This window comes from Atractosteus spatula, chromosome 3 (genome assembly GCF_055471065.1).
Source record: "Atractosteus spatula isolate fAtrSpa1 chromosome 3, fAtrSpa1.hap1, whole genome shotgun sequence".
Classification (NCBI taxonomy): domain Eukaryota; kingdom Metazoa; phylum Chordata; class Actinopteri; order Semionotiformes; family Lepisosteidae; genus Atractosteus; species Atractosteus spatula.
In genome coordinates this window covers 7,903,444-8,025,339 of record NC_142708.1, presented here as the reverse complement: position 1 = coordinate 8,025,339, position 121,896 = coordinate 7,903,444, and the positions used below count along the sequence as shown (strand labels likewise).

Genomic DNA, 121,896 nt, shown 5'->3' with positions numbered 1-121,896 from the left:
GCAATCTGAACGCTTATTGCTTGCAGTCGACCCTTTATGCGTATATATTAAACAAACTTTTTTGGGTGGATAAAAGGAGCGGGGTTAAAAGAGGGAATTGGGTATCTATGAAAATACAAAGCAGGGTCCTTTAAGTCAATCCCAACAAATTTGCCGATATGGTTATTCACCTCCAAACCTATTCATTCTATGGATATAACTATCCCGTATTTTGAATATGTTTGACTATATGCGGTGTACAGCATGCACACGCACGTTATTGTCCCTATTCCTCTCGGGGTCCACTGGGCTGGGTCATGAATAAGTGAAACCGCCTCCTTACTGAATGAGTAATGAAGTGGAGCTCCCGGACCCGGAAGTGAGTTGTTGAGTCACCGCTGATCAACCTCGTAGCTGGGATGAAGCAGAAAGCAGGAGCATCCTCAAACCGAATTAAAATCTGAAAGACATACAGTCTTATTTATAATTGTCATATCGCAATAACCGCGAAGGGGAAGGAAAAAAAAAACAATTCGCCGCCAAAATGATGGAAGAAATAGACAGATTTCAAGTGCCGACAGTCCATTCGGAGATGCAGCCCCTGGTAAGAAATTTGAGCACGATTAAAGCTCCGATGATAAACATTAATGAACAAAATATATTTATGTATCGGGGGTGCTGTGGCCGAAATGTCAAGGGGAACGAAAACTGTATGACAGCAGGTAATTGTTTTGAAAATGCGGTTTGTTGTCACAGCGAAAAAAATAAATAAATCAGGCGACATCGGCAGTTTTGTTTTTTACAGAAAATCCGTTATATACTGTACCGACCCCCCCACCCCCCGGCTGTGGTCGGCAGTTAGAAAATGATTTGGAAAAGACTTGACAACAGTGCCAGAAGCAGTGACGAACCATTTTATGTTGTATTTGTTTATGCCTGTCTGGGTTTCGGCGTGTGAAGGGGAGCCTCCTGCGCCACTGAGCCACAGCCGTGCTCTCGGCTCAGTCTCTGGGAGGAGACCCGACCCCACCGGCGTGATTTGGGTGTGCGTGTGTGTGTGTGTGGGGGGGGGTTTCTTTTAATCTCGATTTAGTTCAAAACAGATCCAGAACACACCGCGTTGTTGTCGAGTCGGTGTCGGTCTCAGATAAGACTGTCTCTCTCTCTCTCTTTTTTTTTTTTTACAATAAACCACAGCGAGTGAGCGGCGTAGTGTGTGTGCGTGTGGATTACTTCATCATGCGGAGGTGCCGTCCATGGTACTGTACTGGTGGCTACCTGTCTCAACGCTGAACGTCACCCACGTTTTCTAAAAAAAAAAACCCAGCTAACCCCGCTACATCTGGTCTTTTGGGCCGGTGGCGTTCAGTTAAAGCCCTGTCGAGCTAAAACATGACAGTGGTTCGCTGCGGGGTTTTTTCTTTGTTTTTTTTTATGTGTGTTCAGCAAATCCCTTCACTTTTACCAAGCAGTATTGCAGGACTGGTACAGTCTGTAGTGCACACGGATGCTTAGGCCCTGACTTGGTGACACCACGTTAAAGATGACCAGCTAAGTGTCCCCAGTGGTCTTTCCTGTGTCTCACTCGTAGTGATAACATGAATAATAATTAAATGTTCTAGCTCAATCAAATTCATATTGCACTGTTGCCCGTAATTCTGTAAATCGTGGTCTGTAAATAGGCTCACGCTGTATAGCTTACTATATACAGTACTTCAATAATTAATAGGAACAATGGGAAGAGGATTAATACTGCATTTTCCATTAATTCTAGCATCGTTGTTCATGCTAGCACTGTGGTTGGTTTAGGTGGCAGCTATAATTAGCATGCTTTTAAAGTTTTAATTCAGTCAGCAACTCAATTAGAGCCTTTATAGGTTTGGGAAAGGAAATTCAACAACTTGTTAGCTTACTGTATGTGTTTATCCTTTATGTACAGATATTTCACGTTAAAGGAGATACTGCTTTGTTTGTTTTTAAAACAACAAATGCATTGTGATTCACATCTTATGGTGTAAGAGTAATATGGGACACTGTGTAATGGTTGTTATTATTATTAATAATACTGATGCTATTAATACTAATAATAAGCTAGCTCAATAAACACTGAAATATTGAGAGACTGAAATTTTCCCATGTAGTCTCTCTTCATCTAGGAAATGTGGCAAAGATAATGACATAATGTATTTAATTTTCAAAATTTAGCACAGATGTATCTGTTAATGTAAATAATATATTTTTGGGCAGGTGTAAGTATTTCTTCTGTGTTAGTCAAACTTGGTGATGCCTCTGATCCCCTCTTGTTTACTAGAACGTAAACCATTTCACTGTTCATTCTTGCCACAAAGATATTGTACAGCATGAACCTGGAAACACACTTGGGACTAGAAACCCTAATGCTTAACAAGGGTTACATAGGGAAGCATTTTCATAATTTTCCCACAAAGTAGCTGTTATTTGCTGTCAATAGATTAGAGATTGCTGGATGCACTTTATGATGTATTTTGTAATGCTTGGTAATATGATTCGTTAATCATATGCTTAATTTATACAATTGTGTAAAATTATAGATAATGACATTTTTGTGATTGTTCTTAAAATATAAATGACAAAAATGCAGTCAAAACTAAAAGAACAAAATTACGGAAAATAACTGCAGATGGGGTTATCACTGAATAGGACTTAGCTCTGTGTGACCCCACACTGTAATTTATCAGGACACTGTGCAGCCGTACTGTATGAAGTGTAACTCAAATGCAAAACTCAAATTTCCCAAGCCATGAACCCGTAGAGTAGATGCAATTAAATTCTGGTCTGTGGATGATATGAATGCTTGGTTCATCTTTACAGTTATCTACATGCTATACACATTATCCTAAATTCTACAGGTGAGTTACAGTAGGTATTGTAGGTCAATTGTGTGACCCTGCATTTCCGGTTTGGAAAACTGTGAGTTTCATTTTTGCCGACAAAATTCAATTCCAAGTGATGACATGGTAAGGATCACCGAACAAACACAGTCCTCCAGAAAGATTGTTTTAGAGTTGCACTGGTTTCATTTAAATTATGGTGTAAATATGAGTCTCTTGTATTACTCTGGTTACGGGAAAATGTTAGAAAATACCAGTGCAACTCTGTTTATGCGTAATGATTGACAGCATCACAGACAGCTGTTTAGGGAAGGAGATAAGGATGCCAATATGTGGAACAAAGTAAATTGACATGGTTAGTTCTTGACTGTCCTGGACATAAGTGTTGTATTCTTCAAAGGTAGGATGATGAGAAATATATCTGGCACTAAGGATAATCATCTTATCAAGGACATCCCAAATTAACAAAGTTTATGTATTGTAGCTGAAAGACATAAGCTGGCACTCAAACGTAAAGACACTCTTTACTGTCTTACCATTCTGGTCATTGTTGCATGTGGTAATTTGATGTGGTTAAGGGTTCAAGAATACTACTAATAGGAATATTAATAACACGTTCTTTTTCTAACTTCCATGGTATTATTTGTGAGTTCGCAATGTTAAACTTAAGGTGATTTCTTTTAGTTTTCTGCAGATACTAATGAGTGACTGAATATTGGAATGATCTTTTGTTTTTGGCTACTGTAAGGCCGGAGCCAGGCCTCTGTGAGTATACAACAGGATGCACTGATCCGGGCTACTACAATAATTATCCACAAGCAGTAGTCTTCCACAGAGCTAGAATAAGAACAGGGCTCGGCTGTCTGATTGGAGTATATCTTGTTCCTATTTTGATACTGCAGATTCTTCTGCCTTGTTTAAAAGAGTCTATAATAAGTATCTAATTGGTCCAAGGAAAACTAGTCACATCTGGGGAAAGTTACATGGTAAAGGCCCATGTGATGTGGGGTTCCAATCTATTACATTGTCCCATTGTTAATTCTTACTTCTTTTTAAAAAGTGTGTTTTTTTAAGATTTGTTTTAATACTAACATACGACGTTGAGAATATAATGAATTTGTTTTTTGCAGAGCCTGCAAATGTTAAATAATTTAAATGTCTTTGTCACCTTATAGCAAAAAAAAAACATTTTTTAAGTTATATTTAGATTTACAACAAAAATAATAGAGATAAAAATCCAGAGAAGAGTACTTTAGCCAGCACTGTACAACGTTCCCTACTTTGAATATCTCTTTAACAAATGAGCATTTGCATAGTTCTGTAACTTACTAGCAGTTCGCCTGTGCCCAGATGGAAAATGAGCGCTAAAGTTTGTCGTGCTCTGTGTGGTCTTCTCTTGTTCCAGGCTGTGCGTCTGTTGGATCTCTGAGTTTCTTAATTAGGGGATGTCTGTACAGTGAATGAAAGCTAAGCTTTCTAATAAAGTGTTCCTTTAAAGCTTTTAATTGTTACTCGGTACCTCTACACTCGGTAACAATACAGTATTGTTTAGGTGGATTGTCTTTTCTGTTCAGTGTTTCTTTTTTTTTCTTCATATGGCTATGCCTGCCTGCTCAATGCAAAGCTTTTGTGTGGGTTCTGACATTTTCCATATGTCTGCTTGGACTGTGTCTGACAGCCCCTGCGTTGGCCAGTTCACATGGCCCGATGAGACAAAGGCCCATTCACTTGGCCTTGACCATGCCTCTGACCATTTTAGAATGTGTTCACTGCCTTTCACAGAGGCTGCTACAGTACAGCGCATGCTTCTGTTCAATAATGGTACTGCTACTTAAAACAGTCCATTTTCATTCTTACCTTCTTAATATTCTCATACTGAAGTCCTTTACCCTTGGTGATAGGAACTACCATAGTTTGACTCAACAAAGGATTAGCCTGCAGTGTAATGCAAGCAGAGAGACGAGACCTAGTGCTGTCTGAACTGTTTAGTGAGGGGTTTTGTTTGATCTCTGTAACATGAAAAATCTCTGAAAAATACTGCATCTACAGGTATTGTGTATCTAGAAGTCACCTCATAATCTTCTCTTATGAGCTTTAAACCTAGAAGACCAGTGGGGGACTTAGGGATACAAAAATGGCGAATCAGAGGGGGTCAGATTCGGGTAATCCAAGTCACCAAAGGCACTGATAAAGTCAATGTGACGGTCATCTTCAGAACTGACATTGAAATTCAAAACCCACAGGCGCAAGTGAAAACCAGTGGGAAGTGCATTTAAAACTGAGAAGAGGGGGCACATTTTTGTGCAAAGGGTAAATGAAATGATCTGCCTCACCTTGTTATTGAAGATGACGTTGTGACTTCCACCAGGAAACAGCAGGATGAGATCCCTGGAGCAATTAGCTACTGAGAACAGATATGGGCCTGACGGCCTGAAGAACGGCCTCCTTTGCAACCACTCTTGTGTTTTTCTTATTCCGTTTTCATTGTTGCCTCGCAAGCCTTTCTGTGTTGTTTTTTTTGGGAGGAGCACTGCAGCATAAGCTTCTTAGACTGAAGTGAGTCCCTTGATCAGTTTGAGAAGGAAAAGGAAATGATTGCTTTTATTCAATCTGACACAAAGTCGAAGCTTTTAACAAAGCCTCAGAAAATACAGTTGGGCGTCTGACGGGGAAAAAATGAAGCCAAAAGACGACTTGTTGATGCGAGTTGATGTGAATTTAAATATGTGTTAAAAAGGCTCGGTGTTAGATGTCCCTCTTTCTAGTTGCCCCCCTTCTGTCTTTTAACCTTTAAAGCTCATTGAATGATCTGAAAATGTCAAGGAACAAACAGAGACAACAGGCAATATTTGACTAAAAACCTCAGAGGTTCTAGGTATTGAAAGCATTTTCGTTGAGGTCATTTAAGGGAATTTCTGAGAGAGGGCCCAGTTTTATAAGGAAGGCTGTATTGTCTGTATTATTTTTGAAATTTCAGCAGTGGCTTTTAACAGTGCCTTCTAATCCCCACACTGAGAATACCTGCCTTTGGCCACTGTTGCAGTGTTTAGCACATTATTAGTCAGCAGCCATATCATCTTGCATCTCACAACTGGCAACCCTCTAAAGCTAAGCAGGTGTGAGCCTGGTCAGTACCTGGATGGGAGACCTGGGAAAAACTGAGGTTGCTGCTGAAAGAGGTATTAGTGGGGCCAGCAGGGGGCGCTTATCCTGTGGTGTATGTGGGTTCTAATGCTCCAGTATAGTGAAGGGGATACTATACTGTAAAAAGGCGCCGTCCTTCAGATGAAACGTAAAACCGAGGTCCTGACTCTCTGTGGTCATTAAAAATCCCAGGGTGTTTCTCGAAATGAGTAGGGGTCCGGCTTCCTGACCAATTTTCCCATTGGCCCTTACCAATCATGGCCTCCTAATAATCCCCCTCTATGAATTGGCTTCATCACCCTGCTCTCCTCCCCACTGAGAGCTGGTGTGTGGTGAGCGTTCTGGCGCACTATGGCTGCCGTCGCATCATCCAGGTGGGGCTGCACATTGGTGGGGGTGGAGGGGAGACCCCATTACCTGTAAAGCGCTTTAAGTGGAGTGTCCAGAAAATCGCTATATAAGTGTAATCAATTATTATTTATTATTATTATTATTATTATTATTAATTAAATAATTATTATTATTTCAGCTTTCTTTCTTGATGATAAAGATGTTTTTTAGCATGACAGATGCACTATGATACATCAGCAGCAGTGTAGAGTGATGATCATGGCTCTGAGCTCATAACTGGCATATTGTGGGTTCCAATCTCATTTATTGCTACTATATCGTTGAACAAAATACTTCACTTAGATTGTTTCAGAAATACCCAGCTGTAAAAATCAGTACAAATGTAAGTCACTTTACAAAAAACACAAAGTATACAGTATATGTAATCACTCTTAGTGTTATCATAGAAGTGAGGGATCTGTCAAAACACAAGTATGATGGGAAAAATAGTCACCCTGCATTTCACAGCTGAAGTGCTCACATCACCCTGGGACCTTGGCATTGCCTCTGTCATTTTTATGTTGATATTAAGCGATCGAATCAGAATTCTCTCTCTTTGCTGGCCCCCAGATGGTCTTCTATTCAAGGAACAAGACTGAATAAGGAAAATAGCTAAAGTAGTGCCCATTTAAAAGAAGGGTAATAAAACCGACCCAAATATGGTGAAGACTATAAATCGGACTTTTGTTACTTGTAAGAATACAAAACATAAGAAATAAATGAAAGGATTGCCTATATGGAATTAACATTGCCAGATCAGGTATTCTCAAAGTCTCTAAAACGATTAGAAAGATGTTTGAATTCAAACCTTAGAGAGATATAAAAAAGTGAATAGTGAATTTCAGTTACAGCACTTTGACCAGGTACTGGTACTTTCTCTCTGCTTGAATACTGCTGTTTAACAGAATAAATCAGGTAGTAGACATTTTGCTAGGAATGTATTTTAGAAAAATGTATTGTTTTTGTCCCTATTAAATCTCTTTAATTCCCTGATAAAGTTCTGGGGAAGATGTATGATGAAACAGAGTTTGGCAATGTCTCACACAGCAGTTCAGAGCCATAAATCCACCCTAGCAAAGATCATTATTTTGAAAAATGTTGGTATTTGAAAAGAAGAATTGAACATATCCTAGGTTCCCAAAGATCTGCACTGAAAGGAGTTCATGTTACTCGGCTTCATGTGCCAGTGTATGTTGAAACAAAGGAAGCAATGGCTTGAAGTTGAGAGCATGAATTTCTCCAGGCTATAGCTGTGAGAAGAAAAATCCAGCACTCATTTAACATTATACTGAGCCCTCTCTCTCTGCTTTCGTTTTCCACAGTCGCTAGCTCTAAGATCCCTTGCTGAGAGACTGGTAATTACAGTCTTGTGATCACTGTGAAAACTCTGCCTGTTAACCCAAACACTCCCACAGGTCCCTGACAGATGATCATGCAGGTTGTATGGTAGATTCATATTAACAGTCCTAAGCTGCATATAGAGAGGTGTTATCCTAGAAGATTTACTTTTTGCTGTTACAGATGCAGGTTAAGGGGCGTTTAGGCTCTAAGTTCAATTTCAATGTGGATATGTTGGCGTCCTGATGGTTTTTGACACCGTCTGTGTCTTATGAAGAAAAAAAATATTATAGAGGCAGAAGTGAAAGGTTACAGGTTTATTCATGTTATATATTTTTAGAAATGTTAATTTGTGATAGAAAAATTATAAAATGAATGAAGTATGGTATCCAGAAGAGGACAGAACTCCATTTGTAGATTGTATTACATTTATGTTAAATATTTAGTATGAATTCAAAGAGCAGCCAAGATATTTCATACTCCAAAAGGATGGCATGAATTAAGAAAGAGTTCTTTAGTTCCTCAGCTCTTACGTGTACGGTATACATGTTACTTCTGTTGTAGATGGATGGAGAAGCTTGCATCTTTGATCTGACAATGACAATGGACTGGAGATGGTGTCCATCACTGAGTAGTGCTTAATGTGACTCAACTCCAAAATCTTAGGAGTCATTGCAAGTCAAGTTTTTATATATACTGTATATATTCAGTCATTTATGTTGCTGATAAATTAGAATGCGGTGTTGCTTTTTACTGCGTGTTTTGAACGTCTGCTTTAACAAATCTGTAACAGTTATTTGTTATTTGTTAATATTTTGAGAACGTTCAAATTACTATTATATTATTTTTTCATTTTAATTAAATTGAAATTATTTACTATGATTTGAATTAATTCTGAAACTTTATAAAAGAATGTACAAGCAACTTCTGTTGTTCGTGAGAAGAGGTTGGTTTAGCATGTTTTCTCTTGAAATTTATAATACAAGAATACTATACACAGATTTTAGGAAGAGGGTACAAGTCTTCTACAAGATCATTTCTCCAGTAATTAATTCTAAGCAGAATAAGATCTCAGCTTGAGCGTGCCTTTTTCTAGTGACATTTGAGAGTTGTATCTTATAAATGAAATGATGTTGTCTCCCACAGGAGCAAAGCAGGAGCTGAGGAGCTCTCTCTATCCATGCAGGGTGAGGGCCAAGCTGGGGCATTCCATCCACAGCTTTGCTACTGCTACCACCTGCCTAGAGCTCTGAACATACAGTATAACTGGAAGGTTATGGGTTCAAATCCTGGGTGGAACAGTGCTGTTGTACCTACGAGCACAGTACTTTGCTCAGATTGATTTATTCATCACGTATCCTGCTGTGTTAATGGGTGCAGATGAAAGATATTTTCGATGAAGGCGTCAGCCTAATAAATTGGTTCTAATAACCATAATATGCTGAGGAAACCCTGTTTGTTTCAAACAGGATTTAAAATTCCTTTATTAAACAGACTTTACTTTAACAGATTTGGACATTTTGTGTGTAAAATCAGAGATACCAAACTTTGATGGGACAGCGATGATGGAAAAATTATAGGGTAATTGGTATAGGGGTAGGCAAATTGCTTACGATGGGTGTTTGTGTTTCGTATGCTTTAGCAAACTTTTAAAATACAGCTATTTTAAAAATATTACAAATACACTAAATTTCTGAAAATGTGTAAAAAAAAAGCTCTATAAAATACACAAATAATAAAACTAACATAAATACTACAATATGGCGACTAAAAATAAATACTAAATTGGTTTAAAATTCAGGAATATCACTGGGGCCTCATAATTGCTAACAATGGGTGTTAATTGTGTTTTATATGCTTTAGTGATTTTCATCCAAGTAAATTTACAACACATTAAATAAAGAGCAGGTATGTTAATAATAAAAAGACACAGGAACAGTTTTCATTGGTGGTGTTGATTGCAATTGCTAAAAATGTCAAAATGGTTTATTCCATGCTGAAAAGAGAAGAAAGGAAACACAACACACCCGAAGAAGGCTCCACAGCCGAAACGTTGCGTTTCCTTTCTTCTCTTTTCAGCATGGAATAAACCTTTTTAGTCCTCTGTAGCCTGCGCATGCTGATGCGGAGAGGATGTTTGTTGAGATATGGGGGTCCATTGATCAGAAACGATTGTAAAGCTTACCTTGGTATACCTAGGTAAGTTGTGGGTTAATGGTTGTCAATGAGCAGTACAGAAACGCACAATATAAGATCACATTAAGGGCACAGAGAGACAGCGAGGAAGGAAGGACAACAAGAATGAAGAAGAGAAGAGGACAAGAATAAAGAGGAGAGAGGAGATGGAACTTGGGACTTGAAGCTTGCACCAGGCGAGAGCCCCGACTTCATGATCATCCAAACAAAACCTGACTGGAGCTACGTAATTGAACCTTGTTAGAGAGAGCTTGCTTTTCTGTGTTTTAGGTTTCCATGGTAAAAGACAACTTGGTTAGAAATGTCGTTGCTGCTTGTGGGTGCGCTTCTTGAATAGGGATTTTTTTATTTAGTGGCATCCGGGGTGCAGAGAGAGAGATTTAACTGCAGCTTGCATTGCATTTAGTTAGAATGCAGCTTTTATTTTATGTCGTCTCTGTAGGCATTAAGAGTTTAATGCCTAGTAGCAGTCTGGGGTTTTCTGGGTGATTAGAATGTTAGGCCTCTGAAACGCCTTGTTTGTAAATATTGAAGACGTAGAGTAACTTGTGTGTTGTATGGTTTTGTTATGTGTACAGTAGTGTAGTTTGTGTCTTGTCGCCGTTAATAATGTTGTTGAATAATAAACCGCTGGGTCAAATCCTGATTTTCACCGTTTTCGTAACCCCCATTTGTCACAATATATTAGTCTTATATATTGTAATATTGTGATTCTGAGCTGAAAAAAAAACATTTGCGATTTAGCAAAGTTTGTTAAACTGAGGGTTTGTTAAACTGAGGGTTTACTGTCATTGGAGTCCCGAAAACGGACTCAGTCATTGTGGGTAAACTCAGAAACGTACTGAATGGTAGATATTATATAATCTCATCTCTGAGTGGACGGTTGGCTGTGTGGTTGGTAATTCTGACTAATGGGATTCTATGGAACTACTTGTTTAAGGAAATAATGGGGGCTATAAACATTACTAATGAATGAATTTATAAAGTAATAGAAGGTCATGCATCTTTGATATAGTGAGCAGTCTGGGTTTGCTCTGGAAGGCAATAGGATCTTTATTTCTAGCTTCAGTTTTATTGCTCATCAGACGTGCTCTGTGAGGAAACTGAAACATATCAAGTTTCATCTGGGAAAAACAGTCTATTGATAGATGTACTGTACTTAGTCTGTTCCAGTCTTGGGCAGGAATTTGAACATGCGCAGTGTTTGTAGGGGCTCAAAGAGTCATAAAGCACAAAACCATAGATTGAGCTTGTTCTGGAGCATTTCATTTTTTTTCTTGCAGAACAAGTGAATGCTTGCAGTTCAGTAGTTTTGTTTTAATTTCAATTAATGAGTACAGAAAACATTGTTGGGAAGGAGTTGATGGACTTGTATCATTTATTTATTCATTGCAGATTATTTTTGATTAATGTAATGTATTTGAAGTGGCAAATATAAAAATATGTTCTGGCTTTGTACTGCACAGTATATTGACACACTGATTCATTACAAAAAGAAAATGGATGCTTTCAGGAGGTATACTAGAAGAAAAATCAAAAGGGCACAATCCTTCCTACTCTCAGCACTAGCATGTAATCTTGATGGAACAATAAGCTTGAGAGGCTTTTTTCAGGTTTTAATTTTCCTGAATTCCTTTTTAAACACTTTTTTTTTCTGAAATTGATCACTTGTTACATAATCTAAACAGAAATATCAATAAGCATTATGATTTTGTATTGTTTCCTTTAACCCACTGCATCCCCATTGCATATGGAGGTACTTTTCAAAAGCTCAGAAAACTGTAAAAAGGCATAAGATCTGAGAAGGTTTTGTTCATTGTCTGTCTAGGTGTTTTTTGTATGTTTCTTGTTTTTTTTTGCCTTCTTAAAATACTTAGAACTAAAAAAAGGACACCATTTGGTTTTTGTATCTTATTTGGTAGTTTTTAACTATTGTACTGTATACATCCTAGCATTTCTTCCCCAAATTCCCATATTGTCTAGATTAGGAGAATTATATATTTTTTTATTTTGCTGCTTCTATGGTGTTTTCTAATCCTCCTAATTTGGTAGACTTAATTTGTAGACCTGACTATTAACAATTCTAGAATTTAGGTTATTAGGATCAATTAAGACGAGCACTGGTATTCGTGCTGATCCCAGCAGTACTCCGCTATTTACATCATAGTAATTTGAGTATTCTTCCCTTATATGTACCCTGATTTCTGTTTAATAATCAATATTCAATCCAAACACTCATGTTTCCCTGAATGCCTACTGCCTGCTATTAAAGCATTAGTTGTTTATGCTTTCATGCCCTTTATGTTGGAACCATTATGTTGTTGCTTGTTCAAAGAACTCAAACAAGCAGGTGAGGCAAATCTAACCTTTGCTAAATCCATGTAGATTTCTTAGGATATGATCTCCACCCATACGATCTTATAGTTTAGTTCTTGTAATTGTTGCCATTAAATTGTATGTAGTTGACATCAGACTTATTACTCTATAATTATTTAATTCAAAGCAAAAAGAAGATCCCACCAAGCACTGATAGTTGGCAGGTGAATTATTTTGTGCATTTTGAAGTATGTAGATAGTTACTGATAGAATAATAATAATAATATAATAAACTTTATTTTATATAGCGCCTTTAAAGGTGGCTTCTCAAAGCGCTTTACAGGGTGACAATAACAATAAATAAGAAGACTACAACAATAAATAAGAAGATTTCACAAGATAGGACACAATTATAATTACAACAATATAACAATAACAATAGAGGAGACCGTGGAAGGTGGTATTAAGAAGAGCAGAGGGGTGAAGAATGGAACCAGTTAAGTAAAGGCTTTTCTGAAGAAGAAGGTTTTGAGTCTGGATTTGAAGGAGTTTAGAGAAGATGACTCTCTAGTATCCTTGGGCAAAGAGTTCCAGAGCTTGGGGGCATAGCAGGAGAAGGCCCTGTCGCCCATACAATGTAGACGGGCTTGGGGGACAGTAAGGAGGGCAGAATTTGAAGAGCGGAGGTTGCGAGGTGGGGAGTAGGGCGATAAAAGTTCAGACAGGTATTGAGGTGCCAAGCCATGTAAAGCCTTATAGGTGAGCATGAGGATTTTAAAGTCTACGCGGAATTTGACCGGAAGCCAGTGCAAGGACTCCAGGATAGGAGTAATGTGAACACTTGCACTAGACCTGGTCAGGATTCTGGCTGCTGAATTTTGGACATACTGCAGCTTGTTCAGAGTAGATTTAGATACCCCAGGGAGTAGAGCATTGCAGTAGTCAATTCGAGAGAATACAAATATGTTGATCAGCTTTTCAGCCACAGTTAATGATAGCATAGGGCGTAGTCTTGCGTCTTGCAATCTAGAAGTGATTGTTTATCAATTCTGATTGGACTGGTCAGATATGAAAAGTATGTCTGCTTTTCATTTGCTAAATCAGCCTTCAGTTGCACTTTATCAAGGGGTTTGAATAAATTTAGAGGTATCCATATATTCCATTAATGTTGTATGCTGGAAGATGATTTGTCATTTTGAAAATACCAAGGAAATATTATCACCTATTTTAAATCTTGTGTGATGTACTGAAATTATATTCATAACAGAAAGCCTAGAGAGAGCCTCATGTAGCATGGAGAGTGTGATGTTTGTGCCGTCTCCTTGTGATTCATTCAAGTGAAGGGTATGAGTGCTAGCAAACAGTCTCAGGAGATTATTACAGTAATTTATGTGGCCAATTTTGTTTCCTCGCAAAAGGTCAGCAATCATCCATCCTTGAAGAACAATTTAGTAAGGAAAAAAAGAAAACTGAACTCCTTACGCAGTGAAAGATGTCATATACAGAAAGTTTTTTTTGAATCAGTGCATTATTTATTGTTGCAGTAGAGGTAAATATGTATTTATATTTTACATAATATCGAAATAAATATAGGAAATCATTGTATTTTCAAGGATGTGGAAGGTGTTCTAAAAATGCATTGATACCATCCACTCGAAAACTCGAAATTTAGCTGAAAAGGGCAGAGAGAGTTTGAATGTCCAAGTAGTTGGATGCTCTGTAGAGGTCTTAAGTATTGGATCACTTTAAGTAAAAAATGGTCAGTTTACGTATGTGCAGGTGTCCATTTAGGGTCCTTTTATGAATCTTTCTAGAAAATTCACTCTAGATGTGTACAGCCAGCTAGAACGGATGGCAAAACCCTGGATGCCCGGAATTAGCGTGTCACTGCCCAGAGAGGATCAATCCGTGGCACATGTGGTGCATGAGATGTCAGTGAAACAGTAGCTTCATTTTATGTGTTTTATTACTTCTTTAAATCCACTGAATATGGAAGAGTAATACAGAATTGAGTAACTACAGGGAAATTTTGGTAGTTGAGAATTAAAAAAAAGGATACACAACAGTATTCCACCGTCTTCGTAAACATTTTCTGCATCACAACTCGGTCACTTGCTGTTGTTATTTTGGGAAAATTTCTACTACATTTTCCATGGACAGTTGCAAGTTTCAAAGCTAAAACAATCAACAGCATATACCTGAACATAAGTCTGTGGCTAAGGGTCTGCGCCTGTGGCTAGAAGGTTGCTGGTTCGTATCCTGCGGCCGGCAGAGGAATCCTGAGCAAGGCCCTTCACCCCAACTGCTCCAGGGGCGCCGTATAACTGGCTGACCCCGCGCTCTGACCCCAAGCTTCTCTCCCTGTCTGTGTGTCTCATGGAGAGCAAGCTGGGGTATGCGAAAAGATGAATTCCTAATACAAGAAATTGTATATGGCTAATAAAGTAATCTTATCTTATCTTATCTTAAGGCTTGGAGGGACCTCTAGGACCCTATGAAGCAGAAACATGGAATTATGGGAGGTGTAGTTTTCAATCATCCTTTTTCTACTTAGCTTTCACTCATGTTATTTTGAAATTATCTGTTCCTTCTCTGATTGATTAACTTCTTAATTACATATGATCTCCTCAAATATGACCATTTGTTTTTCCTCAGAACTTTTGTTTTGCATATTTTAGAATTTAGTTATATTAATTTTAATTTTTAATGTGTTATTACTGTTGTCAGGTATGTTACTCTCAGGCCAACCGTGCTACCCTCGTGACAACAATTTGAGAATTTGAATTGAATTGTTAATTGAATTGAATTGAAAATTTTCATTTTAAATGGGCCAAGGGAATATCATGACATTCGAAAGTATTGGCATTTATTTCCCTATCCTATCTCCAAAAACAGTCAGCAGTTGGCAGAAAGCAGTTAAATTGTGGTGTCTTTATCATGTAAATCGACCCATTGTTGTCTTCTGTCAATGGACAACAGGTCAATGAGCTGTATTACTGTCTCTGCAAGGGGAATTAATGGGGAGTTGCTACAATATAGTGAACAGTGTGTTAATTCCTTTCCCCTAGAAGTAGTGTTATTGTAAAGAAACGGTACAGAAATGCAGGACAGAAATGTATTAAAATTAGACCAGTTTAAGAAAATATTAAAGTTTGTTTAGTTAATTCTGCATTCTGCTGTTTTGGGTTTTACCCCATTCTGTAGATTCAATGAGCACCAGAGATTCTCTTTAAGGTGCATCAACCACCTTTTACGATAAAATGTTTTTGATTTATAATATGCTTTTTTAAGTGTATTTCTCAATACTTTTGTGCGTGTTTTTGTTTTTTATTCACATTGCTGGTCCCACTAACACCCCTTCCAGCAGCAACCTTAGTTTTTCCCAGGAGGTCTCCCATCCAGGTACTGACCAGGCATCAGTAATATAACATCAGTAATTTTAATTATTTGTTGGTTATATAAATGATGTAATGTTTCTTTGCAGTGTAATGGAAAATTAAACTTCCTATCAAATAAACCCATTACAAAGCATCACTTTAATTTAATTAATATGGCTTGTGGAACTAGACTGTGGAAAAAGACTTTGGGCTTCACCAATCCACTGTCAGGCAGATAGTGTACAAATGGAGAAAATTCAACACCACTGTTACTCTCCCCAGGAGTGGTCGTCTGAAAAAAATCACTCCAAGAGCAAGGCATATAATACTATATCACTGTATAGGAACATACACATACAGTATGTATAGGAAAAAAACAAATTTCACCCAACCGTACAGGGAATGGGCCACTGAGCAATGCAATTTATATTTATAAGACTTATTTATTTGGTCATTCTAGGGGCTTTTGGTGCTTGTGTACGAGGTTTATGTGTTAAATGTGTTGAAAATAATTTTTCCTCTCTCATGGCGGTGAGAGCTGAGCCTCTACTCTCAATAAGCTTGAAATCTCAAATTCTTATGAAAAATCTGCTATTGTTTTGGCATACTTTTGTATGACTAAATTAGTGTGACTCTCACTAAATGCAATTGTTTGAGCTACATGCCGTACTGTATTCTGTACTGTGCTCCTGTATGCATACAATAAAGATCTGCTTTCCTGCTCACCTCAAGAACCTGATCATTGTTTGATTTCTACAATCAAATGAAATGAATTCTGTTGAAGAATGATTGTTTTCCCAAGGCATGACGTATATGGGAGGCAGGACAACATGAAGACGAAGAGAACTGTTACCTTGGACCCACACAAAGTTGAGAATGACCAGCTCTCTTCTCTACAGAAGTAGCCCATGAGAAATACAGCAATCCGGAAAGGAGCTTCATTCTCAGTCTGAGAGAACAGGTCTGTCCAGGAGAAGACCACCTGATTCCCCTAACAATTCAGGAAGCACTAGTTGGCTCTTTGGAAGACTTCCAACAGATGTGTAACTGCCAGGAATTAGAGACAAAGAAAGAGATAGAACATTTAATATGTGCCCCTGTCATTTTGACATTGCTTTTCATTTTCTAATCCAATTGAGAGAACGGAAAAGGCTGGCTTGTTTGTTTCCTAGTTGCTAAGTAGATTGTGTGTGTTGCACAGAGGTCGCTTGACCATCCAACTGTTTCTTGTAAGAATCCACTGTGTCATATTTGACAACATGGCTGAGTTGCTTGTTCCAAATTCTTTTTGAATTGATTAAGGGAATTACTTCAGTTTAGGAAGCTTAAACTAGTTGCAGTGCTCTGGTCTAAAAAATAAAAGAATATTGTGTGATAAAAGAACCAAAAACAGAAACATACAAATAGTAACGAACAAGACGAGGCCTTTTATCCCATATGCCCCATTTTATTTTTTTCTGTAGCAAATTGATCCAAGGATCTTATCCAGCAGTTCCTTGTTAGAAGCCGTGCTTATGCTCTTTTAGAATATGTCTGGGCAGGTATTTCATTCACTCATAACCCTTTGTGTAAAGAAGTGCCTCCTGCTATCGGTACTGAATGATTTTCCGTTTGGTGCCAGCTTGTGTCCTTTGCTTAATGTTTCACTGTTGAAAAAGTCCAATGGGTTTACATGCTCACCTGAATCGGGTATCCTTGTAATCTTGTCTATTCAGGATTAAACAGATTCATTTTTCTATCTTGTGACAGAAGGACATTCCTTTAAGACTGGGAATATAAACTTACTTGGATTGATGAATTCTAGAGTTGCAGTATCTTTTTTGCAATGTGCTGACCAAAACTGTACATGCTATTCAAAGAGAATGCCACCCACTGGTACACCGACACCAGCCTGATTTCCCTCTTACGTTTCCCAACTAAGAAGTGAACAGGCCAATCATGTATTTTGCCTGAGGTCAGGCTTGAAAGGGGAAGCACGATGGTTAGTATTGCAGCATTACTGCACCGTGGTCCTGGATTAAGTTCCTGGTGCTATCTGCGAGGAATTTGTATGTTCTCGCTGTATGTTCCCATCCGTTTCCTCCAGGTGCTTCAGTTTCCATCCACAGCCCAAAGACCTACTGTTACGTTAGTTGGCTTCTGTAAAAATTTACCATGGTGTGAGTGTGTCCCGCAACGGACTGGTGTCCTGTCCCGGGCGTATCCCGCCTTGCGTCCGTTGCTCCCTCCGCATCTCTGTGGTGGATGGATCAGGCTTGAAGGTGATTTAGCTGCAATCAAATATGACTTTACAGACCAGCAGTTCTTTGTGGAGTAGATGTATAGAAGATTTTACCAAGTCATGTATTTGATTATACTGTAGGTTAACTGGATCTTGCTAGAATAAAGAAACAAAGTGCATCAAAAATTAGGAGCTTTAAGAACTGATCAATCAGATGAGTAAGATTTCACAGATGTCTTCTAATACTCTTTTAAAGTTTACATTGTTCTTAGGTTTTTGTTGAGCTCACTCTCTAGGAGTAAATGATTTAGGAATCATAGCTTGTGGGTTATAAAGAAATTGTAGTTATCCATTAAAGGCTTTAAATAAAGCAGCAGGATTTATTCTTTAACTGTTTTATAAAAAAGTAGAAAATGAGATGCATTTATGGAGCACAGTTCTATTTAAGGTTAATCAATAGTAGGGTCTTACACATTTTTTTCGTCTCTCGGAAGGCTTACTATTTGTATGTCTTTGTCACAGCTGAAACGTTGTGTTTTCTCTCTTTTCTTTTCAGCATGGAATAAACCTATTACTTGTTTCTTTGCAGCCTATGCATGCTGACGCAGCTACCCACCTGAAGTATTTACTGTATAATGCATTTTTATTAATGTACTGCAGGATTGGTAATAAATGCAATAAATTCCCAAAAACCTAATGTTGCATCTCTTAATAGTCATAAAAAGATTTTACTCTACACTGGATGAAATTTGCTTCTCTGGACCCGTCCTAAAATAGACCAGTGTTAGACCACTCCCTTTTTTATGGAAAGCATTGTACCAATTGTGGCATTTCTGATGAACCTGAAACATGGTAGATTGACTCCTCACTCCTACAGCTGCCAGTTGAGTAAGTGTTTACGTGTATTGAGGGTATAGGGTTCTAAGTATAGCTTTCATAAGAATTGCCAGTAACCTTTGTACAGTACTTTAAGTACTGCTGCAGAGGGACAGTGTCATCTCCACTTTTTTTCACTGATCTCAGTGTGGGGCAGAAGGATAGAGCAGCATCTGGGTTTATTGCTCTATAATGATAAAACTTCAGATCAAAGAGGAGTCCCCTCTGTACACTGAATGCAACAGATGATACTCTTCTTTTAAGAAAGTCTTTTGATGCAGCCTTCAATGCCACCAGATGCATTCTATGAGAAAATAAAATAATCTAGGTGATCGTGCCTAGGTGTGATCTTTGAAAACCTTGTTTTTCATTCTGCACTTGTAGTGAAGGGAATGTCAAAGAGATGCTTCAGGGTAGCATTTCTGATTGATTGCCTTCCTTGATGTTGTGGCTTTTGCCTGCTGAATTAAGGTGAGATGATGCCTGGAGGTACTGTGAATAACCTTCTTGTGGGAGAATCAATAAGTTTTCCTTCTGATGAAAGCAGAAGAGCAAGCACCTCTTAGTCATGCAAAGTGTTATGGAAAAATAAAGTGAATTTTCTAACTCTAAATGTAAAAAGTGTAAGTTATGATTATGGGAGGGGCAGAAGATTATCCCACTCTGCTGTTTGTTATGAGCTGCTGTAGGATGTATAACATTTTATTGCTCACTCCAGGCCTTATCCAGACAATGATACCCATTAGAGGTGTTTGACTAGCTGCAGGTGAGCTAAGAGTAGGCAAACACAAATGATCAAAGGTGATTGACTCTGGCTAATTAACAACATAGTAATTCATCAGTGCTTTCATCAGTTCTGGAACACAGCTTAAAATGACAAGGACAGCAGACAGATGATATAGAGCAGGGGTTGGCAACCTTTCAGAAGGGGCCTGCCAACAGTTAGCTCATGCACTTGTTTTTACAGATTTGTATTTATACTTTTTTTTAATGTCATGAATAGCTACTCACATTTTGCCTAATAAATATTTAATTCTTTAACCATTTTTAAAATCAATACATTTATTATGCACATCTTGCCATTTTGTCTGATCCTTGCCTTTGCTTTCCCTTGCTGGGTTCTGTAGTTTCAGGCTGGTAGCTTGACATTTTCAGCAGTACGCAAGCCTATGGGTGTTGAGGTGTTATTCAGCTACAGCATGGACAAAGAACTGACTTCTTGCATGAAAATACCTGTTCACAAAAGTATGTTGATCCAAACATAGAGCAGTGAAAATTCCACTTTTGTCAAGACACGTGACTTCCAGGAGGTCATGATAGAGGCTCTGTGATTGCTTTCAGTAGCCTCAAGAGTGTTTAGCAGCTCCTGGAACTTGTTTCCATGGTTTTTCTGTGTTTTTCCTCACAAAGAAATTATTAAAAACTAATTTGTTTTCCTACCTTGCCATGGCTAGTTTGATAGATTCAGCCTTGTCCGCCCTGTTCTTGAAAGTGTTTATTGTGTTTGGTCTGAAAATGACTCTCTCACAACATAGAGCACAAACCAGCATGGTCGTCATGTTGGAACAAATCCATATTCATCTCTCCAGTAGTCCTGAAATGAGCAAACATTTAACTTTACTTTCTTAGCAACTGACATTTTGTTTTAGTTTTATCACTTTTTAACTATTTTTTTGTGGCTTATTAGAGTTTAATTGCACTTGCTGTTAAAAATCCCTTTGTGTGCCAATAATGGCATATGTGCTTAGATTGCTTACACCCCAGATACAGAGAAACGTGATGAGATAGAAGATGGAACACAATTGGAGGTGCATTTTCTGAATAGGGAGATAGATTCTCATTCATATTAAGCTATCCATGTTATAGGAAGAGATATTTAGTTGTTTCCTGTTATTTAGGATGCAGGGTTTGTTTTTTTTGGCCTTTGTTTAGGCACTGCACAATGTTTCACCTTACAGGGTTATTAATAATATATCAAGTCAATACTAATTTCAAATCACGAACAGTAAGAAGGCATCAAACAAAAGCATTGCGCACCATTGCATCTCAATTGTTAAGTACTGTAGAAATTCGGAACAAAATGTGTTCCCAGAAGCAGTAGAGCGGTGGACGGGGATAGGGGCAGTACAGTGCTGGACCCATCTTCAGTTTCAGGCCAATAGCTGTGGTGCTCTGTCATCACAGATCTTAAGCTCATTGAACAAAAAGGGCTGGCTGAGATCAGGATGTGTAATCTACTTCCCCTGTCTGTTTGCTCATTGACTTAGTTTCAGATTGCACTCTAGTATTGAGGGGAAGAGTCCCTGGAGAAACAGCTCAAACAGGCTCATTTGGTGGCAGGGACTTAAACATTGTCACAGCAGTGTATCGGCACTGAGCAGTCATATCACTCTGCAACTCGCAAATGGCAACCCATTGAAACTAAGCAGGTTTGAGCCTGGTCAGTATCTGGATGGGAGACCTCTGGGGAAAAACTAAGGTTGCTGCTGGAAGAGGTGTTAGTGGGGCCAGCAGGGGGCGCTCACCCTGCGGTCTATGTGGGTCCTAATGCCCCAGTATAGTGAGGGGAACACGGGGCTTGGCGATATGGCCAAAAACATTATCACGATAAAAATTTTCATATCAGTCGATATCGATAATTATCACAATAAATGTCAAATCATTATTTCTTTCAAGTTTAAAGGCAGATTTGTTCTCCTGAGTGAAAGTTGAAGAAACCAGACAGTAAATTGGTAAATTAAACAACTTTTTTTTTTAAGAACTCAATAAACACTTGCCAAACAGCAGAAACATTAAGCAAATCTGTTAGCTGCCCAGTCTGCAACACGCACGCACACTCGCGCAGTATTTTGGGCGCATGCGCATATCATGCGCAAAGCATAAACATATATATCGAACGTTTATCAAACTTTTGTTAAAATTATATCGAGGAAAATTATATCGCGATAATTATCATTATCGAATAACCCCCAGCTCTAAGGGGGACACTATACTGTAAACAGGTGCCGTCCTTTGGATGAGATGTAAAACTGAGGTCCTGACTCTCTGTGGTCATTAAAAATCCCAGAGTGTTTCTCGAAAAGAGTAGGGATGTAACCCTGGTGTCCTGGCTAAATTTCCCATTGGCCCTTACCAATCATGCCCTCCTAATAATCCCCATCTATGAATTGGCTTCATTACCCTGCTCTCCTTCCCACTGATAGCTGATGTGTGGTGAGTGTTCTGGTGCACTATGGCTGGTGGTGGTGGAGGGGAGTCCCCATTACCTGTAAAGCTCTTTGAGTGGAGTGTCCAGAAAAGCGCTATTTAAGTGTAAGTGTACCTACATGCTATAGTATAGTATTTATGTATGTCCAGAAAAACGCTATATAAGTTTAAGCAATTATTATAATTATTATTATTATTATTATATAGTATAGTATAGTAGATCACCTGAGCTTCACCAGATATGAAAAGCCATGAGAAAAAGACATTGAGAAACATGATAATGGTGTTTCATCATAAGCATAAAATTTCCTGATTTAAAAGGAGAAATCCTTTTTTGCATAACCAACATTTCTGTAACAAAGTTTAAATCAAGAAGGACTTCTAAAATATTTGATCATGATGTATTATAACCCACTTAGATAATGGCTTGATGTGCAAAGCATATTGAACTAAATTCATCTTTGAATGTATTGTACTACTTATTTTAGAATCGCAGACGTGTCTAAAATGGTTTTCAGGACAGCTCTTCAGTGGTATAAAGTTCGGAAATAAGAAATACAGTAGCACGGTCTATTGCTTTGTGCTATCGTTTGATCAGCTTAGCTCCCAAATGTACAGTAAGAAAATAAGCTTTCAAAATAATGATCTCTGTCTTCTATATATTGTGTACTAGTGGTTTTCTATTTTGGAGTCCCCTCTTACATTTCTGTGTTATAATCGCTTGAGTCTCTTAAGTATAATTTTGCTTGGCACTATTAATAGCGGCTGACCCAGGATGCCAATGTGAAGGACAGGCTCTTAGTTCATCAGAGCTGGTCTCCCCTGTTCTTGGTCCATTGACAGCAATAGTGCTTTTCTGTATCTTGTCCCTAATCAACCTTTTTTATTTCCCCCGGCATTCAAATTTCAGACCTTATAAATCCTATCCATAATTAAAGGAATAACAAAATTTAACTCATCACAGTATTTCTTAGGTGGGGATTTATTCATTATCAACATACAAAAAAGTGAAATACAGTTCAGCTTGGTTTATGCAGATGTGACTATTTCCCTTAGCTTTCTTTAAAGAAAAAAAAGAAAACTGTAAATGGCTCTTCTTCAGCAGAAGGAATATGCTGAATTGCACTGTGGCTGCTGTCAGTCATTGTTAACCTACGTGTCTCCATTTCACTCTGCTGTTGCCTCCATTGTAATTTCCCTATGGCGTTATTTTTTGTGCATATTATTTTAAACAAAAAACAGATGAAAAACAGAAGCTCCATCAATCAATGTTAGGTATAAGCAGTAAGAGCTCACCTAAATAATAGTGACTGCCAACTGCACGTGCATGTTTTTAACCATGATTTCTTCGTTTTTAACTATGAATACTGTCTCCTCTATTACCCACAACAAGCATGGCAATGAGTAACCTAGGCTAGTGTGAACTGAAACATGAGGGTACTGTATGCATCACGGTATAAGTGCCATCTTCATAGAGCTGGTTTCCTTGGGTGTTATTTTGTGCTTTTAGTTGGAATGTGGAATTGAATTGGAAATGCAAAAAGTGGGGGCGTGGACAATTACAGATGCAGCCATTCAAAATGCGCGGGCGATACCGCATTATTTTCCGGTATGCTGTACGCAGTCTACCGCAAGCTACCGGTAAATACCGCGAGTTACCGGTAAATACCGCTAGCAAAATAATAGTATCCGGAATTTCCGCAAGGTGGAGCTAATAAAGCTCAACCTCTCATGTTTGAGCTGTAGCCATCAAAGTCTTTAACGAAGATATTAATAATAGTATTAATAATAAATGACCTTGGACAAGCTGTAAACTCAAAGTATTGCCCTGGTCCACATTCTTTTTTTCATTGACCGTCTTTGTAAAAGTAACGCCACAGCATTTCGCAATCACGCATTTTTTTCCAATCATGCAAAGTACAGTGATTCACCATGCCTTTCACATGCTCATAAAAGAGATTGATTTAGGGACATAAACATATTACCGTATGCAAACTGTACTGTATACAGTATGTATATGTATATTTAATGTCTTAACTGTGCCCGTTTAAGTATTGAATATTCATATCTAATTTTACCACTGAAGGGAAATCTTAGTAGCTGAGCATAAAAACAATAGGAGCATACTGCAACGCGTGTGAAGGCCATAAACGATATTAATTTTGGAACATAAACATACAGTATATGGCTGGTCTCGGTACTTTAAAGAAAACATACACGAAACATGGTTTCATTATGACCAGAATCTTGAGATATTTTTAACTTGATTTACAGTATTTGAGAGGTATGTCTTAACACCGATACTACAGTGCTTAAGTACTACTCACGTATATGTTTCTAGGTTTATATTATGCATTTCATACGGTCAAATTACTTTTGAGCAACTAATAAGAAGCGCGAAACGGTATGCGTTTTACTTTCGTTTCGTGCTGGGACCCGTGGATTGATTAGAGATATCAAGTACATACAAGTCATTTTTTAAATGTTGTAGTTCGTCTTGAAAAAATGTTACGAGTACATCATCTATCAACAATTACACAGGTTCTGTTTCCATATTGCGGATTTTGGTTACGTAATATTATTTTCTAGATTTCACGTTGTGAATATATGATTTGGGCAAACAGAGCCGCAAAGAAGTACATTATGGGTTGTTGTTTTTTTTGCAGTTTTATCTAGAACAAGCGATGCTTAAACCTTTGTCTGATTCTTGTGAAACTATCCACACGACAGTTACAGTACCTAGGAGTTGACTTCAGTGATGTCACTGATGGGATGTTTCTAAAAATCCATCCTCTGTAAAACGTCTTCTCTAGTTGTCCTGCATATGTATTCGCTAATGAAGCTGTGTGTTCTGAGCCTGGATCTCTACATTTCTGTATGAACCACCTTAGAGGGCTAAAGACAGCTTGTGTTTAAATTGAGTGTAAGGCAATTTATGCTTCTAAAGTCATGGTCAGCATTTTTGTACTGTGCTGTAAACTTGTTCTGTGCCTAGTCACATTATTTTATAGCGTTTTCATAGCGTTATCAAATCTGGTGGCGCTGTGTTAGTTTCCTGACTCCCATGTCACATGGTCTGTGATTGTAACCTGTAATACCGGTTTAATTCGTCACAGCCAGCACTCCGGTTGTAAAGTAGAAGCAGGCGAGATTTCCAGCGAAAAACACCTCCCCCTTCTTCAGGTGTGAGGGTCTTCTGCTCAGAATGAAACGCTAAAATGTAATGTAGGCTCTGAATGGGTTCTGACTTGCTTTAACAAAATATGTTTACAAATCCTTTCACCTGGCATTTTCGTAGTTAGAAATTATGGAACGCTCTGTTAAAAGCAAGGGAGTTTTTATGTCCGTTGCAGTTCTTTTGCAACATGAATATAATTATATCGTTATTAATTTCTTGAGATACGCGATTCCATATTATATTCCCTTTTAATCAAATTCTAAAAGTATGCTTGTTGACTCCGGTATCGCGTTAGTTAAAGACTTCGATGCTTAAAATGTTTAGGAGAAATGGAATACTGGTGTGTATGTTTTCTTTAAAGTACCGAGACCAGCCATATACTGTATGTTTAAGTTCCAAAATTAATATCGTTTATGGACTTCACACGCGTTGCAGTATGCTCCTATTCTTTTTATGCTCAGGCACTAAGTAAAAGGAGATGCTTCATATTGCTTGACTAATTTTAAAAACTAAGTTAGAAATGCAGACGCTCCCTCGGTGCGCTGCTCTGGTGCGCCGGCTCTTACACAGTGCCTGTCTGCCGTAAGCGTTACAATATACATACCCAACACTGCTTGTACCCATCTGTCATGCAAATAAAACACCTTGAATTGAATTGAATTGAGGGGAGAGGGGGGAATACTAAAGGCAATACTGGCTCAATACCCTCGATGGGCTTTGACGTGCTAATGCGTTGGTTTAACAGTCCGGGTGTGGCAGGCTTCCAATGTCAACTCGACTCGATTGGAAGACAATGAACGTATTTTGTGATATTTAGAAATATAAATTTGTTTGGTGCGAGTGAGGTTTTATTTAATCTCTGACCAAGGGAAACGTTTCATTTTTTCAAAGAAATGTTTGTTAAAAAATAAAGTCATAGTTCTATGGGATTCAATCACAGACCATGTGACAAGGGAGTCAGGAAACTACTCTAACACACAGCGCCACCGGATTTAATAACGCAATAAAAACGCTATAAAATAATGTGACTAGGCACAGAAAAAGTTTACAGCACAGTACAATAATAAATGCTGACCATGACTTTAGAAGCATAAATTACCTTACACTCAATTTAAACACAAGCTGTCTTTCTGTATGAACCTCTAAGCTGGTTCATACAGAAAATGTAGAAATGCATTAGCCTGATTATGATTAAAAAACACATAATTAAACACGCGTTTGCGATTTAAATCAGAACACGATTTAAATCAATATAAATGTTTATATTGTAACGCATACTGTCCAGCCTCCATTTCTCTATAAAAATTTACTCTGTTGCACACACACACACAATAGAAGGAGGAACCGCTGTCAGAAGGGAAGATATGTTCAAAATATCGCAAATATCGTTCATGTTGCGATATTTTGAAATATAAAAGTCAATTTATTGTCCATAATATCGCTATTCTATTTTTTCGAAGAAATGTTTGTTAAAAGAAAAGTCCGGCACCAGCTGGATTCGATCACACAACCTCCCAGTTGCTAGTCACGCACCTAGACCAGTCGGCTAGAAGACAGCTCGCATGAACAGGCAGGCGAAAAAGCCCTACACAGCCCTGTCGCAGCACACGAATACCGTTATTAAATTCTTTAGATACGCGATTCCATATTATATTCCCTTTTAATCAAATTCTAAAAGTATGCTTGTTGACTCCGGTATCATGTTAGTTAAAGACTTCAAAGCTTAAAATGTTTAGGGAGAAATGGAATACTGGTGTGTATTTTTTTCTTTAAAGTACCAAGACCAGCTACAGTATATACTGTATGTTTATGTTCCAAAATTAATATCGTTTATGGCCTTCACACGCGTTACAGTATGCTCCTATTCTTTTTATGCTCAGCTACTAAGATTTCCCTTCAGTGGTAAAATTCAATATCTACAACGGGCACAGCAAAGACGTTTTTACTGTAAGTCTTTCTACGACAGACCAACGGACCACGAGTGCCCCTGTCGGTCAACCAATCACGTACTGCGGTGCCACGCGTCATCTTGCGTCATACTGAGCGACGTCACCTGCGGTACGTGTCTGTGACGCGCACTTTGAATGGCTGCATCTGTACTCATATAAGGCCACTGACATCCGAACTTGTAGAGAAATTAAAGTGAATAATTCAGTCTTTTCCTTTCTCAGTCACTCCTCTGCTCTTTACCTGCCACAGCCCTCGACAGTCTTCGGTATCAATACTTCTCTCCTGTTGGTGTGTCTTTACACAGGACCCAGCTGCCTCATCCATCTCTGAGGGGGACTCAGACACGCGGGAAGGGGAGCCTGTGACCATCAATTACAAGCCGTCCCCCTTGCAGATGAAAATCGGTGAGTCGCCTCCATGCTTCGAGTTTGTGCATTCCCCCACTCCAGCGTGGAGTCTTTCCTCCTCCCTCGTCCATGGGCAGCGCAGCAGTGAGCTTTCTTCTCGGGCACAGATCGATCATTTTGTCTCTTTGCGTTGTAAAAGTCTACTATGCCCCTGGAGCGAGGAAGGCGAATGTGCACACATCTACCGAGATGCTCACTTAATACTGTGCTGACGGAAGCACCACAGTGCTGGAGGAGGACGTACAGTACACAGCTCTAACCAATAAGTATTTTCAAGCTCTTGTGTTCCTTGGCCAGCTCAGACCAAGTGAATCTTGGCTGCTGAGCTGTGCCCAATTGGGCACTACCTAGAGAAATTCTGGTTACAGATGACTAATACCATAGCCCAGATCTGAAATCGTGGGCTTTTTTATATATATATTTTCCTTTACAATTCCTAAAGAGAATAAATAAAAAATCTAATTATGATATATATGAAGAACATTGATTTGGTATGTAGTTATATACCGTAATGCCATTTAGACTGTGACTGTATTTCTCAGTAGCTCACCATGATGTAATGGGGACCTTCACATGGTCATCGTGAAACTTTGGCCAGTGCAAAACGAACAAACAAGATTTGTTATAATATGCTCCTACCCGTCACCAGCAGATCTAAGATCGGCCCAATTTAAGTCAGCGACACTGCCTCAGAAGAGAAGGAGAAGAAGAAGGAAATGGAAGTTTTAAAGTTGTAAATAAAAGTTTGCTTGGTTGGGATTTTAAGGCCACAGCACAAAAGTCACTCACCTACACTATGGGCAAAAACCACACTCAAGCTCAGGGTCAAAAATATGACCTGGGGAACATTAATGGCCTTCTGCCTGTTTCCTCTGAGCCGTCTTGTGGCTTGTTGTCAAGGTTATCTGAGTGAATTGAATTAGTCAAGCTTTCCTGGGTCTTCCATTAACTACCGTTTGTTTTCTGCAACCCTTATAATGATTTGAAGAGTGTTATTAAAGCAAGTTTGCGCATCCTGTTCATCTTTTTAGCTTTTGTAATAAAATGTATGTTTTCTCAAAAATACTGAAAATAACCACCAAAGTGCACAAGATTCGGAATATAAAATCTTTTGCTTCGGTATACTGTCTGTGTCCAGGTCCTGCCCTGTGCCAAACTCTTGGGGTTAAGGGTTCAATTAAAAGCCTGTTGTTGTGAAGGAGGTGTCTCGGTCATCATCAGTTACTGACCACTGACAGCTGAGCTGAGATCAGGTTTGAGCTGCCTCCATTTGAGTCCAGGAATCCTGGAATCACTGGCATGCGCAAGGCAAAGAGAAGGTGCAATCAACACACAGAAGAATGGCCCTTCAGACATGTGAAAATCCCGTCAAGTATTTTTTTTTTATCTGAAGGAGGTATCTCATCAAACCCTGCTTTGTGTATGGAATGGTGCTATTTTTTGTCCGTCAGACTTGGCCAATCATAGAGGAGGTAAAAACAGTGATGGAAGAATATCACACTGGGTTTTTATAAAAAAATAATGTGTAGAATTTGGATTGGCAGAAAAGGCTTCACATTTTCCAACTCAAAGACCTTTGAGCAGTGAGTTGAACTGTGTGCTGGATAAATGGACCAGCCTATATCTAGTCTAAGACAGTGTAACTCAAACCTGTTGTTTACAGTTTACAAATTGTTTAGTATTGCTACCGGTGTCCAATTACTCGTCTGTTTCACATAGAGCCTGTGTCTAATCTCATCTGTTTCTATATTTAAAAAAAAATAAAATTAAAGAGACAGGATGAAACACCTTTCTGCTCTAAGAGAGGAGCAAAGGACTGATGTGTAGATGTGTAGTTTTCTCCCCACTTATATTTGTGTACCCAAACATTTTGCACCATGCCTGTCCACTTACAACGTGGGTTGAAGAGCAGAAGACTAGATTTGTGCATGTCTGTGTTTTTTTGCTATTGAACTGGACAGCTTGTAGAGTGATTATAAAAGAGAAGCTTAGCAAAATCACAATTCCATTGCTTTTCCTTTTATTTCCTGGAGTTTGTAAGCTTTTGCAATTCTTCACTTTGTCATGATGCCTAAAGAAGGTTGTAGTAGGTTTCATCTGGGAACAGTGTGAGCAACCTGTTCAAACTATAGAGGAGCAACAGAGGCTAATTCCAAACTGAGAAGGAGAAAGATTAAAAAGGGATATTTTATTGTGGAGCCTACGTCTATAAATTGTGTAGCATATGACAAAAGTAATGTATGCTTAGCTTAGAGTCAAGGTTCTGTTATTGATAAGAGCACCTCTGCTTTTGCACTATTTTGTACAGTATTTCTCAGTGGTACTGTATTTGTCATATTTCATTAACTCAGAGAGCATATAAAAGGTGAGTACAAAGAAGCATAGAGTAGCAGTACAGTATTTCTACATGCTGCTGGTTTTAGAATATTAGTAATTTATTTGGCTGTTATCCAAACTTAAATTTTCTTGGCTGTTTTTTTTTTACTGCAGTAATAAAAAAAGTACCTTACTCTAGAGTACAAATGCAGTGTTGCACCCAGGAACTGAACCCACAACCTTCCAGTCACAACTTCAAAACCCTTGTCACTATACCGTACTGCTGCGATGACATTAGTCATCAAGAAGGTCTCTGCTGACATTACAGTATTTGCTGAGAATGCAATGAGACCCATTCAAATAAGCAGATTAAATTCCTCATATGATTTCAGTGTCTAGTTTTCATTGCTGATTAGCTATTTTTCTTTTCTACATTGGCGTGTCTAGGGCCAGATCTGTTTACGTTTAAGGAAAAGAGTCTTTTAAAGTCCAGTTCAAACTAAAACTCCTTGTGACTGCTCAGGCAGCTGTCAGCTTTTTAGGTTTTGAGCCTGTGGTTCCTATGCAGACTAGACAGCATCTCTCTGCAGAAGTGGGCACAGCGTGTATCATGGGTGACCAAATGAGTCATGAAGCATATAAGCATGTGTTGATTAAACATGTACTGTATGTTTAGTCCCTCTTTGAAGGCAGCTGAGGCCTTACATTCAGAGGTTAATGGCACAGCTTTCCCAGGAATCCCTCAGGAGCTGCTGTTCTTGTGGCTGTGGAAAGGAGACGTGTGTGTGACTGAGCTGTGGGTAAGCTGCAGCAGGCTCTGCTCATGGCGTCTGTTCATTAGTGATTCGCCGATCACTTGCTGGGCCCTCGATTCCAGCAGGGACTAGGGACAGGGTTTTGAGGAGGGAGAGAGAAGGACAGGAGATGTTAACCTGCTGTCTCTTAGGTTTTAACCATTCTAAGATCTCCCATCAACTGAAATGATGCATTATTTCTCCTGTCAAAGTAGAAGCTGGACATGTGCAGTTTAGGTAAATGAAGATAAAAAGACATAGTGCATGTCAGAAAAACTGCAAACATTTTTAAAAGGAGGTCCTTTTCCCTCATGGGTTCCTCTAAGTTGAAATGCTAAATTTCCTACATCACCCATTAGGTTCAGCCTGCATCATATCAAGGGAGAACAAGAGTTTCTTGCTTCTCCTGCAATTCTGTAATGTAAGTCTGTCATTCATCAGTTACAGAAAAATGCCATTCAGACGAGGCATCTCCTGAAGTCTTCATACAGTGTACTTGCAACAGGTTTTACTGTACATCTTCAGATACACCAGTGTGTCTGTGCAATATCTGAACAATTTATACAATCTCACCTGAAGGTACATGAATCACACTGATCAAGACAGAACATTTAGGTTTCTGGTTTGCTTCGGTCTATCTGATTCCATAACTTAAACAATCACAACCTTAATTCAAGTACTTACTATACTTGCAGTAATTACCTGGCAAGGAGACTTAACTTACCATTAAATAACTTAACATTAAACCAAGATCACACTGAAATACAGTGTGTTCCATTACACGATACTAACCTTCCTGAACATTGTACTAATTTCAGTGCTCAGTATTCTTAATAGCATTGTAAAGAGCAAAGTCATTCATATTTGTCATAAATAATTTAACTTAAGAAAACAATGGAATTGAGGGCAGGAGATTAAAATGGCCAGTTAAGAACAATTATTGTGTGTGCAGTTAGCTATTCCTCTGTTGAATTGGAAGTGTGCTTTGGATCATAGTCATGATGGAATGAGAGAATGGCACAGTGTAGACATTATTTCCACCTTCATCTTTTGATGTTGGACAGGCACCATAGCTCCCTACAAGTTGGTTCAGCCCTATCTGGAGGAGGGGTGCATCCTTCCCCAAAAGCATGCCTGCAAGCTCTCGGGAGGCCACAGTGTTAGTGAGAGCTGAGGGTGTCCTGGTGACCTGACCCTTCCCTGTGTGGCACTCAACCAATTGTGTTCCATTGCTCCTGGTCACAGTCCTGTCAAGCAAGCAACATAACCCAGGTTTAAATCTGTGACGATGAAATCAACCTTCTCCTCCACCCCTCCACAGAATGCTGAAGCGAGTTCATAGATGAGGCTAATTAGGAGGCCATGATTGGTAAAGGCCAGCAGGAAATTTGACCAGGGTAACACTCCTAGTCTTTTCAAAAAACACCCGGGGATTTTTAATCACCACGGAGAGTCAGGACCTCGGTTTTACAACTCACCAAAGGACCCATACAGACCACAGGGAGAGCGCTCCCTACTGATCTCATTAATACCTCTTCCAGCAGCAACCTTAGCTTTCCCGGGAGGTCTCCCAGCTGGGTACTGGCCAGGCTCACATTTACTTAGCTTCATTGGGTTGCCAGTGAGTTGCAGGGTGATATACAGTTGTGAGTAAAGTTTGTGGAATTATATGGATTTCAGCAAGGCTCCTAAAATGTGATCTGATCTTCATCTAAGTCATAATAATAAATAAAGACAGTCTTATTTAACAAGTAGCACACACAACATTTTACATTGCCATATCTTTATTGAACAGATGGTTTAAACAATCAAGGTCATTGATAATTCCAAAGGGTTCACAACTGTTTTCTCACAACTGTACTTTAGCTGGTGGCTTTTAACTGTTGAGCTGCTCAGCAGGCCTCTTATAGTGCTGTTAATTCCAGTTTTCAAATAGTTTTTTTTCCATTCTCCTGCTATTTGTCAGAGCTGGCTGCCTCTGTGGAATTGCATGAGACTCCAGACAGAAGGAGCTTCAGCATTTTGTTGTGAGGCAAAATAAACCCCTTGAGCTTAATCTGTAGAAGTGCATGCAGTTTGCTTAATCTGGTTTTACAGCTGTGTCACAGGTAATACTCTCAGCGCTCTTCTGCAAACAGTTAATCTTTGGAAGATTCCCAAGATGCTTTTGTATTTTGCACAGAGGAAAGTCATTTTTTTAGACAGCCAATAAAATGATAACACATTTCAGGACAGATGTGTGTATGCATACAGTATCACTGGGCTATTTGTTTAGACGTAAGAAACAAAAAGACAATGCAAAGCCTTCTATATTCAGGACAAAGACATAGGTTTCCACCAAGAATATTGTTGTGAAATTATTTGCCAGAATGAATTACAGATACTAAACAATACTGAAATCTAAATAGTTGTCATTCACGAGCAGCTGCTGACTTTTTGAACAGGTGTTGGTAAAAGTCACACTGTGTAGCTATCTGGAGCTTTAGATACCGTATACTGTAAAATTTAGTTGCCCCACCACATGTGAACCTGCATTATTACTGTAAGTGACTTATTTAATTACGGGTGAAAATTCCTGTGCTTGGTTTGAGGTGTTTGACCCAACCAGGTCTATGAACCGTAGAGCTATAAAAACTAATTTTCTTTGAATGATAAATGATAAATATTATTTGTATTTTTGGCCTCTTAAGGTTCTGTGGCCAAACATTTTTTCCAGAAGTTTACATTTTGTATTAGAACTGAAAAGGGATTACATTTTCTTTAGGAAGTCATACAGTAATATTACAAATGTTATGTTATATATCCAATTAACGTTTTGCTTTTTTTTCTTCATAGTTCACTTAATAATAGTAAGCGGATATAATGACTTTTCTACTGTGTTTTAAGTTTTCTACTTCAGCACCGTGGACAGAGCTATTTGAACCATTTATTCAAAAAATATACTTTTTTATAGGTTAGTCTGGAAAAAAACAATGTTTAAAAATGCTGAAGATAATTGGATCAACACTGCTAAAGAATGTTACCATATAAACTCCCTAGATTGCTCAGTGCCGATGGCCATACTGTACACTTGAATCCTTTAAAACATAATATGTTTATTAAAAAAATGTTTTTTTGTTTGTGGACAAGTATGATATGTTGCTGGCTTAATATTATAGTGCCCTCTCTGTCCATATGGTTGCCTCTCTGCTTTTTTATTGCAGAGATATAATTTTTAATTTTTAAATTAAATTTATTTAGTATATAAAATTAAATATTTTTTTAATGCATGTTTATTCATTTATACCCTATGCAATTTCCATTTTGAACCTTTACATTGTGTGATATATTAATCTAACTGAATTTAAAGGTTAGATTAATTTAATTGTAGTAAAATTGGCCCTGATGTGAGAGTGTGCATGTATGTGCCCTGCAATGGACTGGCATCCCATCTGGGGTGTATCCTGCCTTGTGCCTGTTGCATGTTGGGATAGGCTCTGTTCCCCTGTAATCTTGAATTGGATGAAGCAGTTAGAAAATGGATGGACTCAACAGCTCAAAAACTCAACGTTTTTTTACCTTCTTCTGGGTGTTTAATTTACATATTTAATCTTCAGTATGCACAGAATTACTGAGTATACAGTATTCACAGTGGGGGATACTCATTCCCAAACAATAATAATAATAATTGCTTACACTTATATAGCACTTTTCTGGACACTCCACTCAAAGCACTTTACAAGTAATAGAGACTCCCCTTCACCACCACCACTATGCAGCCCCACTTAGATGATGCAACAGCAGCCATAGTGCGCCAGCACGCTCACCACACATCAGCTATCAGTGGGGAGGATAACAGAGTAATGATGTCAATTCATAGCTGGGGATTATTAGGAGGCCAAGATTGGTAAGGGCCAATGGGAAATTTGGCCAGGATGCTGGGGTTACACCCCTACTCTTTTCGAGAAACGCCCTGGGATTTTAAATGACCACAGAGAGTCAGGACCTCAGTTTTATGTCTCATTCGAAGGACAGCGCCGTTTTACAGTATAGTGTCCCCATCACTATACTGGGACATTAGGACCCATACAAACCATAGGGTGAGGTCTCACTAACACCTTTTCCAGCAGCAGCCTTAGTTTTTCCCAGGAGGTCTCCAATCCAGGTACTGGCCAGGCTCGCACCTGCTGAGCTTCAGTGGGCTGCCAGTTGTGAGGTTCGGGGTGATATAATTGTAATGGGAACATGCGGGACTATACGTCCTTCAGTGAGACGTAGAACTGAGGTTCTGACTCTCCGAGGTAATTCAAAATCTCAGGGCATTTCTCAGGAGTAGGGTGGTAACCCTGGTGTCCTGGCCATATTTCCCCCTGGCCTTTATCGATCGTTGCCTCCTAATATTCCCTGTCTTTGAATTGGCTTAATCGCTGTATTCTTCTTCCCTACTGATAGCTGATGTGTGGTGAGTGGACTGGTGCACTTTGACTGCCGTTGCATCATCTAGGTGAGTGCTTTACATCGGTGGTGCAGGGGAGTCCCCATTACCTGTAAAGCACTTTGAGTGGAGTGTCCATAAACTTACTATATAATAATAAGAATTATTATATTCAAAAGCTGCATAGTGATCAATATTCTATGCCTTCTAAAGTGGGAGAACATTTATTGTAATTCAGTTATGTCAAATAAGTAATAGAAAAATAATACAGTTTTTTAAACTTTACAGTCAAAGTTATCAGCTTATTATTTGTGCAGTTTATTAAACAGCTTTTTTTGCTCAAGTTTCTTAAGGTTTCCAGTAATTGCTGAGCCCACTGTAACTGCTGAGTATAAAACCTATGTTATAACCATTGCATGGACTTTGAGCGGCTCTGTCAGCTGCTGTGCTTTGTGACTGCAAGAGAAGCTGCTCTAAATGCAGAGCACGCAGCCCAGTACACCACACTGCGGGCTGGTTTTCAGTGCTCACTGGCAGGCGTTCAAGCCATTTCCTGTGCAAAACAGCTAGTCTAGGGTCCAGTGCGGTTTATTGGCGTTTTCCCTCTGAGAAATTAGAATCGAGTTTCTCCTGGGCTGCTGGTTAGGTAACTGTAATAGGCAGGGCTACAAACCTGGCCAATGGAAACAGTGAGATACCTGTCTTCTGAGACTTTTCCATCTGTACAAAATAAATTCTTTGAATGTGAACACAGCTCTGCTGTAGACTGTACTTTTAATGATGGCTGTATATGGCCAACCAGAAAGAGGAAAAGCTTCTGTACTTATCAATTCAAAAAACTGCCAAAGGGCTCTGCACTTAATTATTCCCTTAGTTGGTGTTCCCCTGACTAATGTATAATGAAGGAAAGGTTTAAAAGAAACTGGGGAGATATGGGGAGCAGACTCTTAAGATGACTGAAGGTAAAGATAACTAAGCTTGACAGATGTAAATAAACAGTACTGTGCCAATGCACTTTGTTTCTTCTTTAGGTTTTTTTTTTACAGAATTAGCATTTTACTGTACACTGATTTAAATTTATAGTTTGAACTGTTGCATGTAGAATTTGGGATCTAAAACCTAACAAAAATGCAATAAGTAAATGTCTGGCCCCTTTTTAATTTTTGCAGAAGAAGACCTTAACTGTGCTTCCAATTATGACTAAATAAATTATGCATTCTTTAATTAGATTAATCCATGAACATTAATAAATAACGTTGATGGCTGGAAGTTTGTAAAGAACATGGAGCCATTAATGCATATGGAAAGTAAGTGTTCTGTCAAATGTTTGCAGAATTCCTGCATACCAGGTGACAGCTATAAAATATCACCGAGCAGTGTATAAGGTCCACCGTCTTAGACCACGCATGGTGTTGTATAGTCTTCTGTCCATGTCTATTAAATCCCTCATTCACTTCTGCTGACACAGTGAGCACTGGCTGATCTTCAGTACTCCTCACTCTAGTATGGAGACTGCATTATGTTGAATTAGAAAGGAATTAAAATGCACATGGCTTCAAAAACCTTAGTCAGTGTTTGTCCTCAGAGGGCTTCTTCTAACCTAATTAGAGACGTGCATTTAAGTGCTGAATCAAAGTATCCCCTGTTCCACCAGAATTCTCTAAGCTTACATTAAACTAGGAGATATAGGAGATGTTCAGGAGTCCAGTTTTGTTTAATCGATTTTCACTTAATATCTTGGAGACCACAAATAAAGAGACTGAAAGCAGTCTAAAAACATCTCTGCTGGAGTTCTAGGCTGTTAAGGCGGCGCTTCTGCTGGAGAAAAGGGGCTGATGGTGGCCTGTCCTCTGATTTCAGAGAAGCAGAGGGAGCTGGCCAGGAAGGGCTCCCTGAAGAATGGCAACATGGGCAGCCCTGTGAATCAGCAGCCCAAGAAAAATAACGTCATGGCCAGAACACGGTAAGAAAAGGGGCGGGGGAGAGCATCTGATCACTAAAAGGTCAGCTGGCACAGGAGGTTTAATTCACCAGCCTTGCACCGACGAGCAATTGGTTCAAAATCAAGAAATTTGTCAACAGGTTTTTTACTTCAGATCACATGCAGCTGAGCACAGGTTTAGGAAAGGCAAGGCTGCAGTGATGTGCAGAGTGCAGAATATGTGTGTTTGCTTAAGTATGAAAGAGAACACATAATATGTACTCTTCAAGAGCCTAATAGTAGCCCATCTTTATATTTCTGTTTTGTGTGGGTGTTTTGAGTTGTACACAGTGGGTGCATAATAAGTCTAGTGGTTTTTTATACATGTAGTTTAAAATCATAGGTTAAGTTACTAGCTGTTCACTTTTTTGTATCAGGTTTTTGCAGTCTGGTTTTAAGGCCATAAAACTTAACAGAAAGTGACCAAACATGATTGAATTTGATCCCTGAATGCGAGGGATTCCTTGATACTGTTCCTGTTATATCTTTATATCATATCTTTAGATAGACAGATGTCATATCTTTACATTGATACTTTCTTCCCAGTTTTCCATAATGGGTGTTCTGTTTCTTCGATAAACATGTGGACAATATGTGATGTTTTCACATAGGTGAAGAGAAAAGTTTTTTATAATAAAATAAAAAATATATAGTGAGTTTGTGTCAAGGAAATCAATATTCTACCCCTTTAGCGTTTTTGCCGCCTCATGTTTTTTAATGGCCCGAATACCTACTGACAGACCCAGCTTCAAAAAGGAAAGCAGGGCCTAGCAGGAGTAAAGAAACAGTTCAAAGACAGCGGCATATATTTTAAAAACATTTGGAACGATGCTGATGCCTAGATCTCTCTCTGGAGAGGGCTGTCTACAAGGCTGAGTGCCAATTGTCATTGCTTTCGAGGGGTTTTGGGGGATTACCTAAGGGTTCCCCCCACAGTATCTAAGAATTCCCACACTGGAAGATGAAGTCACAAAACTTTCTAAAAACAGACAAGGAGACCACAATTTAGTAATGCATAGTTTTTGCAGCAGTGCAGTTTTAAAATCCTAAAGTAAGTATAAAGCTGCAGCTATAACTATTCCTTTGTATCTGTGACTTTAGTCTAGGTTGGTGAAAGGTGTGGGATCTGTATGGTCAGTTTATACAGATTTGAAAGCCTGCTGAAGTCATTCTCAGAAAAGTGAAAATAAGGGGGAGCCCTACATATATCAGGTATCCTTAAATAAACAGAATACGTAACTAAAACTCTAGTTTACAAAAACTCTGCTTTTGTAAAAGGGATCCATAACAGTTAAATAATGGTTCAACACAAATTTCAAAGGGTATGTAAGCTGAAGTATGCCAGGATGTTTACAGTTACACCATATGCTTTAGTAGGGAACTGGTTTAAACCTGTGAGTTAGAGAAACTGTTGCTCAAACTACAGATGTCATCAGTAGTTGGGCAATTAGACTGATGGAATTCTCTTTTTCCCTTCTGTTCCTTTCCTTGCTTCTTTTTAGGCTGGTTGTCCCAAACAAAGGATACTCTTCTCTAGACCAGAGCCCTGATGAGAAGCCCTTGGTGGCACTGGATACAGACAGGTGAGAGCAGCGTGGCTTCTAGACACAGATACAGACAAATAAGAGCAGTGTGGCTTCTAGACACAGATACACGCAGGTAAGAGCAGCGTCACTTCTAGACACAGACAGGTAAGAGCAGCGTGGCTTCTAGACACAGATACAGACAGGTAAGAGTGGAACTCTAGTCTTGCCAGCAGCCATATCACTCTGCAACTCACAACTGGCAACCCACTGAAGCTAAGCAGGTGTGAGCCTGGTCAGTACCTGGATGGGAGACCTCCTGGGAAAAACTGAGGTTGCTGCTGGAAGAGGTGTTAGTGGGGCCAGCAGGGGGCGCTCACCCTGCGGTCCATATGGGTCCTAATACCCCAGTATAGTGAGAGGGACACTATACTGTAAACCCGCGCTGTCCTTCGGATGAGACATAAAACTGAGGTCCTGACTCTCTGTGGTCATTAAAAATCCCAGGGCGTTTCTCGAAAAGAGAAGGGGTGTTACCCCAGCATCCTGGCCAAATTTCCCATTGGCCCTTACCAATCATGGCCTCCTAATAATCCCCATTTATGAATTGGCTTAATTACTCTGCTCTCCTCCCCACTGATAGCTGATGAGTGGTGAGCGTTCTGGCGCACTATGGCTGCCGTCGCGTCATCCAGGTGGATGCTGCACATTGGTGGTGGTGGAGGGGAGTCCCTATTACCTGTAAAGCGCTTTGAGTGGAGTGTCCAGAAAAAGCACTATATAAGTGTAAGCAATTATTATTATTATTATTATTCTAAACTCATACTATCTTTAATTATTGCTTGCACAGTTTTTGAAAAATATATCTCATTAATCATTAATGTGGGTGTTCAAATGTTTTTTCTTTTATCATCTACCAATACAGGTTTTTTTTACTGTTTGCTCTTACTGTACAATTGTTTTAAATTAAATCAATATTATTACAGAGCTCAGTCTCTTTTTTAGATACTGATAAAACCCTAGATTTTACATTTTCTGTACACTTGTGATGAAGGAGTTTTTCAACTTTTTATGCAGTGTTAGCTGACTAGCACATTAAAACAGCTGACTAGCGCATTAAACCTTATCAGTGTTAAAGATAACATTCAGGCAGAAATATCTTGCACTCAAATGGATGTGACTGTGTTATCATCTAATCCACGTATTATGAATATGTTCATGCATGGTTTTATATGCCACAGAGAGACTTCATATATGATGTCAGTGTAAACTTTCAGTGTAATTTGAGGCAATCCAAGTTTTAATTATTACCTTATTTAAAGACCACCTGTTTAGATTATGAGTAGTTGAATCTATAACTACCTTTTAGAACACCTCCTGACACATTATGGGGTCTCTTCAAAGTTATACCAAATCTTAGATTTATTATAAAAGGTTATTATAAAACGTTTGTCATACAAAACAAAGTGATCAGGTGTGTTTACACCTTATGCTGTACAGGGCAGTTGCACATTTGTGCTTTAATCTATGAGAAGAATCTCCTATGTCCTGGATACACATGGGATCGGAATCTACTCTATTCTTGCATCAGTTCTTAATCATGGATGGGGTGCATATTGAACAAAAACATTAATATAGCAGCAACTGATGACAAATTAATCTTCTGCTGCTCTTCACATGGTTAGGATCTTTACGTGTTCTTCCATGATCTTTCAAGTATTGGAAGCACAGTTGCTGAGATACTCTCGGACTTGACTGCTAATCCTAATGCTAATGCTAATATATATGTTAGGGCTCTGAAGGGCCGAACATATTAAGGCTGTGAAGATGAAAGATTTCTCAAAGCCCATAGTTTCTCATTTCACCTCAGACGGCCATGATCACACTGATCTCTCTGTCCCTGTTCTCAAAGAAGGGTATCTCAACTCCACAGCAGAAAGACAACAGAAACAAAACTCATCCTGAAACTAAGTTCACACCTCCCCCCTTCTCTCGGGGACCGACTTATTTTCATGTGATCTTCTCTATTCTCATGCAGGTTTCCTCTCTGCCTCTCTCCTCTACCTTCTGCTCCACTTTTCCAGCTTTTGTTCTCCTGTGCTATTTAATCTGTGCCGTCTACCCTGTCTTTCTCACACCTGAAGAAGGCTCCACGGCCGAAACGTTGTGTTTCCTTTCTTTTCTTTTCAACATGGAATACTGTAAACCCATTACCTGTTCATTTGTAGCCTACGCATGCTGACGCAGCTCCCTACTTGAACTACTAATATATATATATATGTGTCATCTTCAATCATCCTCATTGATTCCATGTCGCCCTGTGTCTGTCCACTGTTAATCACAGCATTCCCATTATTCTTCTGCTACATTCCACATGCTGATCCAGTGTGATTTTGCAAGCTTATTAATTTAAACTTCCAGGTTTACTAGAGGTCTGCTTTTGTCTCTTGGGCCCCTAGTCTGTGTTCTGTGTTCTACCACGGTTCAGCTTATAGGCATACTATACTTTATGTCAGACAAAGTAAATGTCTGTGTTTTAGAGAAGTAAATCAGAAATGTCAATGTAGTGTTTTTGATGGGAAAATAGGATGGAACCCTTCATGCATTTTACAGTGCAACCTTTTTTTGCTTTTTTTTTGAGTTTTGGGCATGAAGTGGGAAGCCACATTATTTCTGTTTTAGTGAGTGTTGGCATTTTTGTTTCTGAAATGATTTACAATGATCAGAAACAAAATTATTGGGTTATGTGTAATAGACACCACTGTTAATAAGATAATAAACTATAAATAACTCAAAACAAGGACATGAATTACAATGTTTCAACCTTGTTTTCAGACACTGACAGTTTATTTTTGTTTTGTTTTGTTTTGAATTAAATACAACTCAGTGTTTGATTCCTAGTTTTGAATTTAAATTGAAGCTTCACAATCTGCCTTTGCTTGCCTAGAAGCCTTTGCTTATAGTATTGTACCAGTCTAGAATTTGCTTGTAACCTTCCTACAGAAAACAGCCAATAAAAGAGTGTAATTCCTTTACTGCCTTTAGAAACAGACTTTAGTGTCATGCTTTTTTCCCTTGAGTCCCTTAAGCAGTCTGCTTTGGATTAAAATTTGGATTGAAAGACATTTCAATCTTATCATAAGAATGTCTAAGATTGTCTTTAAGCTGTCTGCACAATGTAAGATCCAAAATGGCAACATTGTCTTTTATGAATTTTGCTCGACTGTTAACGTTTTCTAGCTTCACCACATATTGATTCGTTACAGCAGAGAAAGATTTTCGGATTCTTTGATCTGCCTTTAAATTATATGTACAGTAAATATTTTTTAATAGTAATAATAATTCCTTACAATTATATAATGCTTTTCAGGACATTCCACTCAAAGCGCTTTACAAGTAATAGGGACTCCACTCCACCACCACCAATGTGCAGTACCCACCAGTTTGACAGATGTTCTATTTATACAAGCAGTACCAGCAGTCGTGCAACTCTCTCCTTTATAATATTTGTTGATTTGTAGTTTAATTTCACCAAACAGGCGAGATATACAGTAACATGTACAGATATACAGTTTTTGTGTTATAGTTATAGCTGAGCTAGGGTAATGACAGATTTGGATGGTACCATACCTCACATAAGTGTTGTGTGTCATTTTAGTTTCCCTGTTTTCATTTAGGTTCTTTTATGCCTTTGATTTATTGTAGAGCTTTATAAAAAATAATTTTAAGAAAGGTTGATATAAAAGCAAAAAAATCATTTTTTCTCAAGAAGTTAAGCATTTCTTTAGGAATATAAATATGAAACCCATTTATCTCTAAGGCAGTATCTATCCATCAGTTCAGTGAATCAATCACTTCCCCACATTGAACGGAGTAGCTCAATATGGATAAGTGCTTTTAAAATTGAGAACAGGAGGCATTTTTTACACAAAGGCTTTTTTGGATGTCTGGAACAGAGTACTCCGCTGTGTTGTTGAAGCCGATACCCTGGCTTCTTTCAAGAAACAGCTGGATGAGATTCTTGAATCATTGAGCTGTTACTTGCTAAAAAAGCTGGATGTGCCGAATGAGCGCACGTACTGTATAATAGAGATTCGGTGTTACATATACAGGATCAAATGCGTTGTGCTGGAATCAAGACTGGTAGAATGCATTGGATGTTAATGTTCAACAGGTTTTATTTAGGATTGTATGTTTCCTTGATGTTGACCTGACTCCAGAGATTCTAGACCCTTTCCTCTGTAGTTGTCCTTAAATCCTCTATTGCCTTATACTGTAGGTGTTCCAGTCAGAACAGTATACTCAGTATAGATGCCATTCTGTCTGGAACTGTCTGTTGCTCCCTGACCACCTAACAAATAACAGAAGTGAAATAATCCGTTTCAGGAAGAGAAAGCATTCTAAATTCTAAAAATTTGACAAACACAAAAAATGGGAATCATGCAAGATAGTGCTTAACAAAATGAATTTTAACCAAACAAAATTCTTACTGCGATCGCAGTTCTGGTAGGAGGCACGCAGATAAATGCCAGTCAAAATGATAAAATCTGCTAGTCATATTTTAAAGCATATTGTGGTCCCACATCCTTTTCATAACATAGAGAGAATATTAAAGGATTAGGCACTTCATCACTGACTTTACATTGTGCCAGATTATCCTCCCTCCAGGTTTCCTGCTTCTCTGCGGAAGACTCTACCTTTTGTCTTTTTTTATATTGTAGATTTATATACCTCTCTTTGAAGCTGTAATCTCTGTATTGTTTCATTTCTTAATTAAGCACTGCTGCTGTATGAAATTAACAGCATATAGTTAAGTGTTTCCATGCATGTTAGAGACATGCATTTCATCTTGATGTTCAGGAGTCAGTTCTCAAAACTCAAATTTCTCCATTTTATGAGTGGTTATATTGTTAAATTGGGTTTTTGTCAACTTAAAAATGTGTTTAATCTGATTCAACATACAGTATATTGGGTATTAAATGTTATAATCAGGTTTGTTATGAATTGAAAAGAGGGCTTTGAGATTACTTTGCTCCAAAATATAAGGGTCATTCTAATTCTACTCAAAAGGCAGACCTGCACATCCTTATCAGAATGTTATCTTTCTTCATTCGGTACACTATACTTGACAGCTATGTATATTATCAGGAAAAAGAAAGAGTAATGTTTATTTTTCAAAATCAGATGAAAATGACAGTTAATGGTTTCAATACATAAAAAATCCAAAGGATCACATTGAAATAGCTTATGGTTTCATATAAACAACATACAGTAGATCCAAATGATCCATGTCAAAGCAATCTAGATCAGAAAATGTAGGATTACAAAATTTGGATAGATTTTGATCCAGATTCCACATTTTGAAAAAGCGGTAATATATATATAAAATGTGGTTTTACATTGTGGTACTTTAAATTGTGGTTTTACATTGTGGTACAAGTTTAAATAAGCCCTTCGTCTGGTTCTATAGAAGAAAATGCCAATGACAGTGACCCAAAACATCTGCTCCAGGTCACCTATATAAATTGTCTGACTTTGCTTTCCCAAATGGAATGCTGCATATTGATTTTGTGTGTGTATTGAATGAGTTTTCATTCTTTCTGTTCTTTTTATCTCCCCTTATCATTCCTTTTATCTCTCATTGGAAGTGACGTAGAACTGTTTTTGTTTTTTTGCTTTTCTGTTTTGGACAACAATTTCTTGTTGCTATTTCTGCTGGTTCTGAGAGGCTGTACGTGTTGTTCCGAGCTTGCTTGATTGACCTTCTGTTCCCCTGCAGTGACGATGACTTTGACATGTCCAGATACTCTTCATCAGGATACTCCTCTGCTGAGGTGAGAGCCATTATATTACGTATCGTTTCGTTCATAATCTCGTAATCTAATGTTCAGTATTTTACATAAGGTAGTATAGGAGCTTACATTCTGCAAAATGTAAAAATAACAATATATAGAGAACCCTAATACTATACAACATATTAGTATTCTGCAATTACAGCATTAACCCTTTCATGCATATTCAGTTTCTTGCGAAGAACAAGTGCTGGTCATTCTTGTTAGAGATACGTGTTGTTAATGTAAGGCATAATGCTACAGTATCTGTGTCCTAGATGTTTGTCAGTGCGCTTCAGCTGTGTACAGTAAGTATTCCTAAAGATATTCCAGAGTTTTTCTAACACAGTCAAAACACTGTAGATAGCTTATAACAGGGAGAGATGTTGTAGCCCAGCTGTTGGCAAGCTTTGATGTTGCTCAGCATTGATGGTGATTTTGGCCAAAGAGATCACTAACTTTGTGCAGTCATCACTGTCAAACAGAAACACAAGTTCTCTGCTTTGGCAGGCAAAATTGGATTGCAACAATGGCAGCACAAGTGAAGCAAATCCAGAAGAAAGCACATCATAAGTGCTGCTCAGTTTATGGACAGGAAAGGTGACATGCAGGAGAATTAATAGATGTTCTCTGCCAAGTCTGCACCTGCACCCATGAAAAGATAAAATGTGACAAAAATAAACAGCTGCAGCTGTTCACTAGAGTTAGTTTTGTGGGTTGTTGAGTTAAGGTAAAGGTTATCTCAGAACATGTAAGATAAGATCACGTTATTGGTCATATACATTTTCTCGTATTAGGAATTTGTCTTTTTGCATACCCCAGCTTGTTCTCCATGAGACACGCAGACAGGTAGAGAAGCTGGGGGTCAGAGCGCAGGGTCAGCCATTTATATGGCGCCCCTGGAGCAGTTGGGGTTAAGGGCCTTGCTCAGGGGCCAAACAGAGTAAGCTTCCGGCCTCGGGAAACGAACCGGCAACCTTCCAGCCAGAGGCGCAGATCCTTAGCCACAGAGCCACCACACCGTAAAATTGTTGTGCTATGTATTCTCCAGGTTACAGTTCTGCCTTTCAAGCGGACATGTCTGCCACCCATAAAAACTTAACAAAAGAGTATTTTTACACAGTATGATCCCTGCATGTCTAATTAATACAACAGTGTATTTCTATGCATCTGTCTCCAAACTGCATCTGAGTAGGATTTTTAATGTGAATGCAGCACCTAGTTTGGACGTTATTTAAATGCAGAAAATATGTATTTGTTTTGTTTTGTTGATTGCTTATACTCTAACCGGTCTCTCTTCCTCTGCAGCAGATCAACCAAGACTTGAACATCCAGCTGCTGAAAGATGGCTACAGGTTGGACGAGATCCCTGATGACGAGGACCTTGACCTCATCCCTCCGAAATCGGTCAACCCCACTTGCATGTGCTGCCAGGCCACTTCCTCTGCCGCCTGCCAAATCCAGTAGTCTGTGGTGCGTGAGGCCTGCAGTGAGTGCGCTCCGCCACTAGGCGGCGACAAAGGGAAGGCAGCTCCCAAACGCCGCTGCACACTCCTAAACAAACGTCAAACCAGAAACAAAAATCTTTAAAAACTAACAGCCATTGCTTCCTCCTATGGTAGGACATGTACTTCTTCTGTGTTTTAGAGCCAGGAGGAATCAATTTGAGAGCCACCTCCCCGCCAGAGTTGTGATCCAAAAAAATTTAACAAAGGAAACGCCATCCACTTACATAAATAGATAAGTAAACCTCAGTAAAACTAAATTTTGGGGAGTCACGCTGATGAAGCCAGCTGCTCATTGCCAGATTCACTCATTTTGTTTCCTGTTACTGAAGAATACAATCCAATGATCATGTGTTTAAATGTTATGATTTAAAAAAAATGAAAGCGCGGGGAGTGAGACGGATTTGAGTGTCTGAGGCTTCCTCTCCTTCCTGGCATAAATTTCTAGATGACATTGTATATTCATCTCTTCTTTCAGCACTGAAAGTAGTACTGTAGCAACACTAGGGAATTGCACTTGTCAGCAGTTTGATAGACATTTTTAATTTATTTTTCTAATTTAATTGCTTTTTGTTTTCTGTCTTTTTTGGCTGGGTAGAGGAAAGAAATTTGCAGTGCTCCGCCGTCTCGTTTTTTCCCCACTGGCGAGAGCACAGTCTATACTGCGCCTTATTTCTCTGAGCCCCTCTTCTTTAAAAAAACCCCTCTGGTTCCTCTTTGCAACCGAGCAGCGTGATGTCTTTGATTTAACATATAGAAAGAACAGGCAAATAAAAATTTAATACAGCCCTCCTCTGGGATGTTGGTTTTTCAAAATACAGTGGTCATAACTAAGGTGTGGGCTGAGAGGCATTGGATACTGTAGAGAGCATAGCAAGAAAAGGATAAAATGTACTGTGATATTTGAAAACAATTCCAAAAAATAAGACAAATACTGTAAGAATTATTCTGTTAGGTTCAAATGACATATGTACTGTTTTGCATATAGTGTCTCTGAGAAGCATTGATACATTTGAAGTACCAATACTTGATGGAAACACATTACAAAAAAGTCTTCTACTTAAAGTTTCTAATTGTTTCTTAAGATCCATTAGTTTCTCACTAATTAGCGGACACAAGTCCTGTTTCTCGCTGCCTTTTTGCTTTTACTTTGGCCCAGCTAGGAGCAGTGTTAGCTCTCATTGCACTGTGATTGTAATCAACAGAAGCAGATTGTAACATATGAAAATATAAAACAAACTATAGAAGAAAGAAATCTTTTTTTCATGTAAAAAAATTAAGATATAGACTGATGGAGAGAGCTTCACAAATATACCCGTGAGGCACAGAACCAGAGTATGCAGCTTTTATCTGAGGCATTCCTTATTCCCCTTCTGACTTTCTCTCTAAATTTTCTAAATCTGGCAGAATTTCAGAATATAAGAGTGGAGCTGTCCATGGCAGATGTCTCACAGAAACTCTGTATCACTCACTTTCATTGGAAACCTGATAATACCTTTCACAGAAAGATCAGACAGTTGTTTTCTAATTATGGTCAAGTTTTCATTGTTTTTTATTTTCAGGATCCAGATAAATTCCAGGCCCTGTAATATAACATCTCACCTTTTTTGACACTAAAACCCCCCAGGCTCCTAGTCCACAAACAGTAAATAATTGTGCTTACGTTTTGGAATTTTGAATCATGTGTGAGCAGCTTTTCTATATTTTGTGAATCCTGTAGGTCATCATCCCACACAAGATTTTGCACGAAGGTGTTGCTTGTTTATTGTCACTTTTTAAACTTTTGATTGCTACAATATATCCTGCCAGATACGACCCTAAAACTGACATTCAGTCTGTTACAAGATTAAATGCTTCTACTGTGTCAAGAGCTAGCATGTTTTCTGGTGTTAATAGCCTTAAAGTTCTGTGGTGTTAACATCAGTGAAGATAATATTAGCACATATATTGGTATCTACTGTCCCCTTATTGTCTAACTCTAAATCTGTGTGGCAGCTGTAGTTGTCAGACATTGATTGATCTGATTAAACAGTTTACATGTATAATTTCTAACTTGAGAGCTGACGTACATGAAGAAATACATTTTGATGTGATCACTTGAACCCTAGAGGTAGCTAATAACTTGTGTGTGAATCCCTCCGATGGAGACAGGGTGCCACTGTCTGCTTCCAGTAGACTAGTTAGTTGGTCCATCGCTTACTAGGATGTCAGAACACATGAGCTGCCTTTTGGAAAGAGAGTAAAACAGGCTCCTCATCCCTGTTGCAGGGCATGCTAATACTGGAGGTATTTGAATTAGTGCTGTCCAAGGACAGTGGGGCTTTAGCATAGGTGAGAATTACTACCTTGTTGTTCAGTCTCCATTGTAAAGAGACATTATAATGTATGAAATTTCACTGTCCATTGCACGGAAATGACATTCATAAGATTTAAGTTTTCCTTGTATTTCCTGTCTTGACAGCACTTTATGTTATTGTGTAGTTTTGGGTACACTTTAGCTTTCTGTACTAAGCAACTGTTATGGCAAAACAATGAAGAATAGAAGACTTGTAGAAATCTCTGTCCATCTTCCTATTGACCTATGGTTTGAGTATTCTGAAATAAATGCTTTGATTTACATATTGAAATCTTAAATGATAATCTGTGCTTTACCTGTTTCTAAAAGAATAATCCCAAAACTAGGTGTGCGAATCTGGGTTTGTTAAATCACCCAATTTTAAAATATAAAGTACATGAGAAGGAAAACATTGCTAAAGAAGGAGCAAATATATAGAACACTAACGTTTTTTTTGATGATCTCCAGCTTCTTTTTTAAAACCTTTTTTTTTGCGAAAACACAGATGCAGCAGTGTCTTTTCACAGTCTTTAACATAGTGACATTCCTGACTGGGGTCACCTGGAGGAACTGCCATTGACTGCCCTCATTAATACAGCCCTCTCACACCTGGGGCCCTTGTGCTGACATGGGTTCAGTCACTAGCCCCATCCACCTATCTATAATTCAAATGGCAGGCTGGGTGCACATCAACAAAGCTTCATGAGCTCGCGAGATGTGAAATGAGCTGCAATAATATCTGAGTTAAATCCATAGTTAGACTAGGGTTCATCAGTCCCATGTTTTCTAAAGTTTTGTGCTGATGACAACCTTGCTGTCTAGGCCCTTATTTCAATTAAACATGAGATCCATCTTCTACATTGCAAACCTGGCTAATAACGATCTGAAAGAAGGGTTGCACTTAGGTTTAAGCATGAAGCCTTTCAGCAAATAAGCAAATAATAAGCACCTATTGAACGCTAGATCTGTAGTTTGCTGTTGACGAATAGGTGACGTTTTTAGAGATAATTCCTAGTTATGCTCAACAGATGGAGTTTTGGAGTGCTTAATATGCTCATTGGAGGCACTATAGCACAGTAGGTAAGTCTTACCTCCTAAATGGTGTGTTGTGGATCAGGTCTCCACTGCAGTCTTGCTATTGTACTTTGAGTGAGGTACTGTGCCCCAATTGCTCTAGTTTACCCAGCTGTAAATAGTTGGGGAACTTGCGCTCTCTCATCTGCTTGACACCCCAAAATCACAACCAGAATAAGCTCTGGCCCAAAGAGATGTTGCTTTAATATGGAAACTACCGGCAGAACTGTTTTTCTGTTAGTTCTGTAAGATACCATTTACAGTAGATGAGTGCCTACTGTACTGACATAAGTTTCTTTCTTCTTCCCATTCCTTCACCCACAAGGGGTTGGAACTCCATGGTACCTCCAGGTCTTTTTACATATAATCCTCTTCTCACATTCACTTCCAGCCTGAAATAATGGTAGATTAGATCTTTGTGCTGCCTTGCTAACTCAGATGCTCTGAAAGGGATTTTCTTCCTTTGAAAGCTACTAACAGAGTGTCTATCGGATCATCATCCAACATGTTGAAAAGCATGTTTTGCATTATAGGACAGTCCTAAAATCATGAGTGTTTCGTTTGGCATCTCATTTTTGATATAAATGGTTTTCAAGAATTCTGCAGTCTCCACAGGTGCATTTCCAATTTCAAATCCTACTGCAGCTCACAGGTTTATTATATATCTTGCCATTTGTACAACATTCTGTATTATTACCCACCAGCTATTACATTGTTTCCTATAAAGACTGTGGTAATGTTTGTGAAATTAAAACGAATAAGAGAAAGCCTGCTAACCTGGCTTTTTAAATATTTTTACTCAATTATCATACTGACGTAGGTTAGTGGGAAATACATTAAGATGAAGGAAATAAATGTTCAGCTTTGTTATTAGACTAAAGGCTTTTTCTGCTCTGTTTAAAACACACCACACTGGTCTGTCTGTGCCTGTCCTATTAATCAAACAGTGAGATGTATCACAAGGCTTTTCTGTGACTCATCTGCAATCTGCAGCAGCTGATGCACAGAAAGCAGACATTTACAATCATTTGTGCTTTTCAGGCAGAGGCAGTTTGGACCATCTCCTTTAAACCAAAATGGCCTGTCCTTACATTGAGCTCTGAATAAAAATCTGGCAGAAAACAGTAGCAGGAAAGTAGATTATAGCATCTACTTTATATCTCTAAACCAAAACCATTGTTAAATGGTGTAATACCTGTGTCATGACAGAGCACAGGGTTTTATTGCTGAGGAACAGATCAGTGTGTAGTTGTACATGTCACCATGCACCAATAAGAGAGTCTTTAACCTCTCCTTCTCTTCTCATTGCCTGCCTCATGTTCTTTTGTATATGCAGTAAAAAGAACCCAGGGGGTTATGAAAAATACTCTTATCACTGTCTGCTTTGATCTTCATATATTTGTGCAGACCAAACCGCTACATCATAATGTATCCTTGCCATGCATTATCAGAAAGCCACATTGTTCCTGTTAAGGCTCATGGCAGCCTGCAGCCGGTCCTGGAGACACAGGGCTCAAGGCAGGGCTACACCTGCACAGGATGCCAGTCTTCTACAGCCAGCCAGCATGTTTTTGGATGTGGAAGGAAACCAGAGCCCAAATATACTCTTCCCAAAATATGACTTGTGCTCAGTAAGGACATTGAACTCGGCAGTCGCGACATGAATCAATCAAGCGTAAATTAATCAATTAATCATAATTCGTTTTGGGTATTGGACGGCATGAATATGTATGTGGCTGGGGCCGAGTGGCTGCTGAGTGGAATATTTTAACTAGTGACCAGTTCTGTTCAGAATTATGAGCTGAGCAGCCCTGGGGCTGAAGGGGAAAAGATGCAGGTTGTTTCAGGACAAACAGTTAATCTTCCTCTCTGTACCAAAAGAGTACACAGCTTCAAGTATCATGGCTGTAAATTACAGTGCGAATTTTGTTTTCTTTGTTTTTCAATGGAGTGCAAGCAAAAAAATATATTCTACAAATTAAGTGAAAAGCTGTTTTTTGTCTGCTTCTTCACAACTAAACTGCCAGGAGAACATTTGAAGGCCTCTCAGACTACAACCAGATATGCTCATGGGAGGAGAGCATAGCTGAAAGAAAGTGACTCACTTTAAGAACCTGCCTGCTGGTCAGTGATTGCTGATTATATATTATTGGAATCTGCTACAGAGACTGTCAGCAATAAAATCTTAATCTTGCTCTTGACGGGATCAGGGCTTAGAGCACATTAAGTATTACGCAACAGCAGTTCAGGGACAAAGAGCTTTTGAGATCGTACTGTAAGAATGCTTCTTTTAAAAGGTCAGCTTGCAGGTGGCCCTGCAGTCATGAAGCACACATGAAGGAAACATAGGACACTGGAACTTCCAAAATCACATATCTGTAAAGTTTAGGTGAAAGTTTTACCAAAAAAAACACTATCTTTGAAGCTGCATGCCTTTTATTTACGTAGCCACCCCTTTAATTGAACTGGAGGTGCAAGAAAATGCTTTATATTCCAAACATGTTTAAATCAGAAGGAAATCTTACCTGTGTGCTGAGATACATTGTATCTCACTACACGTGATTATTAGGATTTTTTTAGAGGTCTAAAATAAGTGTTTTGTGTTTGAAAAGATGCTCATTGCATCTCCTAGTGTTTGTTGTACTTCATTGTGGATCTGACAGATCTTCAACCCCAAACTAAGGAACATGAGTGCAGAGTCCTTTCATATGCTGTGAAATATGTCCAGTATACAGCAAAGTCTTTGGCTTTTAACCACTGCAGAAATCATTATGGCTTAAGATGGTAAATTTAGAAAACAAACATCTAATAATATTGATTTTTCTGATACATAGCTTACTTTTGTGAGTTTTCCCATCACTTTCAACACTTGACAAACAAATATAAGAAGCTGTACAGTATGATGGACTCTTCTGGTCATTGTGTGGCTGTTTCAAGCTTTTGTCTCGAATAATCACTTACTGTAGGTCTTGTCTCAGTGTGCCTGGCTTCAGTCTGTTTGTGTTTTTACAATAAACCATAAAGCACTAGAATGTTTACAATGTAAAAAAAAAAACATCAGAAGGTGCAGGTAGTGAGTGTTAGAGAAACACAAAGGAGCAGCTGTGATTCATTTGATCTGATTGTGTGTTTTTTTAATTATCGCTGTCATTTTTAATCCAGTCTTAGATCGCAGAGGATGATGCTCTAACAGATGAGCCCAATATGCATAGGACATACCTGTATGTACTATACATGCGTTAATGCTAGGACTCATTTGTTTTCAGCAGGGCTGTGCCTTGTTTGAGCAAGGCACTGAAAAATTTCTAATACCTTTCCATTTCTTAGACAAAACTGTCCCAATGATGGTGTAATGCTCCACTGTGCCCCCTTGGTGCAGTCCTGTTCCCATCATTAGCTCATCACCTTATGCAGTATGATCAATTGATGTGGCAATTGAGAGGTTACAGTTCCACAGCCAGGAAAATGTGTAACTATTCACAGTACTGTGCATGGAGCTTAAACACATGCTTTTCATTCAAGGCCTTTTTTCCAGATATATTAGTCTAATTATGACCATCCTTTGAAACATACACTTTTTATGTCCAGTCAACAAACCAGAATGTAATGCATTTTCATTTTGAAGAAATATTTTTTCCATTCCTTTTTTAGAGCATTGTCGATTTTTTTTTTCATTTGGTCATGCTGTATTATCCTTTAATGGTTTAGATAGAATTTTGGAAATGTTTTTTTTTTTGTCAGTGACAGTGTTATAAATCTAGTAAACTAATCACGACACCTGGATTTTCCAAGCTTCACTGAATTCCAACCCCAGCTTTTTAAACTGCCACGCAATTACATATCTGGGAATAAACATGGAAATGCTTATATATTTATGTTGCTGGATTTGTTAAATAAAACTTGAATAAATGTATAAGAGCACAGACTTCTCAAAGATTGTGAACTCCTTCTTTTCCCCAGTTTTCATATTGTTTGAAAAGAATACCCAACTCAGAAGGACAAAATAGGAGAAAAGTCCATTTTTTTCTTATTTTGAAGTGTAATCTCGATATATCACCCGCTAATGGCTCTGAATAAGTTTGCAATTAGAGTATGCCTTAAGTGATAAGTTTTATAGAACTTATATTTATTGCCAGTGTTATGTTTAATTTATTGAAAGGGATATGAAAAGAATGCATTTTTTAACATAGGAAAACACAGATTTTTTTTATTATTATGTGAACATTTCCATGCCAGTATTTAACATTGTTATTGTTCTGTGTAGTGTAAAATATCAATAAATACAAGACAAGTGGAAATATCAGCTTGTGTTTCTCTTTTTTTTTCATTAATTTGCAGTTATGTTCTAAAGATGGTATAAAAATGTATAGAATTATTAAAGTTAATACCACTTTTTTGGTTAAGAACAGGTCAATGGATAAGAAAGAGTACAGATAAGAGGTGAGTGTGTCATTTGGGTTAATGTAACTAGTGGAGTACCACACATTTCTGTATTGAGACAACTGCCCAGTATTGGTGATTTAGATTCTAGAATAGTAAGTAAACTAGTTAAGTTTGCATATGATACCAAAATGTACATTTTTGAAGCAAAAAGTTACAAAAACTTCAGGACTTGGAAAACATCCAATGTAAACAAGCTTAGAGTGTAAGACACAGGTATTAAAAACATACATTGTAATAAATCTAACATAGGAAACAATTTAAAGTAACAAGTAAAAGGTTTATTCCATGCTGAAAAAAGAAGAAAGGAAATGCAGTGTTTCAGCTGTGGAGCCTTCTTCAGGTGTCAAGAAGAAGGTGTCTCACACCTGAAGAAGGCTCCACAGCCAAAACATTGTTTCTTTTCTTCTCTTTTCAGCAGGGAATAAACCTTTACTTGTTCCTTTGCAGCCTTCGCATGCTGACACAGCTCCCTACTTGAACAGTTTAAAGTAGCTACTTAAGAAAGTGGACATGTTCACACAATTTTCATCATTTAGACATTGGGAAATAAAACAAAAATGAATCCATGTTAGTTAAAAGGGGTAAAATCCAAATCGATGACATCCACATAATTTTTCATACACAGTAAAGCTAATTTACTTTGAAGACCTTTACATCACTATTGGATAGATTTTGTTCTTCCTTTACAACTTACATTGTCAGCAGTACCAGTTATACCTCCCCTCAGTCTTGCATGCAGCTGTGGGTGAAACTTGAAATTGGACTGTAATCTGTTGATAGGAGTAGCCTTCATTAGCCAAAACTGACTTCTGTACTGGTCATGTGAGATTGACACTGTAGTATTTCATTTTTACAAAATTCGGTTTCTAATACCTCATTTGTATTATGTACAACTTTATCATTTGAGTCCATGATTATTTCCAATACGGTAAGTATTAAGCATCTTGACATTTATGCTCCTGCATGGTCTATTGCTTATATTAGATTGTTTATGCATATAGTCTTGTCATTTGATCTTATATAAAAGGTGGTAATTATATAATGCATAAAGCTTATTAAAGTATTAATGAATAATATTCATGCATGTAAATCTTTGTGACTTTTTAAAGGGCGGCTAGTCTTTGCTATAGTCATATTTGACAACAAGGTTGACTGCCTCATTCTAGACGACGTTCCTTAATGGCTTACAATCTGTACGTTCATTTGGAGTGACCTTTATACAACCATTCACCATCCATCATACTGAATGGAGTTGGTGACACTTACCTAGTGAGGAGAGGACAAGCAGGGCTTTTTGCTGCATGCCAGAGGTCTGAAGAGGTCTTCAAGAAATGGCTGGATGAGATCCTTGAATGAATTAGCTACTCACAACTGAGCAAGCTGAATGGCGTCTTCTCATTTGCAGTCTTTTTAGGTTCTTACCGGAGAGCTGCAGGTTGCATCATAATCAGACAGCTAACCACAAAGAGGGCAATTGTGTGCTAAGTGCCAAAATGTTGAGTTGAGATTTTAAAGATGTGCTGTGCAGCATATGTACCATATTAATACCTCTTATTGTCAAAATCTTAAATGGCAAAATCTACTGTATGACTGCAGTTACAAGGGAAACACAAATATAATTGCATATCAGCTGGTAAAGTGACCGGAGTGTACTGTACAGTATCTTATGGTCTAACACAATCTCTGTTAATAATTTCAGTGATTTCAGATCTGATTTCAAATCTTCAGAACTAGGATGCTTACAAACCCAAACAGTATATTCTGACTTCACTTCAATGCTTTCCTTCATCTTTGGAACTTCAATTAGTTATTGTAGTTCATGAGGCCATGTTTACAATATTTTTGAGAAGTCTTACAAACAGTTTGGTACAGCACATTTTATTTATGCCTGGGCTTTATCACATTTCACTGCAAATCCTTTGTAGCGTTCACTATATGATTTATGTTTCTTACATGTAAAATGTTAACACTATTGAGAAGGATGCTGCTGATTATGTAGCATGCCACATAGAGAATTTACATCACTTTTGGACTGACAGTTTAATTTTTTATCACTTCTATTTTCAGATGCACGCTTCAGATGCTAAAAGGTTCACAGAGCAGCACTGGGTGAAATGGGAAACCTACTATACTGGTACACTAATATTAGCTTACAGGAGGCCGAAAAGGTTACTGGTACTAGAAGCACTTCAGATTAACAAAGCTTCAGGGTATATTATTATACTAATTATACTGTTATAATTACATACAAGTAGTAACAGTAGTGTAGTACGGTAGTGTAATAAAATCAAAAATAAGATTATTTAATCAGTATAAAAATTGGGTTCTGACAAAAAATTGCCGGGCAAGCAAATAATAAAGAATTAAAATATCTATTCAGTCAAGTGAAACTATGGTACGTGGTCTCTTATTCTACAGCACAACTTGATTATAAAGTAATAAAAAGGCCCAAACGTTTATATACAATATTCACACTAAATCACACTGTTCTACAACACATCATGTTACATCATATAGAATAGCTACATGAAGAATCAATAATGACTGTACAATTCTTAAAGTATATCCTTATAATCCGAATGCGAAAACACTTTAACAAGCCATAGAAAGAGAACCTGCATTCTAATCAACAAAATGGACGCTCAGCACGACTAAATCTCCCTCTCTAAACAGATGCTCACAAATGAACAAGAACCAATTTCCCCATTCTATACAGAAGCATCACTAAAATAGTAGAGTTGTTTTAGCCTATGGATTCTGATACAAAGGAAATCAGAATTTCCAAATAAAATGACAGCAAAACCAATAATCTTTCAGGGTTCATATTACCTGAACATAACCTGGTTTCAAATCGAATTTAAGGATGATGATGATAATATTCAATCTTCCTTCTTCCCTTCACTCTGTCTGTATATCTGCTCCTGTATGTATTCTGTCCTGAAACAGATTTGTCCTCTTGTCCATGCTTATTGAGACAAGCTCAGTGACCCCACTAAAAACTTTCTGTGGAATATTTGTGTTTTAATAAAGCTGTTTCAAAGATCCAGCAGTGACTTTTTCTAACCTTAGTTAATGTGTAGGATCTCCAATTGCCTTGGTTTCGCTGTCATTAGATCAAGGTCACATCCTGTCATGTGTGAGGAAGCCAATGTGCGACAGTTTCGCCACAATAAAAGACATGCAGGTGCCTTTCACCCCCAGCACATTCTAATTTCTTCTTTCTCATTTAGGGACTAGGAGCAAGATAGAGATGTTTGGAAGTTTAAATGGCATTTCTTCATTTTTTTTCAGGTCATTTTTTCCTTTGTATTGTATCTTTTTTAGTGTATAATATAAACTATTAACATTCTGTGTGCATAAGCCAAAAAGAAAGAATGTAAATAAAAATGTTTCCCTTTTTTTGTCTACATTAACACTGTGAAGATACAATTGTTCAGATAATAATGCCTCATTCAACTGCTGTACCAGCATTCAAATGCTTTGCACCAATACTCCACCATAATTACCTATGATAAGATAAGCCCTATATTCTTAAGACAGGATGGTCAGCCTGGAGGCCAGGAGAGATGGCGATTAGCTGTGCATCTGCACTGTCCAGATGGCAGAGTGGATTTATCACACTGTGCCCCATTCCCAGTCTCAGGGCAGCAGTCTTGTTTGCTGGAGAATTACAACAGTGCTGAAACTAGACACGAGTGGACAGAGACAGAGACTCTGGGCAGCTCTCCTGGATGTGAAGTAGCCAGAGTGGCCAGGTAAGGACTTCGTGCTGTGTCTAAACAAGTTTGTCTCGTAGGGATCTCGTTTCAGCCATGTGATCAGAATCTCAAGGCTATTATGGAAGCCGTTTCCCAATGATAAAAACGTAAAAAGAAGTAAAAGCATTGGTGTAGTTCCATAGTTCTCCACAAAAAGAAATATGGTTGTAAATGCTGAGGTACAAGCCTTGTAGAAAGAGAAAAACTACAGCTCCTGCAACTGCTATTACAGCTCTTAGAGTACTACCACAGTCTGTTGTTTTTACTGTATATTTGCACTGTAATGTAAAATGTGAATGTGCCTGTGTCTTATATATATTGTAATGTCTACATGTTCCATACTGTGAGCATATAGTGTGCCTGTGTTGTGACTTCCTCATCTTTTGTATATTGTCCAATGTAACTATGTCAGTAACGTTAATGCTCCTTTTGCACCTGTGTAGGTTTTGTGTTGAGCAGGTGCCAAATGTACCAAGGCAAATTCCTGTACCTGACACATACTGGCGAATAAAAGTGATTCTGATTCTGATCGCAGACCATAAATTAAGAAGAATAAGCATGTGTGGAAATAGAAAAATTCTTAGTCTGTTGCTGCTTTCAATCAATCAGAATGCTAATTCATTCACACTTACGCGACAGAAAAGACTAAACCTAAAGAAGAGATTACAGTTACCATTGCCATTTACTATGGCAAAAGAGGGGGAACCATATTAACATGTCCTGTTGTTACTGTATGCTACAAAAATATAATGGCCTACATCTTACAGAAAAAGGAAGGAAAAACATGGAGATTTAAGGGTGGGGGGACAGTGAAGAATGAAAGACAAATCTTGCCTGTTGCATGTAGGTTTTAGACCCATCGAGTTATTTCGTGAATGGTGCTGTGGAATGCTTGAACCTGGTGCTGCAGTACAGGAAGGTGAAGGGTGAGACGAGTGTAAACCCAGACCAGCGCTGATTGGAGTGGAGCCAAGGCCTGATTTAGAGACTCCTGGGATGGCTGTGCTCCTCCTGCTGTGTGCGCCGGCTCTGCTTCTTCCAGCTCTGACTGCTGTCCAGGGTCACGAGTTCACCTTGTACAGGATGCAGCAGTACAACCTGCAGCAGCAGAAATACGGTAGGAAACTCCCTCTTTATACACAACCCATGTCTGGCATCATTCTCCCTGCTGTCTCCTGTCACAGGGGGCCTTTTGGGTCAAGAGGAAGAAATGAGAACTCCACTCCAAGTTATTACAGAGGAGTTTGGCTGTTAAGTGAAACCAAGTATAGAGCACACATGGCCTGTAACTTCATACATTGTGCTGAAATGTGACCCTGTCTATAAAGGTATATCTCCTATATTCTTACTATAGTAGTCCAGTAACTACTCATAAATGTTACTATTCTGTAAGAGTATTATATATTTTACAGGAGATTTCCATGTGAAGTTGGAATTGAGTGTGCCATTTACAGTATGTGAATTTGGCACAGTAAATTTAGGCGGTATTGTTGACCTTTTGCTGGCATTTAACATTTGTATAACATGTCTTGATTTTGCATTGGCATGGTTTCTAACAGTTTGTACAGTATCACTATTTTTACCGTGTTTTCAGTGTGCTTTATAAAACTTCATAAAAGTGCTGCAGCACTAAAGAACCCCAGAAGGAGAGCCCCATCAAAATGTGTAAAGCTAATGGTTTACAAGACCAATTGACTCAATGTTCCTGATGAAAAACAGCTTCCCATGACTGTATACATGCTGTAGAGGACAAGCTGCATTACAGACTTGCTGATTGGTGATGGGTTGGGTTTCACTGATGATCACACTGTGGATTATGTTGTTCAATGCTATGTATGCTGTCTGACACTTAGGGACCAGGTTGAATAGGCAGCTGTTGTTTGGATTGGGAAGCGTTTAAATTGAGATTAGAGATCTAGTAGAAGGTTATCATAAATCAGAGGTAATGCTTAGATTTTAAAGGGGCCCCTTGAATTTGCTTACTGTGCATGTGGGAAGGTCTAGTTTACACTGTGATCCTGTGGTGGAGTATTTACAGAGACAATGAGCCGATACCTCAGCTATATGAATATACTGTATATATAGTTATATTATTAATTTTATATTTATATTTTATATACATTTTTTTACATACCTGTGATGTGTTAACAACTATTGCCCCAGAAATGACACATTGACATCAATAAACCATGAGGTTTTCTAAAATGCATTTCAGCATTTATTTATGAATAATGATTATCCAATGTGGGGTGACACTGTAGCACGGTGGTCAACATTGCTTCCTCACAGCGCTGGGGCCCTGGGGTGCTATCTGTTTGGAGTTTGTATTTTTTCCCCATGTTTATGTAAGTTACCTCTGGGTTCTTCAGTTTCCTCCTACAGTTCAAAGGCATTCAGTACTGCTAGGTTAACTGGCTTCTGATAAAATTAGCTCTAATGTGAGGCGTGTTTGTCTGTGTGGTCCCTGTGATGGACTGCCTTGTGCCCGTTTGCTTGAATAGCCTAGGGTTCCCCCACAACTCTAAATTAGATAAAACAAATCGAAAATGGACGAAAGGATTATCCAATGCACAAATAGTGCCTAAAATGATTTCATCCCCTCATACTCAAGCTGTAATGAATGATATACTGTTGTATTGTCCTTTAAGTGCCTATATCTTGAGAAAGTAAAATAAAATACAAAAATAATTCCAGAAACAAGTTCTAGTTTTACATTTATTTGGACTTATCGAATTTTTTGCTTCTGTTATTTACGTAGTAATGATAAAATAGATATGACCGACAGATGCCTATATAACCTGTTTGGTGGTGTTGTGGCCTATCTGAATTTGGTTCTGGTTCCTTAGGTTGTCGTGGAGCGCTAGTGGTAGCTGAAGCCCGCACAGTGGAGGAGAGGGTTCTGACTCGGCGGTGTGTGGTGATGAGGCTTGCAGACTTCACTCTGGACCGGTACCAGGATGCCCTGAGACACAATGCAGCCTCTGTGCTCATTCTGGTGCCACAAAACATCTCATCTGTCCCTCAGGATGTTATCCAGGTACAGTACCATAGACACCACCCACAGCACAAAATTTTAATACAAAAGCACTCTGTTTATGGACCATGAAAAACAGTACTGCACTGTCCATATCAGGCTATTATAGATATTACACATACTAGGAACTGGTAATATATTGTTGTGTCAAACAAATGACAGCAATTCGGGTGTCTGTGTAGCAGAAGTCTTTTTTATTACATATGCATATGGGAGCCTAGCTCTTGCAGGCCAGACTCAAAGAATTATTACAAAGAAAGCTTTTTATACAGCAAAGTCTCTAAAACCTGTCCATAAAAGGGATTTGACATTGACTGTGCACATGAAGAGCAGTCAAGCAAGTTCCTCATTGTTTTTGTAACTTTGCCAGGAACATATGGCAGTTATGCATTGCAACATAACATACGTTGACAATTCAGTATATATAGATAAAAGCAGAACTACATACTATACTTTCACAACGATTGGAGTGGAAAGTTACAAGATACAAGTGTATAAAATATAAAAGACTTATACCTAAATTAAGAATATTTCCCTCAGTATTGATAAACAAACTTGTCCGTATTGGTTCAAGACATAAAAAGAGAATCACACTAAGAGTATCAATGAGATCTTTTTTGTTTTAAAAAAGTTTTCAACCTTACAAATCTGCAAACCAAAAAAAGCAGCTGATTTAGACTAATTAATCATAAACCAAAACTTGCCCATGAATGAAAAATGTAATTTTAAAATGAATAATTATTGCAGCTCTACCACGCACCCAGACAGTTCTCGACAAAAAGATTTATAACCATTTACAAATCATTTAATTTAATTTAAAACCTGGAGCTGAGAAAATTGCTTTTCCCTCTGTGTTTAAATAGACATGGTGTGCTAGTATGTGTTCTTCTTAAAATGTCTCTTTAGGTGAAATGTACAACAGCATTGACTTATTTACTGTATAAATACAAAGGATCAAAACAGATCCAAGGCTCAGACTCATTACTGTACTTAATTCTCATTATCATTAAAACGTGCTGAAATATTTGGGGATCAAAATGAAGATACAAGCATCTTGAACTTTGCATTCTACCCCAAATGAACACCTTTTCATTGGAAAACATGAGAATTATTTTATTAAAATTACCAGATGAAAATCCCTAACATGCACTAAAACTTAATAAAGTCCATTTTTGCATGGACAAGCACACCCAGAAGGCAAACTGAGATGCTACAAGAACTGATAGATACTGTAAGTGAGGCTTTACATAAACTTTATAAACCAATTATTTAAAATGAAAATGCTCTATGAAATACAGCATATCACGTCCATGAGCATTAGGTCAAAAAACATTTGACAAGAAAGCTGACATTTTTAAACATCCTATACATCTGCAGTCATCAATGTAAATTGTACAGAAATCAACAATTGTACTGTATATGTTCTCTCTCCCTCTCTGCAGGATTGCTAAACATGAAAGAAATATCACAGATTTATGTAGTTTTCCATAAACATTTTTTTCATTAAAACAAAATAATCAAATTGAAAAATTCAACTCATCATAGATAAAAATAAAATAATTTACAGGTTAGTCCACAGTATTCCTCCTTTTACCACACAAACTTCATTCTACTGTATATTACCCAAAAAACCTGAAATACACCCAGCTTCTAATATATGAATTCAGTCATGGTCAGCAGGAATGGACAGATGTTTTGGACTTATTTGGGCTCATTATCATGGTGTAGCTAACTTTGGCCAGTGAGACAGTTATGTAGTGTAGGTATTTTACAAGGAATTTGATTGACACTGGATTGTCATGACCCTTGCCAGGAATAAACATATTTCTGGTAATGGATTTCTTTGTGAAATGGCCAGTGCTCATTTAACGTTTTTACTCCCATAATTAAAGAAACTGCTTGCTCTTAAACACCACCATAACCATTAATGGTATTCCTTGTTAGATGGATATTGCAATGGACATCGCTTTTGTTTGCTGCATCACTACTGACTTGTATTGTCTACTCATGATTCTCAAACACCCCATTACAGGTGAAGTTAGTTGTTGCCTTCAGCATCACTTCTGCCGGGTGAAGTACAGAAGCTGTGGCAAGGAAAACTAAAACATGATTCAGTGCTTGTTTTACCTTCTGTGTCCTGGCAGAGGTTCATGGTGAGTGAGGCAGAGGTGGTGATAAATGACACTCTGATGCCGGTCTATGCTGCTATGGAGGAAGAGGAGCTACTCTCGATGTATGAAGAGATGAAGGCTGCCTCTCTGGCACTGCAGTCTTCCTCACCTCTGCAGGGTGAGGTACATTAGGGACCCCTTGAGAAGATCCTCTCCTAAAACGGTATTCTTTTCATGGAGAAACTTCCTCTAGTTACCCAGAGAATCCAAAAAAGAGAAGAGGAATTTCCAAAATTATAATTGTTTTGATAACATTAATCTTTTTCTAAAGGAGTATTCACAATGGTGTCAAACAGACATTGTAGGAAATGTCTGCAATGTCACTGCACGTAATTTCAACAGGCTTCCTGCTGTATCACTGTCAAAACAGAACATTTTCCATTGTGCTCCTCTTTTCAATATTTTTCCTTTTTTTGTACAGATGCACAGTTCTGTGACGGTCTTCTTCAGAATTCAAGCCATATTGTTTTAAACTACAAGTAATTCCTGACCTGCATTTTGTACTGGGAAAATGTAGACCTGGAGTCACTGGCTTTGCAGATGACAAAGTTGACATATTAGCTACTATAACTGTCACCATGTTATATATAACATCACCACTGCAATATAACATCATATTCACTGCTCAAGTGTAGTTTACATTGGGTTGTTGTGATCACTTTTTTCACATTTCTGCGGTTTTGAATGTTTGTGATGTTTCTGAACACTGTGCATGTACTGTAATATCACTAAATGACATTTTTTTCTCACTCAGAGCTTAATTAATAATCAAGGTTGCTATAGTGGTAGAAAACTCTAAGGTAGGCTTTGAGTAAATTGTCGAAGCTCATAAAATACATATGTCATACATTATGATTGTGTCTAAGGTGGATATAACTGTGTTCTCTCCCTTTAGTCCTTTCCAGCATGGTGACAGCAAATGGGTTCCAGATATTTGTTGGCAGTGATATTCCCATCAAGCCCATCAGTGACACAGCGTTCATCACTCTGGAGGTGAGATTGGCTGAAAATTGTTGTTTGTGGACCACATTCATGCATCATGTTTGTTAATTATTTTCAAACGTAGTAAGTACCTTATTTTGGGAAAACAAAGTTAATAAGATCAATAATAACCCAGACCTTAGCTTCCAGTCACCCTTGTCTCATTTTATGGTCAAACCCCATCATCATAAGTCCTTTTGCAAGGCAATAATAAAATGCAGAGTACTACAAAAGTTGAATTAAGTAGCGCTAATATTTTTTTTAATAAAAAGTGAACACGTAATAAAAACATGATACCTGCCTGTGCCTACATTCTCATTTTAGATCAATAAAATCTCATTTTTATTAATTAAAAAGCTGAATTTTCACAGTATATTGTAAATTTAAAAATGTTAACTGTAATGAACTTTTTAATTTCTGATCTCCATCCATCACTGTACAGGAATAGCCTGTAACAATTAATTCTAGAGACTAACAGCAAGGATTGTTAATGTGTGCCAAAGTAACTGCAACTGATTCTCAGTGTTCAGCCAAAGACTAACCAACAGCTGGACAATTAGACAGATATAAGATACACATGAAGGTCCCAGGATAGAACATTCTATACAGTACGTTTCAGGATGTGTCCCCATGCTGGTTCCATCACATCCACTTATTTTACTGTATGGAAACATTGTGAAGACCTAAATTTATCCTATCTACTAAAATACAACCATATACTGTAGCTGCAGCTTGCAAAACATATGAAAAGTGTCTTTCTTGTGCCCTTTACCCACTTCTATAAAACCACAGAAGAACTGGATTACTGTTCTGGAGAGTATTGTGAATGCACAGAACAGAGTTTGCAAAATAAAATAAAAAAACACTCTTTTAGCATCTGAGAGCATACTACAGTATACCACAAGTCAACATGAATTTGAAACAAAAATCAGAAGTTGTGGTCAAGTTACAGAGTGATGAAAAGTTTCTGCTACCTGACCAGATAGATACAGTAGATCTTGGTTTTTAACTGTGTTACAGGGGGTTCTGTTTGGAACAGGAGAGGACCTGCCCACAGTTGTCATTACAGCTCATTATGACTCCTTTGGGATAGCGCCTGTAAGTCACCTTTAGGTCCTGTGTCTAGGCTAAATAAAATATGGCTTCTCAAGCCATTGTATAGGTACTGACTATAAAAGGGTTTGTGCAAAGACTCAGAATACTGCTATGAAATAAAGGAACAGTTGCAGATATTTCTTTTTGGGGAACTGAAAGCAACATTAAACATCCTGGGGTATTCTAAGGAACAGAAAACAAGTTAAGAAAAAAAAAAGAACAGCTTTTCTCAGAATGGAAGTTGTGCTGCTAAGATTTATGAGAAAATATCTGTAGCAATGGGATTTGGTGCCTCAAGGAGATAAATCAAATCCTTCTGGCAAAAGGATGACTGTTAATTACCCTAATTAGCCTTTCACTGCTGGGAAGCTGAAAAGGGCATTGTCAATTATCTCAAAACCATATTGTAATGTACGATTAGGAATATATTGTTAAGATGCCATTACATGAATTTCTACATTTTTTTAAGTGCCTAAACATTTTCATACAGTGTGGCGTTTTCAGAATACTTGTTAGGAATATTTTGGTTTAAATTATAATTATTTTCTAGTCCTCAGGCCACTACCATTGTTCTGTACTGTACTGTATACTATACCTCTACTGTACACCAACTTCCCAGCTCTTGTGTTTCTTTGTCCTACAGTGTATGGCTTTAGTACTATTTTGAGCTAATTTTGTCACCCTCTGTTACCTGGAATTTACTTCAGAAAGAGATACAGTATGGTTTTACCAAAACAGAATCATAAAAAGGCCAAAAAGACTAAAGTACTAAAGTAAGTACTAAAATGTGCATATATTGTAAGAAGCTAAATGTTTAAAATGAAAAAGGGCAAAGCAAAGTTACAGTACAAAGCAAAACAATATGTGCTGGTTTGCTAAACAGATATCACAGTAAGTGAGATGATAATCTTTTTTGGCTTTTTGTGCTTTTTTGACTGTATTGGTACAGGATGACTATTACACCCACTGCAAAAGTAGATTCATGGTTGCTTATGAACAGTCCCAGTTTTGTTATCAGAATTCTGTATTTTATAATGCTAATTTAAAATATAGTATGCCGGGCCAATTTCTGAAATGCTGAAAAGCAGGAATACCTGCTTTGCTTGCTGTGTAACTCTGTGTGCTTGACAGTGGCTCTCATATGGAGCGGATTCCAATGCTAGTGGTGTGGCTGTTCTCCTGGAGCTGGTCAGACTCTTCCACAGACTCTACAGTGACGCCCACAGTCAGGCCAGGTAAATTACACTGAGGCCGGAGAGAAAGGAGCTTCAGGTTGAGAGTGAGAGGGAAATTTAAGGAAAAGCAATGAAGCAGTCCTGTAGGTGTCAGCGATTGCGAAAGTCCACCTAATGTAGATTATGAGGGAGGGAAGTGGAGATACAGATATCAGAGAAGTGTAGGTAAGGCATAATAATAATAATTTATTAATAATAATAAACTTTATTTTATATAGCGCCTTTAAAGGTGGCTTCTCAAAGCACATAACAGTGAAAGAACATGGAGTGAGAGAACATTTTAGGAGAGAGTGATTAACATTAGAAATCACTTTCAAATAAAAAAAAAACAGTGAAGGCTAACCTACAGTACAACAATGTGTTTACTTTTTGTCTCAGGTACAATATTCTTTTCTCTCTAATGGGAGGAGGGAAGTACAATTACCAAGGAACAAAGAGGTGGATTGAAGAAAATCTGGACCACACAGGTGGGTCAGGAGGTGGTGTGTGAATTGTTTAAGGGGGACAGAGGATAGAAATTGGGGGAAAAAAATCCATTGAATTTATTATTATTTGAGGAGGTTTTTTGATTAGTTTGTTCCATTAACCTGTCTCCAGTGAAACTGGTAATTTTTCATTTGCAAAAAACTCTGTCCACATAATAAAATAACCCACAGTTTGGGATTTTTACAGATTTTTTTTGCTATTGTCTTTGAACCACTTTCATGTTATTCTAAAAGTTACCCAGTCTACAGTATATCTGTGACTTCTAGAACAGTAGTTAGAAAACATTGCTATACAGAGTGAGATGCTTACTGGTATTCTCTGAGACAAATGTACCTTTACCAAATATGAAAAAAGACCAAACTGATGCATGAATGCCCTCTGTTCTGTGTCTACAGAGTCTAGCTTGCTTCATGAAAATGTGGCCTTTGTACTGTGCCTGGACACATTAGCCAATGGTGAAGGGCTCTATCTTCATGTATCCAGACCTCCGAAGCCTGGGACAATACAGCATGCTTTCATTCAAGAGCTGGATCAGGTAAGTCTTGTGCTAGACTGAGTTTTCTTTGTGTCCCAGACTGACACCAGTTTTGAAAGTCTCATGCTGGATGTGCTGGATGTGCTGTCACTTCCACAGGAGAAAGATATCTGAGCAATACTGTCTCCCTTGGATTCTGTGGCTACCACATATCTAGATGTGACAGAATTCCTCTTTTTAATTTGGCTGACACTTATATCCAAAGCAACTAATATTTTTAACCCTTTATGGCGAGACCAATCACTTTCTAAATGCATTTCTCAAGTCACAAACTATAGAAATGATCCTGATATTTTACTGGAACTATTCAGGCAAAGTACAGCAACACCCACAACAGTGTTTTACATGGGATTCAAACCCACGATCTTCCAGTTATAAGTGTGGGAACCCTGCCACGGCTACACAATGTTGCCATATACTGTATGGAGTTGAATATGATCTAGGAAACACCAATAGATTATGACAGGGTTAATGTTTGACAAGTGAGAATCCTAAAATGGATTTTATTTGAGTATTGATAGAAAGTTAACTCTCAAGCACGTGGAATAAGAAAGTAATATGATACTTACATTAGGTGTACCTACTCTGTCATTGATATTGTTCTTTATGGGATTTACAGTATAAATTTGGTCCATGTGAGCATATTAAAAAAAAAACTGTAGAAACAAAAGGCCACAGCTTTGATCCACATGGTTCGGGAGTTTCTGTTTCACTTGAACCTATCCGAACCAGTGTGCCATAATCATTCTTCTCTGTCTAGCAACGGCAACTATTTAAAGACTGATAACACCTGCCATTGTCAGCACCCATTGAGTCATACAGTTATGGATTCCTGCCTAGGTCTACCCTTTCAGGTAGAGTCCAGTGAGTATTTCTCCTTTTATTTTCTCTCTGGAAGGTGATATCTTCCCACTTCCCTTCAGTGAAGTTCGGAATCGTCCACAAGAAGATTAACCTGGGGGAGCGGGCGCTCTCCTGGGAACATGAGCGCTACGGGATGCGTCGCATTCCTGCCTTCACCTTGTCCCACCTGGAGGATCCCCGCAGTGGGCTGAGGGGCTCCATCCTGGACACGGTGTGAGTCTCAGCAGTGGCTTCTCCTTCCTCCTCCTTCACAAAAGGAAGGAGTCATTCTTTAAATACTGTGGACCCTGTAAGATCCATTTTTTAAGTTTGGTTCAGAAGCATTATTAAGTGTTTTTGCTGTGGTTTCACTTCAAAGGGAAAGTTCTTATAACAATATTTGATTATTAAAAAGGTAAAATAAAACCTAAAGTACATAAAACCAAAGGTGAGAGAAAAGTGACATCATAAATACATTGTGTACAATTTTATAAATATGTAGTTCTCATAGTTTAGCCTACATAAATGTATATACAGTACTGTATATAAAGTACTGTAGGTAACATATGAAGATAATTTCTTTACCCTTCTAATTGTCTTTCAACTGAATTAATGCATTTTTAAAAGCTAATTTTGTTGGAACAGTAACCAAAGAATTTAAGTCTCTTCTCTGGACACTTTTCTGTTGTCCAGCTGAATTTCCTATCTTATTTTTACCAGAAAAAAAGTTTGTCTACTTTTGCTTTGTAAATTATCCCAGTCCCTAAAATCTGCATTTGCTTGGTATGTGTTTGTACTCAGTTGGAGGGTTGAAGTACAAAATTAGAGATGGAATTAAACTTTGTGATTTACAGTAGAAAGTTTTACGTTTTGTGTGTATGAGTGAATCTTGTGTCTTGTTCCTAAGGACCCAGACTGACATGAAGAAACTAAGGCGTAATGCTGTTATAATAGCAGAATCCATGGCACGATTCATGTACAACTTAACTAAAAAGGTACAGTATCTTTTCTTTTTTGCGTAGAATTCATTTTAAAATACAGTGTGAACAAGACATGTGCTAATTATCTAAGAGAAATATATTTAAATACTGTAACGAATAGGGGTGCAGTAATTACAAAGTAAGGAGGTTATTCAATAACAAATTCAAATAAGAATCAGGTCCAACTACCAACTTACTAGGCAAGCAAATAATAAAGATGAATAATTTCATCCCCTAAAGCCAGGGGTTTACTGAGCATTACACAGTGCAGTACAGGTATGTGTGCCTTCTGCTTTCCAGCACAGCTTCATAATCGAGTAATGTCAAGATCCAAACTTTAGAAAGAACAAACATTTATCAACAATAAATAACACAACTTCACAAACACGCCACATTACACAGCATACAATGGTAACAGATATTAACAGGTCTGTGAGCTCTAGTGCCCTGTCTTTTACAGACATAGGAAACACAGAATACTGTACTATCCTTTTAATCTAAATACAACACAACACCTTAATAGGTGTTGGCCAAAGAGAAATAAAATGCTTAACCGGGACTACATCTCCCTCTCTAAATAGATGCTCACAAATGAATGGTAACAAATTTATCTATTCTAGAGATAAGGCATCACTAAAATAGGAGAGACATTTGTCGATTGAGGATTGGACAACAAAGGGAATCAGAATTTCCTAGAATAAATAAGACAGTCATCTTTAACAAAGCTCAGAGTTGAAACCCATTTAGATTACCTGGGCAAAATCTGGTTTCAAGCCTGATTTGAAAGAGGTCCTCCATCACAGCACAAATGTCAGTGATGATGATGAATGGTGATGATGATGTTCGTTCCTGTTCTTCCTCTGTATGTCTGTTCCTGTACTTTTGCTGCGGTCCATTACTATGGAGACCAGGTTACAGACCTCATTAGGAATGGCCAAAAAGTGAAGTTAATTAACTCAAATAAATTAATACACTCATTTAATCAGCTGTACCTTTTGCCCTGTTTGCTTCTCTAGGTCCTCAATATCCCCATTGACAGCTATTGCATACTTCATATGGAAACTAGCTCTATTTAAATATCTGTCTAAATGGATCAGTAGGAGTTTCCATTATATTCATATCCACATGTAAATTCTTCCATTTCATGGTGGATGTGGTACCGTACAGTGAAACATTGTTTAATTTAAATCTGTCGCTCACACAAACACAAAGCTAGAGAAAATGTTTTTGGGGTTATGTCAGACCTGTCAGAAAATTATATTCACACTGCAGTGATACACATTTTTTCAGCTTTCCATGCATTTAGAATGCAGGACTTGAAGTAAGCTTTAATGAATAAAAAAGCATCTCTACTAACCTCCCACTGGTGTTCAATTTCATATTTGTTTCAGGGTTCCCCAAAAGAGCTTCCTGTTTTCAGAGGCCACATGGTAAGAAAATCATGCAGTTCTAAATAACAGAGCAGGGAATACAGGAATACTATCAAGAGTTTAGGAATTCTATGTTGCTGCCCTCCAGTGTTTGTAACATGCCATTAAACCAGTTGTAGCAAATGAATGGAATCCACCCATAGTATCTTACCCCATCTCCTGTTTTTGGAAGTAAGGAAAATACTTTAATCTCTGCATCTTATAGATTTTTTGTCATTATTTGTAAGCTTTGTGTGTGTATTTAGTATTCTTTTCCTTTCATTGTTTTGATACATTAACATATTTACATAGTGATAAGATCACTAAACTAAACTTTTTACATCCACACAGCTGAACCTGAGGTTTGATTTCTCATTTAGCAGTTCTACACTGTGGTCCTGAAGGACCCCTTGTTTTCGTTCCTACTAAATTGTCAATCGCTTAACACCTTACCCTTTTTCAAGAGCTGAAAACAACTGAACAGGTCAAATCACCTGATTATGCAGTTAATTAACAGCTAAATTAAACAGAGTTCAGAAGGACATAACACCAGAAAAGACAGGGTCTTTCAGATTGTGTGTCCCTACTGGATGAGCTTGTGCTAACAAGGTGAGTGAAGCCAGTAATAGAAATATTCTGGCTTCCCAACATGAAATAGAAAACGGAATGTCTCTGCTATCACTTGACGGCATCTGAGTGTGCTATAAAACAAATTTCCCACATGGCACAATAAAGCTTAAATTGAACTGACTACAGATAAAGTATAAAACACTGATGTGATTCAAGGGAATACAGTAATACCAACTGTAAAAATAGTACAGCATCTGTATTTTCACAGTCCCCCAAGTGCAAAGCAAACATTTGTTGTGGTAGGGTGCTCCTTCATAGCACAGGTACTGTGTCTTGGTTAACTATGCTGGCAGGTCATTGACTGGCATTAAGAATACTCATACAAGTAAATGTTTTAAAAGCTCAGTTTGCAGAATTGCAATCCTAAATATACAATCTCTATTCCATATCAAACAATTCTGATTTGCTTCTAGGAAGGAGTTTTCCTTTCCCAATAGGTAGGAATTTTGGATTGAGTCACTTGGGCAACATGATGAAGTGAAGCTTTAGCTGAAGTGAGTTTAATTGAATTTCAGTTATAGGGTTGGTGTTTAATGATTTAACAGTCTAAATTTTATAATCTGGACTGCTCGTGCTATACAGTCAGGACCACGAACACAGGATTTATTTTTACAGATAACAGGCAACATTCATGTTATTTTCATTTGTTCTTCATTCTGCATGTTCTTCGGTTGTTCATGTGAAGTCCTGGTCGTGCCCTTCAGGAAGGGTTGTGTCTGTGTCACTTGCAGGAAGTCCAAGAGAGCCGCATGTCCTCCCTGATGTCCTATTTGTCCTCTGTGCCACGTGCCTCTCAGCTCTTGGACCGAGAGCCCAGCCTGCAGCTCCTTATTTCCACACTAGAGCATGAGTTCAGCCAATATCTCCAGCATGTCCAGCGCCATGTCTTCCGCACCGACCGAAGGTATACTCTTCCAGCTCCAGTCACTGAACTAGTCCAAATAATGTTATACATTTGCAGACGGTGGTGCACTGCTGAGCATTGCTGACTCACAGTGCTGGGACCTTGGGTTCAATTCTGGACCTGGCAGCCCCAGGAAAATTGTCCCTGATGCAAGCGTGTGTGTTTGTGTCTGTGTGTGCCCTGCGATGGACTGTTGTCCTGCTCAGTGTGTATCCTGCCTTGCCGGGACAGTCTCTGGCTCCCCTGAGACCGCGTATTTGATGAAACAGTTAGAAGATGAATGTCCTATTCCATCACTGACAATGTACAGCAGAAAAGCTCAATAGAACACACATGGGGATAAAAGGAGGACTGTCTTTTCTTTGGCTGTTTACATGATTAAATCAGGCTTCCAAAACTCTCTGGCTGAATTCATGCTTTTAATCGTATACCATGACAGAACTAACTCACTTCTTAAAATAATGAAGTGTTACTACGTGCCTGTGCACAAAACTCAGCTGTAGTGATGATCAGGTTGGAATCCAAGTGCTAGCAATCAGAGAGCTGTGGAGGTTTCTGATGACACCTTAAGGCCTAGTTGTCGAAGCTCTCCGGAGACACCCTAGGGTGCAGTATTAAGTGGTTGTAGAAGCTGCAGCAGAGCCTAGAAGAGATCTGCTAGTGATGGTAACAATCACAAGTGAATCAGGCTGCTGACTAACAGTATACCGGCACTGCCATAGAAGTCGCAGCATAGGCTGGAGGCACACTGGTAGCGTCCATTGCGGTTGCAGAGGTAGGCGGCCAACTGAAAGGGGCTACAGCAGTCACTGCAGGGGAAGGCTGCTGACTCGACATAGACTGGCGTAAGTGAAGGGTCTGCAGCTGGAGCCAGGCAAGCAGAATGCACATTGTTGAGGCAGTTGCAATTAAAAGGTTATACTTACTGTTTTAATTATTTATTTTTATTATTCTAGGGATCCAGAAGTTGTGTTCTTTGATCAAATGAAACAAACCATGATGATGCACAGGTCTGTGAATTCAGATGGATCTTCCTTTAAGCCTATGTGCTCTCTTCTGATTTTTTTTTAAAGTTCAGAAACGTGGAATGCTGAGCCCTCTTTATGATATACGAAAGGACACAGAGAAATAGAAGTCCCTATTATAAGAGAGCATACGGTCAGATGTGCTGGTCCAGTGTGATCTAGTGACATTGTTGTAAGTTTCTTTGAAAAATATATTGAATTGATAGTGTGACTTTGTAGTTTGTTCCACATTCTCACCCTTGGCCTCCACATTTAAATTCTTGAACTTCATTGTCTTGTATACAAACATGCAGACTACACTGACCCCTCTATGAAGTCTCTAAAACTGCACTTTTTCTTTGAGTTATAATAATAAAGAAGTACGGACTCCCACTGGGCAAAAAAACTGTGAGTTGAGAAAGAGTTTGTTGGACTTTCAAAGATAATTATTAATCAACAAGGTAGAGACAGCAATTATTAACTGATGGATTCTTTATGTACAATGTGAGCCCACATCCTCATTTCCCTATGATATTTGCATTTCTAAAACATATGAACTTCTGAAGAAGGGACCTGCTACTACTTACAGTATGTAGTGTATGTATATGATGTTAGGTGTTACATGACCTATACTATCCATGACCAGCTACTAGTAGCTTGTTCTGCACTCTTTATGTGTAGTTGACCGATAGATTGCTCCTAGTTGGTGGCCTCATGGTAATTATTACAGTATGTGCTGTGCTGTTATCTGCAATTTTTATGCATTTTCTTCTTATGAAAGTTACTGTAGCCTTGTTTGTGTTTCTTTTTTTCTTCCCTAAGAGTGAAGCCTGCAGTGTTTGACCTGTTCCTGGGTGCCTGTATTGCTGCATATCTTGGAGTAGTGTATTATGCCATACAGGTGAAAGTTCACATCTTCTTTAGAAGTTCCCCTTTTAATCTTAATAGGTAAAAGGAAAAGGGTCAGGTTTTTGCTATTAGTGAATCAAATAGCTATATTGTTCTAGGACAAAACACAACATTTATTTTATGCTTCAAAGATGAGTAGATGTGTAGATTTTTAAATCATTGGGTTAATGATGGTTCAACACATTGTTCTGACAGAAGTCCAGGAAGAAACAGAATTTAATGGAGCAACATTACAATGTATTTTGATATATACTCAAACCAAAACTAAACTAACAAAACTTTCAGAGTTACTTTGAAACAAGACAGTTTCTTATTTCTTATTCTCTTTATTCTGTGAACAAGAGCTCCTGCCATTCCACTCAAATCTAATGTTTTATTAACTAGCATTGTAACATTGAGTGGATACAGATAACATTTTAGCTAAGCTGAATTGTTGAAAGGCATAAGCTTTTGTAGTGTAGAAAGTGTAAATAGTCCTGCAAATTCTAGACTCTAGAATTTGAATATACAATATTTGCTTGGAATGACAAACAAAGTTTGAGTTACTGTATGTATTAGAAGGATTAATAGGTGCAAACATACAACAAATAATTCACAATTTTGGAGACCAGTAACATTTTCCTTCATACTGTACATAAAGCAGATAGTTTCACGGACCCTCTTACCCATTTATTGTCATTTTTGTCACATAAAAGATATTGAGAAGAAGTTACATTACACACTTCAAGATGGATTCTTGATTAAACTGACTGCATACAGCGGATCACTCTTAGTCACTAGTTTTGCTTATTTATAAAATGCAGTTATTACAGAAGCATTCGGATGGACAACACCAGATGGAACTTCCCCTCAAAGGCAAATCTGGTGGATCTGGGAATTACAGAGAATTAGTCTGATGTTGTAATGACTCATGTGGTTAGCTCCCAAATAAAAAAAATATAGGGAATCATAGAATAACAGTATTTTTTCCAAATTGATCTCAGAATTTAGGACACATATATACGAAGATCACGAAGATGGCTATGAATCCAAAACAACAGTGATGCCCTGATTCAGCTGGAACTTGGAAGAAGCAGAAAAGGCACCGCTAACCAGAGAGGAAGCCCTGCTGTGGACCAGAGATACCTTAGAGCCACTGACAGCTGCCATTAACTTTAGAGTTCACTGTTCTGATACAGGAGGGACAAGCACAGGAAGGGATTTCCTTTTCATTCTAAGATTTTCCAGTTTTAGTCAAAATTATTGTTTTTATAACCTCTTTTTTTTAAGTGTTAAACTCTTAGGTTTCTTTGTCTGGGATTTGATAGAGAATTGCTATACAGTAGTTACTGTCCATGATACTGTATGTTGATATACTGTATAAGGTATCTGAGGAATGTTTAGGGAGAGATGTGTCTTTACTCTTGTATTGGAGGGTATGAGCTATCGGAGGAAACTATTTAGAGCTGTTTATTAAATGTCACATGAAACATAATGATGCGAATGCTGATAGAGAAAATGAAAAACTGCAATTTAATTAAAGAGAATCTTGGATTAATTTAAGAGCTTTTTGGATAAATTGAAAAATTCTGTTCATTATTGTAGTCTTCATGGTTCAGTTCAAACGATGGTAATACTTGTCTTTAAGTGGTGTATTAATATGAAGCATTAATGTATTTAAGCTCTATTGTATTGTTTTTAATAATGGGAAGTTGCCATATACTGTAAACGTGATACTCAATAATCCTTTTAACCAAACATTTAACACTACCCTACAACTCATCATTTAAATAGTTATTTACATATGCTGGGTATTGTTAAATATTGTTGGACATGGTTTTTGGTAATAAATACATGAATACTTTACAGGAGGAAACATTTTTGTGCGTGCAAAAATATTAGATTTATTAGTGGAGTTGTGCAGTCTTTGACCAGAATTTCTCAACTCTGACACATGACCTTTCAGATCTACACTGAATATCAAGGAAGAGACAATACAGTAGTTAAATGAAACTTCAGTAATATTTTTAAATAAGGCGTGATGCAAAACACAATGGACATTTGTTTAAACACTTCAAGTCACTCTGAATAATGATATTTAATATTAATAATAAACTAGTAGAGCCCCTATGACACAAATTATGAAAAGTGCATACTGTACAGGTGCGTGCCTAAAGTTTCAAAAGAAACCTAAGATAAACACAGTGCAGGTTATGAGAACAGACAACCTGTAAAATAATCTCAGTGCAAAACCAACAAGCACAATTGTGAGGAGAACCTGAGAAAAGAGCTGTGCAGTGCAGTGAAAAGGGACACTTTTACTGCGGCTCCTTCCTATTGTGTGTCTGTCGGCTGGGATTGTCGGTGCCATATCCGGCTTCATTCAGCTTGTCAATAAAGAGAACGGGACCTGCCAGACTCTGGAGGAGCCACAGTGGGTGTTTGATCTCTGAAAACACCTGAATTATTGATTCCCCGAAATCTGCTTGCATCTCCTCAGAAAAGAGGGAGGTGGAGATAAAGGGATGGACAGAACAATTAGACTTTACTGGAACAGTAGCTGAATGACAAGAGTGATGAGAAAGTAGATAAAGGGGAGAATGAAGGACAAGTTTCCAGATTTCCTGCTTTATTTTAGATTTAACTAGCATAAAATCCCCTTTACTGGAGTTCTGCCAGGGAGGTTATCAACCCCAACCCCCCCCCCAGAACATCACAGTGAGCTTTAAATATTCTTTATTTTCCACAGATACAGTAGCTCTTAAAATCAAATGATTGTTTTTTTTAGACATTTTTAGACTCTGCTTAATACAAAGTTAATTACCAAGGTTAATAGTTTACTATAAAAAGGGAGAACACATTCAAGGTGAACAGGTCTAGTTTTATAAAGAGAGAGGTACTGTACTTATTTGAACATAGTGCAGGAACCAGTTCTTTCCCTTTTCAGGTGCAATTCTTATTGATTTATTTCTCTGAAAGGCAAACGACATTCCCAGGAGAAAGAAATTGAGAACTTTTCTCCGTATAGAGCACAAATGAAATGTAATTTCAAATTATTTAATATGCATTTTTCCTTTGCCGTTTTCTAATTTACTGCCTTGCTAAGAGCTGTCCAATTACATTAGTAGGAAGACTGGGGGAGCTGCCTCATTGTGCAGGAGCAAATATGGGTTCAATCCTGGCTGAAACATAAAAAAAACACTCGTGTGTGTAGGGAAGACTAGGAAAAGGGTCTTACACCTGCCCTCTCCCTCTCTTTACACATGTGAAGGATGCTCCACAGCTGAAGTATTGTGTGTTTTACTCTCTGCTTTTCAGTGTGGGGGTTACATCTACTTGTACACATTAGTTGGCTGCTTAGTTAAGGGTGAATCAGGCTAGTGGCCTTCACAGTCGTCTGTGGAAAAACCCGTCCCTCCCAGTTCTGCCACCCACTGCAGAGAGAGAGAGAGAGCTGCGGTCTGGGGGGAAAGCTCACAGTACTGCCTGTGCTGAAGCAGCGCACCAGGATGCATTCCACGGCTCTGTACAGCTCCCGCACCGACATCAGCACCTACATGGAGGAATTCAAGCCCGTGGGACACAGAAAGCCGGTCAAGGCCAGACCTTCGTCAGCCACTAGGAGGAACAACCCCCATCCCAGACCGGTAAGGACGCAGAACCAAACCCCTACGAGAACAGTTACCCAAAGTCATCGGAACTCAAGAAAAACGTTCTCCTTTTCTTCTTCTTGCTCTACTTAGTTGTTCATCATCATTGATGGGGTAAAAAATCTGAACCTGTTCTGTAAAAACGGGTGCATATTTAAAGATCCTGTGTGAGTAGAATGGTTTTATCTAAAACCATAAGAACTGTAACTACTGTGCATGACTGCAGTCAGTCCTATTAATTGCCCCTGCACTGAAGTACATTCACCATCAAGGTCTTCATAAAGTTAAAAATGATCATTACTAGTTATGTGCACCTATATTTTGATCTTAAATAGGAAAGCTTGAGAAATATGCTCTCAGGATGTTTTTATGATGTTTTTATCTCACAACTCTCTCCTCTATGGTTTGTCAATGCTGTATCCAGTCATAGTGGAGCTTATCAAGGAAAATGAGCAGTTGGCACTGTCCACTACTAATGTACTTCTCAATAGACTTGCACTGATATTACAGTGATATCTTGATATCAGGCAACTGAATGAAAAGGGTTGTACAATAGCTTATGGTACTTAGAAACATCATAGGTTCTCCCACTCTTGAAGACGAAGAATCCAAAAGAATCTCTAGTACAGACATTAACTTGTGTAAACTAGCAATTTTTTTTCTATTTTTGAAATTATTCACCTCAAATCCCTAAGGATAATGTGATTACTGAAGATGGAGTGATTTATAATTCAGTCTTCCTGTATTAGCCCCTTACTTGTTAATGGTATAGACTTCCAGTTTCTTTTGGAAGCTGTGTTGCAATAGAACCACTTTTGTCTGAAGAAAAATTATCCCACATTTGTAGCTTACTGTTCAAGAAGAAACAAATCATGTTTTAGGTTATTGCAGACCCTAAAAACAGTACCTACTGTAGCAGATTGTAATTGTAATGCAAACATTAATTTCAAATTTCAAATTAGTTTCAAATACATAATTACTTACCCCTTTCTGTGTCCCCTCTGTTTTTAAATATAACAGAATGTTTAAAATGAATGTAATGCAGATCCTAATATGGCTCCCAGCAGACACATTTTCAGAGTGAGAAAAGTTTAAAACCCAGCTTCTGAGTGTGACAATATGTTGAAGTAACATAAACCTTGCAAAATAAATAAATAGGTGCTTAAAGTAAGAATTTAAAAATACTTGAAAAACAGCAGTAGAATAAATTGATGTGATTTTTAATGTTTATACTTCTAATATTTTTTATAATTTTACAGGACTTTCTGTTGCCTAGGAGATTGCAGAATAGCCAAACCATCATTCCGAACAGAGTCAGACAGCTGGTTCAGAACTATCTGCAGGTTTTACGTCCTACTGACCTCAGCCTGCTTCCTATGAAGTACAATACCAGCCTCTTGCCCCCTGTAAAATACAACTCTCTCACACAGAAAGGTACTGCTGTCTCTGCTATAACTGAAACTTTGCTATTACCCTTACTACTTCTGCTATTACTGCTAACATCCCCATTGCAAATACTATCCTATGTTACTATTGCATCTGCTAATACAGTTCCTACTAGCCTGCTGTCACTATGCCTGGAACTCCTAATAATGATGATGTCATTGTTCAGATTTCATAGTACTTAGCGATATGAAAGTAATGCCACAAGAAAGGAGATAAACAGGGAATGCTTCTCTTATAAGAACTAGAATTTATGAAAAACTGTAGTTGTGTTGTTTAATTTTACTGAGCTCTTTTCAGTATGGTGTTGTATGACTCTGGTCTGGACAGAGCTGGTATAGATTTATTAACTATAATATAACAAAATACTTTCAGCAGCTGCAGTATGTGACAATGTGCTCCAGCAGTGTGAAACTAGACTGTCATCATAAATACTGTTGAAGAGGGTTAGAGTACAGAAATGTAAAAAGTGTAGGGATTATCAACATTTTACAGCTTTGTATTAACTTGTCATCAGCGTAACAGTTCCTGAAATGGTCTTGCTGTATCTTTTGAATATGAAATCTGCTCTGCTGTGATCTGCTTTATTTCTAAATAAGATCCTTTTTTTTTTGTTTGAATGTTCACACATTTCAGGAGTGATCCCAATCCAGCAGATCCTATTAATCACTCTTGAATCATCAATTTGCAAATAATTGGAACAGATGTTTTAGGGTTTACAATACGTATGTTAATCAGTTAAATTAAGTAGGGAATGAGCAGTTGTGATCCTAGAGATTTATAGGGTGTTGTCATATTTGTCTCCAAACATCCTATAAATTTAAACAAATTACCTTTGGAAATTGATTAAGGGTGTGACTCGTGTGACTCTTGACTGTGGCTGCAGGATCAGGATTATCTAGCTCTGATGTACTGTATATCCTAACAGTAAAAAAAGCAGATGAGAAGATAATGCAAAATTTAAGTACAGTTTCTTTTCCTTGCACTAGAGAGCAGATCTGCTAGCATCATGAAGTCCCATACCCCTGGATGTGTTAAAGAACTCTTTCCACAAAAGCCACTTTTAAGCTCTGAAAGAGGGTGTGGAAACTCTTCTAATGTCTGGCTTTGCAAATTGCAAGAGCTGCAAACCCTGGTCAAGAAGAAGCAGCCCAATGCCAGCCTGCACAACTTGGAGAGGTGTGTCTTCCAGCAGCATTTTCAGCTGCGTGTGACTTTAGCTCTCTCTCAGAGAAAGACCATCACGCATTGATCATAGATGGGAAGAGAGAGAACAGTTTTTTTTTTCTCAAGAGGCTCAGTTTTTGTTTCTCCTCCCTGGAAATATTCTTTTCTATGTCTCTCTTAACCTACTGTGATATATTTATTACTTATGTTACAGTATGCGCTCATGACTTTAAATTAAACAATCAATTTTTTATTATGTTATCATTAAACTTTTTTCAGTACCCTAATCATATCATACACTGATATCTACTATCAGTGTTACATGTACAAAGATAGTAATAAGTTGATGGGATAAGATATCTCTTTCCTACATTCATACTGATGATGAAGTGATTAGATTAGAAATTGATTATCATAGGTGGTATTTTAGCTTAACTATTTTTTTCCATAGCTTTCATTTCATATCATTTTATACAATTGATATTCAATTACTGAGTTCAGCCTCCCTTCTTGAAGACTCTGCTTTCATTTAAAATAGAATTCCTTAATTTCTTTGAGTTTGGCTAGAATACATTTGTCTTAAGCATTTCTTTTCCTTGTAAAATTCTGTCCTTTGTTTTGCTGGTTTTTATACCTTTGCATGTTTGGGTAAGTAATTTTAGTTTCCCTTTAATAAGCTCTTTATCCCAGTAGTAGTAATAATAATAACTAGAAGGTGAAAAAATCACAAGGAATAACAACACACAAGAATTAGGTGCATTGAAAGATTTATGGAGTCTTTTGCTTTAAATCCTTTGCTGGCTCCTGGGCTAACCTGCTAGCCAGTGGACGAGGAGGCTGGGAGCCCCCTGCAAAGTGAGGAGTGACCAAGGGGCAGCTGCTGAGGTGAAAATAGGGTGGAGGTGGGATGCAAAAAGGAAGATGTACTGTACTTGTATGTATTATAGACAACTGTGGCTAATGGAATTGTTGTGATCCCTATAATAATAATAATAATAATAATACATGCATTGTCTTTTTCAGAAAAATACCAGTTGCTGAGCCCATGAAAATAACACACAATTACTGTGAAAACACACACAACAGCTCTTCTAACAGGCTACCACAAACACACCTCTATCCAAACAAATTTCTTCGAGAGACCACCCAAGACTTCAGGTAACTGTGTCTTAAATTAAACTGGATACATTCTTCTACAACGATGACTGTTATTTAGTATTTCGTTTGGTTAAAAGAAACCATGCGATGAATGGGGGGCATACCCCCTTCTTCAATCCATCACCAGCGACTCTACCTTTCAATAGTCTTGAAGCCTGCTCCACACTACAGTCTTGAGTGGTTTCCATATCTCTTCTATGTTAACATTCCCAAATAGTGTGAATTCAAACCTGCAGCATTATCAAAAACTATTTACATTTCATCCATTCAGACTTACAAAGAAAATAGAGGCTATGCTATGTTTAGTACCTTCAGAAGTGAAGGCGAGGTCTCTTCTTTCAGGACTCCAGGTTTGAAATTTATTTTATACAGTAAATGACAAATGCTTATGTGGAAATATGAGACCAGTAGGAACAATGGAATGTTTTCTTAAACTATAAGGAATGTGAACTACAAGACATGCTTTTTAAATGTGAAATAGTAAGGTAAAATGTTGTGAGCTCACAGAATCATCACATATCACTGTGTCAGAAATAGCCTGTTGAATCGCTCTAATTCACAAATCTTGAGTACTAGAACCAGAGGCAGCACTCTGTGGAAAGGTGACATATAGTTCTTCTGTTTTCCAGATGTGATTACAGCTGCTTTCGAGTTGTCAAGCAGTCCCAGCCTGGACACTACGTCATTCATCCAGAGTTTGTTTCTGAGTCTGAAAACCTTTCTTGAACTGATTGCCAAGAGAATCTTGGCATTCCTTTCCCAACCTTTCCCATTCTGTTGTGAAGAGTAAATCCATTATTTAACCATTAAAGGAGAAAATAAATAAAGTGAAACTGCATGGCCACATGCCTCAGCGAATTATTGGCAGATCGGTATAAATGCTTATCATATTCATATAAAATCATATGTTTTGGTACTGCTTCCATTGGAATTAGCATGTCACTACTCGACACTGGACACCAGTTAGCATGTCACTACTAGACATTTTGTCCCACTTACTGTATACTGTATTTATATAGATAGATCAGATCCTTAAGGACTGATCTTAAGTTATCTAATCTTAAGTCTGGGGGCTTTTTCTTTAATTTAAAAAAAGGCATAAAAAGATATTTAAAGTAAAATCAGAAATGTAGTGCTAACCACTTAGTCACTTATCAAGTTTCATCCTGTCTGTCCAATACATTCCTACAACATAGATTCCATCTCTGTTCTTAGAACTCCAAGTCACGCTTCAGAAACCCAGATCCCCAGCTGTTCGGACTTCTCTGCACTTAGAACCCTTCTCTTACTTTTCTTACTTTCTTAAAATTTCATTTTATTCGTTTTAACATACAAAATTGATCAAAAATAAAGTTTTCACTCATGACAAAACATCAAGATTTTAAATATGAATAAGTATAAAGCCTATGAATTAACATACTTTTGCAGTTTGACAGGCAGGTACCGTAGGCATAGTGGCTTTTTCTTTTTCTCCTTCTGTATTGTAATGTCATGTATTGTCACACAGCTTTGTTAAGTGCCTTGGGGACTTGTGAAAGGCGCTACATAAAAATAAATTGAATTGAATTGAATGTAATGCAAGGATGAAAGGGTGGAAGAGGAAAAATAATGTGACATTTGAAAACATAAATGAAATATTATGATTGGATAGTAAAAATAATCCACATCTCCCACTATTTTTTCAAAGACCTCATTCTGGAAACACGACTGATACAGTTGGTTACATTTTCCATCTCATAAATCTCTGAGACAATCACAACCCAGTTATTCATTGGTTTGAGGATCCCTTTGGAACCCTTGGAACAATGCTAGAGCTTTGCTGTTCCCTATCAAAAATACTTTAAGCAGGTACTGTATTTATCCCCTCCTTCTTTTATTTATTGACATATGGCAATGAGGCATATCCTTTTTTAAAAAAACAACAACTTTAAAACTGAATCGATCTAGCTATAACATTTCAGGATTTTTTCCATTTTCTACTGTACTTCACACACCTGAAGTACTGTACATTGTGCTTTTTTCTACCTTGCAGTTTGCATATCAACCTTTGCAGCTGGAAGTGAATATCCTTTCAAACTATGTCTGTTTTGCAATATGAACTGTGTGAAGAGAAAAACAATACATTTTGCCTTGAATTAAAGGATATGTCAATCAGCAGTGTGTTTAAAATAATGAAACGCAATAAAACAGAAACCAGCTCGCCTCTTTCTGGAGCGTACAAACCGCGATGACTGGAAAACTGAAGCTACTTTCTGTGGTGAAACACTTTATCGCTGCAGCGTAAGCACCGCGCAAAACATTATTATGAGATTGTTCAGCAAAGAAATAATTGTATGTAATCAAGTGTTTGTATTTTTCTGAAATGATGGGGTTGTGTGTGTCTTCTCAGACACCACACACACACCACAGAGACAACTGAAATGCAGTTCAACACCAGCGGTTTTCTGCAGGCTGATGTAAGACCTTACAGTGCCAGAAGGTGAAGAATGATACAATGAATACCACTGATCCCTAACGAGCCCTGAAATGACAGGTCTGCAGTGAGGTTTGGGTACTGATAACGCTTTTTGAACGCCTTAAATGGTATTCTCTTTCTCACTAAAAAAAATTTCTTTTCACCTCTCCACTTTTTAATCCTGCGCTGAATGTTTTGACTCTTCGAGACTCATTAGTCGAGGGGAGGTAGCACTTCGGAAAAAATGTTAAAGAGATGAATGGACCAGAAGGACTGGTTTCGAAAACCCAAGGGTTCGTGTTCGTGTATAGATTAACAACATGCGAACGTAAGGGAAGTTACAAATTACAGGAGGTCATCTGACCAACGTGTTTGTAGGTTGCTTCTGCATTGTAGCAACTCTACACTTGTCTCTATTTTTAAAAAAAAAAACATCTGCCAGGCATCTTCTCAGTTTTGACTTTTTTGTCTGAATCTTTACAGTATATGACTACAATAACGTTCGGCATATCTAAAACTTTAACAATAAGCGAAGTGCGACTACCCGTTCGACAAGATTCGAGGAAAGAACTTCAGATCCCAGAATGCGTCTGGTGGACGTGCGCCTCCTGATTGACAGGTGAGGCATGCAATCATCACAGACCTCGAAGGCCACGTGCATCACGTTTTGTTTGCCGGAGGAGTTGGAATTTGAAAGTCTGTGTCAATTGCCGTGTTCAAACGGTAAGTGTTGCATTTTGTTAAGATTAAAACGATAAAACCGGCGCTGTTTTAAATGCTGTATGCTTTTTCTTCTTCTTGAGACCCTTACACTTAAATATCCGTTGTGTTTTTAGCGTCCTGAAAGTACAAGTACCTTTGATAGGAGTGGTGGTTTGTTCAAGTTTGTTTTTCAAGTGGCAGATTGCTGAGTTGCCATTAAAAGAACTTGGTCACAATTCATGCTTTTCGTTACACAGTATTGCTCCAGTATTATGGGAGTGATACAGTTGTGATATAGAAAAACGGGGTTCTGGTATACCGAACCTAAAGCATGAAGTAATGAAAACTAACGTGAAGGTTTGGGGTTTAAGAATTTCACTTTAACCCAGGACACAGTTTGATCTAAGGAGTTTTGGAAAAGCCGATGTGTGTCTCTTTCCTTGTGCATGTACTTTACGTTGTGTATGGTTTCCATTTCGATTCTTCTTTCGAAATATAGAAGTCTTTACAGGTGTGTGTTCTTGCACATACAGTAAAACACTTCAAACGAGTGAGATTTTGTAGCTAGCTAGTTCTAGAGAAATGAAATTTTCAGGCTACAGTTGCTGAAATCGTTTGAAATTTGAAGTTAACTACAGGGATGTACGGCCATTTCTCATACGAGTGTGAAGCATGGATAGCTACGGTTCAGTTCTAACTTGACGTGAGCAGACGCCGAAAAGAGATATTTAAACTCGCTCGATCCGGAACAGTATATACAGTACACCGTTTTTTCCGAGAAAAGGTGCTGAGAGTTTCTTCTCTTCCCACAGCTACTGTAAGCGTGTTGAGCAACAACACAGCCTGATCGTGAGGTGTCTCGCATTGGTTGGCCATTAAACGTGATTGTGATCTTCAGATTTTGCTTTTGTCCTTGGGAGTCTTATAATTCCATTGCCTTAAAAATGTGTGAATAAAAACACCAAAAGTCATCCGAAGTTTAGGATGTTTGTAGTAGAATAAGCTAACCAATACTCAATATACTGGTTGAGGTTACATTACAGATGTGATGTTCAGTCAGTGGTAAAAAAAAAATCAAGTAATGAAAACATTGACATGGTAAAATTTGGAAAAACTCAAGACTACAAAATTCAAGGTCAGTGCTGAAGATGATCCACCTTTTAGTAACCAGTATAACCTTTATTTCCTTCAGCTTTTTAGCCTCTCGAGAGCATCTCCTTTACAATTCTGTTTGCCAAATGTAATGTATTCATTTTTTTTAATGTGAAAGCGTATTCCACCAGCTGATGTTGAATAAAGAAAGAATTCTTGTCATGTCCAAGCTACCCCCCCACCCCAAAAAAAAGACATGCCGTTCTCTCTGTTTTCTAGAGTCCTTCTGTTGTCAGTCCTTACTTCTTGAAACTGTGTGCCTGCTATATGCCTGCCAGCAGAGTGAGACATCGTAATGGGCAGAGTGAAGTAGTGATGTCTTCCAAGGTAAAGGCCAAACTACAAAAGGAAACCATACTGCAGGAGCCACAGAGTCGGACATTCAGTGTCTATGCGTGGCTGAGAAGCCAGTGCTGCGATGTTACCAGCTGTGGTATTTCAACTGAATACCTCCATGTCAAAATCCCCTCTCTGTACCTTTATATATTACCTCCTTCATCTGTTTAAAGAACCGTAAATCTTACTAAGGCACAAATCTGTTTTTCTAACATTTAAAAGCTGGGGTATAAAAATATGAAGTTGTGTTTTATGTACTTTTGTAATAGATACTAGGGTAACCTCTTATGTCATGCTTGGCAGCAGCTCATCAGTTTGTAATATGTATCTTCGGCCACGGCTGACCTCATATATTATACTGTAATTAAGGAGCCTCTGAGTATGGGCAGAGGTATGAGACCGTAATCTCAAAATAAGGGAGGCCCTGTAACCACCAGAGGAGCAAAAGCAAAGTTTGACAAATGCAGTGCTGCATTTATAAGAGGAGGGGTACGTTGGTTTGCTGAAATCGGCAATGCTAATTTGCTAATGTGGTTGAACATTACTAAGTACAGGCAAACAATTTTTGATATACTGTATGTTGTTTGTCCATGTTTTGAAACAAATGTCTCAGTATACAGTAACTGTGAAAAACCGGTTACTGATTAATTGTTTACCATCTAGCAAAAAGGGAAAATTGGCTGTGAATATGTGGGAACATTTAGAGGTGATTAGGAGAAAATGAAGAAGGTTCATGCCTTAAGACACTGCTCTTATATCTCTTATGTCTTGTATTCTACATAATGGGCTGTGCACAACCTGTGACCAGGCCCCTGCTGTCTGGTCACAAGATAAGAAGACTTGTGAGAGTAACAAGTTAATAACCTAAGAATGAGGGTTATTGCAAACATTTTACTGCTGACATACAGCCATGACTTCAAATGCCTTAACGTCCTTAAAGTGCAAAAAAAATTGATGGCTTTTTCTTGTGAAGAGGTGGGTTGAGTAATCCATAATTAATTTTTACACTTCAAAATCTACAGTATGTACAGTACCTCTATACGATACAATAAAAAGAAAGGATGATCTCCTCTGACATATCAACAATTATCTATTATCTACTATTATCTTAACATTGTCTATTTTACAACTGCAAAAATAGACATATTTGACAAGGAAATGACTTTATAACCGTGCAGTTCAAGGCTTTACAACCTTCAACCACTTTACAGTTGAATTGAGCTTTGTAAATGAAATTTCGCATATTTTTATGCAATGGCTTTAACTGGATTTGAAAATGTCTTTTTCACTTTGCTGGATGTCTGTTGCAGTGTGCCAAAGAAACCTTTTATTTCTATAGTAAGAGGGTTTGTCCCCCCCTCTTCTTAATTTGTCTTAATAAAGTGACTTACAGTATGTACTGTAATTTAACATATATACTTTTTGTATAAAGGTTGTTTGTATTGGGAAAAGTAGCAACAGCTCAGAGAGCTTGCTCCATGTTTTAATTAAGTGTGCACAATTACATTTTTTCTGCATTTGTTAAATTATAAGGAGCAAAACATGCTCATTGTGTTTTAGACAACACTGTTCTGAATTGCTGTCCATACAATGTGCACCAGTGCCCCTTGCATTTGTAATTCACAGACTCAGGATATGCAGAGGTATTTCAAGCCTATCAGATGGCACTTGTCTAAACAGGGAGATGTAAAAGCAGTTTTTGAGGAATGTTGACTAAGTTTTTTTAGCTGTGCCTATCAAGGACATGATAGAGAAACAGATGAGATTTTTTATTTCAGGTTCATTTTATACCACTGCTCATCTTATTACATTGTGAAGTAACAAGTAAAAGGTTTATTCCATGCTGAAAAGAGACGAAAGAAAACACAACGTTTCGGCCGTGGAGCCTTCTTCAGGTGTTTTACATTGTGGTCAGTTAGGAACAAAAAAGTTCCTGCGCCAGTACTAACCGAGCTATTGACAGTGTTGTGTCCATATAGCACATTTGTATCCATGGGGCTGTTTCATAGCAATCCCTAGAATATCTAAAAGCATAACCAAATCAGTTCTAAATTATAATAATAATTCTGTAAAGATCTTTATGAAGAAGACTGAATGTTGAAACGTTTAATTTTTAGAATTTCATTGAAATTTATGGATTGCAGTGGATTTAATCAAGCAGATAAAATCCAAAATTCTGACAAATAATATACTGTAGATGTTTTATTCTTAATGCCCATAAGCTAAATTATGTCTTTATAGTAAGATAATCTAGGACTGCTGTTTCACTGGACCTCTTTAAATTCAGGTGATTTTATCATTAATAACCATTTCTCACACCTGCAGTTGAATGTGATGTCATTGTTTTTTAATGAGCAATTAAGAAATCACAAGTGTCTGAACATTTTGCACAGTAAAAGATCAACTCACTGAAGTTTCATTCACAGTATTTCCTGTTTTGTGTCCTGTGATATTGAATTTGCTTGAAAAGCAGTTAAAGGGCTTTTCTTGTATATATCACTGCAAGTCTTTTAGCAAATCCCCAATAAACTTCTCTCTTGCTTAAAGGGAAACTGCAATGCTATTTTTATATTTTGGGTTTAGAAAGAATCAGCATTGATTAGTTAATTACAAACCACAATGAAAGTAAAATGCACATAGTAATGTATAAAAAAATACCAGGTATGTGCAGTGCCATATTTTGAGATTCAGAATGAGGCAACCAGCTTCTAGTGAGATGAAGCAGCCTTATTATATTGTAAACAAGCAGGGTTGTGAATATATCTGTTTTAACAATATAAAGTCAGTTATGTTTTGATAAAATCTAAGCTTGTAGTGGTCCTCAAGGAGTCACTTATAATACTAATAATATGAACCCTGGCTTGCAGTGAGTTGCAGGGTGAGTAATAAGAGCCAATAAATTTCGGGATTGGACTCCCTGCAGTTTCATTTCTTGCTCCCTTCACAATAAATGTACAGTTTGAATGTTAATTTTATTAATAATTTCACGCAATTTAGTTGTCTTTGGTGAAGTGATTTCTCATATGTATTAATTTATTCATCTCTTTACTTGACTGAGACAGCGTCGCTGAATTATTGAAAATGGCAAGACAGGATGCATTCAGGTGAATGGCAGAGCATCGCTGTTTCCCTGAACCAGACTGGATCAGACTGAACCAGTTCAGCTGAGTGGAAGATGCCATTTTGTCATCTAGAGTTGGTAGTCTTAGTTGTTAAGCTTCTTAAACATAGAATACTAGTTTAAACAAGATCATGTTTTTGTAAATCCCCTGGAGAAAGTGTCATAGTACGTGGATAATTTCTGCATTTAATTCTTAGGGTCCCTACCATAAAAAAGCTATAAAAAATATCAAATATTTGCACAGTGCTGATATCATTATACTGTCCTGTAACCCATTACAGGAAGTATAATAAATCTCACTCACAGTTATACAAATGTGACTCATTGTACATAAGCTCGGAAAATTCAACAAAATGCATCAAAGATGTAACAAGCCTTTACTGTTAGGGGTTTAAAAGTCACACGTGAATAGATTTCCTGGGATAATATTGGGGAATATTGCTTAATGATTTTAGTTCCTGACCAGTCAGTGGTGCAATGATGTATTGCAACTGCTAACGTGGTTATTGACTTCTGTTGTTACTCTCTCTCATGATCTATCACTGTCTCGCTGTCCAAGTCCAGTCTTCTGTTCATGTCCTTATACATTACTTTATAATTTAAAGCAGACCTACTGTGCTGTGTGCACAGTATTTGTGCAGGGGTAGCAATGGTATTAATGTCGTTAGTTCTGCTTTAGGTGTAAATGAAATTTGAACAGTTGAATATATATTTTTTAATCAGTAAGCAGCATTACTTCTGTGACATCTGATGACTGTTTTTTTTTCTTTCAGGTTCATTGCAGATGGATTGTTCCACCAGGTGCCGATCAGGTCTTCCAACCCTATGAAGACTCCCAAGAAGAGCTGAGACAAAAAACCTGCTGCTGCTGCTGCTGCTGTTGTTGCTGTGTGTTTGAAACTGTCTTGCACCGTCTCAACCATAGCGTGCTGCTGCTGGACTAGCCGAGGATCGTAGCCATGTACCAGATGGTGCAGGGGGGCACTAGCCCAAGCAGTCACACCCCAGCCAAGCAGAAGCAGGTCAAAGATGGGCGCCCCCTTGTGGGAGCAAGCGTGCTGGGCGTGGCACTGGTGGTGGCTGCGGTGGTTGCCTGGTGCTATTACACGGCCTCGCTGCGCAAAGCCGATCTGCTGAAGACCGAACTGCTGGACCTGAATCGCGACGGGTTCCTCATCCGCAACCACGCTGGAGCCATCGTCTTCCGCATGGCTTTCAGGTGTGTTGGCTGGACACCTTTCCATCCTCTATCATCTCTTTTTTTCCTTCCTTTCTTTCTCTTTTTCAGCCAGTCAGTGGGGTCAGTGTCTCAATACTGTCTTCTGGCATTGGCTTTTCTGTTCTCCGTTTTCTTTCTTACCATGTAACTTTTCATTCAGACCTGGTATGAAAATAATACGTAAATAATGGGATGAATTTTAGGTTGCAGTGAATTCACCCCCTACCTCCTGCTCTGATAAGTGAAAAAGGAACTTATTATGAATTATAGGTGAATTGGATAATGAGCCAATGCTTGTAACGATAGCCTGTTTGTAACAGAGATGCATTCTACTCTGTCGATTTTGACCACCAAAAAGTGGTCACCATCTGTTAGCAACCCTGCTTATAACAATTTTCCTACCAAGGGATGTGCATTGTACCCCATAGACGTTATCATAGTGGCAGAGAGGAGTGGGGAAGTGGACACTAACAGTTCAGTCAGCAAATAGGAGGGTTCTTAAGCAGTCATTCTCACCCTGCAGGATTTGTTTTCCAATTATTTTGTTATATACAGTACCTACACCAAATGGTGTGGACATACACCAGATCGCCAAGTGTGTTTGTCGTGTTTTGACTTGGAGCTACAAATTCTGCATCCGTGCATGGGGGAGAATAAGGAAGTGTAAGCTGACTTGTGCAGGAGGTTCAGTACGATTGCAGGAGAGGAGAAAAAGGACGGCCTCCTATCAACAGCACTCAAAGGTTACAAGAACCTGGATAGTTGTAGGGATTGCTGTGAGCTGAGAGAGCCCTGGATGACTAACCCAGACCATTCACTCGGCAGCGCTCAGCCATTTACATGCTGCTGCCTGGGGAGTCCTGGTCACAGCTGGCTACTGACATGACCCAGGCTGGAACCCTCACCGCCTGGAGATCCCAACCTCCCCTTGGAGAACCCACTTATGTTGCAGGCTTTTTGGACTGCTGTAGGCTCTGGGCTCTATACCCAAAATGTTTTTTGCAGTTGAATCCTGATCTCGTGTGGAGCATTTTGGGTATAGAACCCACTATTTGTAATCAGATACAAAGCTTGATAGATGCATACAATCTGTTGTGTTTTGTTCACAAACTTAAGACGTGTTCTAAAGCAGTCAGCACTGTGCAATTGTTTTCCACCTGTGAATTTAATATTGCATGCAGCATGCAATTGTGATTGATAAGAATCACGGTGGAGGTTTAGATTTTGCATGCTCTTACCTGTAAAGCAATATTGCATGTACACAAATATGCTTAGATTACCTCATGGTTTGTATCTTTCCATCTGCTTGTTCAGGCTATCCATATTTTTTTTCAAGAACACTCTTGTATACTGGAGCAACTTTTCTGGCAGAACTGCAAATTTTGCAAAGTTTGTTATAATGAAGTTATAATGAAGTTTGACTGAATTTGTGTGGCTTTTCTTTATACCTAGAACCTTTCATATTACAAAATTGTTCTTTACAGAAACTCGATTAATTTTTAAGGCACAATACCTGACATATTTATTCTGACCAGTAAAAATGGTTCAGGTCATAACCATGCTTAGTAAATGTGCAAACCTTTCATGACTCCAGTAATAAACATCATGTCATGTACAGTATAAAAATTAATTAATCTGAAAACCTAAAACAATCCTCCAGTTAGCTGTGAGGTGCAATAGGCTGATGTGAAAGAAAAATTGTTTAGATTTTTTTTGCCTTCATTTAATTTGGAGTGAATTAAATTTGACAGATGTTCTTGAAAGTATGAAAATTCAATTTCTTACCCTTGTTTTGTTTGAAAACATAACATTGTAATGAGATTTTCTGGATCTTTCAACTGTTAACAACCACAAGAGTGAGAAACTGAATGAAACACACACATTTCTTAAGGTTGTTTTTGTGCAAAATATAGTAACTGTCTTAGTATTGAGCAAACTGCCCAGCTATGGTGTTAATTCTGATACCCTGGTTTCTTTCAAGAAATGACTGCATGACATCTTTGGACTAATTGGCTACCAACTAATAGGGCTGGATAGGCTGAATGGCCTTTTAGTGTTTGGAACCTTCCTCATGTTGTTATCTGTTCCCTCAGGTCTGGATCCCTGAACCTGGACTCGTGCTCGAAGGAAGGGGAGATTCTGAGCTGCACACAGTCAGATACTGGAAAATTGAACTTTTTCATCCAGACAGTGAAGCCCAAGGATACGGTGATGTGCTACCGTGTCCGCTGGGAGGAGTTTGTGTTCGACCGTGTGGTAGAGCATGCCATGTCCTACAATGGGTCGCACTGGTATGGAGGTGCAGAAAGTAGCACCCAGCACTGGCCCATCTCTATCTTGGGACAGCAGGCTCCCAAACCCTTTGTGACCAGTGATGTCTACTCCAACCGAGGCTATTTTGGGGGTATCCTTGAAAGGTACTGGCTGTCCTCCAGTGCTACTGCCATCAAGATCAATGATTCGGTTCCTTTCCACCTAGGCTGGAATGACACAGAGAAGACTTTGTACTTCCAAGCCCGTTATCGGGACACGCCTTATAAGCCCGCTCTCGGCCAGCAGCCCTTCCCAGAGCTGAGCTACCGAGTCTGTGTGGGGTCTGATGTCACATCCATTCACAAGTACATGGTGAGACGCTACTTCAACAAGCCCAACAAGGTTCCCTCTAAAGACACTTTCATGTACCCAATCTGGTCCACCTGGGCTCTACACAAGACAGATATAAACCAGAAGAAGCTTTTGAAGTACGCTGCAGATATCAAGAAATATAAGTTCAACTGCAGCCATCTGGAGCTTGATGATATGTATACCAGCCGATACGGGGAGTTCGAGTTTGACCCTGTGAAGTTCCCAAATGCGACGGCCATGTTCCAGAAGCTGAAGGAAGATGGCTTTTTGGTCTCTCTGTGGACCCACCCTTTCGTCAATTACAACTCCTCGAACTTTGGTGTTGGCATCGAAAGGGGGCTGTTTGTTCGGGAACCTACGGGGCAGCTCCCTGCCATGGTGCGCTGGTGGAATGGCATCGGCTCCATCCTGGACTTCACCAACCCTGAGGCCCGGGAATGGTATGCTTCCCAACTTCGGGCCCTTAAGGCAAAATACGGAGTCGCCTCGTTCAAGTTTGACGCTGGGGAGACCAGTTACCTGCCCCACCAGTTCAGCACCCTGGTCCCCCTGCCCGACCCCAGCACTTTCACACGTCGCTACACGGAGATGGCTATCCCTTTCAACGAGCGGGCTGAGCTGCGCGTGGGCTACCAGTCTCAGAACATCTCCTGCTTCTTCCGCATCATTGACCGGGATTCAGTATGGGGATACGAGCTGGGCCTCAAGTCCCTCATTCCCACCGTGCTCACCATCAGCATCCTGGGATACCAGTTTATCCTGCCAGATATGATTGGGGGAAATGCCTATCCAAACCGCACAGACGGGTCCCAGAAGCTGCCCGACCGGGAGCTCTACATCCGGTGGCTGGAGCTCTCAGCCTTCATGCCCTCCATGCAGTTTTCCGTGCCGCCCTGGGAGTACGACAGCGAGGTCATAAGCATCGCACAGCGCTTCACCGCCCTCCACGAGACCTTGGTGGCTCCCCGGGTGCTGGAGCTGGCCGGAGAGGTGCTTGACACGGGTGACCCCATCATCCGGCCCCTCTGGTGGATTGCCACTAACGACGAGGCCGCTTACAAAATCGATTCCCAGTTCCTCATTGGGGATGACCTCATGGTGGCGCCAGTGCTGGAGCCTGGCAAGCAGGAGAGGGACATCTACCTCCCGGCTGGCAGGTGGCGCAGCTACAAGGGCGAGTATTTTGATAAAGGGCCAATGCACCTCACAGACTACCCCGTCGACCTGGATGAGATCGCTTACTTTGTCTGGGTTCCATAGGATTCGGTAAGAATTGTGAGGAAGGATTACTATAATGCAACAATTAAAAGCTTTGGTTTCCAGGCAGAGATTTTAGGATCTCTGTATAAAGCTAAGATTAACAAGCTGTTCAGAGAGACAAATAATACAAATGTCAGAAGTTTAAGTCTTATTTCCAGTTCAAGATAAAATGTTTGTTCTCTGATCTTTTTCTGTTATTGATATGGGACGTTCTTCACGGATGCAACCTAACTGACTTATAAGATTGAAATCACTGTTTCTCGTTAATGTATCAAGTCATCATATTCTGTGTCTTTAACATGCTATAATTGTCATTCAATATTAAATATTAAAGGTATCATGCAGGCTGATCACATGGTGCCTTTGAGGTAAGCCCAATGTGTTTATCAGCAAAGCTAATAATTAGTCCCAGGTATTTTCTCTTGTGCAGAAAACTAGTTTATTGAAAAGGAGTCTTGATTTTGCGTGATGTGAAATAATTAAAAGCTTTAGTGAGGACCCCTTGAACAATATTATAGGACTCCTGAGGGATCCTCAGACTCTTTTGAAGCACAGGTTTAAGAAATATTGTACTCATTAAGAATTTTTTGTTTGTGTATAAGTGAGGTATCTGAATTTCCTTCCCTTTAAAGAGGTTCAGAAACTAAACTTTGTTGTTGCAGCAATGTGATGCACAAAATGCCTTATGCAAAAACTTAGCTAATTTGCTTGTGCAGTTTCTTACAGTAAGGAGAGGTGTGGGTTTGGAATGTATTTAAACCTTTTCTCACCAAATGATGTAAGAGATTTGAAGAACCTTCTTCATCCTCTTATGAAGTGGAATGGTGACATGTTGCCATTCTTTGAGTACAGTTGGGTATAATATAAGCACATACTAAAAGGGACAAATAGAACTTTAATGTATCATAAATGTTTTTAGAAACCTTCATTTTTCCTTCATTACTTTAACAAGCACAAACTTTGTAATATAAATATATAATGTTTTTAAGTGTGGGCAAAACATGTTTGGAAAGTTTTTATCACATGGTGGTGTTGCCATGTAAATATATTCTACACCAAAGAGAAGTGTTTTTGTTAATGTTTGTTGTTACAGTGGGTCAGGAGGGAAACAGGTGGTGGAGTTCAGAGTTCTCAATGCAATGGACGTAGGTTGTTTCTTTAGCCCTGTAAATTCACACCAGATTTTTTTGATCATGTTGACATGAAGTAGCAGGGATCTCTGAAACATCAGGAGAATAGGAATCAGAGCCTATTAGTTAGTTGCAGCTGCAAAGTGGAGCTCTGTTACATTGAATACTAACCATTAGTGCCTTTGCTGCAAAAGAGCCATGCAGTGAGATTTTTCTCTGGCACTGCCTTAACTTTTGGCGGTTTACTTGCTATATCTGTAGGATAAATTCATCTTTTCGCCAAAGGAGCCTGTTTTGAATTTACATGAATCCGCACTGACAGCAGAATATGAAATGTGTCCCCAGTTCCAACCAAGCCTTACTCTTTTAGAGGAGTACCACATGGTAAAATACTGGACTTCCCTTTATGACAAACTCTTTCTGTAATATACAGGTACTGTACTTGCAGTCCTTTTGAGTCCCTGCGCATTGCAAGTGCAGCGTGTTCGCCGGGTTTAATTTTTGACTTGTACTGTAGCTGGCTTTACTGCCAGTCATGGATTTTTTTTTTTAACTGAGTCATAACTGTCAGTTTTGCTCTCATTTGTGCCACTTTGCAGTTCTCAGGTATTATAGGACATACCACATGCTGCGTCATTCTAATTGCTTTGGACAGATGTTGATTCATTTCACTTCAGCACTTGCTGTTACTGAAACTCTGTAGTATTACTGCAAAAGAGGTTGTACAGTATATTGTTTTGTCGCTATTGGTCATATAATAGGCACTGAGACAGCACTTTCCTGTGTATAATAATTATAGTGGATACCATCTTAAGATAACGCCCTTTAAAAGTGTATTGTTATGGTGGTGCGTCAGTGTTGGGACATAGTAATTTCACTCTTAAGTAGAAAATTAAGAATATGAACATCAATATTAGAATTATAGCATAATACCTAATACCTCAGCATCAGTTTGTACAGATTGGAGATTAAGAGAAGTAAAAAAAGTACATTTCTATTTTTTAGGATCAATTCACATTTTAGTGAATAGAGTGTGGTCTTTGTAATGGCTCAGTGTGTCAGGCTTTGTATTCATTGCTTTCTTCATCTGGGCTTCAGTTTAAACACTCAGGTCTTTTCCTAGCTCCTCCTGTCTGCGTTGCTTTCTCAGTCTGAGATGAATAAAAAAATATGCGTCAAATGTGACGAGTTAAGATTTTATTGTAATAGCAGTGTCTCGCTTATGTTTAGCCCTCAGTCTCTTTATTGAGCGTAATGCATATGCAGCATAATCTTAGACGCAGGTGAAGGGGCTGATGTTCTTGCAACCATCTCAGAAACAGGAAATGTCTTTGGACTCTTCTCTGCTAATGAAAGGTATGCAGTTAATCACTGTCTTCAATAAATATAACCTTTTACCAGCAGCTGTAGTAAATGGGGAAAAAAAATCCAAAAACTGAGCCAGCTCTTCATTACTAAATATTAATCCAAATTGAATTTAATGTTTTACAACAAAGTAATCTCATATAATCCCATAATATTAATATTTTTTTAGAATTAATATCAGTTCAGGTGTCTTTGAACATTTGTACTGGCAACAAATGGCAAAAGGAATAATTGGATATACTAGTGAAAAAAGAATGTGGGGGCTGTCGGAGTGGAAATTGTCATGTTTATGCAGTTGGCGAAGATTTATATCTTCTGATTTATATCAGAAGTTCAGATTGAGATCTCACAGCATTGAGGAAGTACCTTGGCCTCAGTGTGTTGGGTGTGGCATACACTCCTTTGAAATGGATCAAAGCGCTTTCAAAACACCAGTAAGGGTTTTGGAAAAAAAACCAAGAAGAATTTGACTTCTGCTTATTTACAGAACTTGAGAATATTATAGAGGTTTAAAACTAAACAAACCACTTTTTTGAATAAAATGTTTATTAAAAGATAAAAGATAAGAATATTAAAGTTATAGTTTTTGTTTCAATATCTGTGATTTCCAATTCTCATTTTACTTTCAGCTTACTGGATAAAGCAGTTAGAAAGTTGATGGAGTTTATTTTTGAGCTCATACTATCGGAACAGGTCTGTGATATATTGATTTTAAAAGTAGCTGGTTCTCAACTTGTGAAATGGCTGGGAAGCATCAGGTCTGCGTGCTTCGTGTAAATGCAAGAACAGAATTAAAAGTTCCAAGGTGATCAAATTGCAGTAAACCAAAGCCAATGAAAGCAGTTCCTTTAAAATCAGAAGTAGTTTCTAAAAAGCGAAGAGAAATTAAGACATGTAATTAAGAGGTGTTAGATGTGTTGCAGAAATTTACAATATAATAACTGGAACTTTTATATGCCACTTAAAGCTAGTACCTATGTGGGTTGTACCGCTTGTGAGTGCCACATTGTAAATGAAAAATTATTTACTATGGGAATCCATCCATCACTTATCAGAATGTCTCTTATTTCTGGTAAGCAAAGCAGAAAGAACAAATCTGTGCAAACCTCTCCCAGAAACTCAGCGCACAAGGCATGACTCCACCCTGTATGGGTTGCCAGCCCATTACTGTGTAGAATGGAAAAAAATCAATTTTATTACTTTACAGAAGCAAAAATGGTGTGGCGGATATCACTGCTGCCTACTAGGTCCATGTTTCAATTATGTCCTTGGGGGGGGGTCTGTCTTTGTGGAGACTGCATGTTCTTCCCAGGGTCATACTGTATGGATTTTCTCTTTGCACTGCCACACAGTTCAGAGACCTGCAGGTTAGGTGTGCTGGCTGCTCTAAATTGTCTCGTTAATGTTTTGAGTTCAATCTGAGTGGAAATGGGTTTTAGTTTTCAGCAAGGTTTCTAATTCTGCCCCTGGAGATCCCACACGCCTGCTGGTGTTTCTTCCATCCACGTTTCCTGTTGAAACACGTGAGCCCGTTATTTACTTAATAGGATTAGTTCAAACGTTTTGGCTGTTTCCAGCTCTTAAATATGTTGGTTACCTTTTTACTATTGCGTATTATTGCATACTATTTTGCAAGTAACTTAAAATTCCAAACTTTTTTTGAATTGCAAAACTTGAAAATGTTCCAATCAAGCAACTTGTTAGTTCAGTTAAGACTAAAATTAAGTAATTAAGCTCAGCTCAAATGAAGCCTGGACCTGCAGAATCAGTACTGGGAACCCCTAGTCTTCAGTGTTTTGGGATGTTACTGTATGCTAAAAAGATAATTTTACAGAAATACCATAGCCTGTGATGAAATATTAATAATGTTAATTTATGCAATTTGTTTTTTAAAGATACTTTTGCTAAATGAGTTGATTTATCAGGACATAGTTAAGATGTAGTTAAAACTCAATCTTACTGGAATACATAATGAAGCAGGGGCATGTGAATAAGCTAGACTAGGGTAGGCCAGTTTAGAGTTTTGTTCTCTGCCAAAATGTTATAAAAAGCTCTTATCAATAGTGTCAAAGCCTTTGCCTTTGTATTTATCAGGTACCAAGTATTTAACTAATGTGAACATTTACCTTTGTTAACAATTTGTGCACTTTGTTAATTGGAGAACTTTTTATTGAGAAGAAAATATGTAACAAAGCATCTGTGTGAGCTGCAAATGGTAAACTATTGCAATTAACTTTTTGTACATTCTGCAAATATATGTAGTTTCTGTTTTAGAGAGTTAATTTCTTTTGCTTTTTGTTAATATATTAATGTTCCTTACTGAAATGTATCTTTCAGTTTTAAAAAAAATAATGAAATGATGAAGCTAACACCTAAATAAAGCTTGTGCAAAATCTGCTGTATGTTAATTTAGGTAGGTTTCAGTCTGTGTCTTAAAAATGTGTTCTATCTCAGGCTTTGCTTTATCAATCCAGGTAACAACAAAGGGACTTAATTCTTGCACTATACTGTCTTTGTTCTAGTCAACCAATTTAGAAAAACTGGTCTGTATTAGAGTATTTAAAATGTTTTGGTCTGTTGACACTTGATGCTGATTAAATTAAAATGACATTGATGTTCTGTGTCTTTGTTTATTTTCTAAATAGCAGAGGATATCAAAACCCTACCAATTACATTTCAATATTAATCTATACAATGTAGGAGAAAATCAGCCAGAAAGGTGAGTAAATATCCTTCATATAATGTGTATAGCTGTAGAAGGGTGCTAATATCACTGACATTGCATTGTGGATTTAAAACCTGTATTGTTAACCCATATGTAAGTTAATACATCTACTAAGCATCTGTATCATTGATGCTTTTTATCAAGAGGTGTATTTTACCAGATTTTTTTTTACTCCTAGTGTGGCAGAAAATTGAATTTAATCCTCAGTACGTTACCTCTCATTGTAGTAGGCCAGATCAACTCAAGTATGTGCAGTACAATGTGTCCCTGAATGTAATCCAGCACAACCTGACACTGATTGTTAAAGTGGGTGACAATGAGTGGTGTCACACAAGATTATTCCCTTTTAAAAAAAACGACTGCAGCTATTTACAATTAATTTGCAATCCCATTGTCATGTTTTCCCTGCAACTGTGTTGCTAAACAGGTTGAGAAACCTGTTGTGGACGCCTATAGCCAGCAGCGTTAGGTAAAAATACTTTATTCAAATATAACAGTTTTATGCAACAGTTTGGGCTCAATTGCATGTTTTGTTGATTTTCTAAGCGAAAAGAAGTTAACAACCTCTGCAGCAAACACACTTAAACTTGACGTATTTCTGCAATTTTTAATGCACAGTTACTATATATTTGCTAAATTTAACAGATTGAAAAAAATAAAATATTAGATGTGGCATGTACAAAAGTTTGAGCACCTTTCCAGTTGATCCACTAGTGTTATTTTTTTGTAAGGTCCCAGAATTTAATTGACTCGTTGGGCCTTAGTCTAAGTCAGGTGATGACAATTCCAGAGCTTAATAAATTCTCTGACTCTTCGAATCACTCAGGGTGTTGTGCTTACTGTACACTCAACAAGCATGGGCTCCTCTAAGCAGCTGACTGAGGATCAGAAAGTAAAGATAATTTACTCTTACAAAGCAGGGGAAGGCTGAAAAAATATCTAAATGCTTCCTGCTTTGAATGTCCACTGTCTGAAATGTCATCAAGAAACGGAGGTTAAGTGGAACTGTTGAAGTCAAGACAAGATCTGGAAAACCAAGAAAAATCTCCGATAGAACTGCTTGTAGACTGGTCAGGAATGCAATGCAAAATCCCCACATCACTGCAAAGGACCTGCAGGAAGGTTTAGCTGGCATGGGAGTAGTGGTGCACCGGTCTACTGTGCACCGTAACTTGCCCAAACATGATCTGCATGAAAGAGTGATCAGAAGGAAACCTTACCTTCGATCTCATCACAAAAGTCAATGTCTGAAGTATGGAACACGACACTTAGATAAGCCAGAGGCATTTTGGAACCAAGAGCTGTGGTCTGATGAAGTAAAAATTGACATTATTTGGCTACAATCACCAAAAGTGGAGAAAGAAAGGAGATGCATTTGAAGGAAAGAACATCTTGCAAACTGTTAAGCATTGGGGTGGATCTATTATCATTGGGGTTGTGTGGCAGCCAGTGGCACAAGAAATATTGTGTGATAGAGGGAAGAATGGATTCTACTAAGTCATCAACAAATCTTGGAAGCTAATGTCCCGCAGTGAAGAAACTGAAGATGAAAAGAGGTTAGATATTACAACAAGACAATGGTCCAAAGCATACCTCAAAATCAGCCATGAACTAACTCAAGAAATGAAAGACAAAGGTTTTGGAATGGCCTTAACAGTCCCTAGACTTGAACATTATTGACAATCTGTGGGTAGATCTCAAACATGCAGTGCATGCAAGATGACCTAAGAATATTTCTGAACTAGAAGCGTTCTGCAAGGAAGAGTGGGGAAAAGAAGACACGTTTGGAGGCTGTGTTTTCTGCCGAAGGGGGTGTTATGAAGTACTGACTTTTGCCCAAACTTTTGCACATGCCACATTTACCATTTTATTTTTTTTCAGTCTGTTAAATTCATCAAATAAATAGTAACTGTGCATTAGCATCTGCAGAAATATGTCAAGTTTAAGTTGGTTCGCTGCGGAGGTTGTTAACTTCTTTTTGCTTAGAAAATCAACAAACCAGGTAAACTTTTGCATACAGCTGTAACCGATTAATTTAGTTGTCCTGCAGCTCCCTCTTGTGGTCAGCTGCAACGGTCGATCTAGTATTGTTATTTGCGTCTATGCTGAAACTGATCAACTGCTCATTCATTATTCTATTCCCGTTTATGATATTGAAGGTAAAAGTACATAGAAATTCTACTTCTCTTTTGAGGTTTTTAGTACAGTGCTGCAACAAGATGTTTAAGCCTGTGCTAGAGAACTGCACTGTGAGAACACTACCATCACAAACAACCTCCGTGAGACAGTGAAATTTAGAGTTTATTCTGATGAAGCTCTTAAAAATACTTTTTTCAACTCTTGCAAAAGGGGGGCAGGTTATGTGATAGTCCTCAGGGGTTTGAGTTGTAAAAGGAAGGATGTTGCTTCAAATCAGCAGTGATCCTGTGATCTTACCCTTGTTCAAAGTGTATGAAGTTGTATTTAAAAATCTAGAAACTTTGAGACAACTCTTTTATGCCTCCTTAAATTTCAAATCTCTATTGGTGACCTTATCTTTTCAAAGAAGAGAATGATCTGTACCTTTATCACATTAATGCTTCTTATCATAAGGGGATGTCTTGCTTTTTAAGACAACATAAGGAGGGAGTTTAATTTTGCTGCCCAAGATGGACCACACTAGAGTTTTAATTTCCAGCAGACTTAAAAAAAGAAATCATGCAGTCCAGGAAAGTTTTTGGCCAAAATCATACGGAAGACACTGGGCTAGGCTTGTTCTGTGTCATTCCTTTATGCAATCCCAGGCTATTTTTTAACTGGCATTCTAATTCTTAAAAATCTTATATTTCCTTATATAGCTGACCATTTTCAGATACACTGTTTTCAAAATAATTGCTGCAAGTGTATTGATTCATTTTCTGAATGATGATTGTTCACCCATTCAGTAAAGTAAATATGCAGTTCCACGATTTCACAAAAGCTTTGATTTGACTCAATGCATAATTTGAAAATATAGGCTAATTGGCAGTTTTAAATTGACACCTGAAGAAGGCTCCATGGCCGAAACGTTGTGTTTTCTTTCTTCTTTTTTTTCAGCATGGAATAAACCTATTACTTGTTCCAACACATTTTAGTGTTTTATAGTTGAGGTAACAAATGAGCACTACATGAGTAGTAAGATCATGTTAAAACAGAAAAATCTGGTTCTCTGTATGAAAATTGATAGCCTGTTAAATGTCTTTTTAAATGATTGTTAAAGACAAATGGAGAAGGCGAGACTTGTATACTCTCTGGCAGTGTTACACAGTTTAGGCACATTACTGTAGAAATCCTATCTCTCACTCTGCAGTGCTTTGCCAATGAGGCACGTGGCAATCTGGAATCTGGCTTGAAAAAGTGTGATATTCATGTAAAGACTTTTAATAGTGCTCTTAGAAATACCAGGTGTCCAAACTAGAGAAAATAAAGACTCGTGATTTAGTTTTTCGGTATCTGATTGGTGTAATGAGTCTACACTATACACAATGTTGCATCTATTCAGTAACTGACTTTGTTCTGTTACAGCCTTCACTTACTATACTCCCTACCGTAACCCAAGAGGGTCATTTATGTTAACGCATATCCGTACAATTGGGACAGACTACACTGTAAAACAGAAATATTGCACAGGTGAAAGGACACTCTTGCAATTTTTTTTCAGGCTTATGAAATTATACAAATACCTCAATTTCTCCACTGGATAGCTAAACATAATCAAAGCCTTTGTGAGTTGCAGGGAGATAAGACTGGTGATGGAATGTCTTCTGAAGAAAATGTCAATGTGTCAGTTTTTGTGTATCATTTTTCTTCTTGAAAAAGAAGAACATATTTAAATGAGATTATACAGTATATAGGCATGTATGTTAATTAGACATAGACATTCTGTAATTTCTGAATACAGTTGGAATTTATATTTGCCAATGTATATATAGTGTATGCTCTTCATTGTGTGATACCAGACAGACAAACTGTGTCCCCATGGGTTATGAAAATAGAATATATTTATAGTTGTTGTGTGCTTTTCTTTTACAAGAGAGACCAGAAAAAACACAAATAATTATTGTCACTTTTAAGTGACAGTTCTGTACTTTTCAGCTTTGAGAAGTTTATCCTACAAATGCTGCTTTGTGTGTGAAACATCTTGAGAAAGGCAAGCTGAAAATATGATTGTCTTGGATTTTTCTGTTCAAGGAAGTTATTGTATAGTTCATCAGAGTGGACTAGAAGCAATGCAGGTGTCCTTGAAAAGCACATCTTTACACTTCAGAGCTTGTAATTCTCAGTTTTTTAAACCTGACTGCAAAATGCTTGATTTGCAGCAGCAAAACACTTACCATAATAAAAGGATGCAGCAGCACTGGATGCTTATTTTATTTTTTAATTATTTCAATTCCCTGGATGTCAGTTTTTTCCTTTCTTTCAATTGAACACATTTTGCTACAGTGCACCATCTGTTGCCAAAATGTGGGTAAACAGAAGCAGACGGATTTGTATAAATAAGAATGTGAACTGAGACACTGCAGCCCCAGCCCTGGCTGCAATGAAGTGAGCTCCAGCTGCTTAATGCTGAACAATAACACAGTCATTTTCTGTGTTCCACATAGCAAACTTTTTAGGCATCTTAAGTGTTGCTTTTATAACGCATTTTTTCTCTTTTTTTCATTTAATAATGTTATCAAATGTTATCAGCCAGATTTGTTATACCTTCCTCGTGAGTGTCTTAATGACTTTGGCTTCCCATTAAAATGCTTACAAATGACAGCGGGGTATTCATCGTATCAAGATCATTTTGATATTTAGTAGCTTACAACTGATCTGAGAATTTTCCTTTGAAAAGTGTATAATATTACAGGATGAATCGCAAGAGTTAGATTGGCCAAATAAATACTACACACTTGAAGACATCAAAGAAAAGCACTATATTTTTCAGGTTTAAGTTGTTGGTCTTTTTATAAAAAAATAATTACTGTTCCAGTGAAAAAAAAAACACTGAAAAGACTTGCTGAGCATGGCTGGTAAAGTTGTTGTACAGTAGTAGTTTGACCAGGAAGCGAAGTATCTTGTCAATGATTGGACAGTGTTTTCTTGGGGTTTTGAATCTGACAGGGTCACAGCAGCAGACAATACCTCTGCATGCATCTGCAACATCCTACATTTCCTAGTCAATTCTAGTCAAATTAAATTAAATTTCATCTTAAAATCACAATTAAATATTGTTTGTGTTTTTTTCAAGTGTTTTCCTTCAAGTGTACAGTATACTATTAGGGACATACTGTAATCTGCATCCTACATTGCAGAGTTTTAATTTTTTCCTGAACGGTGGCAAAAACACGTACATTAAACATTTGCAGAAAAGATGGTTCTGACAGTAAACACCGAACCGGAGAGGTACAGCTCTTTTCCATGAATCACAGAAGCTCCCAGAGTTTCCTCAGCTTGCCATACAATGTTTACCTTCATGGTATGCTGCTTGCCCATGAGCTTGTCATGTTATGACAGACGACTGCATCAGTCCTCTGTCTGAGGAGTTATCTCAGCTCTTGGTGCTGTGGGCCAGCCTTGTGAAAATCACAGCCGACAGCCTGACTTTCTTGTTAGGGAAGGCCCACTCATACCATCATGGTGTTTTTGCTTCTCCAGTGTGGAACAAGGGAGTACTGTGGCATGACTCACAAATGGCATCACTAAATGGGAAGACAGAGGAGCTGTCATGAAAGAAAAAAATAAACATTTTTATTACTTTGAAGACATAAAGGTGACACTAAATCTTAACAAAGAAAGAGTGAAATGGGAAAACAAGAGATATCCAAACAGCACTGCAGAGGATTGGAACCAAAAAGTAGATAGACAAGGCCAGACTAAATCTCTTACCTTAGGCATTGGTGCTATTGTCAATTACAACTGTAATTATCCCTTCCAATATGTAATTAATTTCTATTGCAATCAACAGACTTGCTTTCTAACACTTTTGCTGGTCAATGACTCTTATTTGAAGCATTGATCTGGAATTTCAGCTCCCATATAATAGACAACAGAGATATTGATTAGCTGTCTGTTTTTACAGAAATCAATACGTTTTCTAGGTTTGCTGGATTTCAATAATATTTTTTGGATTGCACACAACAGAGGAACACTTTGCTCAACATTTAGAGTCGATATGGCTAGAAAACAGCCTGGGGCTTGAAACTATATATATATAATATATATATATAACTCCAGCTCATTACACTCCTATTCACAATCAAGCATCTCTATGGGTTTTACCATCATGGCCAAAATGTACCAGAATACCTTTGATGGAGGAGAGAACTGTCACTCTTCACCAGTCCAGTCTTCCAATGAGACATTAAATCAAGGTCCTGGCTACTTGTTCATTCCTTGGCACTGTTTGTACATATAAGGTTAAATACACTGTTAAAATACACTCTGGCCTTCCTTCAATGGCAGGTTCTTGGTGTGTAATGGCTTCTGTCAGTGATTCAGTTATGTGCTGCATTTCAGTGGTGGATGAAGCGGGTGTCTTCTTCTATTCTAAGCACTTTGAGATCCTTTGCGATGAAAAGCTACAGGATGTAAAAAAAATATTATTACTATTGTTATTACTACTCTTAAGTAATTAAGAGCTAGAAACACTCTATAAGGATAATTAGTATAAGTTATGGATTTAAAGGGAAATGTGTTGTTCCAATTATAGGGCTACAATCATTAAATAAAATTCCATTTAGTATAAATCCATGAAGATGACGTTGTTTAAAAAAGAAAACATTTGAATTGATTGTCTCTAGTCAGGCAAACCATGATATTACAAAAATACCCTAAAATATTCATTTTTATATATAGTCCAGCTACTGTACTAGCTGAGGACAGTCTGTCAGAAGTCTAGAAAAGGGTACTTAAACGCTTTCTTCATTGTCATTCCATAAACAGCCATCCTACAGTATGTGATGTGGAAAATGCAGGCGCTAAATTCAGACTGTACACTAGATGGCAGTGTTAGGTCATGCTGGTGAGCGATGCATGTTCAGCGCTGCAGTGTACAGATGCGGAGGCCGTGTCAAAACGGAGACCTGAGCTGAGCAGCAAGAAGACAAACCTGGCAGCCCCATAGCCACCTGCGTGGCCATCTGCAAAAGGGCTCTGCCAGCTGTTTTGTGCGGACTCCCTCTGCTACCTCACTTCCACTCAGTCCATCCGTCTGTCTAACCAAACAAAACAAAAGTTACATCGCCTGCTCCCTTGTCTTGGTGCCATTAGCTCAGTTAAGAGTCAAGGCACCTTGAGCCAAGCAACAGACATTGTTGAATAATCATCCTATTATTATGCAATACACAATGTCCCGTGAGTTCATTACACTTTCTCAGTAGAACGGGATGTCATTGCATTATGAGAATGTTTCAGCATACTTGTGATCAAGCTGATAAAGACTAGTGTTGGACAATAAAACCAGGTGGAATGCAGGTTTGTAACCCAGGACAACTCAGAGCCATTAGCAGATACTGTGTAGGCAATATAATATGTTATGTGTCGAGTCTGAACTTAAGAAAATGTAATGCAGCAGGTAGTCACTGTTAAAACTACATCCGTACATTACAGTATACTCTATCTAGGCATCACTAGAATGTTTAAATGCTTTTCAGGAGCCTTTAGGAACCATAATCTGGTCTTCAGCTTGTTCTGGAAGTACAGCAGGTTTCTGTCTTTTGTTTCGGTGGAACAACCTTCCTGTGAAGGAGAACAATGTTACCGAATTACCATTTTTAATTTGTTTGGTTTGATCGCAATTTTCAAGTTTTTGGTATTCTTTGCAAAAGCTGCCAAACCAATATACGGATATAGAAATTAAGTTATGAGGTTCCTAGAAAGACAATGAATATAAAAATAATAATAAACCTGTAGGTGCATTGAGTTGAAATACAGTATAGATCCCCATAGTGCCAGGAAGGGAGAAACGCAATTAAATGTTGCCTTTTGCCTATTTGTTTGCAAATAGGTGTGTTGTTTTGGAGGGGAAATGTTTTCCAAAATGCTCTGTTCCATAGTTACAATAAAGAACACTTTTCATGGTATGTCTGTGAAATACAAGACATTCTGTAGACAAAAAAAAAAACAAAGATAGATTTTCAGTTCAAAACACCATAAAATAATTTTATAAAATCAATATTTAATGTAACTCTAATGTGTATGTGCTAATGAACCACAAGCTTTATTACAAGATTCAATATTGGAAAGAGAGCAATGATGCTTGACTTTTGTTACTTTTCAAGATGCATTTTTTATGACTTCATGAAAATTAATTTCAAAGTGTTACCTTTTCTGTTCACGTTTGCTGGAGTTTTCTCTTAAGTGCATAGGACTTACTTAGAACGCCCCTGGGCCGAAAGCCCTGTCTCGCTTTACAACACTTTCTACTGTCAGTGTGCGCTGGGCTGCTCTGTAACTGATTCCCACTCCCGTGACACATATCCAGCAGTGGATATCTGTTCTTTTGCAGCTAACGTTTCTGTGCCTGCTGCTTCTGGCAGTTCATCTGCATGTTTCTACATTATGGGGGCCCTGTTTGTGTCTGGAAATGCTGTTCGCTATTCTTGTATGTCGTTTTGTCAAATAGATTTCCTGTCATGCCGGTGAGGAGAGCCTCCCTGAATACTCTTTTAAAGGATCTTCATTATTGCCTGTTTGCATTCAGCGGAGTTTGAATGAGCAGCCTTTCGAGGTTGGATTTCTGCTTCCGAAATGACAATATATCACATATGCATGATTTAACTGCAATCTTCTGTCAGCATTCATGATATAAACAAACATCCATCCACACATGCAAGTAGGTAACCATTATGACTATCTTTATGTAGAAGATAGGGCTAAGCATTTGTCATAAATTACTGCATTAATGGTTAGACAATCTGGGAGTCTAAATGTTTATACTAGGGTCTACTAAGGTCCTTAATTCAGAAGTTCATGCTACCAGTGTAGACTTTTGTAACATCAATACCATGGTTAAAGACCTCGCAAGAATATGATACACAAGAAAACATTAAAAGCACTCCCCAACTTACATCCCTCTGATTTATGTTAAACCCACCCCATGTAAAATGTTGTGTGTGGCCTCAGTCTTGTGCCACATTGCCTTGAGTGTGTATTATCTCTTACATTTACATTGTCTGGAATAATTTCTGCCGTATGTTTCTGGTATTATTATTCTTAATAATAAAGATAATAATACATTTTAAGTGTGAAGGTGCCATTTGAGAACATAAATGTCAGCTTACGTAATATTGTGTGGAACATAACTCTTTTGTTAACTCCAGGAGTATCTGTAGACATAATAACATTAGACTGGTACACAGGTCACGGGTTTTCAAACAAGATGAGGGCATTTGGCCAACTTAGCCAATTTGGTATGGGCTATGATAAATTCTAGCAAATTAATGTTGTTTCTTTAAGGAGGACAAGGTATCGGTTTCAGCAACATGGCTGGGCAGCTTGTTCTACAGTTCCACAACACAATAGTTGAAGAAGTGCATTTTGAATGCTTGTTTCAGGTACCTGATTATTAGAGGGGAAGGGTAAGAGCAAGTTAATAAATACAAGAATGAATGTTGTGAACTGTCACACTGGCCAGTGGGGCCATTCTTTTGTAACTTCTTTAGTATAGATACTAAAGAACGACATACAGTATTCAATGAATAAATCTGTTGGCTCACAGTAGTACTATAGGCTCCCTGTACCTTCTTCCTAAGGTACTGTAAGTTACTTTTGACTTGTGCAGAGGTCTGGATTATTTTCAAGACAAAATGGATTATTCCACTTCTGTTGAGAGATTTTTGTGCGAGACGATATGTACGAATACATATCCCAATAAACAGCAATCTGTTTATTAGTATAATCACATTGTACTTTCCGGTGAATTTTGGATTTCCTGTTTGCATTCAAGGAAATGCAAGAGGAAGATATTCCCAAATTCCTGTCAATCACCGGCTCAATGGGATATAAATATGGGACACTAGTAGAGCATTCTCTCCCAGCTTTCATCACGATTATAGCCCTTCGCACTGCCAGTGAGTCAATACTTTAATTTACTGTAGAGGGGCGCTTACTACTGTACCTCAGTCATGCAACCAGGCTAGAGTCCTTGGAACCAAATGGGTTAAAACTAAACAAATTATTTAATGCTCCTTGTATTTACCTTAATTGTGTTAAGGTTTGTCTGCAATTACTGAAACTGTACTGTATATACTGTATACAACAACAAATTGAGACTTTTTAAAAATATTTTTGATATAGATTCTACAATGCTGACCTAGAGCAAAAGCAAAAAAAAAAATTCATAAAACATCTGCCCCATGTGTGGTGTGTGAATCTGTTTCATTGATTTTATCTCAAAGTATTTTAATTCATTGTCAACAACCGCTAAATGAAAAATATTAATAGTAGCTAATTGATGAGATTACTGATAGGGGATCATTTAGATGTGCAATTCAATATACTGCAGTGTACATTTGGCACTGATCAGATGGTTGGTGACTCGTTAGTAGAACTCTCTTTACTGGCAATCTGATGGTCATTGAATTCATTTAAATTAAGATTGATGCCAGCTGGGATTTCAGATGTCGTTAACTAAATAGAGAGAAGCAGCCATCACACGCTTTGTCTATTACATCATTTCAAGTGATGGAAACCACTATGGGGGATCTTGAAATCTTGCTTTAAAAAAAACATCTGTGGCCATGGTAGGCATAAAACAAATGAGAGGAGGACAATCAGCACAACTAGGTCCTTTTGGTGGTATGGAGGATTGCATTTTGCCACCAGGAGCTCCTAAAACAATATTGTAAAGACTACTTTATTCATTAGCATATCCGTTTTAATAATAATAACAATAATTATAATAATAACTTAAGTGACATAAGTACATTCATTAAGAACATAAGAACAGTCACTGTACAAAATAGAAAAGGTCCTCTGAGCCATGCAGCATGTAAGAAGGGCAACAAGAGAGGTCCCAGGATTTGATCCTGGGTCAACTCCCACTAAAACCATCAAGTTTGACCTTCCCATTGGTCTTGGCAAGATGTCATGATATGTTTTGCAAACTCCAAAACATTGTTCTCTTGTTAAGCAGTGCATGCTTATTTCCTTCTCTGTTTTTCTGTCTTGATTGTCACGAGGCATGACATGTGGCAGATTAAATCACTTCCTGTGTCACAATCAACTCTCTCACTAATGAGGTACTTGTTTATATTGCTACATTTCCACCTTCACCATTACTGTCTGTTACTGTAGCTAGTAAGTTTCAGTGGTTCCAATTACATCATAATTGCATGCTAGTCCAGTAGTTATTATTTATTGCATTTAGCTAATTAATTTGGAATTTAGAATATTTTAATGTTTTAGTATTTTTAATTAGCATAATCAACCTTAGAATTAATTCTCAACGAGTTTGTTTTCAAAGACAGTTTTTTGAACACATACATCAGAAAGACACAGAAACCAAAATTATCCTGCAGCTAGGATCACACCTTTCCCCTTCTCTTAACGACAGACTGCTTTTCTTCTAAATTCTCTTTATTCATTGTAGGTTTCATTTCACACCTCTCTTCACCTATCCTGACTTCACACCTCCTGATTGGCCTCTCTTTCTGTCCCCTGCTCCCTCCCCTCGCTCCTCCTCTCTCCCAGCCTTTGCTCTCCCGCTACATTACCTTTGCCTACTGCCTTGTCTCTCTCACACCTGAAGAAGGCTCCACGGCTGAAACGTTGTGTTTTCTTTCTTCTCTTTTCAGCATGGATTAAACCTATTACTTGTTTTCTGTACATCATGTCCTTAACCACATGTTGTATTTATGGATGAACATTTTCAGTTGTTCACATTTTCGTGGTGCAGGCAAGATCCCTGTGAAAATCAGGGATCTAGACCTCCTTTTTTTCATATGGAAAGCAAACTGTTAAAGCCAATTCTTTTTTTTCCAACATGATCAAGAATATATGAATCATCAACTGTCTTGGCTAGAAGCTTAAGTCTTTGGACAATAGTTGCCACCTTATAAAAAAGGCAGCTCTCCAGAATGTAGTCTGCAAGACTGATCTGAACAAGGTTCTCACACATACCACAAGCTTTGAGAAAGAGTAGGATGATAGCATTCCTTCTTCTTTCTGTGTCTCACTCTCTGTTTCTCTGGCTTACTTCTGCCTTCTTCTTCTCTCCCTTTCCCTCTGATCTGCCATATTTTTCTGCAATTTCCCTCACGGGATCAATAAAGTATCTATCTATATGCTTTGATCTGTAGAATTTATCCTTTATTATAATTAACTTCAGTAATACGTCAGAAAACCACCTTTGAACACCTGTGATTACCTGCCTCTAACCTCATCTGTAGTTAGTATAAAATCTCAAATTTTATCCATTAATTCCAATGCTCTGTTTAGGCCCTGAGTAGTGCAAAAAAAGTGATCTACTGTACAATTATCACACCCATAAGCTTGTAATTTCACAGTATTTCCAAAGGTTTAAAATAATCTGCCCCAGGAAATGTGGGTTGGATTTGCATGGGGAGGTGAACAATTGTGTTTGAAGAGCAAGGGGGCTTTGCAGCATTTGCTTTTAAGTGGGACTGTGAATGCAGTCAGGCATTCATACAGTACATCAGATAAGACCACCACACGCCTGATACATTGCACTTCTTTTATTAAGAATATACAATATAATCTTGACATGTTCCAAAAGCATCTCATATTGTAATATCAATTCTGACACTGCACTACCTACGATTTTGTACTTTTTTATTCTCCTACCTTTTATTGTACCCATACCACAGATCTGACTATAAGCTTGAGACTGCTTTGCTCTGACAACGTGCTTCATTTAAAGCTTGGCACCAAGTATTAAAGTAGTCTGCGGTGTATATTTATTTGAAGTGTAAAAGAGGTGAAACGCAGTGAGTGTGGCACATTGTTAAGGTCACCCACAATTTCTTTAAGAAGAAAGGTGGGACGTGCATGTGTCAGATGATGGTGGTTATCCCAGGGTTGTGTAGTTGGGATGCTATGATACATTGGTGTATGTTTGATTTATTTTAGTATACAGTATTCCCCATATTCGATACAACTCAACAGCACCTGTAGAAGAAGACCTTCAAAAAGCAAACAACGAGGTGTCTCATAAGGTGGTAAAATGGGCAAAGTGTTGGTGTCCAGGCCTATAGGAATGTAGTCTGATATTGAGGTTTGTGGACAAAAATGATCAACTGTAATAATTTTGATTAGGCAATTATTATTTTTTTTATGATTTTTCTTGTGGCAGAGACAGTCTTGGACTGAATTCTGGTTACGTATGGTCTCACTCTAACTAAAGTCAAGTTATTTTTTTCTGACTTGGCCAATGGTGGTTTGAGTCCCATGGTTGATTCTTCTGACAGATTTTGATTCAGAGAGCAGAGCAGAGAAAGTAAGCAAAGTTTAGGGCCCAGTAAACACAGTTGGCGATTAGATGTGACATCAGATGTACAGGTAGTGTTCTTATTCAACTAGCAGGTGTTTCATTGGCTGGCCATCTTTTGGATGATTGAACAGTGACCTCCAACCTAGGGTCGCAGTCTAAATGGTGAAGTTGGTATTTCATCATGGGAAAAGTCAAAACTGACCTAAATTACAATGTCCTGGTTTGTTTTAAAGCAGGACATTCAGTTTCTCAAAGAAATGTATTTTAACTGCATTCTCACAGTCCTGTGCAAAGGCCTAAGCTGTGCTAGGGTTATTGTCTGGTTAAGACAACAGAAAGGTTTTCAAGAACCAGAAACCACAATTCTTAGTCTAATTATACATTTGGCTCTACAAAAACTAACGGAACTAAGAAAAACTCTAGCCTAACAACTTGCCATCTACTGTATAGATATCTACTGAAGAACATTTTTTCCATAAATGTCTTTTTACTTAATGTCTAAAACAAAACAGATTAAACAACACACAGGTTACATATAAAAACATCCAAAAACTCACTAGAAAATAAGGGAGGTAATCAAATTTTGGTAACAAGAAAAATCATCTGAATATACTGTCACAGCTTTTGCACTAGCAAAATAAAATCTAGCTGTATTTTTTATTCTCTTGGAAGACTTTGTGCAAATTAATGCAACAAAATGCTGCTTAATGTATCCCAAATTTGTAAAATGGATTTTTAGCTAAAGTTAGACCTACAAAAGAAAAGTTGCTGTTGAAGATTGATAGTATCTTCAGTCATTGAGAAGGAGCTGTCTAGAGTCTATATTTTTAGAAAAATTACAATGTTATACATCGCGTCTTCAGCAACATAGGCACTCAATAAGGATTGAGTAGGGAGCTGCATCAGCATGTGCTGGCTGCAAAGGGGCAGATTAAGGTTCCCAGCTGAAAGGTAAAGAAAAGAAACATGTTTTGGGCATGAAGCCTTCTTCATACAGTATGTGAGGGAGAGAGGGAAAATTGCTAAGAAAGGTTAATTGGCCTCTGGGAAAATTGGCCCTAGGTGTGAGAGTGTGCGTGTTTGTGTTTGTGTCCGTGTGTCTGCCCTACTATGAACAGACACCCTGTCCAGGGTGCACCCTGCATTCTTGGCATGGGCTCCAGGTCCCCTGCGACCTTGAATTGGATGAAGTGGTTAGAAAATGGGAGGATGGAAATTTTGTACTACAGGTGTACAGTACCACTGCTGTTCAAATAGTTAAGATAACTTGATATCCAGCCTTACTCATCATCCTACATTACAAATAAACAAATGTGTGTGGGGTGGAGCACTAAGAGTAGCTGTGTATTTCTGATGGTATTCACACAGCTTCACGAGACAGAATGGAGTTCTGGTCACATTAAGGCAGAACTATCAGTTGTGCTGGCCTGTATTAACCATTACTAATTCACAGTGACACCTAGTGGCACAACAGAGTTAGTCCTCCACCCTACATCAAAATTTGGATACCGGAATGCGCTGACCTGAATGGATTAACTCAATTTCCCACTGTTTCATCTTCACATTAAAATGAATTTTCTCCGTTGCTAGAAATTTTTCAGTTCCATGATTCATCTTTCTCCTCCTTTTAGGGTTTTGAGATGAGAGAATGTCAAAATTCCTGTACAATTTAAAGTGAACATGCATGGAAGACTCCATTTTGAAGTGTGAAATATCTACAAGGGGTGTAGCTCTGCCTAATTTTAAATTTTGTTTCTTATCTGTTGTGTTATCATCAATGTCTGTCTGGTTTAGTACTGGCATTCCTTCATCTTGGCGGCCACTCAAATAAATTCTGTTCTCTCCGTATAGACTTCAGGATTTAATTTATTCTAGCGCTCCCCTTAGATAATGTATAATTTGTTTTGGCTCCATAACTACTCAATTAATTATGACTTGGCATTTGGTGGAAAACCACCTAAATCCCCAAAAAACACTCCTATATCCCACAATAGTAAATGGCTTACAGTTATTTTCCCTTTCTCTGTTTCACTTTAGTGTGATAGAAATACTCACATTTTTGCAGATATTCTAATTATATTGAGTAGGATCTAGCTAATTCCAGGACTTGTTTAATATCAATCCTAATACAACCTGCTTGATAGTTCCTCCTTTGTTCCTTCACTTTGTAAAGTGTGCAGAATATAATGAATTGTAATTATGGGTTATAAAGGCCAATAGGGAGTTAGAAAGGAATATTGCAATGGAGACTAAACTAAATTTGTGTTCATTATTAAAACAACTAAATAAAAGTAACGCATAAAGAAAAAGTCTCCAAGAAATAATGGGAAACTTCTAGATGATGAAAGGGTACTTGCCAAGGAAAAAACAACAAGCCTCAGACAAAGGAAACACCCAGTTGCACCCAATACAGTAGCACTGGCATTGAAGAAGAAGAAGTGCTTCAGGTACTAAAAGTATTGTAGTTAAGATAGATGGTATTCTACCAATTACAATTAAGATCTGTTATTCATAAGCCATTAACACAGCTCTTACTGAACCAAGTAAGAACAATGAGTCTGACCTCCATTATGTGTAATGGTGTGGAAATCATAATTAGAGCTAAACTAGATTATCTATTAGATCTATACTGGAAAAGAACAGTAAGTCTCGATACAGTAGGTAAGTCTGAACTAGCAGGTAGTCCGCATTAAATTTAAAACATGTTTGAACTGAGAACTTGTTAGCAGGCAGACAACAGGGAGTACAGATATGGTGTACAAATTCAGGTGAGGTAATTGGTGGAGTAATTGGGTGGTTATACTAGAATAAATAGAATAGCAAACACTGAAGTAGTTCAAGTGGGGAGCTGCGTCAGCATGCATAGGCTGCAAAGGAATTTGTAAAGGTTTACTCCCTGCTAAAAAGAGACTAAAAGAAACAGAAACTATTGGCTGTGGAGCCTTCTTCACATGCCTTTCTCCTCTTTTCAGAATGGAATAAACCTTAACTTGTTCCGTAGCAAACACTGTTGTATATAAAACAAGTACAAAATTCATAAATAACAAATGTATAATGAATTAGCACATGTAAAAAAAAGATAGCAATATAGGCAAGTGAGATAGCCCAGAAATTTGCAATGGAGGATTAAATTAATGATAAAAAACAACAGTAAAAGAACACTTAAAGATGAAGTAAAGTGTCTCAGAGATAAAATGGGAAATGTTTAGACGATGAGGGGAAAGTGGCTGTTGTATGAATATCTCAGTGAGCTGTTCACAAAGGAAGAAATTCCGAGAAGGAGGAAGAAAGAGCAAAAGCAAAGATCTATGTTGCTGGTTAATACTATTAACACAGAAGAGGCATTGAAGGTATTAGTAACTTTTAACATAAGGAAACCTCCAGGGCTTAATGTTACTCTGCCAGTTATACTTATAAAAAACAAGAAATGTTAATCATAAGTTGTTAATAAAACTCTTCCAACTGTCACTCAGAAAAGGATTTTAACATTGATTGGAAAATTGCTAATGTAGCGACCATAAAAAGAGCCACAAAACTGTACCAAGGCTTTTGATAAAAGCCTTGTTCATCATAAAGGTTTGCGTATCACGTTGCAGGCAATAGGCATTCAAGGTAATGCAGGTCAATAGACAGAGAACCGGTTAATGGATAGAAAACAGAAAGTACAAGTGGTAAATATTGAATTTAGGGTGAAAAGTCCAAAAGCAAAAAAAGTCTGTGATTTCAAATTAAGTTTAAAATGTGTAAAATATGCACCCCAATGCTCAAAATAAATGTGCTTTATCCAGGCAGTCCTATAAGAACAGTGCCATAATGTATAAAATTAATCAAAATTCCAAGAATTCCAGAAATGGAGAATATAACAGTCTCCTCCATAATAGCAAAACAACTCCCAATTTCACTGAATTAGACCATCCTCTTTGTAAAGAAACCCATGCATACTGTATGTTGTGACAAAAGGATTATCCACAAAAATTGTAGTTTGAAAAATTCCAGTGTTGAACAGTAATGCAATAGAGGTAGTCTTTAAGCTAAGGCATTGTTTTTGAGCGATCTGGAGACTTCTCATTCAGGATGCTCCATACTTGGATTTTGGGCCAGGCTGAAACAGTTTTTTGTTATGTCTTAAAAGTGGACTAATGAGGGAAGAACAACAGTGACACTCCATCAAGCTGAGGTGGTGCTTCTAGTTTTCTGGCACATTGAAGGATGAGCTGTCAATCAGTGTAGCACACAAGTTGAAAAATGAAGATAAGAGGCCTGTCCCTATTTGCGTTGGAGCCATCATAAATCTTATATGCCTTCATGACTTCAATGGGTCTAGTAACGGCCAGCATTTCAGAGTATACTGTATGTAATAATTGCTTAAAGAGTTATTTATGACAAGTATGACTGCTCTGGCTATACTGTTAAGATTACTGTATAACATTTTTAGATTTTCTAAGCCAGACACATTTTTTGTTTTTTTGTGTATTTAATGGTTCAAAGTATTTGGTGGTATTCAGGGAGGATGCAGGAGTGCACATGAAAAGTGCTTTGTTGTGATCATTTGAGGCTTTTCACAAGGAGACAACCATCCCTAGCAAACTATCTCTTGTCCTCTCGGACTGCCAGTTTGGTTTCGCTGTGTTTAAAGCATCTAAAACTCCTTTGAAAGAGCCTTGTGAATATTAAGAATTTTGTTTCCTTAGCTCTTTGTCACGGACGTCCAAAGGGACTACCCGAGGGCAGCAGGAGAGCGGAAAAAGACCCATATGCGTAGCGGCGAGACGGGAAAAAGGCCCGGGCTCGTAGTGCAAAGAGTTCAGGAATGCCGTATAGAAACCTATGCCCTCAGGTAGCGGACGTGGGGCGACCTGGTGCTAGGCGGGTCTCAGGACATCCGAACGTCAATGCTGAGAGCCAGGACAGAGTGCAAGACCCGGAAATATATAGCCCAAGGGAAAGAGCGGGACCGGAAGGACAGCAGACCGGGAACTAGGGACAGGACAGAGAAAGAGCACCCTCTGGCTGCAGAGGGCGTGACACTCTTCTGCAGAAGAATTACTTTGATTCTTACTATTCCCAATGAAAAATACAGTAAGACTTGATTCTTTCATTTTTTAAAAAAAGAGTGCTGTTACTCTGCATTTTTATTTAAGATAATCAGTTCCCTTGACTAATGTTTAACAGCTGGACATTCATTCAGTGAAATTTGTCTAAAATTTCTTCCTGATACAACATTCCCTTTCCTGCCCTAAAAGATAACAAAAAATGGACCACTTCTACAATTATTGTACAAATGGTGCTTGGTGATCTTTTTATGCAGATTTAGGCTGGATGAGTTTCTCTCTCAGCTTGATTCTCCAGACTTAATAATAAACATATTCTAATACAACACTAAACTGCACTGCGACTTCTTGCATCCCTACACAAGCTAATGACATCTGCTTGCCTCTTACTGAAGTGGGAATGAGGTGAAACAGTCGATCATCTGATCAATGCAGCCTCTACTGCACATGGAAACATCAACCAAGGACAGGCTCAGTACTTAGGGGATGCGGAATGGAAAAAGGGATGGGGTGGTTGTTATTTTAGATTATTCCCTTAATAAAAAATAAGGTTATGTTTCTATTAACAGCTTGCCTTTTATGACTTTACCATAATCTTGGCTCTTCATCCTTCTATGAATTGACGAATTCCCAATGCAAGAAATTGTAAATTGCTAATGAAGTGATCTTATCTTCTGCAGAAATATGGTATAAAATAGATATTTTTTTTAGAGAGTACTTTTAAAAGAATGCTGGTACATCAACTTTTGTTGAATTCAACTCTAGAGACAACCCTGCTGTCTTTGGGCTGTTGCTTTATTTTTCCTGTCGCACAGAAACATGAGACTATACACATAAAAAGAAAGACATGCAAGCAAACATAAAGATACATACAGTATGAAAAAAGGCACGAACAAGAAGAGCAGGACCATCAAATTATTTTTATTACTTAAAAGAGATGGTCTTTGTGACCTGGACCATTCAGAGTGATTTATGATGAATTACACACCAAGGTAGTTAAAAATATGATGGATGGGATATAGAAAAATAAAATCAAGTTATCAGTAAGGCTAAAAATGAAATCACATTAGAAAACAACAGAGGAGAGACTTTAATCATATTATGTTGTTTAGATGATCTAATTGTGCAGTCACTTGGACAAACTTACAGTACTGTACTGTCTAGAAAAAACACCAAAAATGCGATTAATTGTTTGAAAAATAATTAGCCTTCTAAAAACATTAACAGTACAGTATATGTACAGTATATACTGCATTTTACTATTAACTAAAAAGGTGTCCTAGCAATTATAGCTGTAACTGTTCCAGGAATCCAGTCCAAAATATCTCCCACAGTATTTTCATGCAGGATAAAATTAGCCTCTAAGATTGATCTACTGTAAGTGACTCACGCTTAGGTGACCAGAACATGCATTGTAAAACACGATCACGCTGCATAACAAATCTTTCACCACAACTTCCCTTTCGGAGGTCATGCTTTGCTACTACCTAATCATACACTATGTTTCAGCAATGAAATCCCAGACCTCTTGTTGGCATTTTTATGCTTTACTATAGTCACTGCTTTGTGCTCCCAGTTTCTCACTTATAACTTCACGGTTTTGGCCATTGTTTCATTAAAAACACAGGCCTAGAAATGAAGACATTCAACAGGCAACCATGTGGTGTAGTGATTAAAGCTCTGGACAGGAGAAATGTGGTTTCAAACCTTGAGTACCTCACCCCGAATGCTCCACTATAAGCCCAGCTGTATGTCCAGGTCACTAGGTCACTGTTGACGAGCATTTGCTTCCAATTGAATTACCTGTGGAAATAAAAACCTTGTTTATTTTGACAGTCCTCTGTTGCCTTTGCCTACTGGATAATCTATTCAGTGGGTTTATAATTACCTGTGTAAAAATTGCTTTCTATTAATAGTGTGAATACTAATCTGTCAAACACACCTGTTGTATTGTTTGCTCATATGGGGAGTCTTTATAGGTTAGCATTCAATTGAATGTGGTTCCTATCCTGAAAAGAATTTTTTGAGCTACATGTCTCTTATACCATTTTTAAATTTGGCAGCAATCAAGGTTACGAACCTGACTAAGAATATTATTGCTTTTTGGTTATCTCTTCCTTTACAGTATATAAGGATTTATAACACAAAACCCTCTTTTTCTCATGCTTCCCTCCTCCATCTTATTTCCACCTGCTCCTTGGACAACATTCCTCTCCTCGGGTCTCTTGTCCTATGGCCAGAAAGCTCCCCTTTATCCAAAGAAGGTAGGCCAAAACTGTCTTATTTAAAATAGTCAATAAACATTCACAAAGCATCTGATTCTTGGATGCTGTTATTCTTCTGGAAGGGTCTTGCTGGGAGGGTGTACACTCTTTTATGAGGGACAAGAGGGACTTGAAGCAATCTGTCCATGGAACATGCCCACTGCTATATTTACTATTCAACTGAACAGATCTTTCATATACATAACAGTTTATTTATATATTTCTGATTAGAATGACGTATTAGCTGTTTTTTTGCAGGTCTAAATTATACAGTATTTAACTAAAATATCAAAACGTTTTTATTTTTTGAAACAGTATTTACTGTGTTAACCATACATTGTTGTGTAGAATTGCTATACCTAAACAACTGCTCCAATCTACTCAACAAAATACTTGCTTGGAAAGTATATTCAGTGTGAGACCATAATAGTTTGTAAATGATCATCCCATTATAAAAACTGCAATTGGACTGTATAAGTTACACTTATTTGATAATGCAGTAACCTCTTGTGGCCTATAAGCCATGTCACCTCTATCTATAACAGGAAGGAGTTGCTGATTTACAATATGTGATTTGTCTGCTAAGACAATGCCTTCAGCTGCATGAAATCAATAAATGACCTAAGACTTGACACATTGCATTTCAAATGCATGCTGAATATTGAACAGCTGAATTTGAAATGAAGCCTGAGTATTTCACCTCCCACTCCTGTATGGGTTAGAATTACGTGAATATTCAAAAAGGCACTGTTTTCTGAGGCACTTTATTTGTGGTGATGGAAATGTTTTCTAGGGAACAGTCAACTCACGCAATTAATAGCTGTAAAGGGCAAAATAGGGGAAAAGAGATTTGAATGTATTTGCATTTTATGACAAAATCTTTAAAGCCATTGACATTGTCAACCCAGTGGTCATCATCAGAATGAACAGTGAAACACAAACCAGTAACAACTAAGTACCCAAAAGTTTGTAAGAGTACAGGACACACTATCCAGCCATGTAATTAAAGCCAATACCCTGAAAAATGACTGGATGAGATTCTTGGATCAATTAGCTACTAACTACCAAACAGAAGTTAATCGGTAGAATAAACAGTGGTTATTAAAGTGTTTATTCTCCCCGTGTCTTCTAAAAAAAACTTCTAAAAGGTTTTCTAAGGTTTACATGTAACAGGGCTTATGCACTGAGCCGGTTACAGAAGCGATGTCTCCTGAAATCTAGACAGTGTTGACGTCTGCCACAGCAGAGGACCCAGACTTCTGGCTTGGCAGAGTCGTCCGCTGTATACAGAGTGGCGCTGTACAGTATGTACTCACAGCTCGCAGAAATTCTATTGCGTTTTGCATCCCCAGTGATCCCAAAGTAGAGCCATGGAACAAAATTAGGGTGTTCATAATTTTAGCAGTCTAGAAAAGAAAATCAGAAACTATCCAAAGAAGGGTACCAGAAAGTAAGAAAGGAAATAAATGGAAAACAGCTTATATTAACAAATCTTAAAGCATATCAATTTGACTGCCTTCTCCTGATGGTGCTTAATAAGATGCCATATTGCAGCAGTAAGACCTATAAGCTGGCAGCTGTTCAGACCCTTAGAATCACTGTGCTAGCGTGAGATAGTGCCAGCCTTTCTGAATGCCAGCAGACACATGGCATTTCTGTGAGCCATCTGCCATCTGTTCCTGGGACCCCAAAGAACCAACTTATCACTCAGGTGGAGCTGTGCATTGAATGAAGTTAACTCACTGTGTTTTCTTTGCATTCTCCTCCTTTAACAGGATGCAACCAGGCTTCGGTTTTAGCTTGTGGAAAGTAAGTGGTTTGGATTTTTCTTATTCCCTAGGGTGACCAAAGTACCACAGTTGGGGTTATAATTCCAGAAGGTTTTGATATTGATACCACTAAACTCAGATATAATATGTACAATCTAGTATGCACTGTATTTAAATGAGAAGCATTACTTTGAAAAATAAGGGAGGGAATCATTACATCAGCTTACCAGCAA

The 121,896-nt window shown here is 38.2% G+C and overlaps 3 protein-coding genes across 6 annotated transcripts; all 3 read left to right on the top strand.

Moving 5' to 3' along the window:
* The first annotated feature begins 367 nt into the window (after positions 1–367).
* Positions 368–53,520, top strand: fam219aa (family with sequence similarity 219 member Aa). 2 transcript variants are annotated; one of them, XM_088910470.1, is made up of 6 exons: positions 368–583; positions 27,347–27,446; positions 36,834–36,936; positions 38,457–38,537; positions 44,257–44,311; positions 45,617–53,520. In XM_088910470.1, the coding sequence occupies exons 1-6, from the start codon at positions 524–526 to the stop codon at positions 45,773–45,775; spliced, it is 558 nt and encodes a 185-aa protein (XP_088766596.1). In that variant the 5' UTR covers positions 368–523; the 3' UTR covers positions 45,776–53,520. The 2 variants fall into 2 exon arrangements, with proteins under 2 accessions (XP_088766596.1, XP_088766597.1); XM_088910471.1 differs by having other exon boundaries at positions 369–583; positions 45,620–48,440.
* Positions 53,521–58,359: 4,839 nt separating this feature from the next.
* On the top strand, positions 58,360–75,006 carry LOC148837334 (BOS complex subunit NCLN). Of its 2 annotated transcripts, none has more exons than XM_088911405.1 (15): positions 58,360–58,540; positions 60,270–60,460; positions 62,602–62,746; positions 63,524–63,621; positions 64,630–64,707; positions 65,836–65,939; positions 66,318–66,406; positions 66,821–66,960; positions 67,859–68,037; positions 68,711–68,798; positions 70,175–70,213; positions 71,554–71,726; positions 72,683–72,736; positions 73,553–73,631; positions 74,623–75,006. In XM_088911405.1, exons 1-15 carry the CDS (start codon positions 58,420–58,422, stop codon positions 74,680–74,682), a joined length of 1,638 nt encoding a protein of 545 aa, XP_088767531.1. In that variant the 5' UTR covers positions 58,360–58,419; the 3' UTR covers positions 74,683–75,006. The 2 variants fall into 2 exon arrangements, with proteins under 2 accessions (XP_088767531.1, XP_088767530.1); XM_088911404.1 differs by having other exon boundaries at positions 71,527–71,726.
* Positions 75,007–84,155: 9,149 nt separating this feature from the next.
* myorg (myogenesis regulating glycosidase) lies at positions 84,156–99,015 on the top strand. 2 transcript variants are annotated; one of them, XM_088912388.1, is made up of 3 exons: positions 84,156–84,214; positions 89,576–90,021; positions 92,115–99,015. In XM_088912388.1, exons 2-3 carry the CDS (start codon positions 89,762–89,764, stop codon positions 93,904–93,906), a joined length of 2,052 nt encoding a protein of 683 aa, XP_088768514.1. In that variant the 5' UTR covers positions 84,156–84,214; positions 89,576–89,761; the 3' UTR covers positions 93,907–99,015. The 2 variants fall into 2 exon arrangements, with proteins under 2 accessions (XP_088768514.1, XP_088768515.1); XM_088912389.1 differs by lacking the exon at positions 84,156–84,214 and adding an exon at positions 85,606–85,672.
* The last annotated feature ends 22,881 nt before the right edge of the window (positions 99,016–121,896 follow it).

Coding starts and splice junctions, on each gene's coding strand:
- myorg (XM_088912388.1), top strand. CDS start 89,762: ATGTACCAGATGGTGCAGGGGGGCACTAGCCCAAGCAGTCACACCCCA. Junction 90,022..92,114: donor GTCTTCCGCATGGCTTTCAG/GTGTGTTGGCTG, acceptor CTGTTCCCTCAG/GTCTGGATCCCTGAACCTGG.
- LOC148837334 (XM_088911404.1), top strand. CDS start 58,420: ATGGCTGTGCTCCTCCTGCTGTGTGCGCCGGCTCTGCTTCTTCCAGCT. Junction 63,622..64,629: donor CAGCGTTCATCACTCTGGAG/GTGAGATTGGCT, acceptor ACTGTGTTACAG/GGGGTTCTGTTTGGAACAGG. Junction 73,632..74,622: donor TAGTGTATTATGCCATACAG/GTGAAAGTTCAC, acceptor AATTGATCTCAG/AATTTAGGACACATATATAC.
- fam219aa (XM_088910470.1), top strand. CDS start 524: ATGATGGAAGAAATAGACAGATTTCAAGTGCCGACAGTCCATTCGGAG. Junction 36,937..38,456: donor AACGTCATGGCCAGAACACG/GTAAGAAAAGGG, acceptor GCTTCTTTTTAG/GCTGGTTGTCCCAAACAAAG. Junction 44,312..45,616: donor CAGGATACTCCTCTGCTGAG/GTGAGAGCCATT, acceptor CTTCCTCTGCAG/CAGATCAACCAAGACTTGAA.